A 144179-nucleotide genomic window follows, 5' to 3' on the forward strand; every position below is an offset into this window, starting at 1 on the left:
CATTTGGGATTTTTTGCCTCAGATACTAGAATGTTTTTGACTTTTCCTTCTCCAGTTCATTTTGCAGATGAGGAAACCAAGGCAACCAGGGTTAAATGACTTGCCCAGGGTCACACTGCAAGTAAATGTATAAGGCCATATTTGAATTCAGGTCTTCCAGTGCTCTTTCCTCTGGACCATCTAGCAGCCCAGATAGTAGAATTTAAATGTGAAAGAACCTTTAAAGATACATGGGTTTGTAGTCAAACCCATTCCTTTTTAGAAAGTCTACAAAAGGTCCCATAAGCCTTGTAAAAATTAACCAGAGAGAGAAAAGATTCCCAGAGTAAGAGCCTTTTCTGCAACTTGGGCAACCCTGATACAACATATGAATGGAAAGATTTGGTCTTATGGAAGTTTATCTGAAAATGATCTAGTCAGGGAAAGGGAGGGGTGGGAAGAGCAGGGTTGACTACAAGTCCAATGAACTTCAGTCTATGAGAACTGGTGGCAGGACATGATTAGAAAAAAAGTCTATTCCGCATTCAGTTTTGAGTTTATGATGAAGAATTTCTTTTGATACTAAAGCCCTTTTGGTGTAAACACTTCCAATTTTATAACACTGCTGAAGAAGCTTAGAGTCTAATAGATGGAGGATAGCCATCTGTATTCTCTACACTGGTCAACCCCCATCTGGAGTATAGACCTAAACTCTCTGTTTTAAGAGGTATATTAAAAAATTAGAGCAGGTTCAAAGGAGGTAATTTTAAGAGTGAGTTGAAGGAGCTAAGACTATTTAGGTAAAACAAGGCAAACATAAGAGTTCTAGATTTAGAATTGGAAGGGATCTTAGAGATTACCTAGTCCATCTCTATAACCTAAAATATAAATATATTGATAGCATTTATTTGAGTCATCTATCAGTGATATTAGTCTCTTGGCTATTCCATTAACAAGACACTATATCTAATGGCTTGGGGCATTTTCTCTGGTTAACCACCATGCCTGGAAAGTTCTCTCTTCCTCTTGAATTTTACTGATCTCCCTGGTTCCACTGTAAGTCCCAACTAAAATTCTACCTTTTGCAGGGAGCCCTCCCTCTGTCAGGTCAGTTATTCCCTTTTTGCTTTGTATGTATTTATTTACATGTTATTTCCTCCATAAGACTGTCAATTCAATTGAGGGCAGGAACTGTCTTTCAACTCTTTCTGAATCCTCCAAGTTTAGTACAATGTAGTCCAAAAAGTCACTAAATAAATATTGATTGATTGATTGATTGATTGATGATAGCAAAGACTCTTTAAAAGAGAAGGGGGAGTGGTTTATGCTGACCAAAATGGTGGCCAAGGTCAACATTATATATGGTGTTCTGCACCTATAATCTCCCACTTCTGCAAAGGAGAGATATACTCTCAAATCTCTACTTCAAGGCTCTTTGCTCTATCATGTCTCAATTTTCAGTTTCTTTTGCTTAATTTTCATTGCTTTACATTGTAATTATCATGTACATTGTTTTACTGATTCCACTCAATTTAGTTCATATCCATTCATCAGTCTTCCCATATTTCTCTGTATTCTTCAGCTTAGCTCTGACAGCACAATAATATTCCATTAACTTCTCCCTCATCTTATGGATGAAGAAAGTGAGGCCAAAAGACAATAATCCATTGGCCTGAGATCCCGCAGGTGTCAGTGTTGGAATTAGAATTAAACTCCAAATCATTCACATTTTCAGTTATACCACTGAAAAGATGGGGGAGCAGAGGGAGGGAAAGAGTAAGTAAATAATAATCCCTGGATGACCCCCTGCCAGAAATAATTATGAAGAGTGCTGGCAGTGGATGGGAGGTTGTCCCCTTATAAGAAGCTTTCCCTTCAAAACATGATATTCTATGAGTCTGTGAGATCTGGAGATGCTCATGATGGAGCTAGGAGCCAACAGCACCTGAATCCTGGTTCAAGTATTAGCAACTTAAAGAAGAACATGGTCAGAAATCAGTTGCTATGACTTATCTGTCATCTGGGTCTTCTCAGATTCATGGAACATCACATTTGGAAGAAAAGGTAGGGGATTCAAACAGAGATAGATGCTATCACCTGCCAGCGTATTCTTGCACTAGGAGGCAATTTGGAGGAGATGACTTTGGAGGTCCCTTCCAACTCTCAGAGCCCAGAATTCTGACATCCTATGAAATTTCAAATACCTCACTCCAAGTACTTCTGTGGGAATAGGGTCTAAAGGTTCCCGGGATGCCCAAGGGAATGGATGCAGTGTACTGAAAGTGGGATAAAGGGTTGTTAAAATGAGGACTGGAAGCTTGCCAGAGAATGTTCCCTCCTCCACAGTATTGCCTAAGGGAGCCCTTCCTACTTATGCTAATCACATGTAAGCACCTGAAGATAGGACTGTGCAGAAGGGAAACTAGCCATCCGATGGACTTTCAGGAATCCTATGGGAAAAATGCTTGGAAGGAGAGGAATTATCCCTCAACCACACCAAACAGAAAGATACTTGCTTACTAGACAGGGGCAATCATAAGCAAATCATATCCCCTCTCTGAAACTCAGGTTTCTCCTTCATAAAATAAAAGTGTAGAACTAGATGTTCTTTCCAGCTAAGTCCTTTGTTCTCTTCCCCACTGACCCAGAAGTATGAATCCTACCACTATTTTGTAAACTCACCCAGATACCCACATACAGAAATTTCCATAATCTCTGGAGGTGTACTGAGCAGTCTCAGAGGGACTTCCTCCCCTGAGGAAGCCGGGTTTAGATTTTCTGTAAATAAGGTACCCTTTCCAAATAATATCCTGCCCTGGCAGTAAATGACCCAATTCACACATACCTGGTGACTCCACTTATCAGTTAACTAAGACATCCCTTTGAACTAATTGCTAGCGGTGCTAGGTGGTGCAGTGAATAGAGCAAGGTCCTGGAGTCAGGAGAACCTGAGTTCAAATCTGGCTTCAGACACTTAAAAAAATGTTGCCTAACTGTATCACTTAACCCCATTGCCTTAAATTTAAAAAAGTGTTTGAACTGATTGCTAGACCAGATAACTAAATATTAATATCCAAGTACACTTTTAAGGGGTAAATGAAATAGTTATCCATCTATATGGTATGAATCACTACATGTTAGAAGGAATGGCCTGTTGGACTGGACATCTGCAAGACCTGAATTTGAATTCTGCTTCAGACACTAACTAGTTGCATGGTCATGGACAAGTCAATCATCAATAAACATTTATTAAACTCCTACTATGTGCTATGCTAAACTTCTCTGGGGTGTCAGTTTCTTCACCTATAAAATATTGAAAGTTTAACCAGATGGTATTTAAAATCCTTTCATTTCTAGACCTATGATATTATCAATATCTAAAAGCCTTTGTTTCCTTATCTATTAAATTTAGAGATGACAATAATACTTGCATCATATACTTCATAGGGATAAGAAAGCATTTTGTAATCTTGAGTGTTTTAAAGGTGAACATTTATTACTATCCTCCTTCTCCTCTTTGTTATCATCACTGTTATCATCATTTCAAGAGCTATGGGGAGGGCTCTCTTCTCCAAATTACCTCACCCACCACATCCTATCTATATTCCTCCTGTCTGGGCTTTTATAATGGTGTCCTAATTGGTTCCCTTGTCTCAGGTCTTTGAGAACACCAATCCATATTCCACACAGCTGCCAAAATGATTTTCTTTAAGAGAAAATTTGACCATGCTATTTCCCAACTTGATAAACTCCAGTGGCTCTCTAGGAAACGAGAGAGAACTGTTTGAGAATAATTCCTTTTTCTAATGGGACCATAAATAAACTAAAGTCCATCTACTGACTTGTCTGGAAACAGTATCTCATGGGAAATTATTGAGGGCATTGGGACTATCTACTTAGAGAAAAGAAATAAAGGAGGGCGTCTAGGTGGCACAGTGGATAGAACATCGGCCTTGGAGTCGGGAATACCTGAGTTCAAATCTGGCCTCAAACACTTAATAATGACCTAGCTGTGTGGCCTTGGGCAAGCCACTTAACCCCATTTGCCTTGCAAAAACTTCAAAAAAGAAAAAGAAATAAAGAAATAAAGGGGGAGAAGTTGTGACTGCTACCTTCAAATAACTAGTGGTTTGTCATGCAATAGAGAGAGCAGACTTGTTCTTTGTGATTCTAGAACTAGGAATAGCTCTACTTGGTAAAGTTAGAGTATATTTCAGTTCAATAATGACCACTTGTCAAGAATGTCATAGGGGTGATTTATATGTAATATATAATAATAATGTAACAAAATGATATTACATAAATTATTCTTTATGTAATATCATACTGATCCAGCTACAAAAGGATTGCATTTTAGAACTATCAAAAAAAATGAAGTTATCTGAAAAAACAAAAAGTCAAGATTATCAAGAGAAATACTGGAAAAAACTGGGAAGGAAAGTGGACCTAGTTGGACCCATTCTCAAACTATACTACAAAGCAGAAACCATATAGAAATGTTCTCTTTTTTTGTTGTCCCTAAAATTCAAAATAAAAATAATTAAAAAATAAAGAGTAAATGTTATATGTGTGCAAGTAAATGTCTGCTAGGTTGCTCAGTGGATAGAGCACAGGCTCTAGAGTCAGAAGGACCTGAGTTCAAATCCGACCTCAGACACTTAATTGCCTAGCTGTGTGACCTTGGGCAAGTCACTTAACTCCACTGCCTTGCAAAAATAAAAAAGATGTATGCACACAGTACTTTTAAATTCAATCTGTATCAACATTTTCTTCAACTCTTTTTTAGATCAAGACAATTAACAAAACATAAACCAAACCCTGATTTGTAGCCTTTTTTGATTTCTAAGGTATATATTGAAAAATGAACACTTACCTCTCTCAAGCTAGGCATCTGCTTCCTCCTTTCCCCAAATACTTTGTCCCCCTCTTTTTCCAGGTTCCTTTTGAGTCTGGCCTTCCTCTATTAAATGTAAGCTCTTTGAAAGCAGAGATTGTCTCTTTTTTGAGCCTGCTTCTTAGTACATAATTAATAAATGTGTTTTCTTTCTTGTTTCCTAGAGAGCCACTGGAGTTTATTAAGTTGGGAAGTAGCATGGTCAAAATCTTCTCTTAAAGAAAATCATTTTGGCAGCTGTGTGGAATATGGATTAGTGTTCTCAAAGACTTGAGACAAGGGAGTCAATTAGGACACCATTACAAAAGCCCAGACAAGAGGAATATAAGGTTTGAACTAAAGTTATGGTTATATGACTAGTAAGAAAAGAAGAGATGCAAGAGAAATCACAGAGGAAGCATCAGGAAAGAAAACTGGGAACTGTGAAATGAGAGTGAAGAATTGAGGCCAACCCTGGGATTCTGAACAATGGAGACCAGAAGGATAGAAGACCCTCAATGGAAATAAAGAAATTCAAAGACCTGCCCAGAATCATAGTTCATGAGAATCTAAGACAGAATTGGGACTCAGATCTTCCTAATTTCAAGTTCAGCATTCCATCAACTCTACCACTTACCTATCTTAGAAGAATCAATTGATCAACTGACTAGCATTTTTGTTTTGGTTTGATTTTATGCAAGGCAACGGAGTTAAGCGACTTGCCCAGTGTCACATAACTAGGCAATCATTGTCTGAGGCTGGATTTGAACTCAGGTACTCCTGATCCAGGGCTGGTGCTCTGTCCTCTGTGCCACCTAGCCACCCCCTGACTAGCATTTTTGTAATATTTTATTTTTTCCAATTACATGTAAAAGTGCCATTTCCCAATTGGTGGGCATCCCCTTAATTTCCAATTCTTAGTCACCACAAAAAGAACTGCTGTAATTTTTTTTACTTATAGGTTCTTCCTCCTTCCTTCCTTTTTTCTGGAGTTTTGAGGAAAAGATTATGTATTCTATTTGGGTCACACTGAGTTTCAGATCTATATGGCACATCTAATTGGAAATTAACTGTGAGACTGATGTTCATGGAAGAGACAGGCTAGATATTTGGAAGTCATTTGAAGAGAGATAAAAACTAAGTTCATGGGACTTAACGAGGTCACCACGTGAGACAGAAGAGAAACAGATCCAAAATAAAGTCTAAGGAGCATGGTATGAATAATGAACCAATAAAAGAAATTGAAATGAAGCAGACAGGTGAGAAGAGAGGTAAAAGAGAGGAGTGCCATGAAAATCAAAAGAAGAGAGACTATTCAGATGAATGAAGAGTCAACCATGCCAAATGTTGTAGACAATGACAATAAAATTAGTGGATAATATCTGCCCAAAAACTTAATGCTCACAAAAGCACTTCACATAGGTTAACTCATTTAATCTTCAGAGTAACTCTGTAAGATAATCATTATTATCTTCTCCATTTTACAGATGAGGAATCTGAATCAGGCAGAGATTCGTGACTTGCCCATCATCACACAGCTAATAAATTTAAGGCAAGATTGGAACTCAGATCTTTCTGATTCCAAGTTTAACATTATATCTACTCTACATCTACTTATCTTAAAAGAATCAACTAATCAACTGATTAGCATTTTTATAATATTTTATTTTTAATTACATATTAAAATAATTTTTAACATTCATTTTTTAAAATTTTAAGTCCCAATTTCTCTCCCTTCCCCCCCAATTGAGAAGGCAAGCAAATTGATATAGATTGTTGACCATGTGTAACCATGTAAAACATATTTCTATATTAGTTTTGTGAAGTAAAATATAGCCCCAAAATGTTTTTGAAAAATAAAATTTTAAAAATCATACTTCAATTTGCATTCCAACTCCATCAGTTCTTTCTTTGGATGAGAATAACATTTTTCATCATGAATCCTTAGGAATTGTCTTGGATCATCATATTCACAGCTGATCATCATATAATATTGCTGTTCCTCTGTACAACCATCTCCCAGTTCTTCTTATATCCCTTTGCATCAGTTCATGTCTTTTCAGGTTTTTAAGAGTACATCCTGTTTATCCTTTCTTATAAACAATAGTATTCCATTGCATCCATATACCATAATGACATTCCTCAATTGATGAGCATCCCTTTAATTTCCAATTTTTAACCATCACAAAAAGAGATGCTATAATTTTTTTTTACCTATAGGTTATTCCCTCCCACCCCCCACCATCCTTTCTTTTTTTGATCAGGTGTGAAGGCTTGCCAGGTCTGATAGTGGTATTATCGACTCAAAAGTTAATGATTTTAAAGTTTTGGGGGCATAGCCCCAAATTGCTATCCACAATGATTGGATCAATTCACAATTACATCATCAGAGCATTAGTGTCTCAATTTTCTAATATTTCTCATTTTCCTTTTCTGTCATATTAGATAATCTGACGGTGTGAGGCATTACTTCAGAGTTGTTTTATTGTTAATTTCTCTTGTCGATAGTGATTTAGAGCAGGTTTTCAGAGAGTTTTGATGTCTTTGTCTAAAAACCGCCTATTCATATCCTTTAACCATTTTTCAATTGGGGAATGACTTGTATTATAAATTCGACTCAGTTCTCTTTATATTTGAAAAATATTTGCTGTAATTTTTTTTCACATTTATGATTATAATGTATTTCCTGTCATCCTATTTTTTCTCATTTATCCTTCTCTCTTCTTTCACTCTGTCTCTCCTCAAAGGTATTTTGTTTATAACTTTTAACTCCCCCAAATCTGCCTTCCCTTCTACTGGCCCCTTCCTTCTCTTATCTTGTAGGATAGGAAAGATTTCTCTAACCAACTGAATGTATATATTATTCATTCTTTGAACCAATTCCAAAGATGCACAAGCATTGTCCCCACCCCATCCAATCTTTGATTTTCCTTTCCATTGTATAAAACTTTTTTGAGTCTTTTTAAAATGACATGATTTATTCCATTCCATCTTTCCCTTTCCACTTCTTCCAGTGAATTCTTTTTTTTCATCTCTTTAATTTAATTTTTTAGAGATCATTCCACAATATTCAATTCACACTTATAACCTTTGTCTGTGAAGACTCCTTCTAACTAATGATAAATAATGATTAAGTTCTTAGGAGTTACAAATATAATTTTCCTATATAGGAATATAAACCATTTGATCTTATTAAATCCTTTATGCTTTATTTTTCTTTTTTATTTATTTCTTTTCTGATCAAATTTTCTATTCAATTTCTGTCTATTCATCAGGGATGCTTGAAAATCCTTTACTTTGTTAAATATTCACTTCTCCTCATAAAAGATGACACTCAATTTGTGATTCTTGGTTGTAATCCAAACTCCTTTGCTCTCTGAAATATCCTATTCCAAGATCTCTTATCCTTCAATGCTGAAGCTGCTAAATTTTGCAAAATCCTTTTCCCTGATTGTGGCTCTATGTTATTTGAATTCTTTGTTTCTGACTGCTTGCAATATTTTTTCTTTGACCAGGAAGTTCTAAAATTTGACTACAATATTCTTTGGAATTTTCATTTTCAGATATATTTTAGGAAGTGATTGGTGGACTCGTTCCATTTCTATTTTACCCTCTGTTTCTAGAATATTAAGATAGTTTGTTTTGGGGGGTTTTTTTTTAGATTTTTGCAAGGCAATGGGGTTAAGTGACTTGTCCAAGGCCACACAGCTAGGTAATTATTAAGTGTCTGAGGTTGGATTTGAACTCAGGTACTCCTGACTCCAAGGCCGGTGCTCTATCCACTGAGCCACCTAGCCACCCCAAGATAGTTTTATTTTGAGAATGTTTTTTTTAATTTATTTTTATTAAAGATATTATCTGAGTTTTACAATTTTCCCCCCAATCTTGCTTCCCCCCCCCCCCCACGGAAGGCACTCTGTCAGTCTTTACTTTGTTTCCATGTTGTACATTGATCCAAATTGGGTGTGATGAGAGAGAAATCACATCCTTAAAGAAGAGAAGCCTAAGAGATAACAAGATCAGACAATAAGCTATCTGTTTTTTTTTCCTAAATTAAAGGGAATAGTCCTTGTACTTTGTTCAAACTCCACAGCTCCTTATCTGGATACAAATGGTACTCTCCTTTGCAGACAGCCCAAAATTGTTCCCAATTGTTGCACTGATGGAATGAGCGAGTCCTTCAAGGTTTATCATTGTCCCCATGTTGCTGTTAGGGTGTACAGTGTTTATTCTGCTTCTGCTCATCTCACTCAGCATCAGTTCATGCAAATTCCTCCAGGCTTCCCTGAATTCCATTATCCCTCCTGGTTTCTAATAGAGCAATAGTGTTCCATGACATACATATACCACAGTTTGCTAAACCATTCCCCAATTGAAGGACATTTACTGGATTTCCAATTCTTTGCCACCACAAACAGGGCTGCTATAAATATTTTTGTACAAGTAATGTTTTTACCCCTTTTCTTCATCTCTTCAGGGTATAGACCCAGTAGTGGTATTGCTGGGTCAAAGGGTATGCACATTTTTGTTGCCCTTTGGGCATAGTTCCAAATAGCTCTCCAGAAGGGTTGGATGAGTTCACAGCTCCACCAACAGTGTAATAGTGTCCCAGATTTCCCACAACCCTTCCAACAATGATCATTATCCTTTCTGGTCATATTGCCCAATCTGAGAGGTGTGAGGTAGTACCTCAGAAAAACTTTAATTTGCATTTTGCTAATAATTAATGATTTAGAGCATTTTTCATATAGCTTTCTTCCCTAATTGCTGATGCTAACATTTCTAATACAATATTGAATAGTAGTGGTGATAATTGGCACCCTTGTTTCACCCCTGATCTTATTTGGAATGCCTCTAGCCTCTCCCCATTGAATATAATGCTTGTTGATAGTTTCAGATAGATACTGCCAATATTTTGAGAATTTTTTGAACTGAGGAGATGACAGCCCCAAAGAAGGAAAAACTACCAGAAATTCTAGCAATAGATGATGAAGACCTTTATCAGGGTCAGGGAGAGAAGTTAAAAGGAGAGAGGGAAGAGAATTTGAGAGCTGTTCCATAGATGGAATTGAAGGATGACTGAAGACCATCAGATTTTACTATTCAGAAATCATAGGTTACTTTGATGTGATTGGTTTCAGTTAAATGGACTGGATGCAAAGGAATGGGAAGTGAGTGGTAGAGAAAAGTTGCACTAAAAAATGACATTTTTCCCTAGAAGTTTGGCTGAAAAAGAAAAGAGAGATGAATGCAGAACAGTAGCTTGAGGGGATGGTGGGGTCTACTGAAGATTTTTTAATATTGGATCTACCCAGGTGCCCTTTTAGTTAAGAAGGAAGGAACCAATAGGCAGAGAGAGATTGAAGATGGGAGAAACTGTGATTAGGATTCTAATCTTCTGGAGAAGACAGGAGGGCATGAAATGAAAGATTCATGTAGCTAGATTGGTTTTAACAAGGAGGGCTACTTTATTATCAAAAACTGGAAGAAAGGAGGAGAGAGTATGGGGCACAAAAGAATGATGTCAAAAGGGTTTTAAGATGAAATGAAGGAGAACAGAAATATTTCATAGCAAAGGACTTCTATTTTTTCTTTAGTTTTTTTTGCAAGGCAAATGGAGTTAAGTGGCTTGCCTAAGGCCGCACAGCTGGGTAATTATTATGTGTCTGAGGCTGGATTTGAACCCAGGTACTCCTGACTCCAGGGCCGGTGCTTTATCCACTGCGCCACCTAGCCGCCCCCCCCTTTTTTTAAATTTTTTTCAAAGCAATGGGGTTAAGTGGCTTGCCTAAGGCCTCACAGCTAGGTAATTGTTATGTGTCTGAGGCTGGATTTGAACCCAGGTACTCCTGACTCCAGGGCTGGTGCTTTATCCACTGCGCCACCTAGCTACCCCAAGACCTCTATTTTTTAAAGTATGAGGTGAAGTCTTTAATTAAGAGTATGGCAGAAGTAATCATGTGAAATCACATCCATGGGGAATGAGATTAAGAATCAATTAGGGAGGCGGTTAGGTGGCGCAGTGGATAGAGCACCGGCCCTGGAGTCAGGAGTACCTGAGTTCAAATCCAACCTCAGACACTTAACAATTACCTAGCTGTGCGGCCTTGGGCAAGCCACTTAACCCCATTGCCTTGCAAAAACCTAAAAAACAAAAAAGAATAAATTAGGAAGAAGTATTGCCTTGATCAAGTGCGGGCCACCTAGACGTTAGATAGCATGAATTTATAGGGTACCAAATCAACATAGATGTGTGATATCCTCCAACTTGGTTCAGCAGCATGTGAATAGGAGCAGAGGAGGCAAATGGTGTGAGTAATCCAGAGCTGAGGTTTGGCAAGTCATGCAGGGGTGGTGATAGAATCAGGGAACAAGGGACTAGAGATCAGAGGACAGGGTGGAGCTGAACTTTTTAACTATAGGGTTGAGATTGGGAAGGATTCAAGTGAAGTCAGAGCTGGGATAATGATATGAGAAAGTACCGAGGAATGGGGGGATTGGAGTTCATGCCGAGGACAAAAGTTGGACTTAGGAAGACTAAAGCAGAGGGAAGAGATGGAGGGATAGGAAACTCTAATCAGATAGAGGAATGACAGAGTTTTCCATCTTTTTCCTATTGTAAAGAGTATTTTATTTTTTTCCAGTTACAAGTAAAGATAATTTTTAACATTTATTTTTGTAAAATTTGGGGAATGACTTATAATTATAATTTTGACTCATTTTTATATATATTTTTAGAAGTGAGGCCTTTATCAGAAGCAGTGGATATAAAAATTGTTACCCAACTTTCTGCTCTCAGGAAGTGGAATTATTTTTTTAAAATTTTTATTTATTTAAGGCAAAGGGGGTTAAGTGACTTGCCCAAGATCACACAGCTAGGTAATTTTTTTTATAGGTTTTTGCAAGGCAAATGGGGTTAAGTGGCTTGCCCAAGGCCACACAACTAGGTAATTATTAAGTGTCTGAGACCGGATTTGAGCCCAGGTACTCCTGACTCCAAGGCTGGTGCTTTATCCACTATGCCACCTAGTTGCCTCTCAGCTAGGTAATTATTAAGTGACTGAGGTCAGATTTGAGCTCAGGTCCTCCTGACTCTATGGCCAGTGCTCTATTCACTGTACCACCTAGCTGCCCGCAGGGAAGTAGAACTCTTGAAGATAAAGATTTGATCAGCCTTGAGTGTGGCTGAGATGGAGTGTAGGACAAAATCATGGGATCTGATGAGACTGAGGGATTGGGAAGGTAGGATATTTGAGAAAGCATAAATATGTATTCTGAAGTAAAAGGGCAAGAGTTAGGTAAAGGGAGAGAGAGACAGAGAGACAGAGAGACAGAGACAAAGAGAGAAAGAGAGAGAGAGAGAGAGAGAGAGAGAGACAGAGAAACTGGAGACTGCTATCAGAGCCAAAGGAACACAGTAATAGAGTACAGTAAATCCAAGTAGCCTGTCCTGGACCAGGTGAGGCTTAAGATTCAAGTTACACCAAGAAAACTGGCAGCGAGCAAAACTCTGAAACAGTGGTTAGCATCAGAATCTGAGAAGAATAGACTGCAAGATGCTCTCCCCCCCAGTACAGGATTTAGACATAAAGGGCAATACCAAAGACCAATTAATAGACCAAGAAATACTCTTTCTGTAAGATATGACTAAGCAAGAAATAGAGAACATTATAAATTGCAAAATGGATGATTTTGACTACATTAAATTTAAAAGTTTTTGCACTAATAAAGCCAATGTTGCCAAAATTAGAAGGAAAACAGAAAGCTTAGAAACAATTTTCACAGTTAGGGGTGCTGATAAAGGTCCCATTTCTAAAATATAAAGAAAATTGCATCCAATTTATAAGTTGCAAGTCATTCCCCAATGATAAATAGTCAAAGGATATGAAGACAGTTTTCAAATGAAGAAATTAAAGCTATATATAATCATATGAAAAATGTTCTAAATCATTACTGTTTAGAGAAATGCACATTGAAGCAACTATGAGGTTCCACCTCACCCCTATCAGATTGGCTAAGGTGACAAAAAAGGAAAACAATCATTGCTGGAGAGGTTATTAGAGGATTTGGTACAATAATGCATTGTTGGTGGAGTCATGAACTGATCCATCCATTCTAGAGCACAATATGGAATTATGCTGAAAGAGCAATAAAACTGATTATACTCTTTGATCCAACAATACCTATATCCAGAAGAAATCACAAAAACTTAGAAAAGTTCCACATTTCAAAATATTTATGGCAGCTTAAGAATTGGAAATTGAGGGGATACCCCATCAATTGGGGAATGTCTGAACAAATTATGGGATATGAATATTAGGGAATACTATTCTATAAGAAACCATAAATGGTCAAACTCTAGAGAAGCACGGAATGAAATACAGGAAATGATGCTGAGTGAAGGGAGCAGAACCAAGAGAACATTTTACACATTAGCACATCTAAACCTTGATGGATGCAGCTCCTCTGTGCAGTTCAGAGAGCTGGGACAACCCTAGGAGACTTGCTATGGGCAATGCTATCCCCATCCAGAGGAAGAAAAAACAATACAAAACAAAACAAAGCCTCAGAATCTGAATGAACATTACTATTCACTTTTTTTTAGGTTTTTGCAAGGCAAATGGGGTTAAGTGGCTTGCCCAAGGCCACACAGCTAGGTAATTATTAAGTGTTTGAGATCAGATTTGAACCCAGGTACTCCTGACTCCAAGGCCGGTGCTTTATCCACTACACCACCTAGCTGCCCCACTATTCACTATTCACTTTTTTAAAAATTCTCTTATGATTTTATTTTCTAACTCATGATTTTCTTTCTTTTTCCTTAATCCTGATTTCTCATGCAAAAAATGATTAATCTGCAAACATGTTAAACACGAATGTGTATGTACAATGTTCACATACTGTTCATTGCTGAGGGGAAGGAGGTGGGAAGGGAGGATGGAGGAAATTATGTAACTTAAGCATATGTATATTCATGTAGATGAATGCTGAAAAGCTTTCATAACATGTAATTGGAAAAGTTAAATAAAATGTCAATTTGAAAAAAAATGATACTCCCCCCCAATCCTGATTGTCACATCTCCTGTTAACCCACTATGAGTCTTTCAGTCAGGAGGAAGAGAGAAGGAAGCTTTCTGTGGTTCTCAGGTCCATGGCCATCCTGGTTACTGACAGCAGGATGATATGATGAATAATTTAATTAATCCTGCAGCACCTGAAGATTTCTACAACTTGCAGAGCAATTAGTGATTCAGAAAAATACTAAAAATAAGTACTTGCCCAAGCTTCTATATTTTCTGGCCTGTGGGATGCTCTCTTCTTTTGTCTCTTAATATTTGATAAGAAAGCAGGATCTTTATTTTGTAAGAGTGTTGCCAATTCCTGAAGTCTCACTCATTTCCATAGAGATCATGAAATAAAGGTTAGGGACTTCAGGGAGGGACAATTCAGCGGGAAGGATGTGGTTTCCACACAAACCCAGCTTCTCTTCCTTCTACCCTAAGCAAAATAAAAGTGTAAGGTATAAGGGAGCCAAGAAATGGACCTTCAAAAATAGAATGTTAGAGAGGGAAGTTGCCTGAGATCATAGAATGTCAGGGCTTGGAAGGGACTTGGGGACACTGGTTGTCAAAGTCAGAAGGGATATTAGAACATAGAATCATAGAATCTGAATGAATTGTTAGAACATATAATTGTTTGACTGGATGTGACTATTAGAGATAGTAACATCAACAACAGCAAAGTTAATAACTGGCATTTACATGTCACTTTTAGGTTTGCAAAACACTTTACAAGTATTATTTCTTTCGACCCTCTCAATAATCCTGAGAGGTAAAGATAACTGTGAATCTCATTTTACAGATGAGGAAACTGAGTCAGGAATAAGTAAAGTGATTTGTTCAGTATAATACAGTGAGTGACTGAGTTAGGATTGGAACTCATGTCCCTCTGACACTAGGTCCATTCAGTTATTTAGGTCAATATGGTCTAATCCCCTAATTTTTCTGAAATTGAGGTTTACAGAGGTCATTATGAGAATCATTGTTGAAGAACCTAGAGCCCTTAGAAGCCATTAAGTCTTCAACCATCATTTTAGCTATAGATAACAACAGAGAGTTGTTAAGTGACTTCCTCAGGGTCATACACAGCTAGTTTCTGGGGCAGAATTTGAATCTAGGTCCTCCTGATTCCAATTCCAGTGCCCTATCTATGTCTTTTTACCAAGGCATGTTAAACTGTAATATACTCTATAAAGTAATTTTAACTCAATATCACTCAGAAAATAGTGGCAGAACTGGGAACCAAACAATCTCTAGATTCCAATGATTAAATGACAGAGTAAAGTCTTCTCATTTGAAAAATGAGACTAATATTGGCATCTACTTCCCAGGGCTTTTGTGAAAATCAAATGAAATAATAATTGTAAGAGTTTGGCACCTAGTAAGTCATTAATGAATGCTTGTTTCCTTCCCTTCCTAGCTTGGTTCTCTTTTTACTAAACAATCAACCAGTCAATAATCAGCCAATTTATTCTATGTGTTCAGAACTAGAGACACAAAGACAAAAATGGAACAGTTTTTACCTACCAGGAGCTTAGATTCTAAGAGGTAAGCAGGATGTCCATACATAGTGATATAAATTTATACAAAATGATCATTAGAAGGGGGCACTAGACTCTGGAAGGGTCTAGGAGGCTGTCTTGGACGAATGTTCTATACAGGTACCATGGATAATCAATGCTTCTATTTAGCACTTTCAGGCTTTATGTCTTTCACCTGCTTAGTGCCAATCCACCCTTCTCTCCCCAACCTTCCTCCCACCAAAACTTGCGAGATGTCAGTGTTCTATGACTTCTTTTCCCCTTTCCACTAAGCCCTAATAATAGGGGGGAAAGTGGGAGACACATTTGTACTATTGTGTAATTTATTGAAAATGGCTTAGTCTGGTGCTGAGAGGATTTTGTGTGTGTCTGTGTGTGTGTGTCTGTGTGTGTGTGTGTGTGTGTGTGTGTGTGTGTGCAGTAAAAGAGGAAAGAACTAAGGAGTCAGGACAGTCTTAAGCTAAAAGGACAAAAAAAGGAAATTCCTTGAAGAAAGAATTCACCACATGCATAAGGAGCCTCCTGTCACCTCTGAAATCAGGCAGAGTTGTAGTTTACCAATGGGCAGGAAGACAGGGATACTCAAATCTATGAGGTAAGCTTTGATATCTAAGGATCCAAGCTTCCGTGAGAGGCTTCCCTCCAATAAACACTTCCTTTCTCTCTTCAGAACAAAGGACCAGAGAAGCTAGGACAAAATGACCTTGGACAAGTCGCTTGCCATGTCTTGCCCACTTACCGAGGCTGGCTGTTACCTCAGCACCCTTTCTTAGGAACAAGACCCTGCCAGCTGCTCACAAGATACTGCTTTGCTGCTCTCCAGGAATTCCAGTCTTAGCACAAGCTGACTGTAAACAAGGACATTTAATTCTTCAATGGCACCAGGGAGAGATAGGGTAAAGGGAGGTAAAGAGAGTCCCTAAGAAGGGCAGAAGAGAAAATAAAGGCTCAACAATGCGGAGACACTATGGTACTTCGAAAAGGACTTTGGTACTTGGGTGCAGAAGATCTGGGTTCAAATTCCATTTCTCATAACTTGAGTAATCTTGGACCAATGACTTAATTTCTCAGCTCCTTAGTTTCTTTCTCTAGAAAATGAGGAGTTTGGACGACATGGCCTCTGACATTTCTTTCAGCTCTAGATTTATGTTGCAGAGATCCAATTTCTGTGTCTTCTTAAGTGAAGCCAAGTTTTCCTTCCAGGACCAGTCCTTGACTTTGTCCAGGTCAGAGGACAAGCATGGCAAGGATGAATGACATGTTTCTGGTGCCTTCCAAACATTATTGGCAGCAGTGCCTTCAGAGTTCCTAGCCTTTACTGCATTTATCAGCCCTAGGAGCTTTTAGTTTGTTCAACCTGCGCCCATACTTAGGTAGGCCATTGACAGACAGGGCAGGACCTATCCATTACTGAAAGAGGGGAAGAATGGAAGAGAGGAGGGATGAGGAAAAGAAAAAAAAGAAAAAAATGGAAAAGGAAGAGAAAAAATAATGGAGTATAAAAAAATGATTGGAAGGAACCTTAGAGATCATCTAATTCAAGGCTATATAAGGTGAATGAGGTCCATATAAGAAATGAGTATGCCAACCCAGGTTGAGAAGTATTGATAGATATCCCTGGAATCTTGCCTACTCTTTTTTTTTTAAGATTTTTCAAGGCAATGGGGTTAAGTGGCTTGCCCACGGCCACATGGCTAGGTAATTATTAAGTGTCTGAGACTGGATTTGAACCCAGGTACTCCTGACTCGAAGGCCAGTGCCCTATCCACTGTGCCACCTAGCCACCACCCCCCAACTACTCTCTAAAGGAGACTGTGATTCCTGCCTGGGGAGGAATAGGGAAAGGGACCACAAAACTGGGACCACTCTGGGTGAGAGGGGTATTAGATTAGAATTATTCTATCTTCCCCTTCCCCTTAAATATTGCTGGTGGCAACTAGATGGCACAGTGGATCCAGCACTAGCCTTGGAATCAGGAGGTTGGGAGTTCAAATTCAACCTCTGGCTATGTGACCTTGGGCAAGTTACTTATCCTTGACTGACTCACATCCAGGGTTATCTGCAGTCATCCTGATCCATAGCTGACCACTGGACCCAGATGGCTTTGGAGGAGAAAGTGAGGCTGGTGACTTAATACAGCCCCCCCACCAATCAAATCCAATTCACGTGCATGTCACAGTATCACCTCCCTGATGTCATAGTCTTCTTTGAAAATGAGGAACAAATATTATTATTAAATATTGCTGCTCTGAGGTCATAATGATTTCAGAACAAAAGCCACAATAACTGGTATACCTTAAAGGAAATATGGGCTCCCCAAGTTTAAACCTTCATACTAGACTCCTCATCACAAGCTCATTACACAAAAGATCATCACAAAAAGTAAGTAGGAATGGACCTTAGTGATTTTGAAGTTCATCCTCCTCTTTTTATAGAGGAACCAACATCTGCATGAGACTCTGAGAAAGTTAGGACTGGTTCAAGTTGTTTTGGACAAAAACCCTGAGGATCTTCCCCTCAGATTGTTTATTTTTATTTTTATTTTTTTTAGGTTTTTGCAAGGCACATGGGGTTAAGTAAGTACCTTTCCCAAGGCCACACAGCTAGGTAATTACTAAGTGTCTGAGGCTGGATTTGAACTCAAGTACTCCTGACTCTATCCACTGTGCCACCTAGCTGCCTCCTTGTCTTTATTTTTGATTAGGTAAAAAAAAAAAGACCATTCTTTGCTTCAATTCTTTCTCTAGCTTAACCTAATTACTGAATGGGCATTGACTCAAGAAAACTGAGACCTGTTAAAGGTCTCCCCATTACATCCAGGGTCATCTCCAATCATTCTGATCCATACACGGCCATTGGACCCAAGTGACTCTGGAGGAGTAAATGAGGTTGGTGACTTTGCGCAACCCTCCCTGACCTAAATCTTATTCACTTGCACGTCAGGACACCATATCCCTGATCATGGTCCTCTTCGAGAACAAAGCACAAACAGCAGCAACCACAGATAAGTCAAATAGCCAGGATTCAGATTCAAGTTTCCTTGACCTGATTCTGAATTCAGTGCTCTCTCCTCATTGCATCACTTGACCCAAGATGAAGAGGCTAAGGGCACAAGAGGAAAGCTTGTACTTTCTGTACTGGTCTTTTTGGAGAAGGAAGGTCAGATTGCCAACTGCTGAAACCACTTGATCCGAGCATTTTTACTGAAGCCCTTTAAGGTTTCCATTTGAGTGAAAGATAACTCAGGCAAGCCTCCCCTCTCTGTAAAGCCTCCCCCAAAGCCCCCAGTCCTCACTTCCAACAGTGGACCCACCCTCCTCTCAACACACATTGCATTTTCCAACTCATCCCACTCATCTTGGCCCTCAACAATAGACACAGTATTAAAACGGGGAATGTACTTAGAAAGCAAGTCCAGTTTTTTCATTTTACAGAAACTGAATGGATGAGAATTCATTGGAAGGGAGATTGTAGCTTGAGATCAGGACATTTCAAAGAGATGTTCTACCATAGAATCCAGAGTCTCAGAGGTTCCCAAGCTAGGAGGGAGCTTAGAGATCATTTAGCCAACTCCTTTTTAGAAGGGAAGAACTGGCACTAGATGCTTATCTGGCCAAGGAAGCCATGGAAGGGAGCCTGTATTTGATAAAGGACATCCTGAAATGATTTCCCCAGGGTCACACAGATAAGCAATCTAATGGGTTGTTACCTTTTCTTGTATATCCTTCAAGAGTGTTGTTCAAGACTATACAAGTAACAAGCAGAAGAGCCAGGTTTAAAGCCTATGTACTCTAACATTCTCCGCAAACTAATATTTAACTTAGCTATAGCATTTTTCATTTTTCAAAGTTCTTTTATATACTTAATTCCACTGTAATCATTAGAAATACATTTCCCTGTGAAATAAGGTAAAGCAACTACTATTGTCTTCCATTGTCAGTAATCTCTAAATTTTCTACCCCTGGGACAAAGTCCCTGTGACCCCCATCCTAGTTAAAACTCTGACTAGAGCCAACTAATACCATTAGGGTAGATGATGAGGGTTGTGTCATATTGTGCTATTGTTCTCTAAAATTATTAATCCGTCTAGTTTTCTTGGGTTGTTTGCTCTCTGATTGCAAACAGTGAAATCATAGATGTGGAGGATTTAGTAAAAACTCAGTATGAATGATAGCTTAGGCAGCAGTTATTTTCATCATCAACCACAGCTTTCATTATTTTTTTTTGACTTGTCAGCCAAGGTGATGGAACCAAAAGTGCACTGATTTTAAGAATCAGGAGACCAGAGTTCAATCTCACCTTCAATAGTTTCTAAAGTGAGATGAGAACTATTTAAAAAAAAACACACATTTTTTCTGATTTTTTTTGTTCTGAACATCACAAACACTAGATGAAATGAGCATTCCCATAGAGGAAATAGAAGAAGAGAATTCTATATGAAACTTCAAATCTCTACAAGAAAATTTTTTTTTAAAAATTCCATCCCTCCCTCCCTCCTTCTCTCACTCTCCTCTTCTCTCCCTAAAATGGAAAGCAATCACATATATGTTATATTTGTGCAATTACATAAAACATTTCCATATTAGTCGTTTTGTACAAGAAGACTCAAATGAAAGGAAAAAAATGAAAGAAAGTGAAAAACAGCATACTTCAGTCTGTATTCAAACAATTTCAGTTCTTTTCTCTGGAGACACAATGTGCTTCATCATTAATACTTTGGGATTGTCAGATTATTTTATTGCTGAGAATAGCTAAGCCATACATTGTTCTTCATAGAACAATATTGCTGTTACTGTGTACAATGTTCTCCTGGCTCTGTTTATATCACTAAGTATCAAACCACCTAAGTCTTTCCAGATTTTTCTGGAATCATCCTTCTTGTCATTTCTTATAGTACAATAATACTCCATCACAATTATATGCCACAACTTGTTTAGATATTATCCAATTGATGGGCATCCCTTTGATCTCCAATTCTTAGCTACCACAAAAGGAGGTGATATAAGTATTTTTGTATAAATAGGTCCTTTTCCCTTTTTTGGATCTCTCTGGGGTACAGATTCAGCAGTGGTGTTGGATCAAAGTGTATGTAAAGTTTTATAGCCCTTTGGGTTATAGTTCCAAATTGCTCTCCAGAATTGTTGGATCAATTCACAACTCCACCAACATTAATGTCCTAGTTTTCCCACAACCCCTCCCACAGTCAACATTTAAGGAAAATTTTTCTGATAATCAAAGCTATCCAAGAATGAAATGTACTATTCTAAGAGGTTAATGATTCCATTTCTGGAGACATTAAGAAGATCATAGAATCTTATCAATGAAAGGGACTTCAGAGATTCTAGAGTGTTTTAGTCTAACACCTCTCATTTTACAGAAGAGGGCAAATATAGGAGAATAAGGGAAGGAAATAGTTTTTTCTATTTTATTTTGTTTTATATTCCTAGTTCCTAGCATAATGCCTGACCCATGGTAGGCATTTTAAATATCTTTGTTGAATTGAATTGAAGAAAAAAGAGCCCCAGAAAACAGAAAAGTTTTACCTAACATCACAAAGGTCAACACAGTAGAGTCTGGATCTGAACCCAGATCTCCTGACCCTGGGTTTAACAATCTTTCCACTTCATCTCAGAGCTGGATCAACAATCACTGACCTGGGATATTCTAGGAGAAACTTGCTTCAACTTGGGTTTGGAATAATTGGCTTCTCCACCTCTGGGCAGTGTCTTGTGTGTAGTAGCAAGGACTTAATAAAAGTCTGGTGAATTCTGACTCATCAATCATTCCTTTTAGCCACACAGTTCCCAAACTTTAGTCAATGTGCATTCAGGCAAAGCATAATATTTTAAATAAAATGCACAAGGAAAATACAAACTGATTTGTACCATATGCTGATGTTTTTTATTTCCAGTGAAATGGAAATGGATTGTTTGGAGAATTTGCCAATATTCAGGCACTATCACTTCAGCAAATCTAATATTTCTTCCTGGAAAAGGGTAGAGAAAAATTGGCCTGGTGGAAAGAACCATCAAGCACAGTATCCTTGGTGTCACTGAGAAAGATCTTTCAAATGATTAAGTTGAGCAAATTAAGCCTGGAAATATAGACTATGTACATGTTCCAAAGTCAAACTGGTCATAAAAGCCTTGAAGATGATCTATGATGGCAATTGGATAGGGGAAGGGTATATGGTGGGGATTGCAACAGGGTGTAAGGATCTCCCACTGGTGCTGGCATTGACTGACCTGGTCTGAATCCTGGCTTAGAGACCTAGAATCTATGTGACCCTGGACAAGTCCTTCAATCAAAGAACTTTCTATGATCAAAACATTGTTCTAGGTACTGGGGCTACAAAGACAAATTGAAAAACTGACTCTGCCCTCAAGGAGCTTACATTCCAAAGAGAAAGACCCCCAGATAAAAAAGGTGCAAGATAAGACTGTACAAAGTAGATACAAAATGAAAATAAGGTGGAGCTGGAGGTAATCAAAAAAGGCTTCCTATTAGGGGGTGGCATTTGATCTGAGCTTTTAAGGAAACTGGACAATACAAGAGGCAAAGGTGGAGATATGAACAATTTAAGATGGGAATGGAAAGAGGAGAACATTGTGAAGGCAAACTTTGAATAGACGGAGAGATTAACCTCTCTGAGCCTCAACTTTTCTGTCAAAATGTAGATAATAATATAAAGTTGTGAAGAAAGTGCTCTGTAATAAAAACTGACACCTTTAAGTATTAGTGCACAATGAATGTAAAGACTGAATTATTATTGCTACTAATAGATTGGAAGTGGCAACTTTGGGGACTGGTAGGGGAAAAGTGGTTTATTGGATTATGGGATTTAGAGCTGATAGGGACTTTATCAATCAATAGGATTTATTAAACATCTCCTGTGTACCAGACCCTCTTCTGGGATCTGAGAGTACTAATACAATTAATGAAACAATGCCTGCTTGTAAGGTGACAACAAAGACATATCTACATCTCTTCAGAATAACTGTCCAGAGAATTAATTCAAGTACTTAGAGACTGCACAAAGGAGGTGGAGTACTCCGAGGTACCAGTGAGGAGGGAGTCAGGGATGTGCTGGTAAATGTTTAACAACCAGCTCCCTCAAAGAAAACAAAAGTGCCCACAACCACACTTTTTAATTTTCATCTACGCTATTAATATTTTTCCATCTCGTTCTTCAATTTGGACAACCAACAAAACAATAAATCAAACCTCAGTTGTAGCATTTGTCGATTTTCAAAGTGTAAATAAATGCTCCCACTAAAAATAGAACAGCTCTTCAGAGACATTTTGGGTTGGTTCAGCCCAGTTCTGGAGGGAGTACATTCCAACACAAAGCATAGAGATGGAGGATTCCTCCTGGAATCCAAGTCCAGAGAAGACTTGCTTCAGGTCATATAACTAGTAAGAAGCAGAGAGGGGCAAACATGGTAAGGGACCAGGGGAAATAGTCACTTTCCTGGAAGGTTTCCTGATCTGACCCAAAATAACAGTTTCCTGGAACTACTACCAACCAGCAGATACGGACCACAACCTGAAACTGGCAAAGACTATTTGGTTAGAGTAAAATGCATTTAAAACAAACAAAATAAAACAAAACTTCAAAGACCTAAAAAAAAATTGCTGTAATTGCCTTGGAAATCCTAGTGGAGCCTGACTCAGTTAAGGGTCCAGGACAGACACTTGTCATTTTGTATTTTTAACCTTCTTTATAAAGTGTGAGATTGCATCATACTTTGGAAAATAATGCCCTTGGGGGAACAGACTTCCAGGGTAATGAAGTGAGTCAGTCTTCATTGTAAAAGTCGCAACTCAAAAGACATAGAAATATGTACACACACATACATACATGCTTATCACATATACACATATGTATATGTATGATATGTGTATACAGATTTATTTATTATATGTGTAAATATGTGTATACACATATGAACACCTATATTTATGAACATGTATATATACAAATGTATATGTATGTATATGTATTGTGTGTTTGTGTGTGTATACATGTAACTCCCAACTGCGCAATGTTGAGCCAAACCATTGAGTTTAGTGGCTCCAAGATTCTTAGCCTTGCATTCCTCTCCTAGAATCACCATTCAAAATCACTCTTTATCATGTCCAGAAGATTCAGTGACCTCTGGCTCCTGCTGCATCATAACACTGCTAACATAACAGTAGCTTTTTAAGTTCAGCTGTGAAGAAATAGTGGATTTGGTGAAAGTCCAGGGAGTCAGCTTTCATGGAGTCTAGAATGATTCCATCTTTTCCTAGCTGAATGGCATAGGGCAATTGACTATCCCCTTGGAGTCTCAGATTCTCTCTCTGAAAAATTAAGCAGGTCAGATGAAATATGGCTCTTTCTGATTTTGACATTCTATGTTCTAAGAGCTCTTTAAGTTCTGACATTTATATTCTATGTCCCTTTCAGCTAGAATATTTTGCATTCTGAGATCCCTTCCAGCTCCAACACTGTAGAATCTAAGGTCCTTCAGACTCTGATTTTCTTTGTTCCAAGGTTCTTTCCAGCTCTGACAATCCACGTTCTAAAGGTCCTTTCAGTTCTGACATTCTAGAATCTAAAATTCTTCCAGCTCTGATTTTCTATGTTCCAGGGTCCCTCCCAGCTCTGACATTCTCTGCTTCAAGGTTCCTTCCAGTTCTGATATTCTCTGTTCTAAAGTCTCTTCTAGTTCTGACATTCTAGAATCTGAGTTTCTTTCAATTGGTTCCTTCCAGTTCTAATATTTTATGTTCTAAGGCACCTTCCAGCTTTGATATTTTAGGTTCTAAGCCTCTTCCAGCTCAAACATTCTATTTCCGAAGAAACCCTCAGTTTTGAACTAGAGGTTCTAAGGTCTCTTCTCTTTCTACGTATTCTATTACACAATGATTCTTTGAAATGGAATTCTTCCTCTTGAACTTCCTCCTGTACTCTTCACCCTAAATACTGCAGAGGAATAAGAAAGAGATATGTCTTTACCTTTAAATAATTAATGACTCTATAATGTATTGACCTCATCTATTAGAAAATAATCTCCTTGAGGGCAGGATGAGTTTTTTTCATCTTGTTATTTCCTCTCTATTTTCAGTCTATAGTGGTGACTTAAATATTTGTTGGACAAAATTTTGGCAAACCCTACCAAAAGTGAACATAATGCTTAAAAAAATTTCTATTTATAGCTTTCAAACCATTAGCTTCCCAACAACCCTGGGAGATGAATTATGCAAGTAGAGAGTGTTCTTTCCACTTTTCAGATGAGAGAACTGAAGTTCAGAGTGGTAAAGGGACTTACCCAGGAGGGTTTTTATTGATAGGAAGAGGAGTTTCACCTTTCCTCAAGGGACAACAGGGAGCTATTAAAGATTTTTGAGCAGAACAATATGACTGCTGTAATCTTTGCCTAAGAAAGATAACTATGGTAACAGCTGGTGGGGAGGAAAAGTAGAAGAGTGAACACCTCCTTGAAGGCTATTTCAATAATTCAGATGAGCATGAAGGTCATTGTAGCAAGAATAGAGAGGAGGCAATGATGGAGCAGAAAGTTGCTATGGAGGTAAAATTGACAGGGATTTGAGAGATGATATAAAGGGAAGAATCAATTTTGATTCTCAATTATAATAATAACCCCAAAGTTATTAACATGGGAAACTGCTTGTTAATCATGGTACCAGAGATAGGAATAATGAAGACAGTAAAAGGATAGGTTTATGGAGAAAGCTAATGAGTTTACTCTGATATATATTTGAAATGTGAGCCAAGATTCCAGAAACCCAGAAGGAAATATTTTGTTGGCAAGTGGAACAGTGGATGGAGTACTGTGGTGAGTCAGGAAGAACTGAGTTCAAATTCAGTCTCAGTAACTTACTAGCTATGTGATCCTGGTCAAGTCACTTAACCTTAGTCTCAGTTTCTTCAACTATAAAATAGGCATAATAATAATAACACCTATCTCTCAAGGGTTGTTGTGAGGCTCAAATGAGATACTATGAATATAGTGATTTGTCTCTCTTTGAGACGCCTCTAGACCCATATGAAGCCAATATACAACCTATACGGGTCAGTAACATAACCCTACACTCCACCTTTACTATACTTATATGTATATTCCATATTCCTAGGAACTAGGAATGTAAGGTCCTTAAGGACATAAATAATTTTGTATTTTAGTGCATAATATAGTGACTGACCCACACCAGACCTTTAATAATTGCTTGCTGAATGGATTATTGAACAATTGATTTTTTGAAAAATCAATCTTATATTAAGTCAAAATTTCCCTCTCTGTTATTGCCACCACTACCACCTTGGTGCTGCTTGGAAAAAGAACTGAACTCTAGAGCTGTCCAACAACAGAAGAATCTGCCTTTCAAAAACTGGCATCAAGGTGAGAGTAGGGAGGTTAGAGACTGACTCAGGCACAGGACAACTGATCTGAAAATAAAACTCCTGCCCTAACATGACATGCAGAACTTTCATCAAATGTAGACCTGAAATATATTTATTTGGCTGCTACTTATATATGTGTAAGACAGTATGCAAAGTTTTTGAGAATATGGACCACTTGACTTTTTGAATTTGTATCCCCAATACTTAACATAAGCACATAGTAGGCAATTTAAATAAATGCTTGTTGGTTGAATGAGTGATTGAATGCATCCAGTTTTCGGGTTCATTTTCTATCATACTGATTTAATTTCCAGGTTTTTCCTGCTCCAAAAAAGATGAATACATCCATTTTGTGTATAGGATGGTATCTGGGGCCTTGCAGTTGACCATTTCTGGGATTAGGATTATAGTGTCAGAGCTGGACATTCTCTGCCAAGAGTAGAGTTGGATCTTGGGAACCAACAGTCATGGAAACCAACTTCCCTCTATCCTTGGGTGAGGAAGCATGGTAAGATCAAAGAGAATTTAGAGACCCACTGGCCTAATTCATTTTTCAGAAAAGGAAACTGAGGCTGCAAAAGTGACCTGACCAGGGCCACTTAGGTAGTTAAGTGAAAGATCTGGGATTTGAACAGAAGTTCTCTTACTGAGTATCTCACAGTTTTTTACTGCACCATACATTTGTTCAGTTGGAACCTCAACATCCAGAAATGGTTTATGGAGTAGGTGAGTATACACCACAGACTCTCAGATTTCAAGATTTGTCTCATCATCATCTCTAGATTTAAATTACTATTAAATTTTATTTGGGAAATGGCACTCTAATGATGCCAAGATGCTCCCTGGTCCTCCAAATCATCATATTTAATAGAAACACCCTCCCTAGAGAGGCTATATGGTTGCAAATTCTTTGATACCACCATTTCTGAAGAATCAGTGGTAGCTAACCCAAAGGACAATGGAAAACCACTTGGATCATCCATATAGGGTAAAGAAAACTTCTGATACCCAATCCACAAGCATTTTGTTAAGAGTCCACTATGTGCTAAGGGAATAAAGACCATGAAACTCTATTAGACTGTGAGCTTCTTGTGGGCAGGGGCTGTCTTTTGCCTCTTTTGTATTCCTAGCAATTATCACAGAGTAGGTGTTTAACCAATGTTTAATGATTAATTACTTTCAAGAAGCTTACATTCTATTGGAAAGGGATGTGGTGAACCTAACATGCAAAACTATATGAGTTCATGGGTCCAAATAGAGGTACTGAGCCACCTTTTTATTTCCACATTTATACATGAATCTACCTTAACCACTAGTCAAAAAAAGACAATATCAAAGCTATAACTGGGGCAGAGCAACAAGGGTATGATCAGTCTTAGCTTATTAAAGTTACTTTCACACAAATGACTTCACTCGATCCTCTTAACAGCCCTAGGAAGAAGACATAGGAGAAGCCCAAAGAGGAATCATTATCCCCATTTGACAAAGTGAGTCACATAATCTCTGAAGTCAAACAGCTAATTGGTAGCAGTATCAATTTAAGAACTCAGGTCTCCTGATTCCTGGCATGTAAATCTGTCCATTTTTCTGTAATGTCAAGCGATACTAAGAGGAAAAGGCACTCAATCTATGGGAGAAATTAAAGTTGTCTTCATATAGTTTTACTGTGCATTTATTTGGGGATTGTACCATATTAGGTAAGACTATGTATAAAAGTAACCCTCCATACAAAGTGCAGTTCTTCCAGGAACTTATGATCTAAGACAGATAATAATGACAAGACTATGTGGACTAGGAGCACACTTTAAATTATTTTGAGTAATTTATGATGTAGCTATTCATGGAATTTTGTTTAATTCTAACATATGCATGTGAGATATCTTGTCTGAGAAGAGCCTTGAATCAAATGGTTTCTTAAACTCAATAAAACCTCCCAAGGAATTTATTATTCTCTTTCAAGTATACAAAGCTGCTGAAGAATATTTTTTTTAACAAATCCAACTCCTTTTTGCCATATTTTCAACAGATACCTCATATATATATGTATATATATATATACATATATATATATATATATATATATATATATGGAGAGAGAGAGAGAGAGAGAGAGAGAGAGAGAGAGAGCTCTTTCCTGGAGATGTTACAGATTTGAGAAAACAAACAAATGGTTCAGGCTGAGTGTTGATATTTTCTAAATCACTTTTTTCTTTAGTAAAAGCATTATTCATGATCTCTTCCATTCTTTTGGAATCTTCCATTCTTGAAATATCTCAAAAATAATTCTGGAATACTTACCTTAATTCTGGAATACTTATTATGGAATACAGTATCATTTCCAGCACAGACTTCTGCGTGTGCTTAATTCCTGACCTGCTTTGCCATTGCTTTCCCACTTACTTGGGAGAGAGTCCAAATGTGGTGGTTCTATTAGCATGCCAATGAGGTCAAATCACTGTAGAAATATTGCAGCTCTGTTCAATTTCATATCTGTTCATTGTCTTCCTTCTGCTTTCATCAACCAATACTCTTGGGATAGTCTGATTTAAATGAGTTAAATGCCAAACTCTTCCAGTTTCTTTTCTTCTCAACTACTTTTTCTTGCTTTCCTTCCTTGAAGACATCCTTCTCTGCAGTGTGTGTGTGTGTGTGTGTGTGTGTGTGTGTGTGTGTGTGTGTGTGTTTCATATAAGTCTACTGTCTCATTTTGTCTTTGGTTATCTCCCTACTTAGAGAAGAAAAATTGATTCACCAACACATTTTGGTCTCCCAATTGTGGTTGTCATTTTTCATCAGTTAGACTCTTCTAGGACATGGTCATAATCAGAGTCAGTGTCTTCACTTTTATCCTTTTCCCATTTGCTAGAATCAGCAGATGGTTTAAACAGTTCAGACTGGAGTTGCCATAATCACACACAAAGCCTTCTTCTCTTCTTTGTCCTTTTCTTTTGTGGTGTTTCCATTGACCTTTGTCCTATTCATCCCATGATGAAGTTGTGTGTTGAGAGAGTACTATGGCAGCTATCAATTCTTGTCTTTATATTTCTTTGGAAATAATACTTTTCTTCCTTTTCTTTTGCTCTTGTTTTGTTCTTCTGTGCTTTTCATTTGCAGAACTTTTTGATTCTTCTTAAAGAAAGGATTCATAATATAAAGCTGTCTGCCTTCTGAACAGTTGATAAACATTTGGTCCTTCTTATTCTTTAATCCCCTCAAAATATTTTCTAGCATAGCTTTCACTTTTGTCTATCGTGTGCTTTTTGGCATTCAAATCATTGAGAGCCATGATTACTTACTGCCACTGAGTGCTAAGTTATATGTTGATTTATTTGGGGAATCTTGCCAAGAGCATATACATATGTACATACCCACATGCACACACAGTAGCTGTGTTTTATCCAAAGCATCATGCTATTTCTTTATTTGTGACCCAATAATCTTTTTTTTAGGTTTTTTTGCAAGGCAAACGGGGTTAAGTAGCTTGCCCAAGGCCACACAGCTAGGTAACTATTTAGTGTCTGAGACTGGATTTGAACCCAGGTACTCCTGACTCCAGGGCCAGTGCTTTATCCCCTATGCCACCTAGCTTCCCCGTGACCCAATAATCTAAAGGTGTCTTAGCTCCAAACTAGACTGTAAGCATCTCAAAGGCAGGGACTATGCCTTGTCCCTTTTTATTTCTTACAGAGTTGCATAGTATCTATCCTTATAGATACTTAAGTACTTAAATGGATTGTGATCTCATCAGTGTGGATATATCCCTTCCAGCAAACTGAGGCAAACTGGAAACTCTTTGCTCCTTCTCTTCTTGGGGATATCTTGCCAATCTCTTTTGTATCAGTCTTCCAAATAGGACTCACTCATCTCCATAGAAACCTTCCTCTGATTCCTTAACTCTCTCTCAAGAGGATCAATGACACTGTGATTACCCATCTAACTTCTCATTCCGGTGACGTGACCAACCCATCTGTGCCTGGGTACTTGTGTGTGTGTTTGATGTTGCTTTTCAAGGGATGCAAGTTGCGGTTGGCAAGATGGCACATCCTCCTTTCATCCACCACACATCTTTCTGTTAATATCACCATGGGCATTTAATAGATATTGAGTTAGAATGAAAGTCCAGTTTAGAGTTGATGTTGTCTAGGCTTTCGCAGCTCTTTGATCACACGATGCATATATCTATCCCAGTTCTTTGGCACCTGTTTCTGATTCAGAACACAATTTTTCACTTCTCCAAAGAGCAAAGGGGAGGTCCAGCTGTTTTCTGACTTTCATAGTAGAGAATCCCCCAAACAGCTTCCAACAGAACTGTCTTAGTGACTCAAGCCATTGTACTGATTATTCTCTGATGAGTAGTCTGATCTGGCTAGAGATTCTGATCGAAATGCCTGGAGAAGATAATAAAATAATTATATTTTTACATGTAAACAGAGTGCTATTGTCTATAGAGACTTTTCCATTCAATATCTCACTTGATGATCACAATAGCTCTGGGAAAGAAGAGTATTCTTAGTATCTATGTCTTACAGAAAGAGGAAACCGAGCCCTAAAGTTGATGGGGTGCTGGAGCCAGCTCATATGAGGATTATTAAATTTTCAATGTGAGCATTTAAACCCTGGAAAATAGCAAACACTACAAATCAGAGCATGATTTAGTTTTGCTGATTATCTAGACAAGAAAGTGACAGGCAAAATATTAATAATATAAAGTTAAAAATATGTAGCATATACTTGTTTTGGAGAGTCAGTTGTTAAACATTTCCCAGTACTCCACTGCCTAGAGCTGTGTGTCTGAGGCCACCCAGCTGGTTAATGGACAAAAGAGAATTTAGGATTAAAGTCAGTAATTTAGGACAACAGTCAGTATCATAACTATCAATTTAGAACTGAAAATACTTTAGAGATTATTTCCATGAGTCCAACTTTTTCATTTTACAGATGGAGAAATCAATACCAAAAGAGGTTAAGTAACTTGTTTACGGTCATCTAAAGGCAGAATGGAAATTTGAACCAGGTAACTAGATTGCACACTGGACTTGGAATCAAGAAGGTCTGAGATTGAATCCTGTCCCAGATGCTTAATAAATGTATGAACCTGGATAAGTCATATAAACTCTCCCAGCCTCAGTTTTCTCATCTGTCAAATATGTCAAAGGAATCAAAAGAGGAGGGTCTTAGGGACTGTCCACTGGGTCAATCATCAATTGAGATATCACATGGTACCTTACCTGGTATTCTCACCCATGGAATCTTTCTTCTTTCCTAAATTATCACCCAAAGATACATGCCTTCAGCCTAAATCTCATCAAAGCTCTCTTTCTACACACACACAGAGAAGAGGGGAAGAGACCATGGTAAGAACGTTCTGTTCTTTACGCTGATAGTGGAGCATAGTTACGTAAGCACTATGCAGTTATCAGTTATTTGTTACTTCGACACCTCTACAAGGAGAGGAAACATCATGACCCCATTTTACTGGTGGGGAAATAGAGGTCAAGGAGTGATGAAACAATTCACCCAGAAAGTCAAACACCAAGAGAATGGGCTAGAGCAAGACACTATGGTGTAGGTGCACTCAGAAATCAGGAAACCCAAGTCTAAGTCCCAGTTTTATCATTGATTAGCCTTAGGCATATGATTTCTGGATCTCAGTTTTCTCATCTGCAAAATGATAGGTGGTTGGACTAGATTATCTCTGCAAATCTATAAACTCCCCAAAATGGAACCAGAAACCCTGACAAAATTTTGAGATTACTGATTCATTATAGGGCCATAGATGTGCTCTTTGGATCTCAGTTTCCTTACCTGTAAAGTGAGAGATAATTGGACTAGATCATCCCCAAAGTACCTTCCAGCTCTGATATTCTGGAACTATATAAACCTCCAAGTTAGAAGTAGAAACTCTGATTAATTGTGAAGTCTATTCTCATAGTGTGATAACAGAACTACAATCACAGCCTTACAACTACTGCTGGGTTTGTCTCTCCTTCTTAGCACCCCTTAGGCTTAAGGAGTCAGTCATTTTGGGAACTAAAAAAGTGTTCAAATCTTTATACCTTATGATTTTTGACCCTGAAGGTCTGCCATAGCTTAGGGTTTGATGGATTCAAAATTACCCTTAAGTTACGATTGATTCCCTTGGATGCAAGCATGTGAGCTGGCATTGAGTGAGTCCTTAATAAATGTTTATTGCTTTGGTACCTTAGATGGGGTTGTTATTTGGTTTTTTAGGGAAAATGCTGTGTGTGTGTGTGTGTGTGTGTGTGTGTGTGTGTGTGTGAGAGAGAGAGAGAGAGAGAGAGAGAGAGAGAGAGAGAGAGAGAGAGAGAGAGAGAAGGATTTTACTTCAATAGTCTCTTTGTTAGTTCAGGATCTGGCAAATGAAAATTATGACCATGGGATTGCTTAAGTACTGTCCGAGGGAGGGAAGGAAGGGAGTCCAAGGGCTGGCTGAAGAAAGGCCAACCACTGGCTGGCGTAAGTACGCCATCATTATCCTGGTATCTGTCAATGTACTGACATAGACCAGAGTCCCTTGGGGAAAGATGGCTTGTTTTTAACACAGTTGGGAATGGGGGTGGGGTGGAGAAAGGGAAAAGATTCTCCAACAATATTTGCCTTTTTTATGCTCAATCTTCCACAGGCTAATGAATCGCCAACTGGTGATCAAGGTTAAAACAGGCATCTAGACTAGTGCTTGATCAGGACCCTCAACTTATTAAACAAAGAGCAGTATTGATTGCTTTGTGTCATGGAAAGAGAGCAATTACCTAAAAGAGAAAACCCTGGGTTCCAGTCCTGGTTCTGCCATCAATCATTCAATGACCTTTGCTTCTCTGAGTCTCCATTTACTCACCTGTGAAAGAAGATAAGATCACATCTAAAGTTTTTTCCTACTTCTTTCATTCTGTGATGTAATATTCTGCATTCTCAGATTCTTTCAACTTTGATATTATGTTTTAAGTTTCCTCTCAGTTCTGATAGTCTGTGTTTGAAGTTCCTTCCTAGTTCTGATATTCTGTGATCTAAGAAATTCTGATATTCTGTGTTCTGTTTCCTTTCAATTTTAATATTCTATGTTCTAAGTTCCCTCCCAATTTGGATGTTCTACATTCATCCAGTTCTCACTGTTCTAAGGTTCCTCTTAACTTTAAAATTCTACAATCTAAGGTTTCTTTTGGTTCTAACACTATGTTTTAAGGACTATTTCATCTCTGTTCAACTACATATATTGATATCTCTTCCAGCTCTGGATTTCAATGCCATGCCTCTGTTGCAGCCTCACCTTGGGAATTCCTTCATGACTGGGACCTCCTCCTCTCGAAATATCTTCTTCCCCTATTGATGAGTTTCTCCTGGGGTTCTCCATTTCAGAGAGAGTGATCAGGCTGACCAACCTTTATTGTCTTACAGTTATACTTCTAACTTTCTGAACTTCAATACCTTGGATTCCCATGCCCATCCCACTTTTAACTCCCTTTTTGGTCTCATATCCCCCCATTTGAATGTAAGCTCCTCGAGGACAGGAATTGTTTACATTTTTGCTCAGGTTTATAACTCTAACATGGCACTATGTTCATATGGACTATTTGTGCCCATAACTGTGGTAGAGCCTTCCAAGATCCTATTGGTTGGATCAGCCACAGTTGTACACACTGTATCTTGACTCCAACATAGGATTGACCATTTTGGTCATATTTGAGAACAAAGGACACCTGAACAAATTGTTAGAACTTTCCTTGCCTTACCTCTGACTTTCCATATTCTTTGATCTCTTCCCTCTTTATAATTCTGTGTTCTGTGTATATCTTTTACAACTTATTTGCCAGATCTACCTACTTTATTCTTTCTACAAGGAATTCCTCAATCCTGGGTAGCTTGTTTTGTCCTCTGCATGCTAGACTCAAGTCTCTGGTCTCAACTCTGTCCTGCTATTAGTAACATGATTTCACTTTCACACTCTGGTGTTCCTCTGCTTCCCAAAGCCAGGGCTTGGATTGGGTCTCCTGGAGGCTTTGGCAATCTAGCTTTGGTATTCAGCCAAAGCTTAGTATTCTGAAACTGCCTCTCAAGGTTCCATCCAGCTGGCAGCTGGGGTGGGCCCAGGGAAGAGACAGGAGGAATCCTGAGGGGCTCATATGGGCTAGGAAACCAAAGTTTATAGCTCTAGCTTATATAAGGAACATTGCCAGTAGCCGACTATTCAGTGGACCTCTCCTCTCTTCCTCTCCTCTCCTCTCCTCTCCTCTCCTCTCCTCTCCTCTCCTCCCCTCTCCTCGTCAATCCATTGCTTTGTTGCTGGCCATACATGGACTACTCAATCATTAAATAGGGAACAGCATCTGTGGCACAATGGAAAGGTCATAGACTTGGGAGATACAAACAATAGGTCCCCATTCTGATTATACCTCCAACTTGCTAGGTGACTGAATAAATCACTTCTTTCTATCTCTCTATCTTCTGGGAAAGGAATAGGTTGGACTAAAATATCTTTCAGGTCTCTTGAAGCTCCAACATACCATAGTTTTAAACCATTTTCTTGCCTCAAAATTTCAGCATCTCCTGCCATTTCCTATGGCTTAACCTGCCTTACCCTGGCATTCAAGGCCTTCTACCCTTAACTAGTGCCCTCTTTTACAAAGCTTATTTTGTACCACAACCCCAATGTTCCAGAAAAATTGAGTTCCAAGCTGGGCCTAGAAACCAATTCTTCTTCATTTCTACCTTCCAGGATCAATGCATCAACAAGAATTCTTTAAGTTCTATGAACCAAACACTATGCTAAATGGGAAGCATTCAAAGACAAAGCTAAGTCCCTGCCTCCAAGAGTCTTATATTCTAATAGGGTGACAGCATATACATGTCTGTGTGGGCGTGTATATATATATATGACATACATAATATACATACATACATCTATGTTTATTGAACACACCCACACACAGACATATATTCCTTCCCTTCTGCCAAAGACTAAGGGGTAAAGAATGGGCAATCTCATAGTGGAGGCTATTGTGTGTGTGTGTGTGTGTGTGTGTGTGTGTGTGTGTGTACAGACATCTAGAAAAATACTTTGATAAGTAGACATACAAAACACATATATTCATATGTGTTTGCATAGACATAGATACACTAAATATAGTTGTAAAATAGAGAAGAAACACACACAGAAAGAGACAGAAACACAGGACAGAGATAGATAAAGAACGAAGCCCTAGGGGCTTTGGGAAAGGCTTCCCGAAGGAGATTCCGCCCCCCGCCCCCCAACTGAGCCTTGAAGGAAGAGAAGATTTAAATACAGCATTAAGACTTTAGGGACTGATGTATATGTATCACAGTCCAATGTAGGCTCTTTGAGGTAAGTGGGATGGTTTCTCTGGAGTCCCGCACAGGGCCCTGCTCCTTAGGAAACACTTAATTCATTTTATTTCTCCTCTCTTCCTCTCTTCTCTTCTCTCCTCCCCTTCCTTTATGATGGAAAGTACAGCGATACACTTGGAGTTAGGAAGATCTAGGTTTAGATTGCATTTGGGCAGGTGACTTTACCTTTCAGGTTCTCATTTTCTTCATCTGTAAAAATAAAGGATTGAACTAAATAGTCTCTAAGGGTCCATTTAGCTCTAAATCTACCATCCAATGGACCTCTTTTCTTTTCTTTTCTTGGTTTGTTTTGCTTCCTCTGCTCTCTCTTCTTACCTCCTTTCCTCTTCCTCTTTCTCTCCTCTTCTCTTCTTCCTCTCTTCCATTTGTTTTTTTTTTTGCAAGGTAATTGGGGTTAAGGTCACGCAGTTAGGTAACTATTAAATTCTGAGTGTGAATTTGAACTCAGGTCCTCCTGGCTCCAGGACCAGTGCTCTAACCACTGCAGCACATAACTGCCTTCCTCTCCTCTTTCTTGCTTTTCCTCTTCTTCTCCCTCTCCTCTCCTCCTCTTCCTCTTCATCTTTCTTCTCCCCGCTCCTTTCTTGTCTTTTCTATCTTCTTCCTTCTTCATTCTCTGCTCAAAGATCAAAAGTGTCACATAATAGAGGGGAGAAAAACGGACAGTCTCTCTGCTAGAACTCCCTGGTCAGGTTTATTGTGTCCATTTTCCACTGGAGGAAACTGAGTCCCAAAGAGAGTGGTGGGGGCTGGGAACAGTCAGCGATACCATTCTAATTCTCATTTACTCTCTCTCCTGGCTTTTGGGTTTCTAGGCCTGTAGGTGCAGTTGAATGTCTGGAGCAGCCAGTGTTAATGGGGAGGATCAGTTTATCTAGGATTGGGGGCTGTCTTTTTGGCTATGAAAATAGTTCCTTGGTATCGCAGCCTGGAAATAATGCAATTTATTGATTTTAAAAATGCCTCTCTCACTGGCTACAGCAGGTCTAGTTCTTCATGATGCAAGAATGATGCAATGTTACATGGAATGTTAACAGGCAATGGACTCGAGGTCTATCCAGGACTAGCCTGTGGGTGGTGGGCTTAGTGGTCAGAGCACAAGGAGGTCATGGGTTCATTCCCCTATGGGGCAGGTTAGTTATACTCTCTCCCACAGGCACAATCTAAGTTATAACTCTCAACTTTCCTTTAGATTGAGCTGAAATCTGCCTTCCCGTGAGTCCTTCTCCAAATGCCCCAGTTCTGTCTTCTGGGTCCAGGTATAATCCCCCTTTTATATGGCAGTCCAAGAGATGAAGACCGCCATCATGTCCTGCCAGGATAAACATCCCTGGATTCTACAGTTGATCTTGGCAGAGCATGGCTTCAAGGTCTCCTCTCTTCCTGGAACCCTGAATACCCCCACCCCTGCTTGTTAATATTGACTTCTCCAACTCACTCACCCACCAGGACTGCATGTGCTGCTATTATGCTGATCTCTTGAGCTGCCTAGAAATAACATGAAGCCTTTACCAAGTCTCATAAGCAAACTCCCACCATGAACAAGAATCACAGATGCCCCACCTTGTAAACAAAGGCAGCCAGTATGATGTAGAGGGGAGAACATGATTCCTGGAAGATGTGAGTTTGGGGCTTAATTCTATCACTTCTTAGAGGGGAAACCTTGGAAAAGACCTTGACATCTATCTGTTTCCTCATCTGTATATGTGTTAAGTGGAAAGTATTGTTGAAATATCAACTAGTATTGAAAAGGAAAAAAAAACAAGGAAAGCACTCTGCATTTTGTTTAACAAAGATGTCATAACACAGGCACTAGCTTTAAACTGTGCCTGGAAGAAGGGTGGATTCACACTGTGCCAACTAAACTATCTCTTTCCTACCCTTAGAGAGGAACAAAGAGAGTCTGGTGCCATGGGATGAACCATTCTCCAATATTTCATTGGATCTTAGGTTCATTGATGTGGTGATGAAACATTCCCTCTACCAGACCAGAACATAGACCATTTAAAGCTGCTTCCTCTCTGGGAGGCTGACCTACCCAGGGCTCATCAGCACAGTACTCTGACGACCACAGCTACCTGGCCTGGACCTTTATGATATGATCAAAACACTTCTACCACTGAGTGAGAACACCATCCACCAGCCAGGAAGCTACAAAGAAAACAACAGGAAATTCCTCTCCAACGTCCCTGCAGCTATGAAAGGCCATTGCATGGATATGTGTATACTTCACCCTAACAGGATTTGTTCTGGTTAGAACAGCAATGATTTATATCAGATAATTTTTTAAAATGTCTTAAACCTTATAATGAAGAAAATACATGCTTCCCAGGAAGTGAGTAGCTATCAAGGGATAAGTAAGTGATGCAGTGGATAGAGAATTGGGCCTGGAATCTGGTAGACCTGAGCTCAAATCTAACCTCAGTCACTTATGAACTGTGTGACCTTAGGAAAGTCACTTAATCTCTATTTGTCTCTGTTTCCACCTCTGTGAAATGGGTATAATAATAATAATAATAACACCTACCTCTCAGAGTTGTGAGGGTTAATGAGATAACATTTTAAATACTAGGTAGACTCCAAGGACAACTAGCTCAGAGTTCTGAGCCTAGAGTCCAGAGGACTTGAGTTCAAATTCAAACATGGATTCTGAAAAACTTCTTCTCCATCAAGGGAGTAGGCCTCAACTTGAGATGGCACTGGCTATCAGACAGCCCTCCTAGGAGATAAGTCCAAGAGCACCTGACGGGAGGGATGGCTCCTTCCAAATTCAGGATCTTTGTGCCTTATCAGTTATGCCCAGATCACAGCAAGGCAAATGCGAATTATACTAAAAACTACACAAAGCAATGTAATTTCCCCCCTCCAGGATGTGGGCACTATCCAGGAACTGTTTATAAGAATTAGAATGTTGAGATGGCTTTTTTCTGAGCATGGATGATAAAAAAAAAGGATTTTCCTTCATCTGCTCTTTCAAAACAAGACTAATGTCCTCTGATTACTTCCTATTGGCTACAGTAACTCAAGGATTTCTTTTTCCTGCTGATCATGATGATTTAAGGATTCCTGCTTCCTATTGGCCATGATGACTCAGGGACTCTTTCTTCCCATATCCTTTCTATAGCCATGATGACTCAAGGATTCTTATTTCCTATTGACCATGAGAACATATTGATTCCTAGGTGACAAAAAGGTCTTTTCATTGGTCAGCTACCCCAAGACTTTTTTCTTCCCACCATCTTGAAATATTTCCAGATTATTCTTTCTGATCTCTGGAGGATCAGGAGGACTACCTACCATTTGTGTCTTCTTTCCTTGACTAGGGCAGCTAGATGGTACAGTGGATAGAGCATTACCTTGGAGTCAGGAGGATAGGAATTCAATAGACACTTACCAATTACTAGCTGTGTGACCTTGGGCTAGTCACTTAACTCTGATTTCCTGGCATCCAGGTTCATTCCCAGGCATTCTGATCCATATCTTACCCAGTTGATTTTGGTTTTTTTTTGTTTTTTGCAAGGCAATGGAGTTGAGTGATTTGCCCAAGATCACACAGCTAGGTCATTATTAAGGGTCTGAGGTCAGATTTGAACTCAGGTACTCCTGACTCCAGGGCCAGTGCTCCATCTACTGTGCCACCTAGCTGCCCCAACCCAGATGATTCTGGAGGAGAAAGTGAGACTGGTGACTTAGCACAGCATTCCTTCACTCAAATCCGGTTCAGGTGTTTGTCATGCCATCATATGTCTGATGTCATGGTCTTCTTTGAGAAAGAAGGTCAAGCACCATCTTTCCTTGTGAAATCTCCAAAAAAGAATTAGCATCTTTCCCTTCCCAGGCATCTAAGCAATGACAACAGCAGCAAAAGCAAATTGACCTAAAGGGACAGGGATTGGTCATCCCCTGGGGTTTCAACTGAGTAGAACCTGATTCGACAAGGTGCTAGGTAAAATTATCCAAATACATTACTTTCATTATTTCATTTAGGTCTCACAACAAGTCTAGGAAGTAGTCATACTTGGTATTAGCATCCCCAATTTTATAGATGAGCGAGAATGACCTAAAAATATTAGGTGATTTGGTACAAGGGCACTTGGCTAACAATGGTTGATGTGTGATATGCATTTAAGCCTCTCTTGACTATCTTTCCAGACTTATTCTATGTTATTCTCTTTTATGCATAAAATAGTTCAGCCAAACTGGCCTTCTTACTTGTCTCTCTCTCTGTCTCTCCTTGTCCCCAAGGGACAAGCTGTGCCTCATGACTTGAAAGCCATCTCTTTTGAGGGGATGCCCATCAATTGAGGAATGAGTGAACAAGTTATGATATATGAATATTATGGATTCCATTGTTCTATAAGAAATCATGAATGATTGGACTTTAGAGAAGCATGAAAAGAGTTGATGAACTGATGCTGAATGAAGTGAGCAGAATCAGGATAACAGTATCCACATTAACAACAACATTGTGAGATGATCAACTGTGATGGATGTAGCTCCCCTCAGCAGTTCAGAGATCTTGGACAATCCTGAGAGACCTGCTATGGACAATGCCATCCACATCCGGAGCAAAAAACTATGGAGTCTAAATGCAGATCAAAGTATACCATATTTACTTTTTCCTCATTTTTTTTAGGTTTTTGCAAGGCAAATGGGGTTAAGTGGCTTGCCCAAGGCCACACAGCTAGGTAATTATTAAGTGTCTGAGACTGGATTTGAACCCAGATACTCCTGACTCCAGGGCTGGTGCTTTATCCACTACACCACCTAGCTGCCCTCCCATCTTTACTTTTTAAAACTTCTTCTGTGTTTTTCTTTCTTACTCATAGTTTTTTATCCCCTTAGTTCTAATCTCTCTTTTACAACAGAACTAATATGGAAATATGTTAAACATGATTGTACATATGCAACTTTTACCAGATGGTTTGCTGCCGTGGGGAAAAGGGAGGGAAAGGAGAGTGGTAGAAAAATGAGGAACTCATAAACTTGCAAATAGATGAATGTTGAAAACTACCTTTGCATATAATTGGGAAAATTAAATTAAATCTAAAAAAAGAAAGCCCTGTCTCCTCACTTCTATCTCTAATTTCCTTCAAAATTGAGCTAAAATATTACCTCCTATGTAAGGTCTCTCCTGATCCCCACATACCCTATCCCCAGTTGTCAAAAATTACCTTAAATATATTGTATTTATATATTTGCAAGTGTTTTTTTTCTACTCACTAAAATGTAAGCTCCTTGAAAGCAGGGACTATTTCATTTTTATATTTGTATACTCAATACTTAGTACATAGCACTTAATAATGTCTGTTGATTGATTGTTCTCCATGACTAGTGTTTTCTTTTTTTGTTTGTTTGTTTGCTTGTTTTTTAATTTAAGGCAATGGGGTTAAGTGACTTATCCAAGGTCACACAGTTAGGCGATTATTGTCTGAGGTTGGATTTTAACTCAGGTCCTCCTGACTCCAGGGCCTGAGCTCTATCTGCTGCACCACCTAGCTGCCCCTCATGCCTAGTTTTTTCTTCTCCACTTTTCCTCCCTTGGTTCACCTCTTTCTGATGGCATCTCTGGTGCCAGTAGCTCCAAACATCATTTGGATAAAGTTGGAGAGACTTCAAAGGAAGAAAGACTTCCTGACCTCAATCAGTGCTTCTTTGCCTAACCTTCAGGGTGCACATGGGGGACTTGGCATTGCTTCAGAGTTTGCACCTTGGCCCCAGTTTAAAGGATTTAGAGCTGGAAGAGACCCTGAAATCATCTAGACTAACTACTTCATTTTATGGAGGATTAACCCAAATTAATGCCATTTCCTTTTTTGACAGAGTTACTAAACTGGTAGATCAAGGAGATGCTGTAGGTAGAGTTTCCCCAGATTTTAACAAAATATTTCATGTCTTCCCTGTTGTTATTATAGAAAAGACAGATGGAGGTAGAACAGACAGTAATATAACCAGCTACTTGAGATTCATAGAGTAGTCATTAATAGTTCATTATCCCCTTGAATATGTGTCTCCATTTAAATGCCCTAGATATCTATGCTGAATACTACACAGATTGATTAGTTTTATTTAAGTCTTATCAGTGACCTGGATAAATTCATAAATGTCATGCTTATCAAGTCTGCAGATGACGTGGAACTAGCAAGTGAATTGTTAGCAAGGCAGAGTAAAAATGCAAAGAGATCTTGATAGGGTAGAACTTTGGACCAAATCAAGCAAGATGAAACTGAATTGTGATGTGTAAAATCAGATACTTCGGTTTGAAAATTCAACATCCCAAGTCCAAGATAATGAAAGGAATTGATAAATGTTCTAAGGATATGAATAGGCAATTTTCAGACAAAGAAATTAAATCTATATATCACCATATGAAAAAATGTTCTAAATCACTATTGATTAAAGAAATTTAAATTAAAACAACTCTGGGGTGCCATCTCACACATATATGACTAATGTGATAGAAAAGGAAAATGAGAAATTTTAGAAAGGATGAGGGAAAAATTGAGAAACTAATGCATTGTTGGTGGATCTGTGAACTGATCTAACCATTTTGGAGAGCAGGTTTGGAACAATGCCCAAAGGGCTATAAAACTGTACATTTTCCTTGACCTATCAGTACCATTACTAAGTGTGTATACAAGAGCAGGTTTTTGAAAAAAGAGGAAAGGACCTTATGTACATAGTATGTATAATAGCTTTCTTGAGTGGCAAAGGATTGGAAATTGATGAAATACCTATGAATTGGGGAATATCCATGAATAAGTCTATGGCATGTGATCATGATGAAATACTGTTGTGCTATAAGAAATAATGAACAGAATATTGTCAGAAAAATTTGGCAAGATATTTATGAACTAATGCAAAGTGAAATGAGCAGAACCATGAGAACACTGTACAGAGTAATTCCAATATTGTATGTAGTTATTTTGAACAGGACAATGATTCAAGGAAATTTCAAAAGACTATGATGAAAAAATGCTGTCCATCTTTAGGGAAAAGTCTAACAGAGACTAAATGAAGATAAAGCATTTTTTACTTTCTTTTTCTTGTTTATCTTTCATAACATGACTAATATAGAAATAAATTTCGCATGACTCCAGAGGTGTAATCTGTATCAAATTGTTTGCCTTCTCAAGGAGGGAGTGGGAAGAAAGGGAGAAAATCCTGTTTTCTTTAAATGAATGTTAAAATTTGTTTTTTACATGTAATTGGAAAAATTATACATACATATAAACATATGTGTGTATATTAAATTATGGAGGAGGGGAAAGAAGTGAGATTTTCTCCATTAACTCCTTCTAACAAAATTAAAAATGCACCAGATCAAATTCTGATGCAGAAATCCAAAAAAAGTCACAGTGAGTCCTTAGTCCATCCCAGTTCACCACAGTGAGACAGACAGGGGAATCTGAGACATTAGGCATGGGGCAGGAGAGAAACATGCTTTGGGTGAGAACTACAGCAATAGGTTCAGACCCACACTGGGGCACCACAACAGGAACTGGTACCAAATGGCAGCTTTGTCATTCACTAGATCGCAGATCCACAGCATAGAGAGAAAGGGATCCTCATTCTTGGGTAGGGAGTCTCTAGGCAGAGTACAGAGAGCAGCAGTATTAATGTGGCTCAAATTTTAGATAGAAAACAGGATCTCACTTTCAGTGTCTAGCCCATACTACAGAGGAATAACCACAGGACCAAAGGGAAGCCTCCAATTCTGCCTCTCAGAGCCAACAGAGTTTTGCAACTGGCTACAAGTCACAGAAAGAAGCAGTAACAGGACTAATCCAACCCCTTCCTCCACAACATGAAGTCTTAGGAAGCCGGCAAGAAGAATGGGGAAACAAAACAAGAACCCCAAAATGGTAGCAGGGATGCTCAAGACAGAAATGCAGATGAGAATAACTCCAAATCATTGACAAGAACTATGTGTCACAGAAAAACACAGCTGGGCATAGCCTCAACTAGAATTCTTGGAAGAGATGAAGCAAGAGTTTAAAATATTTTTATAAATGGAATGAGAGCACTTGAGGGGAAAATTGGAAAAGAAATGAGAGTTATGGAAGAAAGATTTGGTAAAGAATTAAGAAGTTTGGCATAAGAGGAACAAAACTTAAGCCAAGTAACAAACTCCTTGAAAATCTGAATGGACCCAATACAAGGGAATGACTCCATGAGGCAACAAGGAGTAATAAAAAAGAAAGTCAAATGACTGGAAAAAATAGAATAAAATGTTAGTTATCCTAGTGAAAAACTGACCTGGAAAACTGATCAAGGAGTAAAAAACATTAATAAATTTTGAGTTATCTGAATGCGATTACCAAAAATAAGAGAGTAAGCATTATATTTCAAGACTCTTAAAAGAACATTCTTATCTTATAAGGTCGAAGAGCAAAACAGAAGTAGAAATAATGCACTGGTCACCTCATGGAAGAAAACACAAATGGAAATTCCCAGGAGTATCAGAACTTAAATTTGGAGTTTCTAAGTCAAAGATAACAATACTGTAAGCAACCAGAAAGAAAGAATTTAAGTATCAAGGGGACACAATTAGGATCACATACTATTTAGTAGTGCCAATATTAAAGGGGTTGAGCAACTGGAATATATTTCAGAAGACAAAAGATATAGTCTTACAGTAATAACATTTATATTGTAACATTAACAGGAACATTTATATAGAGCTTACTTTGTTCCAAGCATTATATTGAGTTTATAATTATTTTCTCATTTCATGTGTCCAACAGCCCTGGTAGGTAGATACACTGATTATCCTTGTTTTACATATCAGGAAATTGAGGCAAGCAAAGGATAGGTGAATTGTACAGTAAGTGTTTGAGGCTAGATTTGAACTCAGTTTTTTCTGACTCTAGATCAGGCATTCTATTCATTGCCACCTAGCTGTCCCAGCAGTTTCCCAGCAAAACTAAATATAATGTTATAGGAGAAAAACTGGATTTCTAATGAAATAAAGGAATTCCAAGCATTCTTATTTTAAGGTTTTTGCAAGGCAAATGAGGTTAAGTGGCTTGCCCAAGGCCACACAGCTAGGTAAGTATTAAGTGTCCGAGACTGGATTTGAACCCAAGTACTCCTGACTCCAGGGCCGGTGCTTTATCCACTGTGCCACCTAGCCGCCCCCCAAGCATTCTTGATGAGAAGAACAATGCTTCAGAGAAACTCTGAAGGTCAAGCACAGCAGTGAAGAGAAATATAAAAAGAAAATGTGAAGGAAGAAGGATAAAGGGTAAGGATAAACAAGGATGAACTGCTTATATGTGAATATGGGGAGATGTTACACATGTAGCCTCTGAACCCTGTCACCAGCAGGGATCTTAGATCCTATTTACATTAGGTGAGGTTTGGGAATGAACCTATTTTGTCCAAATGATCTTCAGAAAAGAAGGGAAAGAAAGGAAAAAAAAAAAGGAATACACTGTGGTTGGGGTGGGGAGGGAAAGGAAACTTAGGAGAAAGTATCTCACTTAATCAGTGTGTACAAGTAGATACCTATCCTATGCAAACAAAGAAGAGATAGTAGGGGGACTGGCTGACACTTGAACTTCACTCTTATCTGGATAAGTCAAAGAAGAAAAGATAAATACACACAGGTGCAGAAAAAAAAACATTTCATTCAACACTGAAATAGAAGGAAAAGGAGAGAAGAGGGGAAGAGGGAATTAGAGGAAGAGTAGTTCACATACCTAGTAAGATCAAATGATATAATAATTGCAAAATACTTAACACATAATAAACACTATATAAATGTGATTAGCTTTGGGCAAAACAAATTCTGAAGATATAGAAAAATATTTATAGCTCTTTTTTGAGGTGGCAAAAAATGGGAACCTGAGGGAGTACCCACAGAACAAGTTTATATACCTGAGGGAGTACCCACAGAACAAGTTCTGATATATAAATGTTGTGGAACATTATTGTGCTGAACTCTTATCTGGGTAATGACCAACTACAGGACTGATGATGAAATATGCTATCTAACTCCTGATAGCAAGGTGAAGGACTCAGAATGCAAAATAAGACAAGGAGATTTGGGTCATTGCTAACATGAAAAATTGTTTTGATCGACTACACATGTATGTAATGGATTTGTTTCCCAGTTTTCCTTGTGTTCACAATGGAGGAGGGAGAGAAGGGTCACTTAGCACCATTGAGCAGGGCACATTTAGAGATATCTCTCTGGATCCAGGTTCCTTCCCCTAATTATGAAATCCCAAGTCAGTCTCAATTTAGATGAAAGAACCATATGTGAAAATGGTGCAATTAATCATCATGACTTTCCCCGATGACTTACTTCTTGAATAAATGAACAAATGAGTGAATGAATGAAGGAATAAATGATGATGAGATGAATGAACAAATGAAGTGGACATTCATGCCATCATTCTAGTTGCCCCACCTTTAGCACTTCTCTTTACCTCCTTCTTCTGTGATTTTCTAATATTGGCCCATAAGAACTAGTCCCTGCTAGTGAGAATAGAAGGTTTAATCTTCCAGAAGTATCTTCATTCTTTTGGAAAATGAAAAAAATAACTTCTGAACCCAAAGAAATGAATCTAATGGTAATAGTTGTCTGTGTCTGGGAGCCTGCCTCGTTTCCTCAGATCTCACTAGATCCTGTAAGGTAGTTGCTCACTTTGCTATACATAAGGCCAGCCCGCTTCATTATCCTTTATATTACAAGTCTTCCCCTTTCTTTGGATACTGGCCCAGGACCACCCCAGCATGGCGCCCCATATCAAAGAAGGCACTGTGCTCTATGACGCAAACAGAATTGCTGTAGTTCAAAAGAAATGTGAAATGTGCAAATCTAGAGATAGCTCTATTCCAAATGTTCATGTGGATGTTTTGTGCCCGACCTGGGGTAGCTCATATACTGGTCTAATCAGTCAGATATATTGTACACTGACCCCAATGTAGTGATGTCATTTTGGTCCTCTTTTAGACGGAAGGACAACAATCAATTTGCTACCAAATGCTCCCCTTCCTGTAATTTGTAGTGTTAGTCTTTTTTTTTTGGTAGGGGGTCTCAGGGAAGCAGGAAAGAAACCAAATAAATGTATAAATAGTGTTTACAAACACATTTATAGAGAGGATTGCAAGGGATATGCCTGCATAAATTGATCCAGATACAGACATATTCACATCAATACATAAATAAACTGACATTCATGACTACACACATTTTGTCTATGGACAATATATGCAGACATATGGATGTTGGGTGTCCAGTGTGAATGCATATGTAGAAGTGGATAGATTCAGATTGGGCTATACAATAGATGGATGTGTAAATGCAAAAATGTGTGTTTGTAGCTATGCAGTCAAATACATATGTGAACATACGTGTATATCATACGTGCACTTCTGTATAAAGTAGAGGCATTCATGCTTACACATACAGAACACTCTGAACCCACACAGATATAGACCTGTGTATAGAAATGAACACAAACACACCCACAGAAGAAGGAACCCAATTTGAAGCAATGGAAATGGTGCACTGGTGTGTGAGTGAAGTTTGTTTTGGCTGGGAGAGCTCTCCTCACTCAGAAGTAACGATTCTCTCTTGTGCCATCACTTTCCCTTTCGCCTTCGTGGACAAAGCTTCATTTGTTTTCCCTGGGACTGACAGAGCCCCAGTCCGGTAGAAGAAGCTCCCTAGAGGCCCTTTTAGCCATTCCATGTCCCTAGTTACAACCTGGTAACCTGGAAAATACACAGGATGAGGAGTCAGGAGACCTGGAATCTGGTCCTGGCTCTGGGTGCAGATGAGTTGTGTGGGGCAAGTTCCTTCCATTTTATTCAATAAACATGTTTTGAGTTTGGAGAGAGAGACCTTGGAGCATCGAAAGCCTTATGCCAAGGGAGAGAAAAAAAGACAAAATGGCATGGGTACTGCCCTTGAGAATCCTCCCTTTTCCCCTCAACTTGCTGATTGGAAAAATCAGGGTGGTTGGATAAGAAAGCATCTGCCATCTCTCCCAGCTCCAGTGTTCTACAATCCATCAACTCTCTGCATGAACCACCAGTTCTGACACTAAACTCCAAAGTCTCTTCTGATTCTAACAGTTTACTTCTATGTTCCCTTCCAGTCTCTCCATCCATGTTCTAAGGTCTCTTCCAGCTCTAATAATCTGTGTTCCAAGATCCCTTCCAATCTCACCATTTATGTTATGTTCTAAGATCTCTTTCAGCTCTAACAGTCTGTGCTCTAAGGTCCCTTCCAGTCTCACCATTTTTGTTCTATGGTTTCTTCCAGCTCTAACAGTCCATGTTCTAAGGTCCCTTCTGGTCTTACCATTTATGTTCTAAGGTCTCTTCCAGCTCTAACAGTCCATGTTCTAAGTCCCCTTTCAGTTCAGTCACTTCATGTATTAAGGCCCCTTCTAGCTCTGACATTCTATGTTCTAGAGCATTCTGATGCTCTGTGAGTCTTTAACATGCAAAAATAGGAGAATAATAGCACTTTCTAGGGGATGGGGAGGTGGTAAGACAGAGGTGCTTTTGTAAGGATTGCTGTTGATTCTCGGGTCCTTTGGAGCTTATGTGAACAACTCCAGGATTCCTAAGGGGAAACATCAAAGACTATCATATGTAAGACCCATGGGAGATACAAAGGTAAGTAAGCCACAGTTAGAAACTCTCAGACTTGAAGATCCTGAAAGGTCTTCTAATTTGAATTATTGAAATTATAAAAATAAATTAATAAATACAAATAATTTAAAATAAATAAATAGATAAATGTCCCAAAAGCAAAAAATCCACCCAGACCCCCTTGCCTGACAGATATTTTTTCAGCCTTTGCTTAGGGATCTCTGACTAGGAAGAATTCACTAACTTCTTCAAAGTATCAACCCATCCCACGTTGGATTAGTTCTGACTGTGGGGAAATTTTTCCTTCCATTGAGCTGAAATCTAGCCCACTTCACCCTCCACCCACCACTCCTAGTTCTTCCCTTTGACTCTAGGTGGAACAAATGTGATCCCTTTTCCATGTGGCAACCTCTCAAGCTCAAGGAACTACTGGGGGTGGGGTAGGGAAAGACAGATGTAAGCAAAATTATAAAATGGGCTGTGACATGGAGAGTAAGATATTGCATACAAGGCACTTTTGGAGGTTCAAGGCAGAGAAGGTCTATATGAGTTCAGTGGAAGAAGCATTTGAAAGAATGAGCAGAATTTCAGAAGGTGAGGATATGAAGGATGGCATTCTGGGCAGAAGGTCTTACATTAGCAAAAGCATAGAGGTGGGAAAACTGGCATCATATTCAGGTCACTAGTGAGTGGACTATTATTATGACTGGAGCATAGATAGAGAGCATATAGAGGGGAATCAGTAATTAGAAAGGGACATCATGGTCACTTGCCATAGGACTCTGAATGCCACAATTATATATCTTGGTTTTCTGCAGAATATAATGAGAAGATTCTTAAACAGAGATCAAACATTAGATGATTCTGCAAAGGGTGCTTGGAACAGATTAGAGGAGATGGAGAACGGAAGCAGAGAAATTGGTCCAGGAGTTTTTGCAGCAGTTCAGGAGGGAGGGGATGAGGGTCTTGAATATGAAAAGGTAACCAGGGATGATACTGACCATTTAGAGAGATAGTTGAGGCAAGATCACAGAGTTTGAAGTCCAGGGTGCTGGATCCCAATCCTGGCTAACCTGACTTGTTCCCTGTGTATATCTAGATAAATAATTTAACCTTCAGGCTTCACTAGGTAGTGCAGTGGATAGAGTGCCAACCCTGAAATCGAGGACCTGCATTCAAGTCCAGCCTCAGACACTTGATAATTACTAGCCGTGTGACCTTGGACAAGTCACTTAACCCTGATTATCTCGGATCCAGAAACATTTCTAGTTGTCCTGATTCATATCTGGCCATTGGTCCCAGATGGCCCCAGAGGAGAAAATGAAGCTGGTGACTTAGCCCCTCTCACTCAAATCCAATTCATGTGCTTGTCATGGCATCATCTCCCTCAATGTCATGGTCTTCTTCGAGAATGAAGGACTGACAACAACAAAGTGAGAGAGGGTTAAACTAGATGAACTATAAGATCCCTTCCAGCTCCATGATTATTTCAGTGTAAGAATGCTGATAAAGGGAAGTAAAGGGCTGATGTTCACCTGAAGAACAGGTGCCAGAGAACAGAACCTTTTCTGAGAACCGGTTGGACTGAGAGGAGTCACAGGCCCTGGGGACAGGAAACGGATGGTTGCTCAGAAGACAATCAAGCAATCCATTGATTTCACAGTCCTGCCAACCAAGAGACAGGCAAATCAAGCTAATTACCATTTTTCAAACTTGGAGGTGGTTTCCAATCTGGAGCAAAATGTAACCAGAGATACCTCACCAATCAACGAATAAGTCAAATATGTCAGATAATGAGCAAAGGAACAAACACCTCCTTCCCAACCCTGGAGGGTCTTGCAACACCTCCTGCCCACAGCAAAGAAGATTCTCCATCTTTGGAAAAATATGTAAACAGAAAGGCTTCTCCTGATAGTGAAGGACTTGGGAGGAGACCCATTCCACATTGAATATAGGGTCAAGAACTCAAGGGAACTTTAAAGGGGGAAAAGTCCCAGAGAATTTCAAAATGGAAACAGAAGGACACATTAGCAAATTTGGATGTTCTTCCTCCAGAACTGACCCCTCCACTGTCACCATAGAATGGACGTTCATAGATTAATAGGCATTTCTTTTGTGAAGTTGTTTTATATGTATGTGTATATTTGTGTGTTTACTTACATATGTGTATATTTATTTTGTGTATCTATAGTTTTATATAGTTAAAATATAGGTATGTATAAATCTATGGGTATGTGTTTATTTTGTGTGTATGTATTTATTCTAATTATACTTATGTTTTATATATATTTATTTTGTGTATGTATATATAACTGTGTATATACCCGTATATGGATGTAGATATCTATATAAGTGTGTAGATATTTTGTATCATTCATAAGTGTGTATGTGTATATATCTATATCTTATCTATGTATATAGTTATCTATCTACGTATCATATATATATATAATATATATATAGTCTTTATTTCTTTTGTACCTAAAACTGGCATCTAGTACACAGTAGATGTTTAATGAAAACTTGTTGATTAATTGTTCAAATCCCCAGATTAGACAGAGGACAGGGTTGTCCCTTCTGACACTTTAGAAAGGATTCTTTGCCCTCAGAGGCAGTAGAGTTACCAAAAGTTCATAGTTTTGGAGCTGGAAGGAGGATCCTTGGAAGAAGGGAATCTTGTTCAATCTCTTTATTTTATAAATGGGGACACTGAGGCACAGAATGATCAATTATTCAGCCCAAGGTCATAGAGCAAGTAAGCATCAGGGTCTGGATTCATGCCCTACTATATCAGGCCATTCTATAGTAAGATCACACCATAGATCTAGTCCCAGAAGGGACCTTAGAGACTAGACCAACCTCCTTGTGGAATAGAGAGAAAGCTGAGGCCCAGAGAAGGTAAATGACTTACCCAAGGTCACATAGGTGGTACATAGCAAAGATAGAAGTTGAGCCACATGTCTCTGACTCCAAAGCCAAAGGATTCTTTTCTCTGCACCATCCTGCTTCTATCTAGAATTATGATGATCAATTCTGAAGGCCAAAGTTGAGAAAGCATATGGCAAACTATATGTCTGGTGACTGGGATGCTGAGGGGACCACAGAGGTTGTTTGGGAAAACTGGAATGTATCACCTAGAAAAGCAGAAATGCTAAAGGGCCTCCAGGATTGTCTTGAAAGGCCTTCAAATAAAATACTCAGACTTGTTAAACTTGGCCTCAGGGCACATTACAAGAAAGGATAGGTAGAAGGTTCCTTAACAAAACCGACCAGGATTGTCTCAAAAGGTTGTGAGCTCCCCATCACTGGAGGTCTTCAAGGGGAAGTTGTTTAACAATTTCAGTATTTTGCTATCATTAAGAAGGAAGAGAGTGGAGTCAAAAGCATGCAGAACTAGAATAATTCAAATTAGGCTCGAATCCTGCCATGAACAAGTAACTTGAACTGTTTCTCCATCTATAAAATGAGAATAATATTTGTTGAACTTCCCTCACAGGGTCACACAAGTTTTAAAACTTCACCAAGACCTTTTGGGACACACCATATAACTATCTGCTATTTCAGATGTGCTCTGAGATTTCAGCTTGATATTCTATGTGTCTTTGAGTCTTTTAAGGCCAGAAGGTCTTACAGATCCTTCTCCACTTTTCCCATAATTTTATTTTTCTTTACAACATTTCAAAGGGAGATGAAGGAACCCTAAAACGAATTTTAGAACTTGATGGAAGCTTAAAGAGCATCTAATTTGTCTAATGGGAAAAAAGAAGGATTAACAAGAAGGCCATACAACACATTGAATCAACAAATGTGTATTCATCTCCATAAAAAAAAAATCTTCCCAGCCTGTGCTATAGAACAGGATTACAAGGCAGGTAGGGGGTGGGGGAAGACCACAGTTTTTTTTGAGAAATAAATTCCCTCGCATAAAGGTCAAAACTTGTGTTTTGTTGTCCTTGAGTCATTTCAGTCATGTCTAAAACTTCATGACCCCATTTTGGGGTTTTCATAGCAGAGATACTGGAATGGTGGTTTGCCATTTCCTTTTTTGGCTCATTTTACAGATGAGGAAACTGAAGCAAACAGAATTAAGTGACTTGTCTGGATCACCCAGCTCGTAAATAGCTGAAACTAGATTTGAACTCATGAAGATGAGTCTTCCTGATTCCGGCCCCCAGTATTCTCTCCACTATGTCACTTAGCGACCTATCCTACGGTACCTTTTTTTGGATCCTATATCTGAGGAGGCAGCTCAGTGGAATCATACTTATATAGGGATTTATAGTTTATGAGACATTTTTCTCATAATAAACCAAACACAGATAATGTGAGCATCATTATCCCTATTTTATGATATGAAAACTAGAGCCCCAAGGAAGGAAATGACTCTATCAAGGTCTCCTAATCAATCAATCAATCATTTAAGTGCTCACTATGTGGAAAGTACTTTGCTGGGTGCTGGAGACATAGGTATATAAAATGAAATCATCTCTGCTCTTAAAGAGCCTACATTTTCCTGAGGGCAGTGACATGGACATAGACTAATGTGGAAATATGTTTTGCAATACTTCATATGTATAATGAGTATTATATTTCCTTCTTTCTCAGGGGGTAAGAGAGGGCTGAGAAGGAGAGATAGAATTCAAGACTGAAAATATAAATAAATAATGAAAGAAATTCTAAAACACAGATAGAACACACCCACATATAAATATAAAGAGAATAGATGCAGAGATCTGTATAAGATTATTAGAGGTGAACAAGTATATTTGATTATGATGAAATACTATTGTGCTATAAGAAATGGCAAGTGTGGTGATTTCAGAAAAACTTGGGAAGACAAATATGAACTGATGCAAAGTGAAGTGAGGAAAACCAGGAGAGCATGGTACATAGTAGCAGCAATACTGTTTGAGGAAGAATTGTGAATGACTTAGTTGTTCTCAGTGATACAAAGATCCAACACAATCTAAAAGGACTCATGATGAAAAATGCTATTTGCCTCATCCCCAGAGAAAAAAACTGAAGGAGTCTGGAGGCAGATCAAAGCATACTTTTTTAAAACGTATTTTTCTTGGGGTTTTTTAGTCTGTGTTTTCTTTCGCAACATGGCTTATATGGAAATATGTTTTGCATGATTTCAAATGTATAACATATCTCAAAGATTGCTTATTGTCTCAGAAAAGGGAAGGGAAGGGAAGGGAAGGGAAAAAAGGATAGGCTTTGGAACTCAAGATTAAAAAGATTAAAAATATTTTACATGTAATTGGGAAAAAATAAAATATGAAAATTTAGGGAAATAGGCTAGTCCTTTCCCTCTTAAAAAAAGTCAGATCATTAGAATTATAGGGAGGTTCAAGAAAGAATCACAAAGAAGGTGATGCTTGAGTTAAATCTTAAAGAAAGAGAGGAATTTTATGAGATGGAGGTGCAAAGAAAGTGTAGTACAGACATGGGACATACCACAAAGGCTAGGAGATGCAAAATGGAAGGTTACCATTAAAGAGCAGAGAGAAAGTCAATTTGACATGAGCATAGGGTCTGAGAAGGAAAGTATTGAGGCTGGAAAGATGAGTCAGGACATCTGTTAAATGGTGGAGATTTAAATTGACCCCAGTAGGTATTGTTAATGAACAATCTTAGAATAGTTAGAAGACTCTTAGAAGAGTTCTCATGTAGATTGGGAAATTAAGACACTAAATGAATGAGTAAATAGTTTAGCAATCAATGGCAAGTTCAAGTCTTGCAATTCTTAAACAGACCATGCAAGGGTCTCTGTCCCCATTTTACAGATGAGAAAGTATAGTAGTTATTATATTCAGAAAGGTTGGGTGTAAAGCAGAAAAGTTCAGCAGAAAGAACTAGAGTCAGAGATCGTGGGTTTGAATCCTGATCCTGGAGCAAGATCCATTAAGCTAACTGGGTCTCAGTTTCCTCCTTGATAAATAAAGGGGTTTGACCAAATGACCCCTGAGGTCCCTTCCAGATTTACCATAGACCTGTAATTCTCAATCCTTGCAATGCACTCAAGGTTACCCAATACATATGTGTCTGAGTCAGAATTCAAATGGATTTCTGTCCCTCATTCCAGGTCTATCACTCCTTCTTTAACATAAAGAAACCTCGGTAAAACCATGCTCCTTATTTACTCCAAACTCAATTATATATAAATCACTGTGATTTGCCCAAAGGGAAATAAAACCGAGTCTACCCTTTGATCCAGCAATACCACAACTGGGTCTGCATTCAAAAGAGATCATAAAATGGGGAGAAAAGACTCACAAGTACAAAAAAAATATTCATAGGAGTTCTTTTATGTAGTGTCAAAGAATTGTAAATTGAGAGGATGGCCATCCATCAGGGAATGGCTGAACAAATTATGTTATATGGATGTGATGTAATATTATTGTTCTGTAAGAAATCATGAATGGATGGACTTCAGAAAAGTCTGGAAAGACTTGCATGAATGGATGCTGTGTGAAGTGAGCAGAACCAAGAGAACACTGTACACATTAACAGCAACATTGGATCATAATCAACTATGATGGACTTAGCTCTCCTTGGCAGTTCAGTGATTAAGGACAATTCTAAAAGACATGCGATGGAAAATGCCATCCACATCCAGAGGAAAAACTATGAAGTCTAAATGCAGACCAAAGCATACTATTTTCACTTTTTAAAATTTGTTTTATGCTTTTCTTTCTCCTGGTTTTTTCCCCTTTAGCTTTGATTTTTTTCTTTCATGACATGACTGATATGGAAATGTGTTAAACATGGTTATACATGTATAACAGATTATTCACTGTAATGAGGGTGGGGGAGGAAAGAGAGAGTGGTAGAAAAATGTGGAACTCAAAAGCAGACAAGAATGTGAATGTCTAAAACTATCTGCACGTAATTGGAAAAAAATAAAATAACATTCAAAAAAAGAAATAAATTGGTGTAAGGAAGGGAAAAAAAGGTCATAGCACTCTGTCAAAGGAGGTGGGGAATTTGGGGTGGCTGCTCTACTATTTTAACTGTGTGATCTTAGTCAAATCACTGTAATTACTATGGGCCTTGTTTTTCCCCATCTATAAAATGGGCACTTTGACTAGAGAGATTCCATGGATTAATGCCTGGGAATCAGAAGATCTGACTTCAAGTACCTGCAATAGTGTCATAGAAAGGTAAATTATTGCAGTGGTCTGGAAGTGTCCAAAGACATCATCTTCTCTTTGATGCTTTCCCTATTCAAATCATCATCCCCTGCCCTAAAAACATCTTCCTGTAGACCCTCAGTGCAAGATGTTGGGCAAGTCACAGCATTTCTCTGTTTAGGGCAACTAGGTCATATAATGGATAGAATCAGGAGGACAGAAGTTTAAATCTGACAGAAGTCAGGCACTTGACTCACACTAGGGAAGTCATTTAACCCTGACTGCCTCACATCCAGGGCTACCTCACATTGTCCTGATTCCTATCTGGCCACTGGCCCCAGATGGCTCTGGAGGAAAAGTGAGACTAGTGACTCAGCACAGCCCCCCTCATCAAATCCAATTCATGTGCTTGTCATCACTTCCCTGATGTCATGGTCTCCTTTGAAAATGAAGGGCAAGCATTAGCATTATCCATTTCTCTGTGCCTCAGTCTTTTAGTCTGTAAAATGAGGGGGTTTGAATTGATGGTCTCAAAGGTCCTTTCTAGTTCTACCTCTATGAAATTAAAAACTAGAAGTAAAAGGTTTTGTTTTCCAAATGATCTTGTGGTTTTAATCCTAAGAGGAGGTAGGGTTTGTGGTCTGGCAGAAAAAATGTCCTGTTGTTTCCACTCTGCCACTTCCTGGGGGCTGCAGTCTTCTGGCCCCCCCAGATCCCAGAGGTTGGCTAGAAGAGAATGTAGAATTCTGTCTCTTCTCTCAGAGAGGTATTTCACCAGTTACCCAACTATTCTGAAATGTGCTTTCAGCAAAATTGTGAAAGGCCCAGGAGAGCAGAGGCAAAGGGTAAGTTTGGCAATCCTATCTACCTCCCCCTCTCCATCTACTCTCCCCCCTCCTTTCTGATGCTGAAGATGAGGAAATGAAATGGGGTCACAATGAGTTCCAATGTGGCCACAGGATCTATCTAAGGGAAAGGAGGATATCTATGTTTGCCCTGGCTTGAATATTCTTGCATATCTCTGGTCACAGAGATTGTGGGCACACTCATCCCCCCCTCCCCAATGAAAAGGGAGGGAGAGAGAGAGACAAAGGATGGGGTAGACTGAGACAGAGAAAAAACACACACACAGAGACAAACAGTGGTCTTGATCGATGGGAATAATAAAATCTCTGAAATGGTCACAAGTATTCAAATTCTTTTCATTTCTCCATTTGAAGTTATAATTATATAAAAGATGGTAACTGGTTCCAGTCCAGTGGAAATATGCAGTATGAATTTGAAAAATGGGATCACTTAACCCAGGTCTTCAAATCCCAAGTGCTTCCCATGATATCACATTGCCTCTTGAGAACCAAGGAACTAAAAATTAAAAGAAGTTAAGAAGTTAATGGGTTTCAGAGACCTGGGACTACTTGAGGGCTCAGCTCAAAAACTGCTTTCTTTCCTATAAAAATTCTGATTCCTCCCTATAAATGGGGTGCCAGACTTCCTGGACATGGCAGCTCTGGCCTTGATTTTAAAAAAGGAGATTACATTCATGCTTTGCCAGCAGTTTCTGGCAAATATTGATAACCTTATTTCCTTACCTCAGAAAAATGTTCACTAGAATCTGCTGGCTTTGCCCAGTTATATGGATCAGAGCTAGAAGATAAAATTTAAGTCTTGCCTCAGACCCTAAGGATCATAATGGATGGAAGGGACTCAGAGGCCATCTAGTCTGATGTCCTCATTTTCCAGAAGGGGAAACCTGCAGAGATGAGGTGAGCTGATCCACAGTACAAAGGTAGTCACTAATGAAGGCAAGATTTGAACCTAGGTGGTATGACTCTAAAGGCAACTACTTTCCAATGATTAAAGACAAGTTACTTTTTTCTGAGTCTCACTTTTATCATTTGTCAAAAGAATGATAATAGCATCATCACTTCCTACCTCAGGAAGTTGTGGGCAAATCACTTGGAAAAATTTTAATTCATTAGAAATGAGAATGGCCAACAGGATCTTACAACTCTAACTCCTCACCAAGGGATGGCCCTATTGGAGCTGTCATTGAATAAACAAGAGTAGATATTTTTAATCTATTTTTCCAGGACCCTTTATTACATGCAGTTTTTATCACATCATGATCTGAAAAAGATGCATTTAATATTCCTGCCTTTTTGCATTTGATTTTGAGGTTTTTATGCACCAATACATGGTCAATTTTTGTGTAAATCCCATTTACCATAGAGAAGAAAGTATATTCTTTTCTATCCCGTTCTATTTTCTCCAGCAGTCTAACATATCTAACTTTTCTAAAATTCCTTTTTTGGGGGGGGTTGTTTCTTTTTGCAAGGCAATGGGGTTAAGTGGCTTGCCCAAGGCCACACAGGTAATTATTAAGTGTTTGAGACTAGATTTTAAACTCAGGTACTCCTGACTCCAGGGCCAGTGCTCTATCCACTGTGCCACCTAGCCACCCCTAAAATTCCTTCTAATTGTGTGATCAGATTATCTAATTCAAAAAGAAAGATGATGAGGTACCCACTAATATAGTTTTGCTTTCTATGTCTTCCTATAACTCATTTAGCTTCTCTTCAAAGAATGTGGATACTATACCACTCAGTGTATACATATTTAATATAGATGTTACTTCATTGCCTAAAATATTAGTAGATATTGAGAAACTACAGTGGTTAGAGTACCAGATCTGAATTCAGGAAGATCTAAGCTCAAATATAACTCTAGATACCAAATAGCTATGTGATTCTGGGCAAGTCATCTAACCTTGCTTGCCTCTGTTTCCTCATTTGTAAAATGAGTTGGAGAAGGAAACGGCAAATCACTCCAGCATCTTTGCCAAGAAAATTCCAAATGGAGTCACTAGGTGTCTAATTTAAATGAACGAGCAGCAACAAAGAGCAGACAAAGACATTATCCTCACTTGGGTGCTCTCTGAGTTTTGCTATCCATGCAATATTAAGAGATGCCTTTAAAGCCTTTCTCAGACCCAGTAATCACTCATTGAATGGTTTCCCTTAAGAAACATAGCGGTGACTAGACTACTGAATATGAAATTGGTGAGATCAAGGTTTGATTCCTGCATTGTCATTTGATAGAAAACTCTTTGGACTTCAATTTTCTCATCGGTAAAATGGGGATGATGATATTCATCATACTTACCTCATAAGATAGCTGTTAGGGTAGATGGAAGAGGTGATAGATTTGAGCCTGGGAGACTAATTAGGAGGTTATTGCAATAGTCCATATGAAAGACAATGAAGCTTGCACCAGGGTGATGACTATGGGAAAGGATAGCAAATGTATATGATCTTATGGAGATAGAAAAGGCAAGATTTGAAAACTGGTCGATTCTGTTGGTTTGTGATAGTGAGGAGTAAATAGTAATACCACAATTGCAAAGCTGGGGAACTAAAGGGATGATAACCCAGAAAAGAATTGTTTTGGGAAAGATGAGTTCTGATTTGGATATAGGAACATAGATTTTGAATTTGAAGAGATCTTAGAGGTTATCTATTTAGGTCCTCGTTTTATAAATGAGGAAACTGAAGTTCAGAGAGGTTAAAAGTTTTCAAATTTCTGTCTTCCTGACTCCAGGTCCAGAAATCTATCCACTGTTCCATAGGACAGAAGCCTCTTTGTGTTGAGATGGCAATGGTTTGGGGGTATCTAACCAGTTCAAAATGTGGGACAGGAGGTCAGGAGACTAGGGTTAGATAATAGATGTGGGAGTCAGCTGAGTAGACCTGGTCATTGAATCCGTAGGACCTGTGAGTTCACCAAGTGATGCCATAGAGAATAAGAAGAGTTGAGGAAGATGTGAGATGATGGAGAGAGGAGAGAAGTATGTAAAGTGCTTTTACAAACCCTAAAATGCTACATAAATGTTGGTGTTTTTACAATATAAGAGATCCTTTAAATGTGTGTGTGTAGAAGTAGTGTAAAATCATATGAATTTTGTGTGTGTGTGTCTATAACCAAAGTTAGAGATATTCTTAAGTATCAAACTCAGAGCCCCTGTTTTGAGACCTAGGAGTAAGATACAGAGACAAGAGAAGGAAAAAAAGTCCTAGTTTCCCAGAATCTCAAAATTGAAAGTCCCATTGTTGGACAATGTGTCCCTCTTCACCCAGGCTCATATAAAGAAATTCCATACTTCAGAGTAGCTCTGGGCTCATTAAGAGGTAGTAGATAGAAGATAGATCTTTGATTTTGGAGGCAGGAGCTTTGGCTTTGAATCCCACTAGCTTTGGGACCCTGATGTTGAATCTCTCTGAGCCTCAGTTTCTTCATTCCCATAATGGAACAGTAATCCTTGCATGATCTATTCTACAGGGCTGCTAGGAAAGGAAAAGGTCCATGGATGCAATGGAAAGAACAGTGATTTTGAGGTCAAAGGACCAAGATTCAATCTTTTCTCTAACAGTCATTTAATATCCTCTATTTTCTCATCTGTGAAAAGAAAGGACTAGCCACCTGAAAAGTAGTAGTTATATGTTATATATGTTATGTTCAAATTCTACCTGTGTGACCTGGGGCAGCTTCTCAAGACCTCATTTTCCCATCTATAAAATGAGAGGTTTGGACTAAATGGTTTCTGAAGTTCCTTCTGTCTACCTCTGTGATCTTATGTACTAGCCAAACGAGGGTGATTACTATTATTGAGGGACTGTAAACCTCTTTACAATTGCAAATTATCTCTTTACAGTTTACAATGCACTTCCATTAAAGTGACCCTGTCTTTTGGTAAGGTAGTTATATTTATTTCTTTTTTGCAGATCAGGAAACTGAGGTTCAGAGAAAGAATGGCTCCCAAGCTGATCCAACTAATAAGAAGTGATACTCAACAGAGTATCAGAGGACATTGTATGATGAGCATGAAGATTGTGAAGAATTGGGAGAGGAAAACATCTAAAAGGAGATAAGGTTAGTCCCTGGCATATGAGAAGGATAGACAGAAAGGATGAAGAAAGGTATCACAGAGTAGGTAAGATGGTGGCATTGCATAAACTATCATGATATTACATGGAATCCTGGAAAGTTTGATCTGGGAGGGATCCTGGAGGTTACTGAATCCATCTCCCTTATATTACAGAAAAAAGACTGAGATCCAAAAGAGAGAAGTGACACATCCAAGGTCACATTTCAAGTCAAAAGGGTTAGAAGGCATTGTTTCCAGTACTTTTCTGAAAGCAGATTTTGAAGAGTAAGGAGATGGGAGAAAGAGTACATGAAAGTTCTTTGCCCCAAAGTGGGGAGAGACAGATGGGGTCACAGAAACAAGCTTCTGTTGACTTAACAGTTTTACTCCATTGAGCCAGCTCTATCTGGAGAACTGTGCTCATAGCATCTTTGTCCTGGTACAAACTGTACCTTATGAAACTCTCCCCTTTACAGTGATCTGAAACAGACCCCTATTCCATTGAGAGCTTCTGCTGACCTCTGCTCAGCCACGACTTTGTCTATCAATTCAATGGCTCCCCTAAAACACAATCCCTACTCTACCCTAGTCTGAGTGTCAACAAATGGGGGAAAGGGATCGCCCTTGCGTTCTGGCCTGGTTTTGGCTTCAAGTCCCCGAGGTTTCTCAATGTGTTATGGGATGTTGCAATGTCCTGGGTCCTTAGCAACAATAAACACCCTCGTCAGCAAGTCTCCCCCTGTCCCCACATGTCAGCATGACTAGTTCTGAGTCCTAAAGGGCTCTTCAAGGACAAAAAGCCTTCTAACCCTAAAAGAATGGATCACAAATGGTGGAATCTCAGCTACTGCTTCAAATCAACAATTGGAGATATTTGGAGACAGTTTTTGTCCCAGTGCCCATTAAATTATGCCATGAAATCAAAATAATTATTGGCATTTTTATGGATCTATGAAACCTTTTACAAATACCCTTTCATTAATGTTACAAAATGGTCTTGGGAAGCATAGTTTACTATCATGCCCCATTTTACAGAAGAAAAAACTGAGGCTCAGAGATAAAGTGATTTACTCAGGTTGATGCAGCCAATTGTTGTCTGAGGTACAAATCAGATCCAGGTCTCCTCAATCCAAATGTGACTCTCTTTACATTCTTGGAGGTAGGTGGTTGCCAATTCTACTTGGGGCCAGCTTCACACCTAAATCTACTACCTTTGTACAGAGAGGGTCAGAAATGTAGTTTGCACTTTCATCAGATTTCCTCAGTTTCAGGGAAGAGGGACAGATGCTGAGACTAATCTGATGTCTATTCTTAGAAGACAAACTCATCAGGCCACAAACTCATTAGAACATTAGAACTGGCAAGAAAACTTAGAAAGCAGTTTCTAGGGATTAATCCAAACTCCTTATTTTACAGGGACTACCAAGGCCCAGAGGAGATGTGATTTACTCATCCCAACTACTCCCAAGAGTGAAAGTGTGAAGAGAGTCCAGGTTTCCTGACTCCCAAGCTACTTCAATAGCCGCCATTTGCACTAATGTGTAGTGGAGAATGGGACACAAGAAGGATGACTTCCTACCTCAGCCCATATGGTTACTACAAGATGTATTGTTTTCTTTCAGGAGACAAATGATTTGCCTTTTTGGACCCATTTCCTTGGGCTGCGGCAATGCTTGGCTAGGTTTTCTGAAGTATCTGGGCTGCCTCCTCTCCTCTTCCTCCCGGGAGAATTGGGTCACTTTAGTTCTTGAGCAATAAACAGACAATCACTCCATTTGAATACTTCCGGTCCCTTAAGTCTGGATGTACCATATTGTTTGTCCATGTGCTGAAGAACCAAGAGCACATGTATGAAATGAGAAGAGTTGAATTAAAATTCAATTGTGTCAAAGTCAAATCAAAATGGGACCATTGAGTCTTGCATGAGGATCCATATGAGTTGCATAATGATTTAGAAAACTTTATATTAGCATTATCTATGTTTTATTGTATTTTATTTATTTTGTTAAATATTTCCCAAGTACATTTTAATCTGGTGCAGGCAGCAGTCTGGAGTATTGTGGGCAGTCGGGGGCCACATGTTTGATACTTGTGACTTAGATGACCTCTAGGATCCCATCCTACCCTAAATCAATCCTATGATCTGAAATAATTTCTTTTTTTTCCTAAACATCTTTTTCTTTATCTATAAAATATGGATGGGAAAGTCACTAGAGAGAAAGAACAGTACAAAGTGACCCTGGTCTAGTCAATTTACAGGTTTGTTGTAAGATTAGACCAGGGAACCAAGGGAACCAAAAGAAAGGTTTATGTAAATATAAGGAAAATTCATTTATGGGATCATAACTTTCCTATCATTCCACCTTTCCCTATGCCTTACCTCTCCTAAACTTATTTTTCTTCCTCATAAGAACCTTTCAATCCCTTGGAATTCCCTCAAGCCTTCACCTCTGCTCCAACTTGACTTCCCTTCCCATTCTGGACCCCTTTGTTAACCAACTAGTTTAACTGGAAACTCTCTTCTTCTCTAGAATATTTTTGCCCCGTTGATCTTTTGACATTTAGATTTTGCCAAATCCCAAGCCTGGATTAAACCTGAGCTCTGTCTCCTTCACTCCTACCATTGTGTTACCTAATAGAGCTATCAAAAGCCATGCTAATGAGCCAACTAGGTCCATCTAAATGTATGACATCTAAGCCAATGAGGTAACGAGTTAGAATAATGCAGAGAGGACTAGACAGAGAGATCTGAGTTCAGATGTGACCTCAGACACTTAGTCATTGTGTGACCTAGGGCAAATCTGCTTTCCTCATCTGTAAAATGGGGGTGATAATAATAGCACCTACCCACCAAGATTGTTGGGAAAGTCAAATGAATCAATGGATGTTGAGAGCAAACATTAAAGGGCTAGGTCCATGTTAGCTAGAAGTGGTGGTAGGGGCACTACTAGTAATAATAGTAGTAATGTTAGTAGTACTGATAATAGTGGTAAACTCAATTGAACCCTCATAGTGGGAAAAACAATCTACTCCACCCCCAATTTAGTTTCTATCCTAACTTCTGCCCACACAGAGGCAATTTCAAACCTCTTGTTTTCTCCTCAATACTCTGATACCATCCCCTTCCCCCCATCTGAGCTTAGATTTTATCTCATATTTTACTGAGAAAATAAAGAATACCCACTGGTCATGATCTATCTTTCCTCTCCTTTCCAATATCTCAACAACCTTTGATATTACACAGTGGATAGAGCACTGACCTTGGAGTCAGGAGAACTGGAGTCTGAATTCAGCCTTTGACACTAGCTGTGTGATCTTGGGCAAGTCTCTTAACCCTATCTCATATCCAGTGCCATCTCCAGTCATCCTGATTCATATTTAGTCACTAGACTCAGATGACCCTGGGGAGGGAAGTGAGACTGGTGACTTAGCACAACACCCCCCCCCCTCGTTCAAATCCAATTCACGTGCTTGTCATGGCATCATCTTCCTGATGTTATAGTCTTCTTTGAAAATGAAGGACAAGGGGCGGCTAGGTGGCAAAGTGGATAAAGCACCAGCCCTGGAGTCAGGAGTACCTGGGTTCAAATCCGGTCTCAGATGCTTAATAATTACCTAGCTGTGTGACCTTGGACAACCCACTTAACCCCATTTGCCTTGCAAAAAAAAAACCTAAAAAAAAAAAAGAAAATGAAGGACAAACATTATCTTTGACCCCATCCCTTTCCATTTTCTCTAGAAGATTGTCTCTACTCTCACCTCTCTGATGTTCAGTCTTTCCCTATCTACTGATTTTTTTCTCTACTTCCTTTTAATATGCAAAAGTCTCTCCTGGATCCAGTCATTCCATTGAATCTCTTATTACTTATGCCCTATTGAAAGTCTAATAAAAAATAGCCTCATCACACTCATTGCCTCCAATTTCTTTCTTATCACTTGCTTCTCAGTGTGATATTCCTAGATACTCGCCTCTTTTGACTTCCAAGATATTGCCCCTTCCTGGCTCTTCTGGTTTCCTGACCACTGCTTCTTAGGCTTGCTGAATCATCTTCCATAGCATGGGCCCTAACTTGAATATTGCCCAAAACCTTGTCCTAAGTAGCCTATCCCCCCACCACACACTCTCTCACTTGCTAACTTCCATCAGCTCCTATGGGTTTCTAGAAATGAGAATCACAATACAGATCTGTCTGCCTGCACCTAACCTTTCCCCAAAGCTACAATTGGTAATTTCAGTTTGAATATCCCCATAGTCTTTTCATACTCAACATGTCCAATACAAAACTCGTTTTCTCCCCAATCCATCTACTCTTCTTCTAAACTTCGCTGCTCTTTTTCGGGTTCCACTATCTTTCCATACATCTTGGTTCCTAAACTATTCACTCCTCACTCTCCCTTACTCCATATATTCAAATCTTGTCGAGTCTTCTCATCCTGCTCTCCTGCTCTCCATTTCTCTATCTGACTCTGTCTCTCTCTCTCCCCCATCTCTCTATCTCTGTCTCTCTCTGTCTCTGTCTGTCTGTCTGTCTCTCTCTGTGTATGTCTGTTTCTCCCCATCTTTGTCTCTCTGTCTGTCTGTCTCTCTGTTTCTCTCTCTCTCTCTCTCTCTCTCTCACCACTTTTACTAGATGATCCGAGTAATGTTTCTAAAAGCCTAGGATTACAAAGGAAGCCATTATACTGAAATAACTTCTCAAAATATATTTTAAGTTCACTGATTTCAGATTAGGAAGTCCAGATCTAGTCCATACCCTCTATCTCATGGAGGAGGAAATTGAGACCCAGAGACAAGATGATTTGCCTTCAAATTCAGAGTTCTTCTTCTCCTGGGAGGATATTCCCCACACTCCAGTTGTATTGTGGTGTGAATCATCTGCCCCTAGGCTCTGGACACCTCTCACCTGTGGTCACCTGTCACCTGGGCTCGACTGATGAGTCACCAGTGGTCTGTATAGTATTGTTCTTTTCTGCTTTCCCAGACCTCAAAGCGGTAGCCTGGGCTGAGAGGGCAAGGAGGCCCTGGGAAGCCCAGGCGGCTCGGCCTTTCTCTCCTCTTCTCGGTTTCCCTGTGGGCCTCTGTGAATGTGGCTCTGTTCTCAATTACTTTTATCAATGTCTTCAAAGGCCTGCCGGGCCCCCTTCCCTCCACCCTGATGATTCCCGGGAGACACACACCAGATTTGAGATGGGGACAGACAGCAGGAGGGAGTGGGGCCCTAGGCTGGCTATAAAGTAGTAGAATAAACAGAAACAAAATGTACCAGGAGATGCTGAATGCCGAGGCCTGGGGCTGAGCCACACAGAGGAAATGGAGGAGGCTGTAGCCAGCCAGCCAGTGGATGGAAGTCCTGCTTGGGATGAGGATGAGGGGTGGGGGTGGGGGGGAGTGGAGAGAAAAATACCCTATTAGAAACAGTAGTGCCTCTGACTCCCTCCCTTCTTGTCCTCTTTTATCTGTTTCCTCATTTTCTTTTCTCTACTATCCATGAAGGAGGAATTATAAAAGTTCCCATTTCCACATTTATTTATGATTTACATGGATCCAACATACCATGATCCCTATTTTGCAAATAAGGAAATTGAGGTTCTACCTGTTTCCAGTCAGGAAGGTAATAAGCATCGGCTAAGAAAAAAGATCTGAAAGTTTTATCAATGCTATTGATTTTTTATATCATAGCCATTTCCAGATTTCTCCCCTCCCACCCCCGAATCTGGCTTTCCTTTGGGATGAAGAAGAACAGTTCAACAAAACCATACTGAAGGTGCTGTCTGATGATGGATGAAGTATCCTGCTCATCCGTCCCCTACCTCTCTTCCAAAAGAAGGTAGGTCTGTGTTCATATCTATTCTCTAATAACCTTCCTATGTGATAGATAGGATTTCGAAAGCCAGAGAGGTGGGAGTCCTTCTCTGAGGTCATACGAGCAGCAAGTAGTCACACCAGGATTCCAACCCAGACCTTGGGACCTCTAAGTCCATTCTTTAATTCCACAAACAATGGACCCACTGAGATTTTGATCTTTGCTTGCTAGGTCCAAAGATCAAAAGTGATAATCAATTAACTATCGAAAGATAACCCAATCCGAGGGTTATTTCAACTGTACCAAGCTGCTTCTCCAGTGATGTGTCCAACTCTAACTCCCTTCTTCCCTTCTGACCTCACCTACCTCAATTTCCTATTTGAAAGAAGCAATGCAGCTACATCTGATCTTTGCTTTGCTGTTGTCTGGTATGAACTTGGACAAGGACCCCCTGGAATTGTTTTCTTATCTGTTGAGTTCAATTAGATTCAATACAATACAATATAAAGGTAGTGAAGTATCGTGAGCATCACATTGGACATAGTCAAGATCACTTGAATGCTATCTCAAGATATTTATTAGCTTTGTGACCCCCCAAATGAGGCCTTACTTTCCTTGTCTATTAATTTGTGACCCTAAATGAGACCCACTGAGCCTTAGTTTCCTTGTCTATAAAACAAAAAGATTGGTCATGATAAACTTTGAGTTTCCTTCCAGCTCTAAATCTATGATCCTAATAATTCAATTCATTTATTAAGTATTAAGTATTTATTAAATTCAATGACAAAAGACACAATTCCTGCCCTCAAGGACATTATGTTTTAGAAAGAGGTCACAAAATGGCACTAGGCAGCTAGGGATACCACAACTCAGTTCAAGGAAGGAAATTCTGTGAAATGGGAGGATTGAGGAGTCTTCAAAAATAGGAGCACTGAAACTACACTGGAAGTACGTTTGAGGGACAGGAAGAGAATCCATGCTAAACATGGAGAATAACCTGTGCAGATGGTGGTGGGAGATGCCCTGTGTCAGGGAAATGGCAGGTAGGCCAGGTAGAATGTGAAAGGGAAAAATTTCGGAAGGAAAAGTTTAGGAAGATAGATTATGAAGGCCTGGAGCCAAATTGATGAAGATCTGGGATTTTAGGGGAAGGGAAAAGAATCTATACTTCAGCCTGGAAGAAAAAGGAAGTCACAGAAATAACATAACTTTCCTGATGTTTCTGCCAGAAATGCCAATCTTGGAGCACAGTGGTGAGACTCAGACGAGATGGGTTGATAAAGTATCTGGAAGGGACAAGAAGTTTCACAAGTGTACAGGATGAGGCTCTCCTCTCTGGAAAGCTTGTGAAATGGTTAAGTAAGGGTCCCCCTCCTTCCCTGTTTGCACAACCAGCCTAGCACCAGAAATGTGGCCCAGGCTGGGAAGAGGAGGAGATTTGGCTTGTTAGCAGTGAAGTCAGCAGAGGTTGTCTGAGGTCTCTTGTCTCCCCTTTCTTCTGTTTTCACCCCCCCAACTCCTGGAACCCCCTCCCCCAAGAGGGAATCCTAGAGGGCCAGATCTTCCCATCAGTCCTGGGTCAACATCTAGTGGAAGGCCACCTTCTTTTAGCTCCATTTAGGAACATGCAATCCCTCCGAAGATAATCATGTATCTAGCTGTCCATACTTATCTCTATATACAACATAAATGTTGTGTGTCCTCAATATTAGCAATAACAACCAACATTTATAGAGCCTGTTAAGGTTTACAAAATACTTTGCTTACTCATTTGATCCTCACAATGAACTATTATTGTTCCCATTTTACAAATGAAGAACCAAGATATGGAAAGAGTAAAGTGACTTGTTCTGGGTTACTCAGCTAATAAATAGCTGAGCCTAGATTCAAACCCAGGTCTTCCTAGTCCAGTCCTCTGTCTACCATTTCACCTAGATGCTTCAAAGCTATTATTGTAGAACTTGGGGGAATGGGTTTGGTAACGAAAATTTGTGAAATTAAATCCATGAGGAATATATGAAGAATGGTTCATCTCATTTGACATCTACTCTTGCTCCTAAACTTAAATTGCACAACTCTGGCCATCCTTGTAGATGAGTAGAGAATGGGTCTCTGTGAATTAGGCTAAATATAATGGAATTCTAGAAAAGTATAAGACAGAGTTCAAAGAGACCTTAGAACAAAAAAAAAAGTCAGAGCTAGAAGGAACCTTAGAACGTAGAATGTCAGAGCCAAAAAGGATCTTATTGGTTGGTACTGCCTTCAATCTAAAGATCAGTAAAGTGAGGTCCAGAGACATAAAATGATTTGCTCAAAGTCACACAGGATATAGCTGAGTCAGGACTCAAAACCTAATCTTGAACTCCAAATGCCTTCCTCTTTTTCTACCATAGCACTCTCTACTTCGAGCATAACAAAATATCAGACATGGGAGGCAAACAGATGATTTGATCTGATGACTTGATGTTATAGATGCTCTGGACTTGGGGTCAGAGGTCCTGGTCAGATCCTGGCTGGATCTCTACAGCAACGTACAACTCTTCTTTTGGAGCCCAGTTCCATCGTCTATAAAATGAACTTCCTACCTCTAACTCAAACTGATTTTGTAAACCTGATCAAATTACTCAATGTGGAGACAAATCTATAAAACTCTATATTGCTGAGAGTATGAATCTTTATGGAAAGAGGAAGTGTTCTCACCTGGAAGTCCCCATTCCAATGAAATCACAGTTGCAATCCACAACAAAACTATAAAGATAGGGCTTGGGCCCTGGTTATTTTTGCTTATTCTTCTTCGAGGCTATTCCTTCAGGTTATTTCTTGCCTCTTTCTCCCATTATCCCAGTCCCAACCTCCTTGTCACTTAACTTGGTTTTGGAGTTTTGCTTCTAAACTTATTCATTTCTTTTTCTTTCTTCCTTTTATCTAATCATCATAGTCTTCTCTTTTTTCCCTTTTAGGTACATAGTTTAAGAAAACTCTCATCTCCCTTCAATTTTTTTTTTCTTAGAGCTTTTTCATATACTGCACTTTTTCTAAAATGATTTTCTTCCTTTGCTTCTCTTCATTAATTCTCTTTCCTTTCTATATATTCTAGACTTTTATTCTTTGATTCTTCATTCTTATATTGATTTTTTCTTAAGTCCCTGTATTCCACTTGAAATTCAAGCATCTAAAATACAATTTTGACTTCTGTCTTCTAACTAGCTTTTATAAAGTTGCCTATTTGGAAGGGAGAAAATAGCCTCAGCTAGATATCAGTCCCTTTTTCCAGACTTGGTGCAATCCCATACATTCACTGATATCATTAAAATCTTAGAGGTGGAAGCAACCTTAAAGATCCTCTCTATGTTGGATTTAATAGTGTTGCCAACATCCTTTAGCAAATGACTGCAAATGGAGCTAGGTTCTTCTCTTGGCCTTGCCTCTGATTAACCATGACCTTAGATTTCACTTTCTTACATTTTAACCTCTATTTCCTCACCTGTAAAATTAGGGGAGAAGATATGATAACTTTAAAATCCCTGTTGGCTCCAATAGTCCAGACAATAGGGACAAAGTGTTCTGGTTTCGTTCTTGTCTCTCACCTGTGCAATAACATCAGATATATTTAGATTTCTTCCCCTCTCTCCTACCAATTTCATATTCAGAAGAGGATTCAAGGTGCAGATCAAAGCATCATAGATTTGGAAGGCAACTTAGAAGTTATTGAATCCAACTTCCTTTTACAGATGAGGAAACTGAGACCCTTAGAAGGTAAGTGACTTGTTTAAAGTCAAAGAAGAACTAAGTGGCAGAACCAAGGCTAAAATTCAGGTCACCTGATTTGGAACAGCTGCAACAACAAAAATAATAGATAACCACACGTAGCCTATTTAGATCATATTTTAAGGTTGGCAAAGCACTTTACAAACAATAACTCGGCTTCACAGAACCCAAGGATGCAGTTTCTATTATCATCCTTGTTTTACAAATGAGGAAACTGAGGCAAACAGAGGTGAATTGATTTGCTAAGAATCACACACACAAAACATTAATAAATGTTGGAGGTTAGAGTCAAACTCCTATCTTCCTTCCTCCAAGACAGTGATCTAACCACCTAGCCTACACACCTTCCATCAGAGGAGCAATCATCTATAGGAAAGTTCTCTTTTCCTTCCCCTCCCTCCTACCAACTGTGCCCTAGGCCAGAACTGAGCTTGAGTCTCCCTGTAAACACAGAACCTTTCAAACCTTCTGAATTTATGCTTGAAATGGCTGGCGCTGATCCACCAAGTCCTGAACAAATTCCAGGACAGGCTTGGTCGTTTGTTTGGGGGCTTTGTTTTTGCTTTTTTCCTCCTATCTCCTTCCCTCTACTTTGTTTCTTGTTTCTTTCTTCCCCCAGAGTTTGTTGTTGTTTTTCTTCCGACTGAACATCAAGGTCTCCCGATCTCTCCCCCTTTCCTGTTGCCATAGCTACAGAAAGGTACATGTTACCATTTAAGAAGGCCAAAGAGATCAGAGTTGAACTGCCTAAAAGTTAATATTTAACCTTGAATCCGTTATTTGCCTTGAAAGTTCCAGGTAGAACTTTGCCGGCCACTTAGGAGAGGTGGCAAAGGCATCTACAGGCATAACCTGGGTGCTCAAGATGACTTCACCATGAGACAGACCTCTGATTAGCTGTGGGACCTCACGCTCCAATTCCTTATATTTAATCTCTGTTTTCTCACTTGTACAATGAGGGAATCAATGATGGATCTCCTTGTATTTACTATTATATTCCTATTTTATATGTATTATTCCATTTTATTATTTACTTAGTAATGATGACCCTGTTAAAGAAGCCCTTTCTCCCAGGGAATGAAAGTGGGAAGATATCCCTTCTCTTATTTGCCCATTTCTGTCAGTCTTCTCTGAAGGGATAAAACAAAATGGCTTAGTACGGTGGGGAGGGAGGGAGAAGAAGCAGTACAAGAAGAACTCCTGTAAGTGGCATATAAATTAGATGCTGTAGGAGTGAATAGGACATAGGGTCCTAAATCCAGAACAGGGGTTCTTAACCTGTGTATGACCTTTTCTAAAAAAAAATCTTGATTATTAGAGATCCTTTTATTTTATATACATAATATCACATAAATAGTCCAAGGGGGCTTCACCAGTTTGTCAAATGGGTCCATGATAAACAAAAAAAGAGCTATGGCTCTGCAGCTAGAAGGAGTCTTAAGGGTCACCTAATCCAATCCTTTTATTTTATATATAAGGAATCTATGGCCCAGAGACTTTAAGGGTCTTGCCCAAGGTCATATAAGGAATAAATAGAAGAGCAATCACTTGAATGTCTATGATTTCAAAACTTGTTCTCTTTCCACTGCACCAGAGAGGAAAAGTCATCCTGGGTCTATCTCCAAAAGGAAGGAGGAAAGAGGAAGGTCTAGGCTGGGGAACGGTTCTCACCACCTAAGAAGTTGCCCCCAGGATATATCACTCTGTTCTCCCTTAGCTTTCTTTCTAAGAGCCCATCTTAATCCTAGACAGAAGATTACAAACGCCCTACCAGAAGAACCATTTGATCACATTGTTGATATGGGGACCAGATAAATAATAACAATATATGTGAAATGTTTCCTATGTGTTAAATGTTTTTCAAGTGTGTCTCAATTGATCTTCACAATTACTCTGGGAGGTAGGTATTGTTATAATCTCCATTTTACAAATGAGGAAACTGAGTCAAACAGAAGTTAAGTGACTTGCCCAGGGTCACACAGCTGGTAGTTGGCTAGAGTTGAACTCAGGACTTCCTGACTCCAGACAGTGGTCTAGGATCAAAGTCAAAGCTCCATTCTTCCTCCATCCCACATCTGACCTCCAAGCATCTTCTTTGCCTATCTCCACCTTTGTGTTTCTCTAAACTCCTTCTCAAATTTTCAAATTCCTTCCCTGCCATCCAGCGACTGGCAACATCAGTGGGACACAGAACAGGAGGAAGAGAATGTGAGTTTTGTGGTCCAGAAAGTTTAAGATCAGGGCATCTAGGTGGAGCACTGAATAGAACACTGGTCCTGGAGTCAGGAGGACCTGAGTTCCAGTCTGGTCTCAGATGCTTAATAAATTACCTAGCTATGTGACCTTGGGCAAGTCATTTAATCCTATTGCCTTAAAATAAATTAAATTTAAAAAAAGAAAAGAACGTTTAAAAGCAGAGCTGGCAAACTCTCCAAAGTGATGTGCCCAAATTCTCATGCTCACCCCTTTCCCTCTGGTCTTCTGGGTAATAGAAGTAGGGGGGAACATGAGTGGGATAGATGCTGGGGTAATGGGTGAGGAGTGGGCATTGACTCTTAGGATAGAATGAGGATAAGTACTGCAGTTATCTGCCTTTGCATCTTGCCCCTCTATCAGACTGTGAGGGAAAGGTTCACATGGGGTATGTTGACTGAATGAATGAATTCATCTGAATTGAAAACCATGTGAAGACAGATATCATTTATTTTGTTTTTATTTCTGGACATAAGACAATGACAGTTGGCAGTTAGTAAAGGTTTTACAAATGCTGGTTGAGTGATCTTTTTTTATTAATAACTCCTAACTCCATTTTAGAGGGAGATTACTTAGTACATTTCATCAGGGGAGGAACTCAATTTATCCGTTCAGATCTGCATCGGACTACAATTTACTGCTCAGGGTCTCAAACACACTCAGGCTATCAAGTGGTTGGATTTGAATCCAGCTCTTCCTGATGATGCGACTGGATCTTTATCAAATACAATGATACTTGGAAAATGCTTTGCATAGTGGCTGACCATAAAGGCCCCTATTTATCTACTCCACCAGGTTGCCAGCTGCCTGGCTCCTTGAGGATATTAAATAAATGTCCATTGATTGATTGATTGATTGATTGATTGATTCAACTCAGGATTGCTCAGTGCTGTAGGTAGCTGATACTTATAAATGTCTGTTATTGTTGGCTCTAGAAAACAAGAGGTGGGGGAGGGGAAGGTGGGTGTCATTTGCCTGACCTGGAGGCCACAGCGATTGGTCCAGGATACGGGTCCTAATCTGTGCTCTAAGCTTTATCAGACGTAAGAGCTGCCGGGCACCTGTCTGTGTAAAGGACATTTCAACCACCTTTAAAAGTCTTTCCCTTCCCCCCTAGGAATTCATTAGGCTCAAGTGAGGCTGAGCTGAGAGGTTTCCTGCTGAGAAGGCTGCTTTGCAGGGCCCTGAGCAGAGAAAGTTATTTCCCTTTTCCTCTAATCTTCTTCTCCCAAAAGAGCCATAACCCTTTGCCCTCATTGAAGACACCCAGACTTTTTTCCCTTTTGGCTGACTCATTCTCTTTGCACATGCAGGCCCAAGGAAGAGAAACTTCCAGAAACTCCCTCCAGCTCCAACAATCTGTGTCTAAGAAATCTGTCAGCGCCATCGAACTACAAGGGATGTTAGACACGGAGTCACAGTTTCAGAGGTGGAGGGAATCACAAGCTCCATCCAGTCCAGTCCGTACCTAAGAAATACGCTCAACAAGTCGTCCAACCTCTGCCTGAAGACCCCCATTGAGGGGGATCTCATCGACTCCCTGGAGACAAGCCATTGGTCAGGTTCTTTATCTCTAGAACACGGAGCTAGATCACTATTATGGAGACTCAGACTCTAGATATAGAAAGCTATAGTCCCACTTCTACCTAAATCTATGAACTTGAGACCCTTTTAAATAGCCCTAATTCCTAGGAAGTTCCCCCTCCATACAGTGAAGAAAACTAAGACCCAGTGAGGGGAAGGGCACACAGAGTATGACCCAGAATTCGAACCCAAATCACCAAGCTTAAGGACCTTTCCATGATCTCATTCTGCCTCCCTTCCTCCCCAAGCATCACACCTTTCCTAGACCCATCAGGCTGGATTTGGATTTGGGTTAGGTTTCCAAACACCTGAGCTGCTTTTGTCCCCTTGCTAATGAACTCTGAGCTCCTGTTTCTTTTCCAAAACCAACATCCTCGGGTCCCAGCATGCCAGGGACTTTGTGTCCATGACAACCCTCACCTTCCATCGCCCATTGAGGGAGGCCCACAGAGCTAACACAACTTCACAGGCCAGGCTTCCGGCAGAAAGAACGATCAAAGTCACTTGTGTACCTTTGATAATCACATGGTAGGCACAAAACCAAGTCTATCTCAAAGTCAAACAGGATCTGAAGAACTCCTAGGAACAGTTGCCAGCCAGGGCTTTCCTAGGGGAGGCAGTAGGGAGAGACTATTCCTACTTTGACCACACAATTCAGTTCAATGCAATAAATAGATGTTTGAGGCCTAGAACTGCCATACAGACCAAAATTCCTTAGCCCTTTAGATAGAAATGGTTCTCCATAGCTCATGACCTCAAATCTTTCCTTTCAGCCAACCTCACTTTTTTTTTTAACTCGTGTTTTTTGTGAAAGATTAGATAAAGCTGCAAGGGATCAAAGAGCTGGCTGAAAGCTATACGCTTTCTCATTTTTCAGATGAGGAGACTGAGGTCTAGGGATGGGTAATGACCTACCTGAGGTTATGTAGGACAGGATTTGGTACATAGCAGGTGATTAATAAAAACACGCGATTGATTGGTTGATTTTGGAATCTCCTGATTCCTGACTGTTGTAATACTCAGTGGACTTGATCTTCTCCCCTCGAGACAAGGTAGCTCTTTAATAGGGATATAAGTATGCATATATTATGCAACATATTTCCTGAGAAGTTCTGTCTTTTTTTTTTTGTCTGTTTGGTAAATCCAAGTCTCTGTTTTCTCTGACCTTATTCTCAGTTCAGACTTTGTCTTCACTTCTGAATGCTCTAAGGGCAATCAAAAGATGATAGGCTTAAAATTGCAAGGGATCTATCTTACTGATCTTCCAACCCATTCCTTTTATAGTGAGGCTCAGTCACTTGCTATAGGTAGTCACAGACCTAGGACTCAAATCTACGCTCTAATTCTTATAACAAATTCATAGAGTTATGGGTCCAGGGCTAAAAGAGACCTAGGAGAACATCTGGTCCAATATTCTCTTTTTTACAGATGCGGAAACAAAAGTCCAGAGAGGGGTCATGGTGGCACCATGTGACAGGATCAGGTCTCATACTTCTGATGTAGTACGTGGAATTAATGTTCATCAGTGGATTTAAGAAGGCTGTTGTCTTAGAAAGAAGACAATGGGGGCGGTGAGGTGACGCAATGGATAGAGCACCAACCCTGGAGTCAGGAGTACCTGGGTTCAAATCCGGCCTCAGACACTTAATAATTACCTAGCTGTGTGGCTTTAGACAAGCCACTTAACTCCACTTCCTTGCAAAAGCCTAAAAAATAAAAAAGAAGAAAACAATGTAGCTATGAGTTAGAAAAGACCTGTACATTACTTATATAGTAGAAAGGGCACTGAATTTGGACTCTAAAGACCTGAGTTTGAATCCTGACTCTACCTCTTGATACTTGTACAACTTCTGGCAGGTCATTAAACATCTCTGAATCTCTGTTTCCTCTTCTTTAAAATGAGGGGTTGGATCTAAGCCTTTAGGGTCTCTTTCAAGTCTAAATTTATTACCCTATGAACTGGGGGCAAGGTACTTCACCTCTGTGACATTAGTTTGTTCATCCATAAAAGGGAAATAATTATATTGTGAAGGACTCTATAAACCTTTCATTCTCTGTCAAATCAAAAATAACCTTTAAGAAATAAAAGCCTGAATAAATTAAGGAATTTTCTGTGTGGTGTTTTGGGGAATGAAAGAATTCTTTTGTCATGTTATTATCTTCTGTTCTATAGATTTTCCTATAAGTTTCTATTCAGAGAGGGAGTTTGATATAAGATAAAATGTTTAGAGTCAGGAGAGAACTGGGTTTGAATCCTGATTCTGATCTTTCATCTGTGCAATGGCAAATGATTCCCACTAGACAGAGGATACTTTCAGAGAAGGTAAAGGACTGAGAAAAAGATATCTGCATATAATAAATAAAATGAAGCTCTTGATTTACCCTGAGTATTTCATCTGGTGAATAATTATATGACATAGTCATTATTATAATCCTCATTCTAGTCTTAAGAAAACTAAGGTTCATGAGCTCAAGTAACCTGCCCAGAGTCATTTAGCTACTAGTTATCTAAGACAGGATGCAAACCTAGGACTCCACGACTCCAAGTACTGTGAACTATCCATTTCTGCCTGATACCAAAAAGGTCAAAAATCTCTTTTGAGGGCAAGGATTGCCTCTTATCTTGTATCATTGACACCTGGTACTAAATTGCATGTAATAAATGCTTTCTAATTGATTCATACTGCTTCCATAAGCATTGATGATTTCTTTAAAAATATGTGTTGAATATTGTTACAAAGGGGAGAATCTTGTTGTTTAGGGGAAAGGAATCATAGTATAAATCCTTTAAAAAAGAGAGAGAGAGAGAGAATCACATTATCAACTGGGTAACTGTAATCTTCTTTTCACATGTAAATAGTATTTTCCTATTAGGGTTTTGCTTAAATTGAAGTATACCTGTATAGTATTCTGGATTAGAGTAAAAAATTAGAAGCTTCCTTAACCTTTCCCATAGTTTCCCTACAGTCAAAAAAAGTCATGCCCAATCCCAGAGGATAGATAATGCAATGGCTAAATGAAGAATAGAGCTGGAAGAGATTGCGGAAGATAATCCAATTCATTCTCCTCGTTTACAGAGGAAACAAGTGAAACACTTAGAAGACATGTCTGACATCAAATAGCAAATGGTAGCAGAACTGGACATAGATTCTGAATTTCTTTGCCCTGTCCATTGCTGATTAAAAACCAGCAATTCAAGTTAAGCAAAAGGAAAACTTTTAGCCTGAACAGTACAATGAGGCAAGATAGCGGTCTTTGGTGGGTGTTGGCGGGGTTTCCTCTATGATCTGAAGAAGTAGACACTCACTCTTGATTCCATGGAAGATGAACTTGGCCTCCATAAGCACTTCTTTTCCTTCTGAGATAGATTAATCTCTATAAATAGAAATAAGATCATGAGTTTTGGAATTGGATAGAAACTCTATGTATCCAATCCAAAGCCTTCATTTTAGAGAGCAATAAAGTAAGAAACAAAGAATGGAAATTTTGCCCAAAGTTGCATCCTCATAAGTAGCAGAGTCAGGATCTGAACCCAATTCTTCTGATACCTTATCTAGTCATGTGGAAAAAGAAAAAGACTTCTTTCTGACTACAGAGAAAGGAGTAAAACTACAGGGAAGCAGAATTTGATTTGACATAAGAAAGAACTTTCTAACAATCAGAACTGTCCAATAGTAAAACAAGCCACCTCAAAATACAGTAAGTTCCCCATCACCAGAGGTATAAGTAGAGGCTAGTTTTGTCTATTGTTAATGGGGATTCTTGTTCTGAATGGGAAGTTACTTAATAGAACCGCTAAAGGGATGGCTAGGTGGTGCAGTGGATAGAGCACTGGCCCTAGAGTCTAGGAGTACCTGAGTTCAAATCCGGCCTCAGACATTTAATAATTATCTAGCCCTGTGGCCTTGGGCAAGCCACTTAACCTCATTGCCTTGCAAAAAAAATAACAAATAAAAATAGAACCTCTAAGAGCCTTTCCATTTCTTAAGGTTCTGAAATTCTATTTTTCTTTAATCAAACCTTTGAATACCTTCAATTTTTATCTCTACTGTATACCTTGGACTCATCCCCAGTGAGTTAATCATTGAAGTCTCCAGTATGTAATTGCTCTGTGGACAGTTTGCCTCATCAGAGATATCATCAATTGTTTGTACTAGGCTACGTCCTCTAACTTGGCTCAGCATCAGGTTCTATTCCCATTGAGACAACAACTGAAACCCCAACCTCACCAGTCTTTGACTGCATTTTGCCTCTGCTCCACCATCTCTTATCTACTTCCTTCCAATGTTCTTCAACCAAAAATACTATTGTTTCCAGTCCTTTTCATGAAAAAGAAAAGAAAAAAAGAAGAAAAAAAGAAAACTATAAGAATCACAGATTGTTAATAATGGAAGGAATGTTATAACATAGAATATCAAGACTAGAAAGAGCATTAGAAATCATCTAATCCAATCCTCCTTTATTTGACAAATAAAGAAACTAAGTCTCAGAGAAGTGATTGTTTAAGGTCACATACAGTTATTTAGTTGTAGAGGACAGATTAAAGTCAAGGTCTCAGGGCAGAAATCTCTCCATTTTACTAAATCAGCCAAAAAAGATTCTATTTTGGATATGACTATAGTAGGGACTAGAAAAGGGAAATGGAGGGTCTCAAGAAACTTGATAAAAGGCAAAATTTCTTAACTCTAAAAGTACCCCAGAGAGATAGGTGATGCCTGGCAGGTCTTGCCCTTCATTGAAAGAGATCTTCAAATAAAGACTGGACAATCATTTGGTAGACATGCTGTAAAGGCAATTCTTTTTCAGTTAAGGTAGGATTATATGACCTCTGAAGTCCCTCCTCATCCGGAGAGTTTGCGATTCTCTCTCTGGGAGGTTGTAAACTTGTTCTGATGAGGCAGTGGGGAACACTGAATTGAGTGTAGGACTCCAATTCAGACAAACCTCAGTTGACATCTTGCTTCTGTAACTCATGAGTTCTACAAGAATAGAGGCTTTGCATTCCATTCGCTGCTGCCTGACCATGGGCCATTCCAAGCGTCAGTTTCCCGTCTTTAAAATGACAATGGTATCTTAATCTGACAAGGCTCAATTGGGATATTTCATGTCAAAGACATGTAAACTTTTTAAAACTTTGTCAATGCCAGTACTTAGGATTATTTAACTGACTTGGGGCCACAGCAGTCTGTACTGTTTCCAAAAAATCAAATCCAGTCTCAGAGGACTAGGATTCAGAGCACTGGGGAGATTCCAAAGCATTGGACTCAGGCTCTGAAGGAAGCAATCAAGGAAAGTTCCTATGATGCTTTGAACAAAATCAATCTCAAAAGCATTTTCACAGAACTTCTCAAAAGGGAAACTTTAAAGGGAAAGGACATAATGTTTCTTTGGTTGTGTTATTTTAGGTGTGTTTGTTAAGCATTTGGTCTCATTATGAATGGGGACAAGGAGGAGGTAACAGAAAGTATATTCAACTTACCATCAGAAGACATGGGTTTGAATTCCAACCTTGAAACTAAATGGTCCTGATTTAAGTCACTTCCTTTTTGCGCTTCTTCAGGAATCAGATTGAATAATCTTTTAAGATTAACATTTTGTTCATTAGTCCTTTCCAGTTCTGACATTCTGAGGTCCCTTCTAAATGTGACTTTAAGCTCCTTCTAGCTCTGGCATTATGTGTTCTAAGACCCTTCCTTTGTTTTATAATTTGGTATTTTGAAAATAATAAGAAACATATTAAAATATGGATTAGTAATAAGGAAGGAAAATGCTGAAAACTTTTAGACTACAAAAGGAACTCATGACTATAATTATGAATATTTGTTTCTTTCACAGAAAAATTTGAATAGTACTATCAATCAGTCAATAAACATTAAGCCTTTTCTATGAGTGAAGGCACTGTGCTAAGCACTAGAGATACAAAAGGAGAAGAAACATACAATCTAATGAGGGAGACAGCAAGCAAATCTATAAAAAAAACCATAAACAGGATAAATAGGAAATAACAATGGGAAGGCTCTAAAATGAAGAGGAATTAGGGAAGGCTTCTTATAGAAGATGGGCTTTTAGTTGGGACTTAAAAGAAGCCAGGGAAGTCAATAGTTTGAGAAGCAGAGGGAGACTGATGAAGCCAGAGAATAACACAAACACCAAATGTCATTTTAAAAATTAAATTGACTATATTTTAATAGACAGGAAAACCCTCAGTTCTGAGGTAGGAGTCCTTCATGGCACAACTATCTATCTATCTATCTATCTATCTATCTATCTATCTATCTATCTATAATCTCTCTATACACACACACACACACACACACATACACACACACACACACACACACACACATATATATAGACAAAGGCATGTGACTATTACATCAAAGATTAGAATTAGTACAAAATAATGAAAAAAGATATTATGAATTTAATTGAAATACAGCTATCAAGAGACCTATTCAGCAAGTTACTGATAATGAAGAATGAGTATTGAATAGTAGAAAGGACCACTAGCTTCTTATAATTTAATTCAATAAATATAGAGATTGAACTGACATAAATTCAATATCATAGTAGGGAAAACAAAAGATCTAAAGAGTGCCTTAGTCAACAACAGTCACTGGATCTATTTGTCAAGTGGAAGAAAGAAGCCAAAACCAACACTGGTTTAGAATAGAAACTCATTTGTAAAATCTCATGATGGAACAGAACAGAAGATTAGGACCAGTATTGCCTCATAAAGCAGAGAGAAGCATCAAATTGGTTTAAAGAAAGCTTGGTCAGTGGATAGAGCACTGGCCTTGGAGTCAGGAGTTCCTGAGTTCAAATCCGGCTCAGGCACTTAATAATGACCTAGCTGTGTGGCCTTGGGCAAGCCACTTAACCCCATTGCCTTGCAAAACAAAACAAAACAAAGCAAAATGAAAAGAAAAGAAAAGAAAAAAAGAAAGCTGGAAAGAGACCTAACTCAACAGAGTCTTTCCAGGGGCATTTCAAGATGAATCCCAAAGGAGGACAACAAGCAGTGGGAAGCTGCTAAAGATCAGCAGATATTTTTACAAAAAATTGTTTTCACCATTGAAGACAATAGAACCACTGTACAGACTTGGACACTAGCAATACAGCCCCAAATATGCTTGTAGAAGTACAAAGGAACAAAAGGGAACAAAGACAGGAAAAGCAGGAATATTAACTCAAGTCCGTGGAGAGGAAACACGTCCTAGAGGTTACCAAATAAGGAACATAGATCATAGACCTAAAATGGATAGGCTCACATTAGACTTAAGGTCAGAAAGACAAGAGTTCAAATCTGATCTCAGATATTTACTAGCTGAGTGACTCTGGACAATTCATTTCACTCAGTTTGCTTCAGTTTCCCCATCAATAAAATAATGGGGAAGAAAATGGCAGATCTCTCCAGTGTTTTTGCCAAGAAAAGCCCAAATGAGGTCAGAGAGAATGATATGAAAACAGCAGCAGACCTCCCAGAACTATTGTGAGAAAAAAAATAGCTATGCACAAAGTATTTTGTAAATGCTAACAATTAATTATAACATCTGGTCTAACATCCACATTCTACAGGTGAAATCCAGGGAGATGACATAACTTATCCAAGGTCACACAAGCAGCAAAGCATAAGAAATAGGGTATTAAACCAAGGACAGCTTCTATTCAAAAAGTATCTGAAGTAAGGAAAGATCACAGTGTCATGGGAAAAACCTTAGACCTTCTTAATTCTGAAAAAAAATGATCACGAAATCATACATAATCACCAATATACTTTCCAATCTATAGAAAATCTTCATGACCAATGACAAAATTTACACATCCACAGTCTCTTTATTGAAGGAACTAATAGGAAACTGGAAGGCATTTCTAAGAATGATCTAAAATGAACTATGTCTTTACCATCACACAATTGACTGAAAGATGCAATGAATACAAGATCTCACTTGACTTCTTGTTGACTTGGAAGGACATTTAGCACTTTAAAGTCTCTCTCTCTCTCTTCTAAAGAAGTATTTCCCATCCAAATCAGTCAAAATTCTCCAAAAGCCAAAACAACAGAGTTCACTTTTGTTCAATGAATCTTTGAACTTAAATGTCACAAAAAGAATAAAGTAGACAGAAGTATGTTTGCCAAAAGGTTGAAATGTTAAACATTGTTTAAAGTTAACATGTTAAACATGTTGAAAGTGAAAAAAAAGTTTAGCTAATAGACTGTTAAAGTCTAACAGAACCTTCAAACATAGAATGCCAGAGCTAGAGGGGAATGTTAGATTATGGCATGTTAGAAATGGAAGGAGCATAATATATAGAATGTCAAAAGAAAAGGATTGTGGATCATCAATTATTCAAGCTGAATAAGATCCTGGAATATACAATATCAGAACTGGAAGGAACATTAGAAAATAATGTTAGAGTAGAAAGGAGAAATATAACTAGCATACTGATGTGTAGGCAGGTCACATAAAACATACCCTCAGATAAACCTTTTAAGGCAAATTCAGTTATGGAGTGGGGGAGTACTTGGAATACAAGATGAGAAAGGAATAGAAAGAGACAGAGAAAGACAGAGACAGACAATAACAGAGAAAGAGAGACAGAGAGACAGAGACAATAACAGAGACAGATAGAGAGACAGAGATGAGAGAGAGATGAGAGAGGAGAGGAGAGGAGAGGAGAGGGAGAGAGGAGAGAGAGAGTTCTGCATCCTCAGAGTTTTCTCTTTCATTCATCCCATTCAGAAATCTTAATCTAGGGGCCATAGACTTTTTTTTAATGTTTTGAAAATTATATTTCAACATTAATTTTTTGTTATACTATGCATATTTTATACTATGCATTTTGTTTTTCACATTTAAAAACATCATTCTGTGAAAGGATCCATAGCCTTGACAGAGAGCCAAAGTCTATCTGTAATTCCATTTATCCGTTCTTCCTTTTTATAAATGTGGATACCTAAGCCCAGAACACTTAACAGGCAGAGGGTCCAAGATGCACCTGAGGCAAGGAAGAATTCTCATGAACAATCTCAATGGCTGGCAGGGCTGGGAGAGCTCCAGCTTCTTCTCCTTGCAGTAGCAACCAACAGAAAAAGCTAAAAAGAAGTCAACAAATTTGCCCCACCAGAAAAGGCAGACTAGCGACCTGAATTGCCGGTAACCACAAACATTATGAGAACTCTCCTTAAACATCATTTTTGTGATGCTAGTCCTCAGCATCATCCCAAAACCATCAATTCTAGCACCTAGAGCAAGGAGCAAGAACCATGCCCAGGATAAATATTAGGAACAGACCTGGGGCAAATAACAGGGAATCAACTTTGTATTTCATGATGTGAAAATAATATAATAAGTGATAAAGAAAAAAATCAGACAAGGAAGAATTAGTTACTGTTGTGACTTCTCTGCTGCTAGAGTGTGTATGTTTGGTACAAGATTTTGGTGTGGGGTGGGTGGGAGAGAACCAAGAAGCCTCAGGGAAGTTCAGGAAGGTCCACTGAACCTCATCTTGCAAGGAGATCAGGGATTCTTAGAGGCAAAGGTGAAAAAGGAATTCATTTCAGTCCTTGGGGCAACCTGTTAAGTGTTAGCAACAGCAAAACAATTAGCCTGTACTTGAGAGTACATGAAGGCATGACCCAAAATGGAAAGATGAAAAGGAAAGTTGGAGCCAAGTCATGAAAGCTTTTAAATGTCAAACAGAGGACTTTGCATTTGATTCCCCAGGGAAGAATAAAAGTTTATTGAGCAAGGGAATGACACATTCAGATTATAGGAAAATCACTTTGGCTGTTGTGTGGATGATGAATTGGAGAAGAGAGAAAAATCAAATGGATGAACAATCCCCATTGGCCCGGTTATGTCCTTTGGTTGTTTGAGCAGCCCATTGAGTAGGTTCATCAATTTTTAATTTCAAGAAACTGCTATAAAAAGTCAGGCCCCATATTGAGTACCAGAAAGAGAACTGGTTGAATTGGACTGGGGAAGCTGAGGAGAGCTTGCAACAATCCCAGATGCTCACTATAAAATAATGCAACCATTTAACACCAATATTCTTCTGCCCTTCAGTCTGTCCATAAGCTCATGATAAATATGCATCATGTGCCAGTCACTATACTAAACCCTAGGGATACAGAGAAAGGCAAAAGAGTTTGCATTCTAATGGAAAAGACAACATATTGATAACTATATTTGTCATTCATGACATAAAATGATATAGATAATAATAAATAATTGGATAGATATCAGAGAGAAAGAAGTATATGTGTGTGTATATTCTGAGATGATGATAATGATGAGGATGATTATGATGAAGCTTGCCCTTTGAAAAAGACCATGACATGAGGGAGATGATGTCATGGCAAACATGTGAGCTGGATTTGAGTGAGGGGGGTCTGTGCTTAATCACCAGTCTCACTTTCTCCTCTGAAACCATCTGGGTCCAGGGGCCAGATAGGAATCAGGATGACTGGAGATAGCCTTGGATGCAAGGCAATCAGGGTTAAGTGACTTGATCAAGGTCATACAGCTAGTAAGTGTCAAGTGCCTAAGACGAGATTTGAATTCAGATAGAGATAGATATAGATACAGATAGTTATAGATATAGGCAGATAAAGATATTGGATATAGATATAGATCTAAATGTCTACATGTATGTCTACATCTATTCATATGTTATTTGAAGTACAAGAAAGAGCTTTCTTCTATTTTATGTGTATCTATACCTAGCTTCTATCCAGATCTAGATTTAGATATAGATAAGCATATAAGGTCTCTATATAGATCTATATTTATCTAAATCTAAATAATAAATGTTTGTTAGAAGAAAAGTATCTCCATCAAGATGCAGATATAGAGAGATCTATGTGAATAATCATTCACATAAAGTAAAAGGTTAGATACGTTTCTAAATGTATATCTAGCTATAAATCTAGATAGATATACAAGTATAGCTCTAGATTGATATAAATAATATTCATAAAATGGAAAGTATTATTTATCTAGAGCTGTATCTAAATACAGATCTAAATAGATAGTTATGATTAATATATATAAAGTAGAAAAAAGTTAGCTGGATACAAATCTAGATAGATAAATATAGATACACATAAAGAAGAAAGATGATCTCAATGAAAAAGGTACTAACACCCCAAGGGATAGGAAACATTCATTCAGAAGGAGGGAGTCTGGCAATGTTATAAGTCTACAGATTATGGAAGTCACAGGGAATTGATATCACACCACAAATTCCCAGCAGAGTCCAGAACATTCCAAATGTTATCCATGCTATCCATTATCCATGGCACAGTGAAAGGAGAATTGAATTAGAATCCAGAAGACCAAGGTGGAAGTCCTGGAGCTGTACTCACTAATTATAAAACTTTGAGTTTTTAAGTGACCCAGAGTTCAACATCCTTTACAATGAAAATAATATGGGGGTAATGATGTCTCACTAAACAGAGGATTTGGTGAGAGAAGATATTGCCACAAGTCTCCTAAGGAAGATCCTCGCAGTGATAACTTGCTCATGTTGGGCAGCCAGAATGTGCCAAGGTCCAGTTGCGGAAGGAGAGGTAGACGTGGGGAACAGTCATCATAGAAGGCATTTAGGGCCAGTCTATATACAGTACAGGACTGCTAATGATCCTATACATTTTTTAGTCATTTCTAGTATTTTTTTTCACTCTCAAATTCTTTTTTAAAGGTCCTCATAGTAACCCTGTGGATAAGGTAAGCAAGGATCATTGAACCATCATTTTCATTTTGTAGGTAAGAGCACAAGGCTAGGGTGGTATGACCCCTATTTCACATTGGTTAAGATACAAATGCCTTCTGTTCTCCCCAAATTCTTTCCAGAACCAAGGTCCAGGCATTTCTCAAAGACTTGGGTTTTCCAGGAGAATGGTTCAGCTCTCCTTGCCACTGGGTCTCCCCATCCTCCAGAGGGAAGAGTCTGGCAGCTGCTGTTCCCTTTATAGTTATCACAAAGAACAAGGTCAAAGGCCTGGACTGACGCCTTCTGGCCCCCTGCAGTGTTATAATTACCTATAGGACATGCTGACCAAGGTCTCTATCTTCCCAGTAAGCAGGCCAAAGTAAACACATTTCTTAGAAGCATATTAGGAGGAAGGAATGCACTATGCTGAGGAGTAGAGGAGGCCCCAAGCCTCTCTCAGGACCAAGAAAATTTTGATTTAGGGTATTTAATAGATTCTCTACTCTGGAAAGAGGGCTAGATGTGACTCAACAGTCCTGGGTTCTAATGCTGCTTAATTTCTTGGACAGATTTATCTTCTCTTGGTCAGTCCTTACCCCACCCCCTCTAAAATGAAGGGATTCCACTAGTTGATCTCTAAGATCTTTTCTAGTCTGAAATTCTAGGGTCCTATGAATTCCAGGTCTCATTATGTGATTGTTGTGTGCCAGCCCTTTGGAGAATAGCAATGAGACAAAATCTTAGGGTTTCATTAAAGAATCGCAGTGAATAAACTGGGCAGTATATAATAATTAGAGGCAGCTAAGTGGCATAGTGGATAGAGACTGGATCTAGAGGTAGGAAAATTCATCTTCATGAGTTCAAATTGAGCCTCAGACATTTACTAGCTGTGTGACCTTGGGCAAATCACTTAACGCTGTTTGCCTCAATTTAAAATGAGCTGGAGAAGAAAATGGCAAGCCACTCCAGTCCCTTTACTGTGCAAATCCTACATGGAGGTCACATGGAGTCATTACTGAAATGACTAAACAACAGTAACAATATAATAATCAATGCACCTAATCATGATTATGAGAGCTCAGAGAAGGGGAGGTCAGAACTGAGGTAGTCAGACAGAAGATTTCAGAGGAAAGATGGAACCTAAACCCATCATTAAAGGATGGTAGAGAGAAGGAAACAGAGCAGAGTAAAATTCTAGAATCATAGAAAATGATCCCTGGAAGAGATATCAGAAATCATCTAGCCCAAGGTTTCCATTTTACAGAGTCAGAAAGAAGACCCAGAAGGGATGTGACTGGCCCCTGAGTTTGTGGAAAGGGGTATCAAGGATACAGTGTGCTAGGAGATTTAAAAAGAAAATAAAAAGGTAAAGAAGCTATACAGACACAAATATTGATAGTAGTCTTTTTGTGGTGGTAAAGAATTGGAAAATGAGGGGAAGCCCATCTGGTGGGAAATGGCTGAACAAGTTGTGATATGAAGAAAAGTATTACTAGTTATCATTGCTCTCAAAGTCTCTGAGTTCAGAGTTTAGGTTTGATGGCTTAGAATGAGTGTAAACTACAATTGTTTTGTGTTCTGGTCACAACTGGACAGGAGGAACAGAGTGGGAGGGGAATGGGGGAGGAAAGGGCAGGTCTTCCTCTTCCAGATTGATATTTTTGGGTTAGACCAGCTTTTGTCTCAGTTCTTACCTCTCTTTGCCATTGAATGGGAGTTGCCTCAGACAAACAGAGACCTGGGAAAGACCTTAATTTAGAAAAGCCAAGGTCACCCACTTTATCCGCCATTACCAGGTGTCTTGACTCTTGCATTGTCACTAGACTGCCGATTCCGGAGGAGGGCAAGGCTGATAACTTTGCACTCTGTCTCACTTCATTCTAATTCACATGCAAGTCAAGACATCACCCTTGTGATGTCATTAGTACTCTTCAAGAACAAAGAATCAACAACAGTACTAAGAACTGTATGATTGTGGTGCAATGTTATTTGCTATAAGAAATGACAAGCAGGATGCTTTCAGAAAAACCTGGAAAATCTTACATGAACTGATGCAAAGTGAAATGAGCAGAACCAGAGAACAAATGGCAATATTATATAATGATCAACTATGAAAGATTTAGTTACTAACAGTAATACAATAATCCAAGCAATACAATAATTCCAAAAGAACTGATGGAATATGAATACAAATTGAGCCATACTTTAAATTTTTTTTTTCATTTTTATCCAAACCCATTCCTGGTTCAGAAGAAATGATGGTTAAGTATATAGGTTCTTAACATTTGAGTGTTATGAACACTTTGGCCAGTCTGACTTGTAAATAATTGAAAGAAATGCTCTTTTTGCAAGGTGGTTAATATGGAAATATATTTTGCATGAATGCACATTTACAATCTTTATTTAATCTATTCCCTTCCCAAGCAAAGGAAAGGGGATGAAGGGAGGAATGGAGAAAATTTGAAACTCAAAATTTTTTACAATTTTAATCAAAATTTTAAATCAAATCAATTTAAATCAAATCAATCAAAATTTTAAAATTTGTTTTTACAAATAATTGGGAAAAATAAATTAAAAAAGAAATAAAACAATAACAAAAACCAAGGAATTGAGGAGTGGGAGATAGGGTAGGAAAAAAATGGAAGGGGGTAAGAAGCTGTCCAAAACCCCATCCTCTGTACAGAAGAAAGGATAGTTAAGTGCATGAGTTCTTAATATTTTTGGTGTCATGGTCCCTCTGGCTAGTCTAGTCAGTTTTTTTCGCAATAATGTTTTTAAATAATTGAAGGAAAGTTAGAGATGAGTGAAAATAAAGAGATAATTTGTTCCTATCCACATTCATAAACCTCATGAAGCCTATTCATAGATCAAGGACTCAAGGTTAAGAACCCTTGTTTAGGGGCAGCTAGGTAGCACAGTGGATAGAGACTGGCCCTGGACTCAGGAGGACCTAAGTTCAAATCAGTCCTCAGACACTTGATAACGACCTAGCTGTGTGACCTTGGGCAAGTCACTTAATCCCATTTCCTTGCCAAAAAAAGAAAGAAGGAATCCTTATGTAATGGAAAGAACAATGAATTTAGGGTCAAAAGATGGGTTCACATCTCACTTTTATGACTTATTAGCTATTTGACCTGGGGCAAGTTAATTCAAACAAACAAGCATTTATTAAATGTTTACTGTATGCAAAGACAAAAGATTTCAAAACAAAAATGTTACTACCTTCAAGGACTTTACAATATACTAAACCATACAAATTTATAAGCAACTGAGTAAATTCAAAATAATTTGAATGCTGAAATATTTGCATTTTATTCTAGAGAAAATAAAGGATCATTTAAAGTTGTGAACAGGCGATTGAAATAATTAGACCTGCTCTTTAAGATGATGATATACCTATGAGTTTAAGAATGTCTCCTTTTGCTCCTGGGTTTGCAGAACATAAGTGCAAGCTTTATACCTCCAAGTGTCATCTGGGACCTTCTTCCTGTACTGTAGGAGAGAAACAGAGTAAAATAAGCATTTATTAAGCACATATTTCATGCCTCTCACTTTACAAATATTATCTCATTTGATCCTCACAATAGGAGGGTGATGTTATACGTAATACAGCTATAGAAACTGAATTGGAAGTTCAATGACTTGTCCAGGGTCACATAGCTAATAATTAATGGGATATCCCCCAACATTTTTTCATCCTCTTACTAGATGACTAAGTTGTCAATCAGAAAAAGACCAACTAGTTTGGCAAAAAAAAAAAGATCCATGACAACCTAAGTGATATGAATAAATAACTAAAAAAATATATAAACTTCCCAGATTAACAGAAGAGGAAATAAAATATTTAAATAATCCCATTTCAGAAAAAGAAATTGAACAGGTCATCAATAAACTTCCTAAGAAAAAAATTCACAAGTGAATTCTAACAGTTAAAGAACTGAATCCTATATAAGCTATCTGAAAAAAAAGTTCTTCCAAATTCCTTCTACAACATCAATATGCTGATACTTAAACTAGGAAGAGACAAAACAGAAAAAGGAAATTATAGACCAATTTTCCTAAGGAATATTGATGATAAAATTTTAAATAAAATATTGACAAAGAGATTACAGCAACTATGATCAGATAGGATTGATACTGGGAATGCAGGATTGGTCCAATTTTAGGAAAACAATCTATATAATTGACCATATCAATAATAAAACTAACAGAAATCATATGATTATTTCAATATATATTGAAAACCTTTTTGATAAAATACTGCACCCATTCCTAATAAAAACAATGGAGAGCATAAGAATAAATGAAATCTTCCCTCAAATGATAAACAGTCTATCTAAAATCATCAGCAAGCAATATATATATATATATATGTATGTATATATATATGTATGTATATATATATATATGCATACATATATATATATATATATATATATATATAATGGGAATAAGCTAAAAGTATTCCCAATAAAATCAGGTGTGAAACAAGGATGTCCACTATCACCACTTTTATTCAAAATTGTATTAGAATTCTGAGCTTTAGCAATAAGAAAAGAAAAAGAAATTGAATGAATTAGAATAGGCAATAAGATAACAAAACTCTCATTCTGCAGATGATATAATGATATACTTAGGGAATCCTAGAAAATCTACTAAAAACTACTTGAAACAATTACAACTTTAGCAAAATTGCAGCATATAAAATAAACCCACTAAAGTCATCAGAATTTCTATATATTGGCAACAAAGTCCAGCAGCAAGAGCTAGAAAGAAAAAAATCTATTTACAGTAATAGTAACATACAGTTACAGTAATACAGTAACATAAAATTCTTGGTAGTTTACTTTCCAAGACAAACCCAGAAATTATGTGCACACACATACAAACCACTTTTCACATGCATGAAGTCAGATCTAAATAATTAGAAAAATGTCAAATACTCATGGATAGGACAATCTATTATAGTAAAAATGACAATTCTACCTAAATTAAATTATTTACGCTGTGCCAAACCAATCAAACTACCAAAAATATCATCTTATAGAACTAGAAAAAATAGTATCAAAATTCATCTGGAGAAACAAAAATATCAAGGGAATTAATGATAAAAAACTTAAAGGAAGGCAGCCTAGCTTTATCAGATCTAAAACTATATTATAAATCAACAGTCATAAAAACTGTTTTGCACTGGTGAAGAAACAGAGTGATGGATCAATGGAAAAGTTGGGTACAAAAGAAACAGTAGTAAATGACTATAGTCATTTATAAAGTCATAAACCCAAAGCTTCCGGTTTCTGGAATAAGAACTTACTCTTTAACAAAAACTGCTGGTAAAAATGGAAAATACCACATCAGAAACTAGGCTTAGACCAACATCTCACACCCTACACCAAGACAACATCAAAATGGGCACAAAATTTAGACATAAATGGTGATACTAAAAGCCAATTAGGAGAACAAGAAATAGTTGATGTCAGATCTATGGAGAGGAGAGAAGTTTATGACCAAACAAAAGATAGAGAATATTTTAAAATGTAAAATGCATAATTTTTAAAAGTTTTTGCACAAATAAAACCAATACAATCAATATTAGGAGGAAGACAGTAAGCTGTGAAACAATTTTCAAGCCAATGTTCCTAATAAAGGACTTATATCTAAAATATAGAGAGAACTGAGTCAAATTTATAAAAATAAGATGCATTCCCAATATCCTCATTGATAAATGGTCAAAAGATATGAACAGGCAGTTTTCAGATGAAGGAATTAAAGGTATCTATAGTCATGAAAAATGTTCTGAATTATTGCTGATTAGAGAAAATGAAAATTCAAACAACTCTGAGGTACCACCTCACATAACAGAAAAAAAATGATCAAGGGGAAGTGGGAAAACTGAGACAAATGCATTGTTGGTGGAATTGTGAACTAATCCATTTATTCTGGAAAGCAATTTGGAACTATTCCCAAAGAGCAATAAAATTGTTTATACCTTTTGATACAGTAATCCCACTTCCAGGTCTATATACCAAAGAGATCATAAGGAAGGGTAAAAAAAACCCAAATGTACAAATATATATATATATATATTTGTGTATATATATATATGTGTATATATATATATATATATATATATGTATATATATAGCACCTCTTTTTGTAGTGGCAAAAAAACTGGAAATTAAGGGAATTCCCAATAATTAGAGAAAGACAGAACAAATTGTGTTATATGAATGTGATGGAGTACTATTGTTCAGAAAGAAATCATGAGTGGGTGGACTTCAGAAAAGCCTGGAAAGACTTGCATGAACTGATCCTGGAGAACATTGTACATGCTAACAGCAATATGTTCTCCAGGATTAATTCATGCAAGTCTGTCATAGGGAAGGAAGGAAGAAAGGTTAGAAAAATGTGGAACTCAAAATCTTACACAAATATCAATGTTTAACACTATCTTTATATGTAACTGGAAAAAGTAAAATAACATTTAAAAAAAAATTTTAATCACCAGAAATTCCATCCATTAAACTATAATTTATTCTGAAAAAAAATATCTATGGCTGTCTAATCTGATGATGATTGACAAACCAGCCAGTTAGTGACATCTGTGGAAAGAAGAACAAATGGTGTCTCCTTTCATCATATGCTTTTATGTGATCTACCTACTAATGAGACTATAGTAGCAACAGCAATAAAAAATCCTGAGTAGGTCCTCTTGTAATGACTGGGCCACTTCAAATTTATTTATTTATTGTTTTTAGATTTTTGCAAGGCAATGGGGTTAAATGGCTTGCCCAAGTCCACACAGCTAGGTAATTATTAAGTGTCTGAGACCGGATTTGAACCCAGGTACTCCTGACTCCAGGGCCAGTGCTTTATCCACTATGCTACCTAGCCGCCCACTTCAAATTTATTAAAAGTGAAACTTGAAGAGAAAGACATCAGGTCTTTGTCAGAAGAGCATTACCTGTCATCCTTAGCATGGACTGAGATGCAGAGACAGAAAAACCTGGGACACATTTTGGAAAGTGAGTTCATTTTGGTTGCGCTGCAGCTTGTGGGTAAAGAAGTAATAGTGGTAAAAAAAAAAATTAGAATTGGGTCGAAGGCATATTGTAGGCAGAGGGTCCTAGATATTGGATTCCAAAATTAAAATTCCATCTTGTAAGCAAAGAGGAAATAAGAAAATGCCCAGAGTAGAGAAGAAAAATAATCAGTGCTAGGCTTTAGGAAGAGAACTTTAGTTGTGGCTTGTAGGATGGTTCAAAGAAAGGGGAAATGTGAATTTTAACCATTTTGAGTTTGAGTTTAGGAGGAGGTGTGTGTGTGTGTGTGTGTGAGAGAGAGAGAGAGAGAGAGAGAGAGAGAGAGAGAGAGAGAGAGAGAGAGAGAGAGACAGACAGACAGACAGACAGACAGACAGGCAGATGGACAGACAGGCAGACAGACACAGAGAGTCAACCCATTCACCCAGAAATGATAATATGGTCATTGAATTCAGGGGGATACTGAGATTATTAAGTGAGCTAAAGATTAGAGAATTTATAACAAAGACAGAAATTTCCATTGATAAGGTTCTTGAGAGGACTTAACCTAGAAGGAATTGTCATAAAAATAGCTTCAGGGAGAACAAGATCTTGGAGGCCAATGTCCTAGAGAGGATCTTGGAAGATGGAGGGAAGGGAAAGGAACATTTGTTAACAATCTCAAAAATTACCAAAGAAATCTCAAAAGCTAATGAAAGGAACCAAGACAAAGAATACTCTGTGGGATTTAGCAATTATGAGATCCTTAGTAATCTTGGAAAGAGTAGCTTCAGGCAAGTGGTGGGAAAAGAGTTGAGAATGAGGAAAAAGTGAGAAAATAGAACCAATGAACACAGATGAAGTGTCTTAGGAGTGAAGTTATGAAATGTAGGGGAGACATAGGAGAATAGCTTGAGGGGAGAAAATGTCAAGCAAAGATTTTTTCTCTTTTTTTTTTGTAAGGCAATGGTGTTAAGTGACTTGCCCAAAGTCACACAGCTAGGTAATTAGTAAGTGTCTAAGCTCAAATTTGAACTCAAGTCCTCCTGACTCCAGGCATCACCTAGCTGCCCCTCCAACCAAAGATTTTCAAGGATGAGAAAGACCTGAACTTTTATCTAGACAACAAGTAGAAAAGGAGAGATTAAAAGTGAGAGAATGATTAAAAGGGGGAGCTTCTAGAAAAGGCAAGAAGGGTTGGAATGAGTAGATCAAGTAATTTGGCTTTGGTAGGAAGTAGAACTGTCTCTTCCTTAAATCCTGGAGTAAAGAATTGGAAATAATGGAAAGGAATTTTAAGATGGAGAGTTGGAAAGAAGGAGCTCATCATAGTTGGCCTCAAACTTCTTAATAAATTAATTGGGTCAGTTGATGAAAAGGAGAGGGAAATAAAGACATTGGGGATATAAGGAAAGAAAAAATGGTTTCAAGAATGTGGTAGAGAGTTTATTAAGGAAGAACAAAAATATGGGTGCCCAAGAGTGAGAAACTAGGTGAGATGTCATATTATAAATTCATAGCAGACCCAGTCAGGGTGATTTTGAGAGTTTTCCAGTAGCTTTAAATAGCCTTTGGAGGGGGTACAGAGGTGGGGGTAACCACAGATTGAGGTCTGACAAGACAATAATACCACTGGTATGACAAAGTGGAAAGGGATACAAGAGTAGAGGAACAGTGAATAGTCGAATTGATTCAATGTGGAGTTAAGACTGAAGGGAAGAAACTGCAGCAGGGGGACAAATGATGAACTGGTAAAAATCCAGAGGGCTAGTGTCACTGGATAGCAGTACAGATACAGAATACTTTTAGGAGCAGCAGGACAGAAGAGAGAAGGGCGGATAAGAGCATGGAATGTCGGCTCTTTGTTTTCCAAACACAGGCATGATCCTTGGCAAAGGATAGGTCAATTGATCTGAATGAACAGAAAGAGAAATTTCATAGATCTAGAATGGAGTGATAAAACTGTTATGTGTTAAGGTGAGATCAAGGATATGATATCATTGTGGTTATCAGATAAAAGGAAGATTGTCCGTCATGGGAGTTGAGGAGCTGGACGAACTAGGTGGCCAGAAATTCTGAATACTCTCCCTGTGGATGTTTCCTCCAATAATGCAGATGAAAACCATTCATTCTGTCCCATCCTATGAAACTCTCGTCTATGTCCTTCCATAAATTTGTCACAGGTTGATGGCCTACCCAACATGGTTTGCATTCTCTTGGTATTCTAGGGATACCAATGAAGCATTCAGGCTCTCCATCAATCATCACTCCTTCTCAATATATGACTAATTCATCTTTTTTATAATTTCAGCCACATATTTATCTGATAATTTCCTTTAGTTCAATTCTCCTACATAATTCCTCATTTATGAGGGATGTGCATATTGTAATGTCCAAGTATTGTAACAGGAGCTTAGAAGGAAATATGGTCAAAGAACAGAATCAAAATTTGGAAATTGGAAGGAACATGGGCAGCCAACCAGCTAGTGCAATCCAAACACAAGAGGAATCCCTAATATGTAACATATAACATGCCAAACATGTCCAACAAATTTCTGATGAAGACTTCTAAGGAGGGTGAACCCACCACTTCTTGAGGCATTTCATTTTGGAATAGCTCTGGATTGGATGATGAAGATGGAGTAAACATTAGAGTTGGAAGGATTTTCAGATTTCAACTGCATGTCTCAATTACAGTCTCACATTTAAATATCTCTTAGCTCTGAAGCCTTCTAACTTGGAAACATTCATTTCTCCTGAAACCTCCATTTTGGAGAAAGGTCCAGACCAGTCAATTTTTGTTGACTTTTGTCAACTTTTGTTGACTCTTATCTGATTTTTCAGACTTCAACATTATTTCCCACATCCTTGAAGGCAGTGTCTGTCTCTTTTTGCTTATTTTTATTCTCAATATAGCACAGTGTCTGAGACATTGTAAATACTTAGTGTATTGGAAGGCATGAAAGAAGGCTTACTCAGTACAGGAGAGGTGAATGGAGTTGTACCTTGGAGTCAGGAGGACAGGAGTTTGAATTTAGCCTCAGACACTTGACATTAGCTTTATGACCTTGGGCAAGTCACTTAACCCTAATTGCTTACCATCCAGGGCCATCTCCAGTCATCCTAATCCATATCTGGCCACTGGACCTGGATGGCTCTGGAGGAGAAAGTGAAGCTAGTGACTTAGCACAGCCCTACCCTCACTCAAATCCAATTCATGTGCTTGTCATGGCATCACCTCCAAGACGTCATGGTCTTCTTCCAGAATGAAGAACAAATATCATCACAATCAGAGATTCCATGTTCCCTTGAAGGAGATGGGTTTTCATGAGGCCAAGAAGACTGGAGGAGAGAGAGAAGGGGAGAACTCTACAGTGAAGGGAAGTTGAATAGTGATCTGGGGGGTGTGGGAAATTAGAGGAAGGGTTGCAGAGAGCACATGGAGAGGATGAGAAGGATGGGGTTAGGAAGGGTAGGGTTGAGGTGATTGAAGTTGAGACATTGGAGAAGAATAACAATGAGGCTTTCAGTTCGACAGCAAACCACCCTAAGATACAAGGATTAACGTTAGGGGAGTTAAATCTTGACTAGCCATAGAAAGAGGGGTTTCTACTCTTAAAGATTCTGTTAGGACACATCAGCTTGTTCTTTCAAATACTAGGGAAAGAAGAGGTAGAATGAAGACCAAAGGTCAGGTCCAGAATCTGGAGGTAGACTCCTAGTGAGCAGATCCCCAGGGGATTAACTAAAATTTCTTCCAAGTCATTCCTTTGCTTCATCCTAAGATCATAGAATCATGAACTCATCTATTTAGAGCTGAAAAGGGTCTCAGAGTTCATGTAGTTCAATCCTTTCATTATATAAACAAGGCAATTGAGACTCAGGGAGGTTAATGGATGCATAGCCAGAAGAGACCTTCTTTGTGGAATGATATCTTGGCTCCTATTATAGCATAGAGCAGAACTCTGAAGATCCCTCTCAGCAGTGTGACCCTGAGGATATATTTCTACCTCTCTGGGACTTGGCTTCCTTATCTATAAAATGAGTCGGTTGAAACAGGTAATCTTAAGGCCCTTCCATTTCTAAATTTCTGTGGTTCTAGCCCTGGCAGAGAAAAGTCTGCTCTGAATGGCCCTGGCTGTGCTGACAAAAGGTCTAATCTCTAGAAGCTTCATGGTCACAGAAGATAGAAACAATTGTACTTTTCACAGAGACTTGGAGCAAATCAAAACACATATTATCTCCACAGGTTGTAGGTGCTGGAGAAACTGGTGGTACTCCCCCAGGGCAGAATAGATGCACCACCCCCCCTCCACCATGCAGTCCTAGAGTAAGGAGGATCCCAAGCTCTGTGGGTCATCCCAGTACCAGTGATGTAGAAAAGAGAAGAAGGTGCTGGGGTGGGGAGGGGAGAATTTAGTGATCGAGCAAGCCCACTATATTTGGGTGCTTGGGGGTTGGAGAAGAGAAGTCATTTTCTTTTTCTGAGAGAGAGTTTTTCCATCTATCAAATAAGAGAATTGGAGTAGATGAACTCAAACCCCTTGCAGAAGGTGGAAAGGAATAATTGGTACAATGGACACAGTACTATATTTGGAGTAAAAAAGACCCAGGTTCAAATCTAACCTCAGACATTTAAGAGCTGTATGACTGTGGCTTTCCTTTTGTGGAGATTTTATACATCATATATGGGTGAAACTTCCCTAGGATAGAGATATAAGCCATAATTCTTCAGTCTGAATCTCAGGAAGTGGAAGAGCCAGTGTGAAATTAGGAATTAGATTCAGCTCTCCTCAGATTATTGTGGCACAAATGGGGAAGGTTGGTCATTCCAGGAAGTATTACCAAGGGAGTATGGCAGGAGGTGCCAACTATGAATCAGTGAAGGACCTGAATGAACTCAGACAAGGAGGGGGCATACTAGGAATCTTCTCCTGAGGCAGTTAAGTATGATGGGATAAGTCCAGAGTCACTAAATACAGAGAAGGCTACTCAGTCCATGAATAAATCTACCACTCCTGGGCCTAAATATGGTGGGAAACTAAGCAATGGCTGAGAGTGGGCCCCAGTTAAAAATTATTCAGATGAACAATGGAAGTGGGATTTGCCCCAATTACTTGGGTTTCCACAGGATTGTGGGCCTATCTAGAAAGGATCTTGGGAATCATCTAATCCAAACCCTTCATCTTCTAGATGAGAGGCTATGAGAGGTCAAGAGTCCAAGTCAATCAGCTAATAAGAGGCAATATCAGGTTTTGAATCCAGGCCCTCTGCCCCTTAATCAGACAACTCAGTTTCCCAAAGGATACTATCATATTCATAATGCTGAATGAGTCAATCCAGTGTTGGACAGCTAGACTCTAAAAGCTCGTCTGACCTTTTGAAATAGTCTAGGAGGCTGAAGAGAATGCTGACCCTAAAGTCATGAGATTTAGAGTCCCATTCTGTCTTGGACAGCTTAGTAGCTACATGAACCAGCTTGCCAGTTATAACAAATTTATCTCTCTGAGCCTCAACCTCCTCATCTGTAAATTGAGTATCACAGCACTTATAACAGCTTAACTCCTGGTAAACCTTAAAGATGAGTTATCAATGCTTATTGAGTTAAGTAAGCTGAATTGGATTGGGCTTCCCCCATTTGACTGCTTAGATTCAGTCACTGATATATTGCTGACCTTCACTGTTACACCTTGAACATCACTCCCGCCTCACCTCTGCCTTGCTAAGGACCTTTGAGCTGCTCTGATGTTGATTCTTGTCACCCTCCATAAAGCTGTTTTTGACTCATCATTATGATACCATTGAAGACTGTCTCTCTAGTCACACTGGCCATTGCTGCTAATACCAAAACTTCAGGGTCAACCGCCATGGGGAAATAAGTTGGATCTCTGGAGTTCTGACACTTCAGCATTTACTTCCAGTTCAGTTCAAGAGATAGACATTAGGCACCTGTTAGTTATAGGATATTGCGCTAAGTGTTGGAGATGACAAAATGTTTTATAATGTCATTTTTTAAATTCTTGCCTTCAAAGGGATTACAATTCAAATTTCACCAAAGAAGTTCATAAGATTTGGAAATTATGATTCTGCCTCCAGTTTAGAAAAGAAGAAATTGCAGCCCAGAGGAGGACCATTCTTTTATCTTTCTCAAAGTCACAGAACAAGTTAGAGGCAGAGTTCTAGGCAGTGAACTAGAACTCAAGTTACCTAATTTCAAATCCAGTCCTTTTTTATGTAAGGAGAATGTCAGTATAGTTCAGGAGGGTTTATCCCCCTGCACTAGGGTGTAGAACATTGAAAACATGGAGGGGGGAAGGGATTGTAATCATTAACCTTGGGCAGTTGCCAGTTCCTTCTACTCCAGAGTCACCTGCTTGTTGAGATCAACATCCCCTCCCTTTTCCCCCAACCCAGCACAACTAGACAAAGGAGAAGTAGTCCTCACAGGCATTCTAGCTGTGGTTGAACTCTTAGAGGGCAAAGGAGGCAGAAAGGAATCCACCTTCATAGACTTATGGAAGTTGTTGGATTTTGGAACGGAAAAGAACTTTTTATTGTCATTTATTTTTCCAATTTATATGTAAATAATTTTCAACATTCATTTTTGACAAGTATTCTGCTCCCCAACCTTCCCTTCCCCTTCCCTAGGAGATCAAGTAATCTAATATAGGTTTTATATATACATATATATATATATATATATATATATATATATATATGATCGTGTTATACATATTTCCACATTAGTCACGGTGTGAAAGAAGAATCAGAACAAAAAGGGAAAAACCATGAGAAGGAAAAAACAAATTTTAAAAAGTGAAAATCCTGTGCTTTGATCTGCATTCAGAGTCCATAGTTCTTTCTCTGGACATGGATGGCATTTTTCATTGAAGGTCTTTTAGAATTGTCTTCGCTGTATTGCTGAGAAGAGTTAAGTCTTCCCCAGTTGATCACTGTATTCCTGTTAAGGTGTTCAGTGTTCTCCTAGTTCTACTCCCTTCACTCAGCATCAGTTCATGTAAGTCTGAAAGGGATTTTCAAACTTAGAACAAAAAATGTTAATGATGAAAGGGACTCATGAACAAAGAATGTTAGACTATGGAATGTTTGAACTGCATAACTATCTAAAGCTAGATACTAAAACAAAGGTTAGAACAGAATATTAGGGCTGGAAGGGATCTTCAAGCACTGATTGCCAGAGTTAGAAGAAACTTTAGAACTCACCTAGCTCAGCTGCTTTATTTTTCAGGAATAGAGACACAAAGCTACCTGCTCAAGGTCACATGGCTTGTTAGTAGCAGAACAGACCACAAACTCAAGTTTCCCAACTCCTAATCTGGTGCTTTTTCCACAAGGAAGCAACTCCCTTAAGCTCTGATCCTCTCAACAACTATGTGACGTCTCTGCTGTCCTTTCTAACTCAGTTTTTATCTCCAGTTATCCTGTATTTGTTTGGTGATGAAGAAATGAGGGACAACAGTAACCAGTCATTGAGAAATGTCCACCACACGCAAATTGGGGTCAAGAATTGATTGTCTAGTGGCTATACCATGTAGATCCATATCTGACTGCCTTGGTAAGGACAGGAACATAAGAACAAAGGAACCTGTGGTTCTAGGTCACAGAAGGAGTACAAAAGGTAGCAGAACGAGATTAAGATTGTAAATCTCTTCTTGTTCAACTTTGCTGGACAGTCATTTTGGGATCCATGGGGGGGGGACAACAAGCCAAAGAATTAAGGTAGCTATGCTTGAATAGAATAGAAATGACAAAGACCCCAACTAACTGTTCATAGGTTATCATCAAGCCTAGGCAAATTAATGACCTAGGACCTCTGGACAAATGCGCTCCAGGAAGATGAGTTTCACACATAGTAAGCAGCAAAGTCAGGATTTGAATTCAAGCCCTCTGCCTACATGAGCTCTTTCATGAAATCCAAGAATTAGTACCAAGGTTATCCCTTAGTGTTATTACCAATTTCTCAAACTGGTCCTCTCTGAGCACATCTATTTCTGGTGAAGACACAAGGCTTGTAAAACATGATTCATTGGGTTCTAGCACTTTATATACTTCCTTGAACTTAATAAAAGCTTTTTCACTCATTCATTCTCCCTTGAGTCATTGGTTCATCCAAAAATCTAGTTTGCCTAAGGAAGAACAGAAGGTACTACATACAGCTCACTTAGGGATAGTATTAGTAGTTAAGAGATGTCCTTAGAAACTGAAAATAAAAGATTCTGTACTCATCCTTAAGGGGGAATTTTTTTAAGTAAAAACATTAAATTTCAATTTTTTATAAATTTTAAAATTTTAAAATATTATTTGATGGGTTGTAATATAGAGGAAGGATTTCCCTTGTTCTGCTTGGTTCCAGAGGACATCACCAGAGGAACAAAGTGAGAAAGTTACAAAGAGGCATCTTTAGCCTTCTGTGCCTTTCCCATTGACATTAGGGATACAAAATCATCAATGAGTCACAATAGCAGTTTCTAGATCCTGGGATCTCAGAGCACTTATATGAACATAAAATTTAATTGATTACAAATCCATTCTTTCATCATCTCTCTCCATGAAAGTTCTACTCAAACATCACATCAGGCTAAAGGCTATGCTAGTGAAATGTATATTCTGGAAGGCCTTGAGGTTGAAAAGACTTTGAGAGGAGTGAGTCCTCCAGGACCACATGGCTGACATCCAAGAACCAGCCTTGATAAGCAAAGATCCATCACTAGAAATTTGGCTACTCGGGGATGATATGGCTGGCTTTGTTTTGGTTTAGTTTAACAAATCAACAAATATTTTTTTCAGCATCTTCTATGTACAAGATTCAATGCTCACCAATGGAGACACAAAGACCCATCAGAGTTCTTGCCCTCAAATAGTTTATGTCCTACTGGGTGGCCATGATATGTAAGTATATGACCTATAAGTATATTTATAAATATTCAAAGCAATTCAAGAAGTGTGACAAACTGGGAAACTCAAGAAACCCCCCCCCCAAGGGTTTTGAGAATACTTTGAAACAAATAAGGCAATTAACTCCCAAAGGCATCATGGTAGTAGTCAGTATTAAAGGAAGGAGAACCCTATGAGTGAAATCATGATGACTAATGTATCTCTAACTCAAACAGTGACTGTCCATGCCAGAACTGGGAAGAGAACTGGGTCTAGAGAAATGTAATTTAGAGCTGAAAGGATCTGAGACCAACTAATCTAAACCCCTCTTTTCAATATAGGGATTTGGAGGGCTACAGAGAGGAAGTGACTTACCCAGGGTCCCATCACTGCTTCAGAGATAGTGTGGCATAGTGAATAAAGACTTAAAGTCAAAAAGATCTCCATCCCTCTGACCCATCTGGCTATGTGACTCCAAGTCACTTAGACTCTTAGAACCTTGGACAACTCTCTAAGACTCTAAGGTACAGCGGGGTCGATCTGCATTGGCAGAGGGAATTTCCTCATTGGCAATTTCCTGTGTCAAAGAAATCATAAGTCTGCTCCAATACTATCCTTATGTAACTGGTAAGAAATAGACATTTGAATATCTCTCCTTAGAATCCAATTCCAGTGATTCTTCTACTGTACTATTTAAAGTCAGTAAGAAAACTTGAGACTGACATTTACTGCTACAAAACTATCACTACTACCACTATCATTACCTCTACCACCACCACCACTATTACTATCATTGTCAGTAGTAGTAGTCATACTATTCCACTTTTATTAGTACTACCACTAAAACTATGACTATTACCATCACCACTACCATTACTATTACTTCTATTAATACTTTTACTCTTATTACTACTATTAGAAGTAGTATTACTACTACTGCTACTGCTACTACTGCTACTGCTATTGCTGCTACTACTACCATTACTACTACTACTGCCACAATTACTACTATTATTATTACTAGTAGCTGTTGTACCATTACTGCCACCACCGCCACTATTATTACTACTTCTACTATAACTATTATTACTACTACTACTACTACCACCACCATCAAGTATTATTACTGCTAGTAGTATTACTACTATGACTGCTATTACTATTATTACCACTACTACTACTATTACCAATACTACTACGAATATTATTATTATAATTATGAAATAGTAGTAGTATTACTATTTCCACTACCACCATTACTACTACTACCATCTCCTCTACTACTATTACTATTACTACCATTATTACCACCACTACTATTACAATTATCACTATACCTACTATCATTACCATTGCCATTACCATTTCTACTATTACTACTACCATCAATACTGTTGCTATTACTACTATTATTACCACCGCTGCTAAAAGTTTTGTTACTTCTAAGCACTACCACCATCTGCATTTGTTATTTACTTTTGCTAGTTACTTTTATGTGACCCTGGACAAGTCTTTTCAATTTTGACTTTTCTGTTCTTCATCTGTAAAATGGCAAGTTTGGTTTTGCATCACTTCCTTCACAGAGCTATGAAAAGGGAAAATGTTTTGTAAACTGCAAACTACGAAACAAAGGGCAGCCATTGCCAGAGGAGCCCCACACTAACTCCATAAAGTAGGCAGGAGATGGATCCTGACCATCATTTTGAAGATGAGGAAATAAAGGTCCTGTTGAAGTAAAGTGATTCACCCAAGGTCATAAGGTCAGTAAGAAGGAGAGCTAGGTGTTCAAATCTTGATGTTCAGTGACATCCCACCTACAGAATGAGAAGACTAGATTCAATGATCTCTATGATCCCTTTCAGCTCTAAATCCTTTAGATTTCTCCTTTATGGAGAAAGCAGGAAAGTCCTTAAGCAGCATGGGGACCTGAGCTATGCCAGGGTTCTTTCCATGACAACAAGCTACACTGCTCTAAGCCCATTTCCAAATTCTTTCCCAAAGAGAGTTCATTACTAGCCATTCAGCCATACCCCAACTTGCAAAAGCAAATGGGACGAGTAGATGTTGAGGCCAAAGTTTCTATTTTCCATCTCCAGCATGGGTCAGATGAGATTGGCCTCCCTGTCAAGTTTCCAATGCTCTGATTTGGAATGCTGAACCCAGCAGATGCCACTGAAAATCCACAAATATCTTTTCTACAGTATTTATATAGTATCAGGACTGAGAAACTCAAAAAATATTAGATCTAGGTCCTTCCAAAAGAAGCTGACAAATCAAGTTAGGAAAGCACGTTTCACCTAAGCAAAAACATAGATAATTAGAGAGGTCAGTCTAGTGTCTTGAACCAAAAGTCAGGGAAATCTGGACTCCAGTCTAGTCTCAGCCTCTTATTGTGTGGCCTCGGACAAATCTTTTCTGGGCTTCAGCTTCTTCTACAAAATGGAGGAGTTGGAGGGAGAAGGTCACCTGGTATAACGGACGGGAAACCAAACTTGGAGTCAAGAAGACATGGGGTCAGTTCTTGCTTTGGACGGTTATTATTTATGTGATGCTAATCAAACCACTTCACATTTCTATTCCTCATTTCTCTCATCTGTAGAGTAAGTCTTGGAAGTCTTCAAACCTCCTTCTGGCTCTGGATCCATGATTCGAAGAAATCTTGCCAATCTCTAGGTTTCCTTCTAGCACTAATACTATGATGTACAGAAAAGGGAGTGGTCTAAGAGGCTGGAACAGCCAAAGAAGTCCTCCTAGAGGAATTGGGACTTGCACAATAATAACTCACATTTTTACAATTCCTTAATGTTTACAAAGTGCTTATCTTAACACCCTGCCCCCCCCCAAAAAAAATCCTATGTAACATCTCCTATGGGCATCACTATCCCCATTTTAGAGGTTCGGAGTTCAAGTACCCTGAAATTTACCTAGGCTTACGTAAGTAGTGTCAGTGCCAAGATTCAAAACCACAGCTTGCCAGGAGGCAAAAGTCTATTGCCTTTTCCATCATAGCATGTTGTTTCTCATTCCTCTGAAAAAAGGGGTTTGGATAGGCAGAAAAGTGTCCAGAAACAGTGTCCAGAGGCATCAGACTCACGGCCAATGGACTGCTCATAGCCCATGACTCTCCCAAATGTGACTCCAACCAGATTAAAATGTAATAGGATGTGTTTAACAAAAAAGGAAACTACAATATAGATAATTTCTATTTGTGATCTTCTAAGTCAATATGCAGCCTGCTGAGAGCCATTTCTTTGAGTTTGGTGCCGTTGGCATAGACAAAAGTATGACACAGAAAATGGACAAGACCTTTGTGGGAAATCGGGAGGAGACCAGCCCAAATTGAGAAGAAGGGGTGCCCAAGGAAGCAAGAGCTGATCGGGAGAGGCAGGTTGGGGCCAGATGGCAGAGGACTTCAAATGTCAGTCTGAGGAGCTTTCATTTTATGGAGTAGTCTCAGGACCCTTTGTCCCCATCAGGGTCTGGCATCCCCTAAAGAAAAAAACTTGTCTTGGATTCTTTCATCTACCACTCATTCAAGTCTAAACTTCCAACACAGGGGTCTGTTTCCAACTTCACAGCTGAACAAATAAAAAAGGAAATACACAAGCACCAAAAGTATTTAAAATTTCCTTTTTTCTTTTTATTGGCAAAGTAAATATATTTTATGAAGGACAAAAGAAAATATACAGAATTGTAACTTATATACACTGGCTTCATAGATTTTTTATTTCAAATTTACACAATTTTGATATGTTATTAAAAGATATTTTATATAGATGCATCTATGTACAATTTATTTACATACATTCATAGGATGTGAGATAAACCAGTCAATACAAGCTAGTTCATTGTATATTAATTTCTAGAGAACAGAAGGAATGCATCACTAGCGTAAGGTAGTATCTGGCATTCTTACATACAGCAGGTTCTTCATTTCTACAATGCTCTTATGCTAGACTCGCAGTGTTTTATTTGAGATTTGTCCGGGACAAAGAGAGATGAAAGGAAGCCAACTGATAGTTATCTCTGAACAGCAGCGTCTTAGTAAAGATAGCCCCCATCCCATTTTCTCTGACTACTGAGTTCTATTTGATTCTACTGTTTCTTACATGAAGACAAACACAGATCTCTTTCTCTCTCTCTTTCTCTCATATACACACATATACACACACACATACACACACACACACACACACACACACACATACACACATATATATATACACACTCAGAGGCTTGCATGATAAGCACCCACCAAGAGGAATCTGCAATGATTTGTTTCATTTATTTATTTATTGTTTAAAGTGTTCTTCTCCACTGAAGCTCAGGAGGCTGCTGGACCACAAGAGAGCATCATGAAGGCCAGGCTCTGCTCTACCTGCCTAATGGGGGGCTGACCTGGAAAATGTCCTCTTCAGGATAGAGGTGGGCCCATAAAGCACCAGTGCCACTTCCTCCACAGACATGCTCCAGGTAATCTCAGATACTATAGACTCTCCTGCACCGCAGATCAGGCTAGGGGACTGGTCCCCTTCAAAAACAAAATCCACAGAAAACAGGATAGATAGCCTCTGCAATGGTGGAGGCATTGGGGGAAGAGGGGCAGAGTGCCAGACTTCAGGAGGATCTCTGTTTAAATCCTGTCTTAGACATTTATTTGAGGTGAGACCACAGATGAGCTACTTTATCTTCGCTTGCCTACTTCCTCATCTGTAAAATGGGGATGGCCTAGAAAACCTTGAGGATCCCTTCCTGCCCACATCCATGACCACCAAAGAGATGTGAAAGAAATGAACTTTGACCTACTTTCACTGATTCCTTCCTGAATTCTTGGCTTCCATGGGATTCATCGTCTGGAAATATCATTCTGTCGGTTCCAGATAGGGGGAAACAGCTGAAATCTCAACTTTTTTTCTTTTCTTTTTTTTTAAAGCTTCTTGAATCAGGGCAGATTCAATAGGAGGTACAGCCCGTAAGAAGAAATAGGGGTTTCTGAAAACCTCCTTCCATCCCTCCCCTCCCCGCCCCCCCCCCCCAGCCCTTGGCAGTGACCATAGGGACACAAAGGACTTGTTTTCGTTTTCCAAAAGGAATTTGCTCTATCCAAACTGGACAAATAGGCCCAGCTTAATAAAAACTCACAATGAATAGCCCTGTTTATGAGCAAAGCCCACAGGAATGCCAGAACTGTAATTAACTAGCTACAAGGAGCCCATAAATTTTCCTTGTGCCGAAGAAAACAGCTTAAAATAAAACACTGTAATTTCCGAAGGGAAGAAGCGGCAGCAAGGACATGAAAGGGGGAGGGGGCCATGGGGGGGGGGGGGAGAAGAGCAGGCATAAAAATAATAACCGCAGAAAAGCTTCATTCTCAAATTCCATTTGGAGGACACAAACATTCATGTGTGGTGGTGTCAGATAACAGCGTTCCCTGTTATGGAGACAAATAAATTATCGCTATAAAAAACGGTCAACAAAGTGCTGGAGTCAGCTGTTCTCGGCCCGAGAGCTGGGGGGGAGGCCAGGGGGGACCGGTCAGTTCACCGAGGAGCGGACCGAGCGGCTACTCCGGGGGAAGCGATGCACCTTGATATGCTTGGACAAGTGGTCACTGCGGGCAAACTTCTTCTCGCAGACAGGACACTGATATGGCTTCACTCCGGAATGGGAGCGTCTGTGTCGAGAGAGTTCGTCCGACCGGGAAAATCTGCCCATGTATGGGAAAAGAAGCCAGTGGTTAGAATCTGTTGAGTCCCCGGCTCAGATTAGGGGGGCCTGGAGCTGCCCCAGCCCTGCCCCTTGCATCCCAGACAGATAGGGAAACTGAGGCCCAAGGAGGTGAGGGATGCCCAGGGGCCAACAGGGAGCTGGTGGCAGCAAGGTGACAATGAGAGGCACCTCCTGGACTGACTCCGGCTCCTTTAACTGTCTAATTAGACTAATGCTCTCAACTCTCCTGGCATGGAATTTGGCACGAGAGGGACTGGCTGAAGGTCCCGCCTCTCTCTTTTTCCTTCATGTCACCCTGGACAGGAAACAACATATCTATGGGTAGATGGGACAGGGTCTTCCAGCCCAGAAGTTGGCAGAGTGGGGTCTTGAGCTCATTTTGAGGAGGGTGAAACTGAGAAGCAACAGCCTCTTCCCTAACCATGGAAAATGATTAGATATGGCTGAGGATACCAGTTTGACATTTTGCAGCATGTGTCCTAGATATCTCATGTCACTCCCTTACTCAGAAAAACTTGTTGAGTCTTCCCTGGCTAGAAAAATCGAATCTAAATTCCTTTATTTGGCATTCAAGGTCCTTCAGGATGAGGCTTAACTTTATCTTACTCCTCTCTATGTTCCCCTATTCTCCAAACAAGACAACTTGATATTCCTCAAATATGCATTAGTCCTTCCTGGCTCCATGCCTTTGGTTCATACCACTCTTTAGGCCTCTGCCCCCAAATTGCCACCTGTTCGAAAGTTACTCATCCTTCAAGGTCCAGCCCCAACCTATTGTCTCCAAGAATCCCCTCCAAATACCTTTCTTTTCTTTACTAAACCCCACACTGCTGTCTTCCTGCAGGTCTATCTGCAGAGGTGCCTTGAGCTTCCCTTATGGCAGAGTATTCTATGGGCTACCCTATTTGAACAAACTCAGGGAAAGTTCAGGTGATATACTTTCCTCAAGCCTGAGAGTCAAAGAGTTAGTGACCCGGGAAAGCTTGTCCTACTGAAAGGGTTAAGTATTTAACTAGATACAGAACAGGGGACTAGGTATCCAAAATCCTCTTTTTTCTCTCTCTCAGCTGTCTACCCAAAGCAGAAAATGAACAAAATTGTAACTATTTTTCAAAATTTGGGCAAAGAATAGGAAGGGACATAGGCTTGGTGAACAAAACCATTCCTTACAAAGTTGAAACGATGGGCTTAATTCACACCTAAAACATTTGAGAGTAGACTTTTCTGAAAGATTTCCCTGGAGTGGACTCATTCCATTTGGGAAGGACATACTGTTTACTAAGAAGAGTAAATAGACATCAACTTCAGAAGCCAGCTTGGAAGGAAAGATACCAGAGATTGTGTGACCAAGCATTGAACAAACAAAACAATGCCAAAAACATCATTTCCAGCTAGAGGAAAGTAGTGTGCTCTGATCCCTAGGCACTACCTAAGGAATCTTTGTTAATGTACTCTCTGAGTCTCCCAATCATTACTGGTCCATCTCTTCCTCATCCCAAACTCCAGGCATCCATTGTGGCCAAAGGGTCATAACCTGCCTACAAAGAATTCAGAGGGATCCTTATCATTTCCCCTCATGCCTGATAATCTTGAGTCTCTTTTACTCTCAGAACTTCAGATGAATCTGGAAGTGAATCAACTATCAACCCCCCCCCCCATTGATAGAAAGCCCCCATTCTAGACTGGAGGTCTTGACAATGTACTTAGAACAGGAATTGGGATTACATGGCTTCCTTCCCGGGACCCATGTACCTCAAGAAGCCTTCCTTGACTACTCTTGCTTACTCCTAAGGCATGTTAGCTATTGATTGTAAAGTTAGAAGGAAACCTGGAACATAGGCCTTAGAACATATTAATGCTGAAAGGGACTTCAGAAAGCACAATGAAGTTGAAAGGGTATTTAGAACAAAAAAAAATGGAAATGCAAGAGTTCTTGGAACCAAAAGGGCACTAATAGAACAGAATGTGGGATCTGGAAAAACTTTAAAAATGGTGCTAGAAGGGACTTTCGAACACTTTCCAATGAAGAAGGGCCCTTAGAACATGGAATGGCTGAGCCAGAAAGAACCAAGAGTCTAAGCCCTTTATGTGAACACAAGAGGAAACTGAGGCTCTGAGTGAGAGCCTCTCTGAATTTATTAGAACCAACATAGCAGAGTCATAATTAGAACTTGAATCTCCTACTTCCCCCAGCCAAAATTTGTCTTGAATGGGAGAAAAGAACCCAAGTTTGGAAATGTCTGATTCTGACTGGCCCTGCCTGCAATAAGTAGGCAATGTTCCAACCTTGATTCTCAAACTCTTCTCTGGGTATCATACCACACAAACCCCTACCCAGAGGAGCCCTAAATAGACCACTTGGGAGCCAAAAGGAGGCTGGAGGGCAAGGCCAAACAAATGCTGTTCATCTCTCTAGAAAGGATCCCTGGTGGGGCTGTGGGGTGTCACATGGCCAAAATGTGTGTGTTACTTGAGCCATGGAAGAAGTGTGAGTTAATATGTTAAAAATACACTGGGTCTCATAACCAAGGTCTTAGTGGAGAGGCAAGAATTTTGCAACACTGTTCCCCAGAGCCCCTGGGGCAGATCAGCTTACCGAGGCCACGGAAATAAAACCCTAGGCATGTTGCTTGTGGACAAAAGGACAATTCCTTAAAGCCAACAAGTGGGACTGGGAGAAAGCTGGACATTCCTGAATCAAGGGACATAACAGGGTACAGTGGAAAGAATGTTAGACCTGGACTTAAATCCCATCACCCCCCTGTTAAATGTGACCTTGATCAAGTGACTTCAACGATCAGTTTTCTCTTCTTCAAAATGGGTGAACTGATCCCTACCCTGCCTGGCCCTGCCAAAGGAAAGATCAAATGAGATAACAGGCCCTATGGAAACACTTTGAGAGCAGTTAAGTGCTTTAAAAAAAGTGAGGGGCTGTTTTTATAATCAAGTGTTTTGTCAAGGGTCACAAAGATAGGAAGAGGCAATTAGGATTTGGATCCCCAGTATTCTGACTTCAGACAGGCACATTTTGAAGGAGAAGATAGTCTTGGCTATCAAATTGCTACTAGAGGAGACAAGACATTAGACAATTAGTAAATTCCCCAAATCCTGCCACTGCAGGCTGAATTCTGAGCTAAATAACAGTAAGTGTTAGAAGGACCCATTAGAAGGGAAAGATGATGGAATACTGAGTTACCAAAGAATACTTCTGGGATGAGGACCCTGAAGGATGGACAGAGTTCAGATAAATGAAATAATAAATTAGCCTTTGGGTGTTGGAGAAATGGGTCTTCGTGGGAAGTAATGGGAAAGAAGAATCAAGGAGGGGTCTGATTATGGAGGGACCTGAGTACTAGGCTAAAGAAATAAAATTTGCTTTCAAAGAAACAAGTAGCTATCAAAGGTTTTGTAGTGAGACAAGGTAGGAAAAGGGATGATTCTGGTGGTAGCACATACGGTGGACTACAGGCAATGGGAGATCTCCTTTTCATTCATCATGAACCAACATAGACTTCCTAAGTCCTTCTCACTCTAACAACTTGATACAGTGATAGACTAGGAGCACAGAATGAAGACTTAGAAATAACCCGATCCTATCCTCTTGATTTAAGGATAGGAAACTGAGGTCAGTTCCAAAGTCATGTGGCTACACCAAGGACTAGATATAAGAAGAGATCAGTTTTCCTTTCCACTTAACACAATGAAAACAGATTCCTGAGAACTCAACTGGAGAGTGAAGAATTTAGCTAATGTGGGTACAAATGTGGGATAATCTCAGGAAAAGAAGATTAATGAGATGCCTCAGGTGACTGGGAAGCTAAAGTTTTGCAGTTTCAATGCAGGTGAATGTACCCAAGACCAGAAAAGGTGGCTAAGACTGGAAACCATGTGACTAGATTTCCAGGGATCAGGGGACACACAATTTAGAGAAAAGAAGATAGGAGAGAATGTAACTATTGTCCTCAAATACCCAAAGGGCTATCATGGCACCATGGAAGTCAACTTCTGCTTCTTAGCCCCATAGGAAAGAATTAGATTCTGTGGAGGGACTCTGCAGTGAGGCTGATTTTTACTTAGGTTAAGGAAGAAGCATGAGAGCTGTCCAACAGAAGAATGAACCTCCCTGGAGACAGTGAACTGCCTTTGTTGAGCAAAGGTGGAAAAGACACCTGTCAGGGATACTATATGGGTGTGAAGGACTGGGGAGGACTTTCCTGTATTCAGGGAACACACAAACCTGTTATTTTAACATTTTCCAAAAAATTCCATCCATGTTCTGGTTACATAACAACATACTGGTCACAAAATGGACCAAGATATGGGGATTCACCCTTGAAAGAGGAAGAATAGGTAAGCTGTCCCAAAGGGTGCCAACAGAGGACCAGACCCTTATGTATGTAGAGTGCTTTTGTATGGTTCAAATCTTGTCTCAAGCATTTATCTTGTGGGATAAGTGACAGAAGACACCACCAGAGCCCAGAAAAGTCAGTAAAATTTCTCCAGAACAAAGGAAACATTAATGAAAAGATTGGAATTTGAACTTGGGTCTTAACTCCAAATTAAGTTTTCCATTCCCCCCAAACTGCCATCTCTCCCTGATAAGGACATCCCAACTCTCAGTAACTTCTTAATGGGGAATCTTGATCACTGTCCCCTCAGCCAGGTAGGTGAAGGAGGCCACTGAAGACCTCCAGGAAAGAGGTGTTTGAAGAACATTAACCTGGGAATGCTTTTCAAGATATATTCAGAGTGACTGTCAACCTCGGGAGACTCATTCAGAACTAGAAGACTAGAAGGCACCTGCCCCCATGGCTGGGAGAATCTGCTGGAAGGGGTACAGAGAACAGATATCCACTTCTTGGGGCAAGCCCAGAGATGGCAGGCACTATGGCAGCAGAAAGCCTCAACTGACTGACTGCTTACCACCACAAGCCAAATCCTGTCTCTTTAAACCAATTCTCTTGCTCAGGAGAGGCAGTCTTAATCACAGATCTAATCTTTTCCTTCTTAATCTTGGTAATCTCACTTTATCTCAGTAAACCTCTCTACCTGACAGGTATCCTGGGGTATCGATTTCCAGAACTTAATGATATGCTGCATTAATATATCCAGATGTTTATTTTGCTGACTCATACGACCTTAGAGTAGAGGACAGTATTGTGGAGGTCAGCTAATCCCAGCCCGGTTCAGTGAAAGAGCTCTTTCTACCATCCTTGATAGATGATCATCCATCTTCTGCTTGAATATTTTTATCAATGGGAAGCTAGTTTCACTGTCTCCCATGTGGCTTGGTGGAAAGAGCAATGGCCCTGAATTCAAATCCTATCTCTGACATTTACTATCTGTGTGACTTTGAGTTCTAAATTTCCTCATCTGTACAATGAAGGGGTAGGACTAAATCACTTAAAAGTTCGAGATCTATGACTGATCTTTTAGTAGCATCAAAAAGGACTTAGGCTGAAGTCCTAGCTCTGTTGCTAACTATGTGACCTCATAAATCATTAGTCATTAGACCTCAAATTCCTAGAAAATGAAGGGGTTGCCCTATAAGTCCCTATAAGCTTCATATCTAGAACCTTTTTGTCCCTATGAGTCAAATCATACCATTGTTAGACAGCTCTTTCTTGCTAACTGACCTGCAACTCCCACACCTCCCTCCTCCCATCAGACCAATGGAGTCATACAAAACAAGGCTGGATAGACCCACTTCCACATGGCAAATTTTCAGCTATTAGATAACAATTATCGTGCCTTGCCCATCCCATACCCTACAAACAGAGAACTCAATTCTATTCCTCAGATTAAATGATCTAAGATCTTTTCAACGTTTCAAGACCTCCCATCTTCATAGCCATTCTCTTCTGCTCGTGAATCAGTTTCTTGGGGGTCCCTTCCTGACTTGGAGCTGGATCTTATTCCAGTTTCCTTTTTGCTTATCAGAAGTAAAAATATATGCACATCTAGTCTGCCTTCACTTTCTGAAGTAATAGAGGTAAGGTGAAGCAACCCCTGAAATGGCTTTCATCTAGTTTGATACCACTCCAGGGACCTAACTCTTCCTAGGGCAGGTTAGACAAGTGGGTGAGAGCAGGGCATTCATGAAGTCAAGATCATGACTAGTTGGTCCAGGTGGCTTTGGTCTCTCTATTCACCAGCCTCAGATGACAGCAGGCCCCAATCAGCCATCTAACAAATTTGTGACACTGATTTAAAAGAATCTCATTTATTGGAGGCCTAGGGAGATCCATTCACAAGAAAAGGTGAAAGACTAAAATGGATCTGACACCACGTTCAGGAGAGAACTAAGAGTATGGTTGGCCCCACACAAACCTATTCCAAGTGTTTGGGACACAGGCACTAAAGCAAATCCTCCTCACAGGCTCAGGAATACAATGACAACAGTAGTAGTAGTAGTAGTAGTAGTAGTAGTAGTAGTAGTAGTAGTAGTAGTAGTAGTAGTAGTAGTAGTATTGGTGATAGCTGATGATGATAAATGATAATAGCTAATATTTACATAATCTAATTTGATCATTTGAAGTTCGTGAAGTAGGTTGGTATGGTTCCAAAACGTCATCACTATGTTAGAGATGGGTTACAGTATGTCCAAGTGTGGCTGATAAGATCAGTGTGAGCTCTGAATGCTCTACCACAAGTCAGGTACAAATTATCCATGTGAACACCTGGGGTGGTTATTCTAAACCTCATGTTTCCTTTGACCTGCTTCAATTCTATCTTGCTCATACAGCAGATGAGGGGCCTCCATAATGGGTAGTCCTGTGCCAGTGTTTCACATGCTGCACATGCTGCTATGGTAATATTTTATAGATGAGGAAACTGAGGCAGAGAGAAATTAAGTGACTTGCTCAGGGTCACACAGTTAATAAGTACCTAAGGAAGGCTTTGAATTCAGGTCTTCCTGACCAAATTCCATCATTTTATGTTATGCCATCTAGCTTTGTTATTTTAAAATATTAATTGGCAAAAGACATAAAGCATTTTATACACCATATATATATATATATATATATAGGCACTGTTTTAAAGGTTACATATATATGAATTGCTAGAATTATTCAGTAGCAGCATTGGTTACAGATATAGAAGAAGTGGAAAGTCATCTGTTGGGTATGACTGAAAAGACTGCAAAAGGGGCTCCAAATCTCTGGCCTATTGGTCTAATAAGCCTAGCATTTGGGTCCCTTTATTGCAGTGTCTCCAGAAGGCTCTTTAAAAATATAAAAATATACTCAGCTGAAGGACCTGGGAATGTTTGGACTAGAAAGGAAAAAAATGCAATTCCAAAAACTTGGAAAGGCAATGGGAAGGGTGAAGGTACAGAGGCAGAATCACTATCTCCAACTAACTGCAGGCTTGTCAAGTAAAAGAAGGAATTAACTGAGTGCATATGGTTAGAGAGAGAAAAACTATGATGAATAGGGTGAAGGGAGAAGTAGACAGATTTCAGTACAGTAGAGAGGAGAGATTTATAACCATCCTTTGCCCAACAAAAGACACCCAACAGCTCACCACCACTCAAGTGGTTTCAGCAAAGGCCAGATGAGCTCATATCATCCTACTAATGCTGTCTTCAGTTCCAAGGGGACAATAGAACCGACAAGGTCATCCTGATTTGGTGTCATAGAAGGGTCTGATATGTAATCTCTTATTAGCTAACTCAGCCTCCCTGGGCCTGTCTCCAGAATATAAACTGCATAGTCCCCAGGAATTCCAATTCCCACAGCTCAGAGGATCTTTATGGGTCCATCAATGTCCAATTGTTATTTCTTTGTTGCTACAAGGTGTAATGGGAAAAGGTTTGGCCTAGAAGGTGAGTCATCTGAACTCTTCTAGAACCAGAACTGTTACCCCACTTGCTGCAGAACCTCATCAAAGTTATTTACCCTTTGTTAAGACCTCAGTCACTTCCTCTATTCAATAGAGAGAATAATCCATCCCTCACCTTTCTCATGAGGATGTTGTGGTGAGCCAGTGAGAACCCAGGTATGAAAGGACTGAAAATTTAGGGATTTCTTTCGGTTGATCTGCTAAAAGAGACCCTGGAAAAGTTACCACCATGATACAATTATTTAACAAACCAAGGCTTTTTTGGTGCCCCTTTCACTGATATCTCAATCTTTCTCATCACCTATCCCCCAACACATAACATTGTCTCATGTTTTCTCCCTCTACTCCCTATGTACTTCCAAGAGAAAATACCACAAAATCATTCATAAGAAAAAGAAGAAGAGAAATTACAGTGGAGAGAGATGGATTTGAAATCAAAGGATCTGATCACACATCAGACTCTTACTGTGTGACTTCAGATGTGTCCCTTTCTTTCTTTTGAACTGTTTCCTCAAAGTAAACTAAAAGGATTAACTTTTTTTTTTTTGTTTTAGGATCCCCTTTGGAATCTGGCAAAGCCTACAGATCCCTTCTTGGCACAATGTTTTTGAATGCACAAATAAAATATATAAGATTACAAAGGAAATTAATGATGCTGAAATAATTATTAAAATATTTTAACAAATTCATGGATCTTAATAACCTCTGGTTCCATAGTAAGGCCTATGTTAACTCATTTTGAGTAGTGACTTTCTTTCATTCTTTACACTTATATCCTTAGTATTTAGCCTATTGCTTGGGACATAGTAGGTGATTAATCAGTTGGTTGACTTGATTGATCCCAAGACCACCTCCAAGGAAGATTTGCATTTTGCTAGAGAATAAAGTCATTGGAAAAAAAATAGTAGAAATTCCCACCCTCCTGAGCTAGAAGTTGAGGAAGAAGGGGGGGTTTCTCTAGCCTAATGATCATTCTGTTTAACAATAAGACCAGTCTTAATCTCAATGATTTCCTGATCCCACAGTTGAGCTGAATAATAAAACCGGAGTGTCCTATGGTGTTAGAGCTTAAATGTCCCTGTGTCTCTGTGTCCAGGACACAGAACACAGAATGTCCCACTAGATGAGATCTCAGAGCACTGAGTTATAGAGCTGGAAAAGACCTTAAAGGTCATCTTACAAAGGAGGAGACTGAGGCCTGATAGAGAGAAAATGATATCCTAAGTCACACAATCATTAAGTAAGATCATTAAGATTCAAAGTCAGGTACTCTGAATCCAAATTTGGCATTTATGCCACATCACCCTGTCACTTTAGGATGGGGAAATCATTCTTTCCTAATTGTAGCATGCAAAGAATCATGGCTGGGAGAAACCTTTTATCCTATCTCTGATTTCATAGATAACTTTATTCTGAGTCATGAATACTTCAGAAATTCTAAAGCTAATCTTATCCCCCTTACAAAAAATATGCACTGGAAAGAACACTACATTTTAAGGATTAGGGTAGGGAAGGAGAGAATAGGTCAGAAACACTGTAATATCATTTTTGCTACTAACTTGATGTGATACTTCCTTCTTTGACCCTCAGTTTCACCATCTGGAAATGAAGAGGCTGGATTGGATAATCTTTTAAAGTCCCTTCCAACTCTTAACAGAATTTTATATTCTGATGAAATAAATAGTCCAACATTCCCCTGCCAGGGACCCATTTCCTGGTTGCTCTCCTGGTGCAAAGTGTTGATGGGGTAAGGTTTGGATGGGGCAGGGGAGGGGGAAGGAAAGCCTATGAAGTATATTTATAAAGAAGGATACTTCCCAATTTGAGGAGATATCAATGGTCCTGACCTTTCATAAAGGATAGCTACTGCCTAGTTTGAGGAGACATCAATGATCATGACCATTCATAAAAGATAGCTATCTCCTAATCTGAGGCAACAACAATGTTCTTGACCATCCATAAGGAAGGATAGCTACCTCTCAGGTTGAGGATGTCCTGACCTTTGATACAGGAATCTTGCTATGGCACCATCCAGCTCTATCTGAACAGTTTCATTGAAGGGAAACTTGCTACATCAAAAAAGAATTTATTCTGTTTTGGATCAGCTCTAGCTGTAATAAAGGGTCTCCTTAATCTGTTCCCCTTAATTTACAGCATGCTGAAATAGAGTTGGAAATGGTCAAAGAGAATAGTCAAACTTAAGCTGTGGGTTAAGTGCCTGCAGATAGCAAGGGTTAGACCAGGATTGGTCTAATCCTAGATCTGATGATGAATCTCACCTAGGTACTGATTGCCCAGGGCACAAGTATCAAGCCATGAAGGCTGAAAACAATTCTTTCTTAAGTAACAGCTCTATGAAAGTAATCTGGACAATACCTCAATCCTTCACTTCACACTGGAAGTAGAAACCTTATTACCCAACAATTCCCAGGAAGGAGAAATTGTAGGATCCAACTGCATGGGATTCATGTCCATGTTCCCTCAGCTAAAAGTTATATTGTGAATAGAGTCCTAGATTTGGATTCTGAAGACTCATGCTTAATCTTGGCTCTACTATCAACTGACTGTGTCATCTTGGAGAAGTCACTTCACAATTCTGTTGACAATGGGAGGTGATTTCCTTAGAGGGGTAGGGCTAAATTTTGCATCTATACACTCCACCTTTCTGTTTGATCTTGGCATTTCAGGTAAAGTAGGTCCTTTTTCACCAAAAGCTTGGGAACTTCTGATTTTATGGTCATACCTCAAACTTAAATAAAAGGCACACTATCCACATCTTTGAGTTAACCATGCCCATGAAGAAATAATTGGGTTCCTTGAATCATGAGGTCATGACCAAGGCACCACCTGGTGGCAGTGTACCCTAAACACAAATTTCCAGGTCAAATTCCTTTGTGCACCTTTCCAAATGAGCACTAATTTAAATTAACAAGCAATAATACCATGTGTCACTGAAACCATCTTACAGTAGGATCAAAGTTGATTCTGCCAAATGGCAAACCCCCACTTCAGAGCAAAAAGAGGGATTCAAAAGGAGACATTTGAACATTAATAATTCTTGTAGGTGAGAATGTTAAAAAAAAAAAGTGGTGCAGTAGAGAGCTGAATTGGGAGTCAAGGCCTGCATTCGAATCCTAGTTCTATCTTATTCTCTGTATAAGTCACATAACATCTCCAGACCTGTTTCCTTATCGACAAAATGAGCATTAGACTAGATGCTCTTTAAGTTCTAGTACATCTATGACCTAGGTCCTGCCCCCCCCCCCTGAAGATCAAGTTAGGAACAGGAATACAACTACTCTCATGGTTGGTGGCTCTTTGTTGCCTTGCTGCAGGAGAGAAGTGTGGTGTATGCACACCAAAAAGCCCAACTTGGGTTTGAAAGGTGGTGATAGGACAGTAAGGAGAAGGCCTGGACTCTAGCTGTTGCCCTGCCATTGACAAAACATGTGACCTTGAACAGGTTGTGTTCTTTTTCTAAACCTGTTTTTCTACTTCAGAAATGATGTGCCAGGACTAGAAGGCCTCATTCTAGCTCTGCCCACTCCAGGATTAGACTGGAAGTATGAGATTGATATCCCTGGAAAAGACTCACCCCATACTGGAGGAAGAGTAGGGGGAGGCGAGGCAGCAGGGTGTGCCAGATCACTAGAGATTTTTCTCCAACTCTCTTGTAGTCTGTCTCTAAGGAATTTGGAAAATGGCCATTCCTGATCTCTGCTAAACCAGTAGCTTACAGGGGGAAATGGCAGAAGGTCATGGGGAAGTGTAATCATTCAGAAAGGGCCTTTATAATCAAAGACATTGTTTTTTAAAAGTTCCACCTCTCTGGGCCAAGTATGAGCCCTAAATGGAAAAGGGCTGAGCCTTCATTTCAACAAAAGTGTTCACCCTCAGGCAGACGCTAGCGGTTTATCACCCATCAGGGAGTGGATGCTTTTGACTTTGGACAATGTAACACACACACACACACACACACACACACACACACACACACACACAGATGCACACAGCACACACATATACACAGCCATAAACTCCTCCCACATACACATACATACACACCACAAACACACCATACACCATACACACATATATCTACACACACACACACACACACACACACACACACACACACACACATCCCTTTCCACCCTAGCATTACTACAAATTCCATTGAGGACCCCAGGGGGTTACTATTTCCAAGAACTTGAAGGACAAGCATTTTCTTAACAAAGAAAAAATGATTTACACACTTCCTCCCTACCCCTTCCCAAACACACACACAGACACACACACACACACACACACACACACACACTCAACAGAGCAAGGGCTTGGAGAGTCAACAGCTCTTGTAGACTAGAAATTCCTATGGCATCACCTACACTAGGAAGGAACATGGGCTTTGGGATTGCATGATGCCTGTGAAGTCCTGGAGAAAATGATGAACTTCTGGAAAAGGTAAAGAGGCTGTTTTTGCTGAATGATTTGGGAGTTGTTCCAAGTTTGCTCTGCCTGAGGCTACCAGTGGGCTGCAAACCTTGGAATGCTGGTGTCAGGAGGGTGGGAAAAATCTTCTCTCTCCTCAGCATGCAATCTCCAAATTCTTCCAAACCCAACCACCAAGACAGGCCCTCACAATACTCCAAGTCAAGAAACCTGTCTGCTACCAAGTGAGGTTGGACCTGGCATGGCTAACAGCCCCGACTGGCATGATAAACACTGATGACTGAAATAGGCCTGAAGATAGAAAGCTCTAGTCCTGGCTAGGCTACTGGGGAATTCATTTCCCTTTACCAGATCTGTTTCCTGCTCTGTAAAAGGAAGGCATGTTTGACTAGATGATGCTAAGTTTTTAGGTAGACTTGGAAGTTCTCTGGTGTCTCTCCCTGCAAAGAATTTGGTGCCCTCCCAGTAGTGGTTCTGCTCCAATGTGTTGACTGATTCCAGGAGGGCAAGGAGTGGTCCATGTTAACACCTGTGACCACACTGGGATCTTCAGTTATCCTAGACAAGTCATAGGAACTTCATATAAGAGGTTTAGAACTGGAAGGGGCCTTGGAGATCTCTTGAAGGGGAGAACACCTAGAGACTTGGTCAGCCACTCATAATGATTTACAAGCAGCAAGTGCAGTGGGAAGAACTTTGACTCTGGAGTTTGAAAGTCTGGATTCAAATCCTGTCTCTGATGTTTGCTGACTTTAGGCAAGTCACCTACATTCTCTGGGGATTGGTTTTCTCACCTAACTAAAAATGAGGGGCTAGATCAGGTGACCTAATCACCCTTATCTATTTCTACCTCTTCTATCTATCTATCCTCTGACCTCTCCATCTTCTGAACTCCTAATGCACTTAGAGAATCCATATCAGTCATTTGACCTTTGGCATATAGTCCCAGCCAGGTCATTAATTTCCAGGGGGACCTTAATCTTTTTTTTTCTTCTCCTCAGGATTTGTTTCCTTCTTTATAACATGATGAAGTTAAAACTCTAGTAAAGAAAGGAACAGACTTGGAATCAGTAGCCTAGAGTTGGAGTCTTGGCTCTGCTACTTAGTTGTGTGACCTTGAGCAAGTCACATCCCTTTGGGTCTCAAGTTTCCTCATTTGTAAAACAGGGGAGTTGGATGAGAAGTACAAGGTCCCTTCCAGGTCTCACAGTTGATGAATCTATGGTGTTAGTTCAACAACTGAATCTTTCTACTCTCTTATATTACTGATCATCTTATTATCTTTCCTCTATTAGATTTCTGAAAAGGAGTTATGACTCATTGATCTCTGTACCCTTCCCCAGGCAATTGCTGACCCTTGCCCCATCATACCACTACCCCAGAATACAGGCCAGGGTCTTTCACACAGTAGGCCCTCTATAAATATTTATCTGATTGGTTGACTGCCTGATGAACACTGTCTCTTTTCCAACAATGGCCGGGGATCCTGGACATATCCTGGTGATGACTTGAGCAACTCTATGCCCATTGCCCACTTCCCTATGGTGTCTACCTAGGTTCTTTACCACGCAAACCCTTCTCAAATGAGTGCAAACATGGCAAGCCACAGCAAGCTTTACCTAGGCATTAGGAAATTGGAAACCAGTTGGCTTCTTGCTTTGGAAACTGGTTTGGCACCAGCACACATGCATATAGCTAGAACTCCAAGTGTCTTGTGCCAATTGCTGGAGGGGGTCCCCCTTGATTTAGATAGTCCCCCCCTCAACGCTCCACCCCCTTCTCTTTGGAGAGGGTGGTTTCATTGAGACCAATGGGGAGCCTTACTCTATAATGTTCTATTTTGGAAAACAGCACAGCCCTTGTCTGTTAGACCCTTACTGGATTGGACTACTAGGCCCACCACACCATAGGCAGTGGTCCACATGCCACCCCAGGATACTGACCTCCAACCACACCCAGGCCATGTGCACGCGAAAGGCTTCTCGCCCGTGTGCCTCCGCAGATGGGCCTTTAGGTGACTGCTCTTGGTATACATCTTGGTACAGCCAGGAAAAGTACATTTGTGCATTTTTATAAGTTCTGCTGCTGGGTTCTTTGGAAACTTCTGGCCTACCAGGATTCCTGCAGGGCCTGGCACCATGCCACCTGGCCCAATGGGCTTGGCTGCAATGGGGACCGGGGCAATACGTACAAACTTGGAAGGCAAGTTCAAGTTGGAGGACTGGACGATCTGTGGAACCAGTGCAAAGGTTTGTCCCTGGATGTTGACAAGTAGCTGGGCAACTTTAATGTTGTCCGGGTTCTGGCCTGGGGAGCTGGGGCCCGTGTTTGATTCTTGTTTGATCTGCATGGGTTGAATTTGGAGTATAACAGGGATGCCTCCCTCTGTGGCCGTTGTGCTGTTTGAACTGTGGGCATCTTCCATGGAGCTGCCAGACTGGGGGGCTTTGCTTTCTTTCAAGCTACCCCCAGGCAGGATGTGGTCTTTATGCTGCCCAGAAGAGAGCTGGTTGCAAACTCGAAGATCCTTGGTCCCATTCTCAGGCCCTTCCTTGAGCTCCAGCTCCATATTTTCCTCTAGGAATTCCTCAATCTCCTCCAAGGTGGGCTGGAACAGCCCCATGTCTTCTGGGTCTGGGAACCGGAAGTGTTCCTCTTTCACCATGGGCTGGCAGCGCCGCCAGTCCCACCAGGCCACAGGACTGCCTCCCAGTGTTGCCTGGGACAGCAGGTAGTCTAAGATGCTGTCCTGACCCTCAATGCTTGAGCTGCTCCCATAGCTGGAGCCTAGGATCTGTGAGTCAGGGCTGGAACAAGAGCAGAAGCTGGAAGAGTCACTGTCATCTTCTGACAATGGAGAGGGCAACATGTGGTATGCCCGTCCACCAGCTGGCATGTCCCCCAGGTAACCAATGGGGAACTTGGCGGTTGAGAAAGACTCCCCCACTGGGAGCAAGTGATCCACCATTCCTAGACCAGTGCTTCTGAGACACCCACCAGCATATACCAAGATGTTCCAAAGTCAGATGGAAACCTGTAGAAAAGGGAGAAAGAGGTAGAAGAGTCAAGCTGGAGTTCTAAGGGCTCACTTTGGCAAACCTGGTCGAAAGAGGCAAGCTGGGAGCTCAAACATTGCCACACGCTCTGCTAGAGCTCTATCACTGGTGAATTGTGTCTGTCTAAGCATTTTCCAAGATTGCACCACCTGTTTGCAAAAGAACCCTTTCCAAAAGCATTTCACAACTCTGGGCCCTTTGGGTTGCAGACGAGGGCTTCTTCCCAGAATTCTCCGAAAAAGGGACAATGAACATGCAGAATATACTGGCATTCAAAATGTCTGGGGGAAAGGGACATCCTGGTTAATCAGGTATTCTATCTGCCTGGGGATCATGGAGTCATCTAGGTACATAAAGCATGGAGGCCACACGTCTCATGCCTGTAAGACCAGTTCTAGAGAATGCAGGACTCTTCTGGGTATCCTCAGCATGGAAACAAAAAAAGATGGAATCTGGCAAGGTCGTTGGCCTTAGCCTCACAAATGAGGTACCTTCCCAATGAGAATTAATGAACCAAAGAGGAAGGATCTTCAGTCTGAGAGTCCAGAAACCTAGGTTTTAATCCCAGGAAGGTCACTAACCTTAAGCAAAACTCTTTCTTTGGATCATACATACCTCTTCTGCAGAATAGGAGGGCTGGACTAGAATTCAGGGGCTCTTAAACTGGAATTGGTAAACTCGTGTTCTTAGAGATATATTTTTGTAACTGTATTCCCATAAAATTGATATCCTTGTAATTCTATGTATTTTATTTTATATATTCTGAAAAGAGGTCAACAGGCTTACCCAGACTATCAATCAGACCCGAGATACAGAAAAAGTGGCAATGGATGATCTCTAAAGTCCTTTTCCGTCCCAAATCACTATGATCATTCTAGTATCCTATAATAACCCATTATTGATCAGGGGCATACTCCTCCCCCTGATGGCCATTTTGCTGGTGGCCTGATACTGGATTGGTTTTTCTTTCCTCTATGTAGAGTCATCAATAACCCAGCTTGGTCAGAAGTGCTACTTCCCAGAGGAACTTTGTCCCTTCAAAAGCATTGCAGCTGTCTTGTTTATCAAGAATGTTTATCTAGAATGGGGGGTGAGGGGAAGAGAAGGGGAAAGGGGAATTCATTGAATCTGAATCCAAAGCTTCTAAGGTTACCCGACTTTGGCTACACACACGTGAAGTTTGTGTTGTACAATGGAAAGTGATGAAGCCCCCTTTCATTAATCATAACAAGCATCTAAGGAGCTGTTTCCAAAGGAGAGGGGTGGAAGATCTAGGCCTAAACATAGTGAAAAGAACTCTGGGCTAGGAATCTAGAGATTTGGACTTGAGTTCTAATACTGAATAAGTGTATGACCTTGGGTAAGTCACTTCCCATCTCATTTTCTCCTCCTTAAAATGAGAGTGGTGATTGAATAGGATTACTGTAAGGAAACTGATTTCTAAAACCTACTGAACTATCAAACTATCACTTGTTAAAATTGCTATAAGGACCCATGAGTTCTCTAGAATGTATCACTGCATGAGATAGAAACAAGTTATCTTCTCCTCCCCCCGCCCTGCCCCCAAGACAATCAAAAGTATTTGTAACTATTCTGGTGGAGACCAATATAAAATATATCCAGAATGGAATCTTGGGCTACCTTCCCCTTAGATGAACCCAACAAGACCTTCCTGTCATCTTGTTCCTCAGAGCGAGGAGGACTTTAGAACATAAACAGTTACGAGCTAAGAGAACTAAGAATACATAAGGTCAGTACTGGAAAGGACCAGAGAACATAAATATCAGAGATGGATAGGATCTTAGAGCACAGAGTACCCCAAAGAAATCATAAAAAAGGGTTAAAAGACCCACATGTACAAAAAAATATTTATAGGAGATCTTTTTAGTGGCAAAGAACTGGAAATTGAGGGGATGCCCATCAACTGGGGAATGACTGAACAAGCTGTGGTATATAAATGTGATGGAGCATTATTGTCCTGTAAGAAATCATGAGCAGCGAGACTTTAGAAAAGCCTGGAAAGACTCGCATGAACTGATGCTGAATGAAGTGAGCAGAACCAGAAGAATACTGTACATATTAACAACAACATTGGGTGATGATCAACTATAAAGGAGTTAAGGCTCCTCTCAGCAGCTTAGTGCTCAAGGACAATTCTAAAAGGTTTGTGATAGAAATGCAAACATCCACATCCAGAGAAAAATTATGAAGTCTGAATGCAAAGCAAAACATACTATTTTCACTTTTTAAAAATTGCTATATGTTTTTTCTTTCTCAGGATTTTCCCCTCATTAGTCCTAATTTTTCTTTCATAACATGAGTGATATGGCATTGTGTTAAACATGACTGTACATCTATATAACCTATATCAGATTACTCACTGTCATGAGGAGGCGGGGAGAAGGGAAAAAATGTGGAACTCAAAAGCTTGCAAAAAGATGAATGTTGAAAACTATCTTTACTCAAAATTGGAAAAAAATAAAATAAAATAACATAACATTCCAAAAAAGAACAGATTGCTAGAGAGAGCAGGGATCACAGACATGGTTTCATTGAAATTTAGAAGAGTCAAATCCCATGTTGTCTATTTTGAGATGGAGAGTATGAAAAGTTAAAGTGAGCCTAGTTGGCTATCTATGTTCCTAGAATACTAGCTATTAGAGTTGAAAGGTCATCAAGCACAAATCTCTCATTTTACACATGTGGAAACTGAGGCTAGACTTGCCCAAGGTCATCCAGATCACAGCCAATATTGGGCTTAAAACTGAGGATCTCTGGCTCCAGAGTCTGCTTTCCAATATGTCCCTATGTCTCTCATCACAACTCTCATGGATGAAGAACATTAAAGTCAGCAAAACCCTTTTCTCATGATTGTCCCACAGGTTAGTCAGGGCAAGAATGATCATCTTGGTAACAGATACAGATTTAGGAAACTATTTCCCCGGAGTCCACACATCTAATAAGGCAGATTCAGACACTGGACGAGCCAACTTCCAAGTTGCTTCACCATCAGTTATACCACACTGTTCTTTCTTATTCATTTTGCCTATCCAATCTCAACAATTGTGTTTCCAATACTGGTTTGACTGTGCAAAGTTCACTTGATCTCCCAGGCTTAGTTACCTGCAAATCTCCAACATACCTAGAAAAGAGACAGGACTGGACAGAAGGAAGTACTAAAAGGATTTAAGACTAGATGAGCCAGGGGCAACTAGGGCTTAGTGGATAGAGCACCCGCCGTGGAGTCAGGAGGACCTGGGCTCAAAACCCACCTCAGATACTCAATATTTATCTAGCTGCATGACCTTGGGCAAGTCATTTAACCCCACTGCCTTAAATAACATAAAATAAAATAAAAGATTAGATGGGCCTATAGAGATCATTGACTCAGACAAAACAGGATCCATGGTTGGGAATTTGGACTTTAAAAGTAAATTTTAAAAGTTATCACAGAGTAGGAGACTCAATGGGTGAGGTGATTTATTCAAGGTCACACACGTGGTAAGGGAAAGGTTAAGAATTGACTCAGATTTCAAAGGCAGTATTTTTTCCATCGATCCATGGTATGTTAAGTGATAGGATTTGAACCCAGGCACTGGATCCCAGGGACTAAAGAGTCTCTTCTATTCAAGAAGGACCAGATATTCAACTAGACTCTAATGAGATGTCACAACCCAAGAACAATTTAATGGTAGATGGAAACAATATGTAGGTTGGGCTTTTTTTTTAAGACAACAAAAATTGAGAGTTGTTTTGTTTTGTTTTTCAGGTTTCTGACACTCATGGAAATGGGAGTTGGAAAGTAGCAAGTCTTTCAGAGAACTTTCTTGTTATACTGTTCCTGGGCTCCATCACAGTCTCTAGGTGACATCACCACCCTGGATGGCTGTCACATTTTAAGGTCCCGACCTCTTGAAATATTCTGAATGGCCCAGTGGGCACAGCTATCTCTGGGTTGAAAATACATTCTTTTAATCAATCTTTAAGAAAGAGATCAACCTTTTACAAATAAAGATAGGTATATAAACAAAAACTAGTAATCAGTATGGAAAAATAAATAGCCTTCTGTTTGACCCCTGGACCAGGGGAACAGAGCAGACTCCAGCTGAAAGTCTCTTTCAATCCCAAGCAAGTCCTTTTCCCTTTCTCAAACTGGTTTCCTTCTCTACAAACTAAAGAGGTGGGACCTCTATAAGTCTCTCTGGTTCTTAATTCCATCTATACTCCTAAGATCTTCAAAGAGCAGGTCAGCCATGACACCAGACCAATCTCTTGTGTTGCCTCAGTGACAGTACCTGGAACACCTGAATGTGTAGGAAAAGTGAAATGAGGACTGACTACATCTTTCCTGAAATCCACCTATCCTTTGCCCCCCTATGTTCTTGACTGGCCGTGAGTAGCAGATGATATCTTCAAATGCTTACTCACCTTGTGACCTTGGGCAGGAAGAAAGTAAGAGATCCCATTCTTAAAGAACAGGCAATAATTAGGTATATACAAGTTAAATAAAGCATAGATAGGAGGCAGACAGTTAGGGAGGCACAGTGGAGAGAGAGAAGGGCCTGGATCAGAAAGATCTGAGTTCAAATATGGCCTCAGACACTTACTAGCTTTATGACCCTGGGCAAGTCACTTAACCCTGTTTGCCTTAGTTTCCTCATCTGTGAAATGAGCTACGAAGGAAATGACAAGCTGTTCCAATATCTTTACCAAGAAAACCTGAAAAGGGGGGTAATAAAGAGTTGGACAGGACCAAAAAACAACTGAAAAAATAGAAGATAGTATGAAAAAGGCAGTCCAGCTGGTGGGATGGAGAAGGCATATTGTAGAGTGGGGATTTTACTGAATCTTGAAAGAAACCACGGAAGCCAAGAGGGGAAGTGATGTGCTTGAACATTTCCAAGCAAAGGCCTGGAGACAAAAATTTGATTTGGCCTCAGTTTTCTGATCTGTAAAATGAAGGTACCTGTGAGGTACCCTTCTGCTCTTGATTCATAACTCATGACTTAACATGTATAAGACAGGAAATAATATGTGATAGAACATGATCCAATGTCAAAAAGATGCTAAAGACCAACTGCCATTGGGGGAACCAGAAGGGAAAAACCAGCTATTCTTCACTGGAAGAGAAGTACCATAGTTAAATGAATGACAGAATGGGAGCTAGGAGGCCAAGTTTTAGTCCTCATACAAGTCATGAACTTTCTGGGTGATCTTGAGCAAGTCCCATAACCTAGAGTCACTGAGCCCAAAGAGAATTCACAAAATGCATTTATATTTCTCTGTAAAGCCTCTTTCTATTCCTTTGAGGAATGATGGGGGTGGCTAAAATGATTTCTAAGATCTCTTCCTGCTATGACTTCTCACTAAAGGTAAAGTTCTTTCCACCAATAATATCCTGTGTTCTAAGGCAGGATCCTTCTCATTTTAACACTCTATGTTGGATACAAGATACAAGAAAGTGCTCCCTAAGAAAGCGAGATGAACTGGACTTTGTAAGATTGGGGGGGGGGGGGTGGATTGTTGCTGGAGGAAGGCAACAAGAATGAGCAAAGACAATCAAAGCACATTCAGTTCGGGATTTGCTGGGAAAGAATGAGAATGAAATTCGGAGAGGCAGATCAGACCTTGGACACCAGCCTAAAGGGTTTAAGTTTGAAGCAGTGAGGACAATTGTCAGTTTGTGAACAGGGGAATGCCAAGTTGAAAAGGGAAATTGCAGATCATTGTGGTGTCACAGAATGCAGAACAGACTGTTGTATTATGGGGAGAGAGACTCAAGGAAAGGAAAATCAATTAGAAGGTGGAAGAGCATTTAAAAGGAAATACAAATCACTTGCTTAGATTCAACTTTGAGAGTTGGGAGTTTGGGCCAGCAGACAGGTAGGGAAGTTGCTACATACTGCACTAGGGAAGGGACCCCCGGGATTCTCTAGTCCAGTCTCTCATTTTATAGAGGAGAAAACAGGTTCAGAGAGGCTGCTTGTCCACAGCAAGGCCTAGACTTGTAAACCTAGGTCTCTTGGCATTCAGATCTCCTCTCTTCCACCAACCACAGCTTCTTTCCTACCGGGGCAAAATTCCAGAACTTTCCCTAATGGTTCCTTCAGGCAAGACAAGACTATTTGGGGTGAGGGGGAAAGACGGTAGAAGAATAAATGTGGAGGGACAAGACCTGTGTACAGAAGAAGGAATTTATAATCAAAGTAGCTCAAGCCAAAAGCTTACCATTAGGTTCATAGGAAAATTAAGGGGGGGGGGGGGGGAGAGGCCAATTTCCTTACAAAATAAAAGTCTCTTATCAACTCTGGTTCCAGAAGCCAGAAAGCACAGTGGTCCCACAGTCTTAGCACCTACATTTCAGCAACATCTCACCCTTCAGAAAGCTGGCCTGCTGCCCGGCCTCTTGGGCAATCCGAAGTGCTCCACAACTGTAAATAAGCCTCCCCCCCCACACACACACACACTTTTTTTTTTCTGGAGGAGAGGGGATCGTTGTTTTATTAGTACCCGCAGAACACTGGCCACTTCCTTTCTGGGGGCTTCGGCAGACCACCTGCCCGGGGTGCCCATTGCCAAGGCCTCTGGCAGCCTCCGGGCACTCTAAGGAGTCACCCGTTTCAGCCTTGGGGGGAAGGGGGCAGGCTTCTCCAGGGTCCCCCTGAGCTAGGGAGGCCGAGTGGGGAGCTCGAGGGGGGGGCTCCCAAGGGCTCCCGTTGAACTTGGCCACCTCCTGTTTGTCGCGGTCTCATTATGGGAGATGAATGTGCCGCCCCCCCTCCCACACCGCGGGGCCCCAGGCTTTCAGCCTCGCCGCCGCGGCTCCGGAATTTCCATGCTAATGTCCCGGGCCTGAAAGGGTCCCGGGCCTGAAAGGGTCCCGCACCGAGTGTGTCCGCGAGTGGGGGGCCGGGGCCCGGGGGGCCGCGGCGGGGGCTGCTCGGGGCCGCCTCTGAGCCGCGGGTTGTTTAGAGAGGTTGGTGCAGAGCACCTGAGTGCTGTGTGTGTGTGTGTGTGTGTGTGTGTGTGTGTGTGCCTGTGTACGTGTTTGTGTCCGTGTGTGTTAGTGTGTGACTGTCCGTGTGCGTGTGCGGGCTTCTCTCCCGCTCCCCGCGCACACCCCGCACAGCCCGCACAGCCCGCACACACTGGGGCCGTCCCCGGACGTGCGGGTCGCGTCTCTCCGGGCCGGGCCGGGCCGCGGCTCCGGGTGGTTCGGCCGCGGGTGGCGCAGACCCAGGCTGGCAGCCGCCCCGCCCCCCCCCCCCGGGTCCCGAGGAGCCGGAATGACCGACAGTAACCCCGCCGCTCCGGGCCCAGCCCCCCCCCCCCGGCCCGCCCGCCTCGCCCCGCTCCCAGGCCCTTGTCTCCGGCCAGACGGGGGGGGGGCGCGGCCCCGCAGCCCCGCAGCCCCACGCCCCGTAGCCCCGCGCCCCGCAGCCCCGAGCCCCGCAGCCCCGCGCCCCGCAGCCCCGCAGCCCCACGCCCCGCAGCCCCGAGCCCCGCAGCCCCACGCCCCGAGCCCCGCAGCCCTGCGCCCCGCAGCCCCGTAGCCCCGCGCCCCGCAGCCCCGAGCCCCGCAGCCCCGCGCCCCGCAGCCCCGCAGCCCCGCAGCCCCACGCCCCGCAGCCCCGAGCCCCGCAGCCCCACGCCCCGAGCCCCGCAGCCCTGCGCCCCGCAGCCCCGTAGCCCCGCGCCCCGCAGCCCCGCAGCCCCATAGCCCCGCAGCCCCGCAGCCCCGCGCCCCGCAGCCTGCCATCTGGAGAAGTTTAGCGGGGCCCTCCGAAGAAAGCGGCCCCCCCAGGGGCTCTGCCCGGCCCGGGTCCGGCCCCGCCGCTGGGCGCCCCGACAGCTCCGGGCCGCGTGCCCGCGCGGTGCCCACTCCTCTCCCGGCCCGGCCCCGGCCCCGGCCCCGGCCCCGCTCCGACACGCCGCCCGGAGACACGCAGACACACAGGCACCCGGGGACACGCCGAGGGGGCGCGCGGGCACACGCACACACACACACGCACACGCAGGCGGACACACGGCAGCAGCACAACACACAAGGACACACTAACATTACACACACGCACACACGGACACACAACAGGCGCCGGAGCCGCCGCACGACCCAAGGACACGCCAGCGCTAGGGCCGGCCACGCCACGCAGCGACACGTAGAGGAGACACACACACGGACACCGACACACACAGACACACACATGCACACACATGCATACACAGACACACATTCATACACATACATACACAGACACACACACGCACACATTCACACACAGACACACACACATTCATACACATACACACACATACACAGACACACACATGCACACACTCACACACAGACACACACACACAGACACACATACACACACACACACACACACACACACGCACGCACGCACCCCCACAGCCCCCGCTCCACCCAAGGACGCGCCAGCAGCGCAGCGGCCGCCCGGCGCAAGGACACGCAGCCTCGCGGACACGCGCGGCCCCGCGCCGGCCCTACCTGAACTTTGCGCCCCGGGGCTGCGGCGCGGCGCGGGCAGGGCGGGCAGGGCGGGCAGGGCGGGCAGGCGGGCAGCGCCGGCGCTGCTGATGTGTCCTTTAGCCCCGCCGGAGTAGTACTATATGGCCGTCACATGACCGCGGGAGCCTGGCCCCGCGGCGCAGGGGAAGGCGCGGAGGAGGCTCGGCCCGGGCGAGCCGCCCCATTGGCCGCCGCCGCCGCGAGGGGGCCGGGCCGGGGCGGCCCCGCGCGCTCGCGCCGTCCCGCGCCTGGGCCGCCGCTCTCCGGGGGCCCGGGGCTCCGCGCACGCGCCCTGCGGGCCGGGGAGCCGCGGCCCGGGGGGGGGGGGGGGGCGGGGGGGCCGGGCCGGCTCCGGAGCGTGAAGGAGCCCGAGGGAGGCGCGGGCCGGGGCGCGTGCGCGGGCCGGGGGCGCGCCGCAGTGCGCGTGCGCGAGCCCGGCCCCTCGGCTCCGGCCGCGCGCACCCGCCGCGCGCACCCGCCGCGCGCTGAGCGCCGCTGGGGCCGGGCACGCCCCCTTGGGCCCCCCTCCCCCCACGCCCCTTGGGCCCCCTCCCCCGGGCCAGGAGCACCTCTTGTCTCCCTTGCCCCCCATCCCCGGCGGGCCGGGTGGCGGCTGGGGCCGAGCCCGGAGCCTCGAGGACCCAAGTTCAAATCCCACGCCAGACGCCCAGTAGCAAGGTGACCTTGGGCCAGTCACTTCACCCGGCTTGGGCGTGGGGCCATCGCCGGTCCCCCCGACCGCCGGGCCCAGGGGGCGCAGCCCCCCACTCAGATCCACGCCTCCCTCACGACAGGAAAGACAAAAACACCATCCCAAGGAGCCAGGTCAACAGTCACGGGGAACCCGGGACACCCAGAGAAAACGGGGGGCTCCTTCCTGTCCTCCCCAAGCGCCTCTCGGGTCTCCGGACAGACCCCGCTCTGAAGCCCCCGCCAGCCCGACCCACCCAGAAGAGCCGAGGCGTGTGCCCGCCGGAGGGGTCGCCCGTGCTAGAAGGGGTGTGGGTGCACCCGCGGACCCCACAGCGGCCTCAAGCCCGCTGTCCTGGCTTCCCCTTCTCTGGGTGAAGAAAGCCCAAGACCGGGCCGCTTTCTTTTGCACACCCCGCCCGAAGGGAGGTCACACCGTGGGAATTCTCTGCAACCGCCGAAGTTACAATTGTAGAACTTGTAGAATTGTACAGTTGTAGAGGCAAAGTTAAGTGACTTGCCCAAAGTCACACGGCTGCTAAGCCGCAAGTGTCTGGAACCAGATTTGAACCCCTGTCCTCCTCTCGCCAGGGCCAGTGCCTTACAACCCCAGCTGCAAAACTGAAACGCATAAGGATTAAGTCATTTGCCTAAATTCACAAACGAAGTAACAAAAGACAGGATTTGAACACAAGTCTCCAAAACCAGCATTCTTTCTACTATACCAAAATGCCTCTTTCCATGGATGAATTTTAAGAGATCCGGGCCTCTCCTCCGCATTTATCCCATCTCCACTTCTCACATTTTGTAATGTTCTTATCCTCCCTAAAATTAAAGCATACAGTCCATGAGAACAGAACTTGTGTAAGATCTATTTCTATACCCCTTGCACCTGGCACAGTGCTTTGACACAACCAACTATTAATAAACATCGAATGAATGAATGAAAGCCTATTTATTAATCACTTACTGTGAGACAAACACAGTGTTAAGTGCTGAGAATACAAATAGAAACAAAAATGAAAGCTTCAAGCTCACACTCTAATTCCGGAAGATGACACATACAAGGAAGCTCTGCTTAGGTCAGATGGAAAGGTCCAGAGTGTGCTGGAACCAATTTCAAAGAGTCGATTGTTAAATTTGTCACTATGAGCATTTATACCTGAACAACCGGCACTCACCTCAAATCAGGGTTTAGTTTGTTTTGTTGATATTCCAGAGCTAAGAAAGAGTTAATGATACAGATTAAATGCTTACAGACTGCCTATATCAAATTACTATCTCAAGGAGAGGGAGAAAAGAAGAGGAAAAGAATTTAGGACTCAAAATTTTAAAAAATGAATGCTAAAAATTATGTTTCATTGTGACTAAGGGGGAAATAAAATATTCAAAAAATAATACCCACTAAACTGAAAAACATGTCTCTATATATAATTTCCCCCCCAAATCTCAGTTTGTTAAACAGTTTAACAGACAGTTTAAAGGTGTGTCGTGGAGTGATTGGCAAGATCCAGGAATACTTAAGCTAATCAGTAGATCAGATAAACAGTGCCAGAAGCCTGCATGGTGTACAGACAAGGCAGATAGTTAAACTGGGAGGATCCTAGGAAGCAATGGTAAGGAAGATGATAAAAGTCTGGCAGTTCTCCATCTCACCAGAAAGAAAAGAATTAAAAACTCCCATCTCATCCAAGTCATCTAAGAAGACAAGCAGCATCAGGACAGACCCTAGGGACTGCCTAGAGCAGAACAGGAGAGCCAAGGGATTGATGATTATGTTTGTCCTTCATTCTCAAAAAATATGACTACATCAGGGAGGTGATGCCATGACAAGTACGTGAATTGAATTTGAGGGAAGGGGGGCTGTGCTAAGTCACCAATCTCACTTTCTCCTCCAGAGCCATCTGGTTTCAGGAGCCAGAATGAATCAGGATGACTGGAGATGGCCTTGGATGTGAGACAATCAGGGTGAAGTGATTTGCCCAAGGTCACACCGCTAGTAACTATCAAGTATCTGAACTCCCATCCACCTGATTCCAAGGCCAGTGCTCTATCCACTGAACCATCTAGCTGCCTTGAGCAAAGGGAATAGATAAGATAAAATAGCATCTTCCTTCCCATGGGTCTTCCCATTTATTGACTGTTCAGTGAAGTTTTCAGAGGTGGTTCTGTAGGTTCAAGTTGTTACTGCTACCACTATTATTGGCATTACCACCACCACCACCACCACCACCACCACTATTACTATTACTATTACTATTTCTACTACTACTAACTACTACTACTACTACTACTACTACTACTACTACTACTACTACTACTACTACTACTACAAATATCTGGACAAGCTAATTAGCAAACAAATAAATGAATGAATGAATACATAATAACCTTGAAAATTCAAATAAATAGTAAAACCAGAGCATTATCAAAGACTAAGTTGCTGCCCATCATCATCTAGATGTTACCTTGATCCATAAACATTTTAATTGGCGTCACCAGAGTTAAATCATCAAAATGCACAAGCTATGTAAAAAAAAAACACTTCAAAATTTAGTATCCTAATAGAAAAAAAAAATCACAATTACATGGCGATGGGATGAGGCATATAACATCCCCTGTTATTTTCTCTATTGTTGGGATTGTCCCAAAGATACTTTCAGTAAGCCTGCAAAAGATAAGCTTACATCCTGGCACTTTTATCCAGTCACCAAAACAATCACGTTTAGCCACCTACATAACCCTCCACAGAATATGAAATATAAAAGGATAGCAGGAGAGTGTTTGCTAGGATTGTTTCTATCTCCAAAGACAAGATGGGAACAAGATAATAATCATATCATTTGCATAGAGCTTTAAAAGGGTGGTCTAAGTTTCCATCTCTCTAGAATGGGAATTGGTGCCCTCAGCAGGCTTTGAGGACCTCTGACTTACCCATGCCCTGTCTCTGAAGTTACGTCAGTACAACCTGTGAATCTGTCTCACCTGAAAGAATAGTGAAGGTCTGGGGGGCGGGGGGTCTTACCAAAAAAAAAAAGGGATCCGGAATCCTAATTTTATATAATCAACACTTAACATTTAGAGTAACAGTGTAGCATCATCGTTCAGTCATTTTTAGACTCTTCATGACTCCATTTGGGGTTATCTTGGCAAAGATAATGCAACGATTTACTATTTCCTTCTACAGATTAGGAAACTGAAGCAGATAGGGTAAGCAACTTTCCCAGCTAGTGTCCGAGGCAAAAAATCTTTATGACTCCAGACCCGGCACTCTATCATCTGAGCCACCCATCTGTCCCAACAAGATTGCTGACAGAGAGAATTATAGAATTAGACTCAGAGGGTTAGATTTAGAAAACTTGCTAATGTCCCTTCTAGAAGGGACCATAGAAAGTAATCTATTACTATTTTTTTGGTAAAAAATTTTTTTATTAATGAGAAAAGAGAAAAGAAAATCCACTGACGTGTCTCACAACAGACCACAAGAGCTGATTCAATTAAAAACAATAAATTTTCATTTCAAGAAAACCTATATAATAAATACTACACATTGCTTTCAAAGTTCCCCAGCTTTTCTTTGCTTACTGATTGATTTTCCTTTATTCTCTGCTATGCACTTTTTATTTCATTTTGTTTTTAGTTTTTTTGCAAGGCAATGGGGTTAAGTGGCTTGCCCAAGGCCACACAGCTCGTAATTATTAAGTGTCTGAGGCTGGATTTGAACTCAGGTACTCCTGACTCCTGGACCAGTGCTCTACCCACTGCGCCACCTAGCTGCCCCTACTTCAAATTTGTTTTAAGTAATTTATTCCAATTCCTTTATTTTAACTGGAGTAAACAGACTCAGAAGTATCAAATTATTTACTTAAGGACACATAGGTTCTAAGTGGAAGAGTCAAGTCAAAGGCTGGTAGCTGTAAATGAGATTTTACCTATACCTGTTTCTTGCTTCCATGTTATCTAATTGACCATTCTGGGCCTTGGCGCAGAGAGGGTTTCTGTCATGTTAAGAGGTTGAAATTTATCCTCTTGAAAGTACATTCTAGTCCTGGTCTCCTATGGGCTTGGTTGATGGAATTTGGGGTGACATACCTGGATGTTGGATGCCTCATTTCATATCGATCCCCTCCTTGCCAAATTGAGTGAATGTGTTTGAGGAATATAAACTAGGAGTTAATGGTGTTATAGGAAAAGGGCCAAAGTAAGGGGCTCTAGGTTGGGATAGAAACTCCTTCAAGTTACTTACATTTTGGATTTTTTCTTGTCTGGTATATAATAATCATTTAATAAATCCTTGTAATTATTACAAGTCACAATCCCAACTTTGACATGCTAACTATGAACATGAAAAGTCTTTTTAACCTCAATTGCCTGATTTTTAAAATAAAAAAAATTATATTTTCATTGCCAGTCTCACAGGGTTGTTGCGAGAAAAAAATTTCATAAGCCTTAGGTAATATATATAAATGGAGGCTGTTGTTCTTCTTATGAGTATTTCCTTAGACAGTGTAGTGTAAATCCTAATGTTTAGTCCCTGGACCATGGATTTCTTTTGTACTCCAATTAGAGTATGTTTCTGTAGAAAGTGTGCTGGAATTGAAATTCAAGGACCCTAGGTTTGAATGCTGGCTCTTCTGCTTCCATGTGTGACCTTGGATAAGTCATCAGCTGCTCTGTGCCTCAGTTTCCTTACTTGTAAAATGAAAGCACTGAACTACAAGGTCACATAGGTGTTATAGTTCTAAGATCTCTTCAGCTTTAAGTCAAGGATTCTATAAATTAGGATGACTACCTCCAGTTTTATCAAACTGAAGGTGTTGTCCAGAGGAAGAAAATACCAAGAGAATATTTTCCAAATAAAATATATCACCATCATCAGAACTTTTCCATATTACCTTGTTTTCCCAATCTCCCTGAAGTTTCTGGTAGCAAAATGGATGAATAAGCCTGGAGTCAGGAAGATGTTGATGTTATTCAATTGTGTCTGACTCTTTGTGGCCCCATTTGGGGTTTTCTTGGCAAAAATACTGAAGTGATTTGTCATTTTCTTCTCTGCCTCATTTTACAGATGAGGAAACTAAGGCAACAGGGTTAAGTGACTTGCCTAGGATCACACAATTAGTACATATCTGAGGTCAGATTTGAACTCCAGTCTTCCTGACTTGAGGCCTGATTCTTTATCCATTGTCCACCTCAAGAAATCCTGAGTTCATATGTGGACTCAGACACAAATAGCAAGTTGTGGGCAAGTCACTTGGGCAAGTCACTTCTGTCTGCCTCAGTTTTCTTCACTATATAATGGGAATAATACCTGCCTCCCATTTGAAAAGCAAATGAGGTAGTATTTGTAAAATATTTAGCATATAGTAGGAGCCCAATAAAGGTTTGTTTTTCCTTTTTCCTTTTTGAAAAGCCCCTACTAGTAGGACCTTATAATATAGGTAAGTTGAGCATATCTCAAACCTGAGAGTTCAGGATTGCAAAAGGATTAGACTGGCTATCCACATTAAGTCTGGCATCAATACGGCAGACTCCCAAGAGTGAGACTTCGCCATATTGCCTAATGAGGTCTTGCTTGGAAATAATTGGGTTGGTGAGTAGCCTCTGCATTTCCAGCACTGGACAGGATAAGGAGTCACTGTCTTCAAAGAAATTAAAACAAAAAAAAAATCTTCCTATTGCCATATTTTAAGGGCAAAAGATAAAGCAGAAGATGAAAAAACAGATGTCCATTGGAAAAAACTTTTAATTTGGGAGTTAAGAGACTCCTAGATCCTAATCCTTATTCAAGACATATAGATAGTCAGACAAATAGAAAGATGATGATGATGATGATGATGATGATGATGATGATGTTTGGTTTTCATTCTCAAAGATCATGATGTGCACTTGAATTGTATGGGGGGGGGGTTGCTGTGCCAAATCATGAGCCATCTGGGTCCAGTGGCAAAATATAGATCAGGATGACTGGAGATGGCCCCGAATGCAAAGCAATGAGAGTTAAGTGACTTGCTCAATGTCACACAGCTAGTATCTAAGGCAAGATTTGAACTCATGTCTTTCTGACTCCAGGGCTGGTGCTCTCTTCACTGTACCACTTAGCTGCCACAGATTAGGTAGGTAGAGAGCTAGATTTCCAAGATACCTACCGTGTCCTCCCTACCCCACCCCAAGTCTCTTCTTTTCCAGACTAAACATGCATGGTTTGCTCCAATGGTCCTCATCTGAACTGAGCCCAAGGCCTTTAACCACCCTGAGTGCCCTCCTCTGGACACTCTCTAGCTTCTCAGTGTCCTTTTTAATATCATTATCTTCCAGACAATGGATGACATGGGCAGACTAAAAAAGGTCTTTATCTCCCTCCTCAGACACTTAAGAATTACCTAGCTATGTGGCCTTGGGCAAGCCACTTAACCCCATTGCCTTGCAAAAACCTGAAAAAAAAAAAGAAGAAGCTATCCCCCATTTAATGCAGCCCAAACTGGAAATCATTTTTCTGTCACAAAATATTGCTGACTCATATCGTTTGCAGTGAAAGAAAATCCCCAAATCTTTTTTAAAAATTGTTTTCTCACCATCTGAGACCCCCATCTTGGGCTATGATGTTTTAATGCCTAAGTATGACTTGACATTTTTCCTTTTGAATTTCTTCTTATTAGATCCTGTTCAATGAGCCAGTCTGTCATGACAAGCTCCTCCTAGATCCTTAGTCATCTGTTACCTGATCCTTCCCAGCTTTATAACATAAGTACATTTGATCAACATTTACCACCTTTGCCTTTATCCAATTCATTCATAAAAATGTTAAACAGCCCAGGGTCAGGCATAGATCCCTGGGGTACTCAATTAAAGTCCTTCAGTCCTCTGGGAAAGAATTCATCTGGGCCAGAGATGTAAATTGATTTTAAACCCTTGGGTGCTCCTGAATTATTTCTTTAAATATCTTGGGCTGCTTTTCCCTCTGGGTGATATTATTCCTAATCTTTCCAATTTGAGATCTCTGCTTCTGGCTTGAAAAAATAGTTTTGCTTTCTCTCTGCCTTCCGTTAATAGCCTGTCATTTCCCTCAAGCAGGGGGCCTATTCCTTTTTTTATCTTGATTGATAACCAGTTACCAAAGCCCTTTTTGTCATCTTTAGTATTTTAACATTCTGAGCTCATCCTAACCCTTAACCCTTTATGTTCTGCTTATAGATTCATTCTTCATTTTTATTGCTCCCCTTGGTTGGATCTCACCTTCCAAGTCTCTGTACCTGTGCTTTTAAAACTCTGATTTCATTCAAAAACCATTAAATCACTAACTTCTAGAGTCTCTTTTGTATAAATTCTTGCCTGTTGGAGATGTCTTCTCCATCAGTCATCCTCTGCTCCATGCATAAATGTCTCCAGGGACTGGATAACATGCAGTTTCACAAAGCCGCCTTTTCCATTGTGAGGCAGCTCTCATTGTTAGAAAGTTCTTCAGAGATCAAGGGTAATCCTGAAAGATCTGCCATGGACAATACCATCCACATCTAGAGAAAAAACTACCGAGTCTGAATATAGACCAAAGCATACTATAGTCATTTTTTAAAAATTTTCTTTTATGCTATTCTTTTTTGCTCTCATCTTTTCCTTCCCCTTTAGTTCTAATTCCTCTTTCACAACATGACTAATATGCAAATATATTCAATAATACATGTACAACTTTTACCAGACTGCCATCAAGGAGAGGGGGAAGAGAAGGGAGGGTGGTAGAAAATGTGGAACTCATAAATTTGCAAATGGATGAAGACTGAAAAATTACCATTGCATGTAACTGGAAAAATAAACAAAAATTTCAGTTAAAAAAAAATTCCCCAGAATGAACCAAAATCTGTATCCATATAATGCCTCCTACTCCTCCACCCCCCACATTAGACCTATTTCTCTCCCTCTGGAGTCTTATAGAATAAGTCTGATCCCAACTGCTATTATGGCAGTTACCAAATAAATCCTCTGCTAGCTCTGCAAATGAGTCAATCATGTGGAAGGATGCTAGACTCAGAATCAGAAGAGCTAGGTTTAAATCACATCTCTTCTACCTGGTACTTTTATTGACCTTGAAAAAGACTCTGGGGCCGGCTAGGTGGCACAGTGGATAAAGTACAGGCCCTGGAGTCAGGAGTACCTGGGTTCAAATCTGGTCTCAGACGCTTAATAATTACCTAGCTTTGTGGCCTTGGGCAAGCCACTTAACCCCATTGCCTTGCAAAAACCTAAAAAAAACCAAGACTCTGGGCTCAGTTTCAGTTTCTCATTTATAAATGAGGGACCAGCCTAAGAGATTTCTAGGGGTCCTTGCAGATTGAAATCTAAGATCCTGTATATCTCTATTACTTTTTTAGATGCCTTTTCATTGTCCCCTTGTAAAGATCAATGCTGGGGGCGGTTAGGTGGCGCAGTGAATAGAGCACCGCCCTTGGAGTCAGGAGTACCTGGGTTCAAATCCGACCTCAGACACTTAATAATTACCTAGCCGTGTGGCCTTGGGCAAGCCACTTAACCCCATTGCCTTGAAAAAAAAAGATCAATGCTGATTCTCATTCTTTCTGAATCCTCTTTCTTTTTAGAGTCTCTAACCATTGGATCGTGTTCATCTTTTCTTTGAATTTTTTGAAATCTTTACCAAAGCCTAGATATATATTCAACTGCACTCCATAATAATCTCTAAGATCCCAAATTACTTCTGAAAAGGTTCCCTTTCATTTTACTTTATCCATTAGCTCTTCCTTGTCAGTCAGAACTAAACTCAGAGAAACATCTTTCTTTAATGCTTCCTTTACTTTATGAAAGATTAAAATGCTAGCAAATTCAGTCAAGAATTTATCAGATGTCCTGTTTAAGCAGAATGAGACTTCTGGGATGTTATTGCCTCTGTCTCCATTTTGTTAAAATGATTAAGAAAGTATTATCTTTAAGTTCCAGCTGTCCATGTGGTCTGTAGCTTACTCCTACAATGACTTTTCATTTCTGTCCTCTCTTGGCTCTCCTTACCTAAATGCTCTCCATTGTTTTCACTCTCATGTTAATGCAACCCCATATTCTGTTTATGTACCACATTATAATTCTTCTGCTATTAGTTCTATTTCTTTTTCCAGTGAACCTTTCAATGAAACTTTTTAAATGAAAATTTCCCACAAATTAGACCGTCATTTGATTTTACCCTAGGTTTTCTCTTTGCTCATAACATTTTCTGTGATTGTAACATCCTTTTTCATGAAAGGATACTTTTTGTATCCTTTTCATGAAACTTTCCCTAATCTCCCCACTCAGTAATTATCTTCCCCCTTTACTTCAGATAGAACTTGGTTTCTCAATTTTCTAATGAATTTATTATCTGTCATTTTTCTAGACTTATCTATGTTTGTATCCTTCTCTCAGACTCTAAGTTTCATGATGGCAGATTCTAGATAATCTAAATCCCTTTGATTTGAACAGTACTCTGTATACAGTAGGGGCATAATAAATGTCTATTGAGTAAGTGAATGCATCAGTGAATTTAAAAGTTACCCAGATAAATAAATAAATAATGAACAAAAAATAAATTCTGAATTAATAATATGGAAATAATGAATGAATGAAAAGGTTATCTGAGTAAATCAAGTAATGAAAGCATGATAGATTCAGGGGCAAAAGGGATCTTTGAGTTTATCTCTACCAACTCAGCATACATATATGATGCTCCTAATGAGTGCCCAGCCTAACAATCAGGGCCTTTGACAATCTAGCATCTGCCTGCCTCTCTAGCACCATTTACCCTGGTCCTCCTCCATTCACCTTCTGCTCCTGCCATTCTTTCACTTCCTCTGAAAGGCAGGGGCCTATGCAGGAATGTTGTACTAACAAAACCCCAGAAATTGCTGTGGGTCATGTACCAATATACATAACATAAGTAATTGGCAGGGGAAGAGGATAAAAAAGCCAGACAAGTCAGCTTAAATAAAGCAGTCAGACCCCTGGAGGGAGAGACAGGAGGAAACATGTACCAGACCTGTTAAACCATCTCAACTACCACCTCCCTTCAAATCCTGCTGGAGATAACCCAGCACCCTGAACTCAAGAGCCCCCCAAATCATAATCTCCCCTCTTGACCATTAAACTCATCATCAAGAGTAATCATTCTTAGGGAAACCAGTGTCTATCTCCACCATAAGACCAAATACCTCCTATGTGCTACTAATACACAGGAAAGCCAAACAGCCCTGGAATCAACCTGGAGTCCCCAAGACCATTGATCCTGCTTCCAATTTGTTCTCCATAGCCCTGATACAATTAGGAGTTTCTCTTGTGAAGATGAAACCTAGAGACTGCTTCTACTGGGGCTGCAAGCCCTACCTCCTCCCCCCCCCAAAACTACAGTTTCAAAAGACTCAAACCCCACCAAAAACCTTAGTATTATCATCTATTGGGTTCAATATTAGGAATCAATGTGCTTTTTATTATTGCAAATGAAATCAAAGATGAGGCATTACATTTTGTTTTGCCACAGTAAAAGATAGCCTCTCTGCCTCAGTCTTCTTCTGTATCTGTCTCTTTAACTGTCTCTTTCTCCATCACTCCCCATTTCTCTCCTCATTCTGTCTCTCTGAATCTCTCTTTACCCCCTTCCTGTCTGCCTCTCTCCAGTCTCTCTCTCTCTTCCTGTCTCTCCCCTCTTTACATCTGCCTCTCTCTCTCTTTCTCCATCTCCCCTTCTTCTATCTCTATTCTTGTCTCTATCTCTCTACCCCCTTCTACCCCCTCTATTTCTCCTTCCTCCTCTGTTTCTGTCACTCTGTTCCCCTCTTTCCAACCTCTTATCTCTGTCTCTCTCTCTCCCCATCTCTCTCTATCTCCCCTTCTCTCTCTCTGTCTCTGTGTCTCTGTCTCTGTCTCTCTCTCTCTCTCTCCTTCTCTCTCTCCTCCTTCTCTCTCTCTCTATTTATCTCCCACTTATTTCTGTCTCCATCTCTGTTTCTCTCTATCTCTCTTCTCCCTCTGTCTCTTTCTGTGTCTCTCTCTAGGTCTCTGTCTTGTCTCTGTCTTATCTCTGTCTTTCTGTCTCAGTCTCTTTTTTTCTCTCTCACTGTATCTCATAATCTTAGCATTCTGGCTTCCTAATCCTATGCAACAGAATATTATAGGTAACAACCACAAACATGCTTTAAGTACCTGCTATGGATAAATTATAAATTATTGTGCACAATGGTGAGGGAGATACTCATTGACATTGTAACAGTCCTTGCCCTTTTTGTTTCTTACAATAGAGCTGGTAAATGCTGTCAGATAAATACACAAATTACTCTAACTGCTGATATCAAAGATAAATGCACTAGAGAAATATAAAATAAAGTGCTATTTGATGAAAGATGGAGCAGTGACCTTTGAGTTGGACTTAAAAGATAGATATAGCAGTGTTGGTAAAAAGAAAAAACTGTACATGCTTTAAGTTTTATTTTCATGATTCATATTTTCTCCATCTCTTAGGACTAGACAATAAACAAAACCTTAAACTAAACTTTGATTTATAGCCTTTGTCTTTTACTGAGATGTATATGTTCTGAAATTTTAACAATGGACTCTTCCTAGCTAGTTAGAACTGGCTCCCTTGGATAGATAATTCTTTACCTCAGATCTGTCCTCAACTCTCCTTTTCTTGTCTCCCTATTTTATTTTCCCTTGTCAATTCATTCCCAACTGCTTCAACATAGGGAAAGTCTAGTTAGAAAATAAAGCAAGAGGGGCAGCTAGGTGGTGCAGTGGATAGAGCACCAGCCTTGGAGTCAGGAGTACCTGGGTTCAAATCCAACCTCAGACACTTAATAATTACTAGCCGTGTGGCTTTGGGCAAGCCACTCAACCCCATTGCCCTGAAAAATCTAAAATAATAATAATAATAATAATAATAATAATAATAATAAATCAAATGATAGGAGTGTGCAGTAGGGGGGTGAAAAGGACCATAGAGATCATTTCTACCTATTAAGTTTCCAGACTGGTGTTCAAGGTCATCTAAAATCTGATATCTCCAGCACTATTTCTTCCTCTTCTCTCCACACACAAACCCCCTGCTCATTCCAGACTAATCTCTCTAGATTCATGTGAAAGCAAATGACTGAAATCTCTATGTTCAGCCTGTATTCTATTAGTCCCTCATCTCTAAGCCTCCAGAATATCTCCACTTGGAAATATCACTGGCATCTTACATGAGGGCAGAGTGGGAAGACAGTGCCTTTCTATGTTCAAGGGGCCTAGAGTGGGACAAAGCAATTTCACAGATAATAATGACACTTAATATATGAAAAATTGTAAATGCACTGCTATTAGAGAGAAGGTCTTTATTAAGTAGGGGAGGAGATTATTGAAGACTTTAGCAAAGTAGCATTTGAATTAAGACTTTAAGGGAAAGATATATTTTTTTAGTTGTTTTTTTTTTGCAAGATGAGGTTAAGTGGCTTGCCCAAGCCCACACAACTGGGTAATTATTAAGTGTCTGAGGCCGGATTTGAACTCAGGTACTCCTGACTCCAGGGTTGGTGCTCTATCCACTGCATCACCTAGCCACCCCTGAAAGATATAATTTTAATAGGAAAAGAGGGGGAGATAACTTTCTAAGCTTAGCATGAGTGATAAGAAAATTTAGTGTTCATGAAGATGTATAGAACTATTTTCTTAAAGTATAAATACCTTAGGGGCGAAATCAGATATAAATGGAAATTAAGAGGAAAAAGGAGAGGAGTTATAGCATGGAACAGAAGAAAAATAAATGTAATGGAAGTCCATGAAGCTAAGAGTGAAAACACAGTAAAAATATCTAGATAAGACAGAGAGAAGAGATATAAGAAAAAATGTCATTGTGAAGGGTAAACTGCAGACCATTTAGTCAGTATGAGGATATGAATGATGCTTTCATAAT

The 144179-nt window shown here is 40.2% G+C and overlaps 1 protein-coding gene and 1 long non-coding RNA gene across 4 annotated transcripts; one reads left to right on the forward strand and one right to left on the reverse strand.

Moving 5' to 3' along the window:
- The first annotated feature begins 17752 nt into the window (after positions 1 to 17752).
- Positions 17753 to 61770, forward strand: LOC141494974 (uncharacterized). 2 transcript variants are annotated; one of them, XR_012470603.1, is made up of 6 exons: positions 17753 to 17834; positions 27290 to 27347; positions 30799 to 30874; positions 36434 to 37493; positions 59771 to 59918; positions 61330 to 61770. It is a non-coding gene; the product is annotated as an uncharacterized LOC141494974 (long non-coding RNA). The 2 variants fall into 2 exon arrangements; XR_012470602.1 differs by lacking the exon at positions 27290 to 27347.
- Positions 61771 to 103281: 41511 nt separating this feature from the next.
- Positions 103282 to 130606, reverse strand: KLF15 (KLF transcription factor 15). 2 transcript variants are annotated; one of them, XM_074198454.1, is made up of 3 exons: positions 130553 to 130606; positions 120928 to 122018; positions 103282 to 106664 (listed from the first exon to the last, which is right to left on the reverse strand). In XM_074198454.1, the coding sequence occupies exons 2-3, from the start codon at positions 121950 to 121952 to the stop codon at positions 106493 to 106495; spliced, it is 1197 nt and encodes a 398-aa protein (XP_074054555.1). In that variant the 5' UTR covers positions 121953 to 122018; positions 130553 to 130606; the 3' UTR covers positions 103282 to 106492. The 2 variants fall into 2 exon arrangements, with proteins under 2 accessions (XP_074054555.1, XP_074054554.1); XM_074198453.1 differs by lacking the exon at positions 130553 to 130606 and having other exon boundaries at positions 120928 to 128893.
- Between the last annotated feature and the right edge of the window lie 13573 nt (positions 130607 to 144179).

This window comes from Macrotis lagotis, chromosome 8 (genome assembly GCF_037893015.1).
Source record: "Macrotis lagotis isolate mMagLag1 chromosome 8, bilby.v1.9.chrom.fasta, whole genome shotgun sequence".
Lineage (NCBI taxonomy): Eukaryota > Metazoa > Chordata > Mammalia > Peramelemorphia > Peramelidae > Macrotis > Macrotis lagotis.

Bases quoted from the DNA above. Each gene is read 5' to 3' on its own strand.
- KLF15 (XM_074198454.1), bottom strand. From the start codon at position 121,952: ATGGTGGATCACTTGCTCCCAGTGGGGGAGTCTTTCTCAACCGCCAAG. The intron at 106,665-120,927 runs GTCAGTATCCTG...ATACATGGGCAG, and splicing joins TGGCCTGGGTGTGGTTGGAG to ATTTTCCCGGTCGGACGAAC.